General features: G+C 40.9%; 12 protein-coding genes across 31 annotated transcripts in view; 4 read left to right on the forward strand and 8 right to left on the reverse strand.

Annotated features, from left to right (window-relative positions):
* Positions 1-887: 887 nt before the first annotated feature.
* On the forward strand, positions 888-4112 carry LOC137108867 (high choriolytic enzyme 2-like). Its single transcript, XM_067493956.1, has 5 exons — positions 888-912; positions 1134-1251; positions 1613-1791; positions 1918-1999; positions 2207-4112. The coding sequence occupies exons 1-5, from the start codon at positions 888-890 to the stop codon at positions 2337-2339; spliced, it is 537 nt and encodes a 178-aa protein (XP_067350057.1). The 3' UTR covers positions 2340-4112.
* Positions 4113-5240: 1128 nt separating this feature from the next.
* On the reverse strand, positions 5241-6730 carry LOC137108813 (uncharacterized). Its single transcript, XM_067493875.1, has 4 exons — positions 6451-6730; positions 6115-6355; positions 5778-5915; positions 5241-5650 (listed from the first exon to the last, which is right to left on the reverse strand). Exons 1-4 carry the CDS (start codon positions 6630-6632, stop codon positions 5381-5383), a joined length of 831 nt encoding a protein of 276 aa, XP_067349976.1. The 5' UTR covers positions 6633-6730; the 3' UTR covers positions 5241-5380.
* A 6445-nt stretch (positions 6731-13175) lies between these two features.
* On the reverse strand, positions 13176-20184 carry LOC137108438 (troponin I, fast skeletal muscle-like). The gene is made up of 7 exons (XM_067492998.1): positions 20042-20184; positions 16725-16759; positions 16548-16584; positions 16331-16459; positions 16076-16165; positions 14404-14580; positions 13176-13731 (listed from the first exon to the last, which is right to left on the reverse strand). Exons 2-7 carry the CDS (start codon positions 16733-16735, stop codon positions 13651-13653), a joined length of 525 nt encoding a protein of 174 aa, XP_067349099.1. The 5' UTR covers positions 16736-16759; positions 20042-20184; the 3' UTR covers positions 13176-13650.
* A 1456-nt stretch (positions 20185-21640) lies between these two features.
* Positions 21641-30502, reverse strand: LOC137108437 (troponin I, fast skeletal muscle-like). Of its 4 annotated transcripts, none has more exons than XM_067492997.1 (8): positions 30365-30502; positions 26921-27007; positions 24884-24907; positions 24523-24559; positions 24057-24185; positions 23856-23945; positions 23225-23401; positions 21641-22282 (listed from the first exon to the last, which is right to left on the reverse strand). In XM_067492997.1, the coding sequence occupies exons 3-8, from the start codon at positions 24889-24891 to the stop codon at positions 22187-22189; spliced, it is 537 nt and encodes a 178-aa protein (XP_067349098.1). In that variant the 5' UTR covers positions 24892-24907; positions 26921-27007; positions 30365-30502; the 3' UTR covers positions 21641-22186. The 4 variants fall into 4 exon arrangements, with proteins under 4 accessions (XP_067349098.1, XP_067349097.1, XP_067349096.1 ...); XM_067492996.1 differs by having other exon boundaries at positions 24884-24947; XM_067492995.1 differs by lacking the exons at positions 26921-27007; positions 30365-30502 and adding an exon at positions 26705-26724.
* On the reverse strand, positions 28568-35022 carry LOC137108435 (uncharacterized). Of its 3 annotated transcripts, XR_010912197.1 has the most exons (5): positions 34889-35021; positions 34729-34809; positions 34156-34340; positions 29956-33742; positions 28568-29673 (listed from the first exon to the last, which is right to left on the reverse strand). XR_010912197.1 is itself a non-coding variant. In XM_067492984.1 (4 exons), exons 1-4 carry the CDS (start codon positions 34974-34976, stop codon positions 32861-32863), a joined length of 1236 nt encoding a protein of 411 aa, XP_067349085.1. In that variant the 5' UTR covers positions 34977-35021; the 3' UTR covers positions 28568-32860. The 3 variants fall into 3 exon arrangements, 2 of the variants coding, with proteins under 2 accessions (XP_067349085.1, XP_067349086.1); XM_067492984.1 differs by having other exon boundaries at positions 28568-33742; XM_067492985.1 differs by lacking the exon at positions 34729-34809 and having other exon boundaries at positions 28568-33742; positions 34889-35022.
* Positions 35023-35473: 451 nt separating this feature from the next.
* LOC137108436 (endonuclease domain-containing 1 protein-like) lies at positions 35474-52075 on the forward strand. 10 transcript variants are annotated; one of them, XM_067492986.1, is made up of 10 exons: positions 35477-35605; positions 37067-37315; positions 38257-38352; positions 38486-38567; positions 43662-43751; positions 49431-49539; positions 49618-49706; positions 50304-50415; positions 50621-50801; positions 51112-51704. In XM_067492986.1, the coding sequence occupies exons 6-10, from the start codon at positions 49462-49464 to the stop codon at positions 51537-51539; spliced, it is 888 nt and encodes a 295-aa protein (XP_067349087.1). In that variant the 5' UTR covers positions 35477-35605; positions 37067-37315; positions 38257-38352; positions 38486-38567; positions 43662-43751; positions 49431-49461; the 3' UTR covers positions 51540-51704. The 10 variants fall into 10 exon arrangements, 8 of the variants coding, with proteins under 8 accessions (XP_067349089.1, XP_067349087.1, XP_067349088.1 ...); XM_067492987.1 differs by having other exon boundaries at positions 37067-37212; XM_067492988.1 differs by lacking the exon at positions 37067-37315 and having other exon boundaries at positions 35474-35605.
* Positions 52076-54657: 2582 nt separating this feature from the next.
* Positions 54658-57632, forward strand: LOC137108439 (endonuclease domain-containing 1 protein-like). Of its 2 annotated transcripts, none has more exons than XM_067492999.1 (6): positions 54658-54717; positions 55047-55155; positions 55234-55322; positions 55920-56031; positions 56237-56417; positions 56728-57632. In XM_067492999.1, the coding sequence occupies exons 2-6, from the start codon at positions 55078-55080 to the stop codon at positions 57153-57155; spliced, it is 888 nt and encodes a 295-aa protein (XP_067349100.1). In that variant the 5' UTR covers positions 54658-54717; positions 55047-55077; the 3' UTR covers positions 57156-57632. The 2 variants fall into 2 exon arrangements, with proteins under 2 accessions (XP_067349100.1, XP_067349101.1); XM_067493000.1 differs by lacking the exon at positions 54658-54717 and adding an exon at positions 54736-54949.
* A 1886-nt stretch (positions 57633-59518) lies between these two features.
* syt8 (synaptotagmin VIII) lies at positions 59519-68508 on the reverse strand. 3 transcript variants are annotated; one of them, XM_067493093.1, is made up of 9 exons: positions 67247-67467; positions 65669-65874; positions 64747-64919; positions 64321-64416; positions 63377-63544; positions 62710-62877; positions 62165-62282; positions 61306-61439; positions 59519-61006 (listed from the first exon to the last, which is right to left on the reverse strand). In XM_067493093.1, exons 2-9 carry the CDS (start codon positions 65847-65849, stop codon positions 60770-60772), a joined length of 1275 nt encoding a protein of 424 aa, XP_067349194.1. In that variant the 5' UTR covers positions 65850-65874; positions 67247-67467; the 3' UTR covers positions 59519-60769. The 3 variants fall into 3 exon arrangements, with proteins under 3 accessions (XP_067349194.1, XP_067349192.1, XP_067349191.1); XM_067493091.1 differs by having other exon boundaries at positions 67251-67466; XM_067493090.1 differs by lacking the exon at positions 67247-67467 and adding an exon at positions 68350-68508 and having other exon boundaries at positions 59521-61006.
* A 1139-nt stretch (positions 68509-69647) lies between these two features.
* dldh (dihydrolipoamide dehydrogenase) lies at positions 69648-77461 on the reverse strand. Its single transcript, XM_067493089.1, has 14 exons — positions 77320-77461; positions 75371-75446; positions 74790-74869; positions 74257-74325; positions 73952-74021; positions 73510-73610; positions 73281-73424; positions 73071-73172; positions 72670-72860; positions 72279-72449; positions 71866-72055; positions 71527-71664; positions 71160-71249; positions 69648-70969 (listed from the first exon to the last, which is right to left on the reverse strand). The coding sequence occupies exons 1-14, from the start codon at positions 77356-77358 to the stop codon at positions 70904-70906; spliced, it is 1527 nt and encodes a 508-aa protein (XP_067349190.1). The 5' UTR covers positions 77359-77461; the 3' UTR covers positions 69648-70903.
* Positions 74790-80743, reverse strand: LOC137108469 (E3 ubiquitin-protein ligase TRIM17-like). The gene is made up of 4 exons (XM_067493088.1): positions 80574-80743; positions 77320-80120; positions 75371-75446; positions 74790-75287 (listed from the first exon to the last, which is right to left on the reverse strand). The coding sequence occupies exon 2, from the start codon at positions 80109-80111 to the stop codon at positions 78540-78542; it is 1572 nt and encodes a 523-aa protein (XP_067349189.1). The 5' UTR covers positions 80112-80120; positions 80574-80743; the 3' UTR covers positions 74790-75287; positions 75371-75446; positions 77320-78539.
* Positions 80744-82100: 1357 nt separating this feature from the next.
* Positions 82101-87538, reverse strand: LOC137108472 (nuclear factor 7, ovary-like). Its single transcript, XM_067493094.1, has 2 exons — positions 87399-87538; positions 82101-83696 (listed from the first exon to the last, which is right to left on the reverse strand). Exon 2 carries the CDS (start codon positions 83685-83687, stop codon positions 82407-82409), a length of 1281 nt encoding a protein of 426 aa, XP_067349195.1. The 5' UTR covers positions 83688-83696; positions 87399-87538; the 3' UTR covers positions 82101-82406.
* Positions 87539-104638: 17100 nt separating this feature from the next.
* Positions 104639-140127, forward strand: part of LOC137108352 (receptor-type tyrosine-protein phosphatase zeta-like) — a 73717-nt gene continuing 38228 nt past the window's right edge. For 2 of the 3 annotated variants that reach the window (XM_067492779.1, XM_067492780.1), the window contains exons 1-3: positions 104639-104995; positions 135429-135491; positions 137922-138101. In XM_067492779.1, coding sequence (XP_067348880.1) covers positions 104935-104995; positions 135429-135491; positions 137922-138101 — 304 coding nt within the window. In that variant the 5' untranslated portion in view covers positions 104639-104934. The remainder of the gene's footprint in view (positions 104996-135428; positions 135492-137921; positions 138102-140127) is intronic. The other variant, XM_067492781.1, reaches the window with a different exon arrangement.

Here is a 140127-nt window from a genome sequence, read left to right on the forward strand (position 1 = left end):
AACATATCTTCCTCATGACATGGATTTTACCAAAGTCATTTCAGAGTCATTCACATGCACTTAAACGTTTAAAGCATTGACTACTGCTTTTTGACATTTTCAGTATCTGCCTTATAAAACGTCTCCATCAGCTTAACGAGACATTTTCTCCTCCCTGGTTGTTGGACACCAACAGAAACTCTGTCACTTGTCTGTGTGCAGGTTGTGAAGAGACAAAGCGGAGACAATGCTGAAGAAGATGAGCCCGTGCTGAGCGTCTCAGAGCAGCTGGAGAGAGCCAACAGAAATCTGAGTGAGGAACATTCATGCATCACAGTGATTCCGATTTAAAAAGAAGTCAGAATTGTCTTCATAGATTCTGTGTATTCATACAGGCTGAAGGTTAAACATTACTCTTACGACAAAAAGATGATGATTTGACAGCAGTTGCTGGAAACCATTTAGTTGCTGTGAGCTTCACTGATAATTTGCATCCAGGACCAGTGTTTCTGTCCCGATTGACTTGGTTTCCTCTGCTGTTTCCACATTGTCTCTGCAGACCCTATGGAAGAGGGCGTCCAGTTAAAAGGGGACATCGCTCTGTCCAACCACAGGAACGCCGACCCCTGTGTCCAGAATGGATGCAAGTGGCCTAAATCCTCTGATGGCAACGTTTACATCCCCTATGTCATTGCTAACAGCTACTGTAAGAACCTCCATCCATTCCCCTGTGGACTGTGTCTGATACTGTTTACAGTGTGTCTGTCTTTACAGCCAACTGTGCTCTGGAAAATGTCTGAGACACAAACATGCTTCATTTTGTCCATTTCTTTACAATATTGTTTCAAACAAACCTCAGACTAATGAGCCACTGACACCATAAAAACAGTCTGAAAATAGTCCAAGAAATGAAGCCTCCTATTAAAACACACTGTACACTGCCCAGATAGTAGTAATAGGAACATGAAACTATCTATTAGTGCTGTTTTAGAAGATTGAGATCTTCAGTGGGACCTCATGGTGGAGCTTTAGATGGAGTGACACAGTGAGGAGTTCATAACACTTTATTTTAGTATCATCATATGGATTTAAGAAGAAAATGTAGAAAAATGTTCCTCTCAGTGTTTTTTACCTTTGTGTGTTTCCATCTTCAGCCTCTCAGCAGCTCGGCATCATCACAAGTGCCATCAAGTCCTTCTCCACCTCCACCTGCATTCGCTTCATCCCCCGCACCACTGAGACAGCCTACGTCGACATACAGTCATACAATGGGTGTGTATCAGTGACGGCATATTATAGAGGTCATTCTACGGCTTTTCCAATGCAGGACGACTCGTAACTCAAGCGTCCTCCTTGGTTCTGCTTTTGTTTCCACTGTTGTCTCCTGTGACTGATATTTGTCTCGAGCATTAGAAGAAAAAACACACACACACACACACACACACACACACACCTGAGATAAAACCTCAGTGTAAAATCAAGCAGCTTTGCTGTGTGAGTTCAGGTTGTAGGAAGCTTCAAGTTAAGTGTCAGGTTGTGCAGTCGCAGAGAGCAGCTTCTGTTGCGTCTTCCTGAAAGATGAACCATTCTCAGTCTGATGAGGAACTTCCTGTGTTCTCCAACATGTCTGCAGCTGCTACTCCTACGTGGGTCGCCAGGGCAACGCTCAGACCGTGTCTCTGAACAGTAACGGCTGCATTTACTTTGGATCAGTCCAACACGAGTTGATCCACGTCCTGGGCTTCGACCACGAGCAGTGCCGCTCCGACAGGGACCAGCACATCCAGGTCCTGCTGCAGAACGTCATCTCTGGTAGGCTGCTGAGATCTGGGCACAGACACTCTTCATGTTTGAAACCACTGAGAACTGGGAGGAAATGTGGACGTTCAGTTTGAGGAGCAGTTTCTTTAGCTTTGTCGTATCAATGTCCACAAACAGGTATGGAATACAACTTTAACAAGATCAACACCCTGAACCAGGGAACTCCTTATGACTACAGCTCTGTCATGCACTACGGCAGGTCAGTACCACTCTGAAGTCCAGCAACGTGTTAAATCTTCCATCTTATCTGCTTATTGTCTGTGTGATCTTCAGGCTCTGTCAGAGATTATTTTGTTTGCATTAGACATTAGAACAGAGCTGGTGATTTTCTTCATGTTTTTCTTGGTTGGAGGAGGAAACTATAGTAAAGTTCAGAATAAGCACTGACTCTGTCTCCTCCCTGCAGACTGGCGTTCTCCAAGGACAACGTCAGCCCCACCATGGTGGCTGTTCCCAACCCCAAAGCTGTTTTTGGCACAGCCCAGCAGATGAGCCAGAACGACATCAACCGCATCAACCTGCTGTACTGCTCAAAATAACGACGCTGAAGAATCTTCTGTTAAGGGCTTTCAATGCATTAAGATGAATTTATTTATTCTGTTAAGTAAATGCAAAAATCTTTAATTGAATTCCAGTTTAATTTGATCAATACATATTTATCTATAGACGTCGTTTTGTTGTGTAAAACAATGATTTATTGCTTATGTTTTAAATACTATAATTAAAATGCTCCTTTCATTCTATATACACAATTCTTTCAATTGATTCCAATCGGATTGATTACAGAGGCCATACTGGATGATTTCAGCTTTATATTTTAATTCTGGGACTCAATTTAATGTAGCCTGACAAAATCTTTAAGTGCAGGACACAGGTCTTTTATCTTTAGAATATTAGAATATTCTTTGTTCTGAAAAAATAAAATTGATAATAATTTAAAAGTAAAGTAAGTTAAAATGAATTAATTAAACTGTTCCCAAACAAAAACAACCCACATTCAGTATTTAAACAAATCTGCAAGCCACAAAGACGGACGTTTTCTGGAAATAGCATTCGAGTTGAATTATGAACGTTTGTCAGAAGAGGAAGAAGAGAAGGAAAGAATTCAGGAAACATCAGCCGACCTCGACAAATTGGGGGAAGAGGTTAGGTTTCTTAGCAACAGTCAAGTCAGGAACAGTTTCAGGTCTAATTGTCTGAGCTGCATCAGATTAATCATCATCTGCTGTCGTTCATTACTGTCAACTAATGAATGGCGTTTGTAGAGCTGTTGTCTAGAAGCAATTCACTACAACAGCACTTCCTCTTGTGGGAAATTGCAAACGAAGAACTCATAACAAGCTTCCCATGTTTTAGGCAGAGAAAGTTAGTATCCTTTCTCTTAATTCAATGTTTGAGTGTGTGTGTGCTTGAAAACATAAAAATCATCTGATCGTAGAAGGTCTTAGTATCAGGTACGTACAACCTCAGAGGAACAACAACCTGTACAGTTTATTCACTGTGCCATTATTTAACATTTACAGTAAGTTTGAAACTTTTCTTCAGTTCAATAACCTGCACAGGTGAAAACCAATTTTATGATATTTGGAGCTTAAATACACCACAGCTCAATTACTTTTTCAAGAAAAGTAACTAGAACATTTAAGACAGGGATAAAACTAATGACTCTCGGTTGTTTACTTTGATCATTAGCTTTAATTTTATTCACCTAGAGCAAAAGTACACCAATTCTCAAAGTATGTGCAGGTACCTATAAAAGTAATCCAGTACTAAAAGTACCACAATTTTTACTCAAATGTTAGTAGCACATACTACATACTCTCGCATATCTCTGTACTTGAGGTTAATACGATTACAAAGGGTAACTTGGTACCTCTTGTCTTGTTTCTTTTATTTAGGGGGTAGAATAAATCCCCCTGCCATACAGCTTACACTGACCTGGCTGTTAAATAGAAATATTCAGTAAATGAGAATTGATATTATTTATAGAATATTATCTTTAGCTTTTAAATATCACAAGAGTCAAGTTATTCTAATCACACAATCAAATAACACGTTTGTTGTACTATAGTCTACTAATCACATCATCGTTTTCTGGCTTCCAACATTATTATCACGTCTGTAAAAATGGTTTCGGTTTAAAAAACATTTTAGAAGTAAAACTAACATGACTTTAGTTTCTTTAAGGCTTTTAGCAGCACAGCTGACCTTCCGTTCACTGTAGATGATGATGATTCTTGATACTCGGGAACTGAGGAGGTATATGAGCAGACTAGTGAGAGCAGGTGAAACTGATCACCGGTGATTAGTGAAGCGAAGCGAAGGCGAAGGGACCAGGAACAGGAAGTGATTGCAAAATAAAAGCCTGAAGGAGGAAGTGAAGTTGTCTCCTGGCAGTTTTTGTGTATTTGCATTGTATTCTGCTTTGAGCTCTCGGGGCCGATGCTGACAAAGGAATGTTTCCTTTTTTGATGAAGATGAATCAGCCTGAAAATGAAAATAAATGGATTTTGTAATGCTGCTAACAGTGGACTTAAAGTCAGGGCCTTTCTAGGAAACCATTTTACTTTCACCCATTAAGATGATGCAAGCTACATAGACACACTAAAGTGAAAGTCTATGGGGGAATTACTTCATTTTAGTGGTCAGATCAGTGTCAAAATATGATGAAATTATTAAAATAACAAAAGGCTACAACTGCAACTATTTCAAATGTGACTGTAAATTATTTTGCAGCTTAGTTTTTCTAAAAGATTGGAATAAAGAAAACTACATGAAACTACGTGGTTACAGAATGTAAACACTTTTTGTTTGTATTGGAGAGACACTGGGGGAGTGGTGATGGGGGGGGGGGGGGGGTGTCAGGGTGTTACACTGTAACACTTTAAAGTGTGAGAATGGAAACTGCAAAATGAGAAAATGTGGATGTTTGACAGTTTACTAGAGGTCAAGTTAAGGTCAATGTTGGCAAGAACTATTGCATGTGAGAGAAGCTGTCGTAAACATGAGTGAGTGAGAAATGTCCTCGACTTGTGTCCCTTCACTCAAAACTCTACAAACATAAAAATGAAAATGAGAATCTGTGATGTGGAGGTAGAAAGAAGTTCTCATCTGTAGACGGGTCATTGTTTCTCCTCCAAGCTTTTCATAGCACAACACACACAAATCTCAGACTGAACTGTCCACGGATGAGTTGCATTAAGTTTTGACGGCGAACGTGTGGAACGACAAAGACATGATGTCTCCCTCTGGTTCATTTTATTGTGATACTGTGTTAAACTGTCCATCATCAGTGTTAAAGGAGCAAAATCTGTGAAGTTGTTTTATGTCGTGTTTCTTTCAAATGTCCGATGAGAAATGCAAACAGGAATAATGTCTGAACTGAACTGTTGTTTGCAGTGTAGTCAAAGTGCAGGAAACTCACAAAAACAGAGGCAAAGTTGTTTTAGTTTATTTATTGAATCATATAATAATATTCATTTCTTTTATCAGACAGCATGTAAAACACATTTCACAGCAGTGGGGATTTTTTGCATTTCTTTAACTAAAGACTAGTAGCTTTTCTTGTCAATCTTCTGTCTTAGACCTCTTTCAGCAGAAGGCCGTATGGACGGATGGACCTTTCCACCATCAGCTGCTCTTCTGAAGCAGACGTTCCCGATGGGACGGGAATCAGCCAGTACCTGTCGCTTAAGTATTTCTCTCTGTACTGAGGGTTGATACGATTCTGCAGAATCACTTTGTACGTCTTGCCCGTCGTGTTGGAGGTAAAGGATTTGGCATATTGGTTAGCATCAGCCATGAATGGGGTAGAGTAAATCCCCCTGCCATAGGCCTGACCAGAGCCCGGCTGTCAAACACAAATATATAAGAATGAACATTTTAAGTCTTTAAGGTTTGTAGATATGTTGTAGTTCTAATAGTTTAATGACTTAATGATGTTTTCCTACTGTACTACAATGGAAATTTGATCAAACCTTGTAGTGTCCTCCAATGATGCCTTCAGCTCCTAGTTTTGAAGTCCCGTGGTAGGAGACCGGCCACTCTCCTGGCACCGACTGGGTGCTGCGGTACGTGGTTCCCAACCAGGTGTTTCCATCGTATTTATCCAGCACCTGTGACCAAATATTTCGATCTTGTAACAGCTGACATTTGCATTATTGTCATTTCAAACATGAAGCACTGACACGATGCAGTAATGCGACTATTCTATTTTTAGTTACTTTGACATTTGGGTACTGATTTGCTCCCTGACACACTTGGAGTTTGATTGATTTTTGGTCTCTCAACTACAAAAGCAGGGAAATCGTTCACCTTGAGGCCAAAGCGGAACCACCCACATGGGCGCTCGTACACCTCTCCACCTCTCCTGTACGTCTCAATGTCTTTCAGCGTGGTGAAATCATAGTCGTACTGGGGGGCGAAGAACTCGTTCTCATCGATGATGAAAGTCTTCCCTGTTGGAGTGTCTTGAACTGCTGTGGGGAAGCCTGCTGCCTGCGGGCCACCTCGCAGGATACTTTGGATGTGCAAGAAGCAGGAATTTGACACCTGGCTGAAATGTAAAGGGGAGGAGATGCATCACCTTGATGTGGACTATTTAAAACTACAGGGTAACTAAAACTTCAAGCCGACACCTCCAATATTTACCTGGTTTCTTCTGCATCCAAAACTGTCGGTATGAACTGCTTGATCGACAGATGCCCGTGTGATGCTGCTGCAGAAAAGACGCCTTCTGAACGCTGAACATGTGAGCTTTGTTTCTGAACAGATGTCACATTGGAATTGAGAAGTGCGCCCAAAGCTTCGAGTGCGACGTCCCTGTGCATCATCCTGATGCCCTGTTAACTCTGTCGTCTCTGAAAGAAAAGTCTGAGGTTTCTCAGCTCCTGTCGCCTGCTGCTCAGAGTGATGCAAAATGAATGAGGCACAAGACCAATTTATAAGCACACACTTCCTGATATGAAGTTCAGTGTTAGTGGGTGTGGTGCTGAATCAACATTACGTATCACATGTTTATCTGCCCATTTATCCATGAGCAGCTACTTTCCTTTCAGATAAAACTGACAAAGAAGGAATTAAAATATTTGTTTATCATATTATACTAAATCGCTTCCGCTTCAATCTCAATGCAGAATTTGACACAGTCGGTCACTGTAGACAAGTGAGGTCAAGGAGAAGACATGTCAATCAAAATGTGGGAACATTATTGAAAAGGAAGTTGTGTAAGAGTTGCGTCTTCAACTGTTTCACCAGATGAGGTTACTGTACAGTAACACTTTCAAAATCACACAGTTCTTGAGAATCTTCTTTTTCTTAACAGCATGTTACAACATCAGCATTTCTTTCTTTTAGCTGCCTTTTACTTTCACGCCTGCTACAAGCTGCTTTGCAGCTGTAAAATTCTTCAAATTGTGCAAAATTCTGCAGCTCGCATTTCAAGTAAAGCTAGAAAATTTGACCAAATTCCTCCTTCACTGGCTCCAGATCCCGGTCAGGTCAGACTTTAACGTGCTCCTTCATACGTGTCTGACCTCTTTAAACCTCCTTATACTCCATCCCAGAATCCAAGGTTCATACAGACTTTAAAAGAAGTTATTCAGTGGCTGCACGACCTTTTTGTAGTATTCACATTTTATCTGGAAAGTCTGACACCAGTCAAACTAAAAAATCATCATTGATTACTGGCTTTGATTTGAGTTTAATCTAATCTAGTAAACCTTGTAAGCTGTTAATGAATACTCAAACAAAACAAACTCTGCATTGTTGCTTCTTGCCTTTGACACAACTGCAGCTGTAATTCAGAGGAACTATACTTTTTTTATTACTTTTTTATTTCAGGAACAGAATACGCCTTGTTCCTATCAACTTCTTGTTTTTCCTTCTTCTTTCCTTCTTCTTCTTGTTATCTGCATTAGGGGCATTTAACAATTGCAGCAATAAAAGGAACAACGGTGTCTTTAAGTGTCTCTGTGTATGTCTCTGTGTTGGCCATGAGATAGACTGGAGACCTGTCCAGGGTGGACCCCGACTGTCGCCCACTGACAGCTGGGATAGACGACCCGGCCGCCCTGAACAGGTTGAGTGGTTACAGATAATAGACCCTTAGAGGTGGGAAATCTGAGAATGATGGTCCCTGTTGTTTAATAGACCAGAGTAATAAACTTCCATCAGACCACTTTATGTTTTGACTCTGGCCAGAAATGAAATGAAAAACTCTGTAGTTATACACATGTGAGTTTTTCAGCAGTGTATTGACATTTACCAACGTGGGCTTTTAACTTTGATCCAATTCAACAATAAAACCAATTGAACTTAAACACGGCTAATGTGAAATTCAGATGTGTGATGCCACAGGGCGAATATCAGCCGATACCAATAAATTGATACATCCCTACCTACATGTTCCCATCATCCCACAGTCCTGTGCAGAGCTTCTGAGCATGTGTGCAGTCTGTCCAATACAATCACACTGAAAAGCTTTTCACTAATTTACTAAGTCAAGTCAAACAGCCTTTGTGGAATTTACACATCCTCTGCTCGAGTTAATTAGGTTATTTATTTTGTTCTGCTTAACTTACTGCAGCTGTCTGCACAGCTATATTCATGTTTTATAACTTTGCTATTCATGTAGATCCGGCCTCAGTGTTTCTCAGCAGGAAGGCAGAGCTTAGGAGACCACACACATGAAATTCCTGACCACAATATTTGTCAATGTATTGCAGAAGTGTCAACACAACAGGTTGTGAAAGGGCTACAAACCGCTATTAACAGAAGTTACATACAATTAACTGAACTGTTAATGGCTGAGTTGCATTTTGGGTAAGTTTTAACAAAAAGGAAGAATGTGCAGAAAAAGATAATCAGTCTACATGAATTTGAAACTTCATAAAATGTTCATTATGAGTCCAAAGGTGAGAAGAGAAATGAGAATTGTAATATCATGTTTGTACATTTTTATCCACAGTGTTCTCTTCAGAGGACTCACAGACATATTAAAATGAGTTCTTGTGAAAAAGTAAGTGAAAAAGTAAAAGTAGTCCACTAGGAAAACAATGTATTTTAAAGGCTTAAAAATGGCAAAACCTGTACAGAAATGAATTAAAACTAAAGGTGAAAGGTCACAGTTGGTGAAGGTGGAGCTGATTTTAACCACTTTATGTGCTGACAGATGGTTAACCCATAATGATACATCAGCATTGATTAGTTCTTAATGTTTTTTATTAAAAAAAACATATCGTATTTTTTATATTAAAATTATTATTAATGTTGTGGCTGATTGTTGTACCGTACAGCTTCTTGAACAATGGAAAAAGTAGCAGAAGAACCAAAGGAAAAGACCCTCTGAAACATTTTAGTTTTTATTCTCTAAGAGATTCTCACTCCTATATTTATATGGAGCCAAATGGGGCCATGTGTTTCATTAACTCAAAAGCCAAAATTCTATATTGAAAGCTGAAATACTGATGTTGAAACCTGATGTACAGTTGATAATACGTCATCAGACCTTGTAGTATCCTTGAATGATGGCGACCCTTCATGGACGCCGCTCGGCAGGACACACGCCATTCTCCTGCCACTGACTTGCTGTGGTGAAATATGGATCCATCTCATTCAAATAATTTATGGGAGAAATTAGGGGAAATAAACTGTTCAATACAAAGTTACAAGAACTTACACAGATTTATTTTTAATGTGAAAACAACTACAAAAAGCTCCTAAATATGAGTCTTTATGAAGTGTTAATGCACGATTAACTTTTATTTCAATTTCAGTATTAGTAGGTTGTGAAAACAAAACTTCTCTATTTGTTAAAGCATTTGCGTAACTTGTCAGGCCTAAAGTTTGACATATGACCTGTCATTGTGGTGCATTTTCCGTTTGGGCATCAATAAACTCTGTTTACAAATTACAGCACAGTTGTGAAATTAGTTCATAATAAATATGTTCATGAGTTTCATGAGCATGTAGTGCCCAACATTTGGCTTTCAAATCTTAGTCCCTAATAAAGCGACCTGTCGCACTGATGACTTGTGGCTGCCAGTTGTCGCTGTAGGATGTGGCCGAGTGAAATCAGAGCGTCAAAGAGGTACATAATTGTATTTTCCTAAGCTGTGCATTGCTTTATGTGGACTAAGTGATTACATAGGGCCCCCAAGCCCCCAAGGGGCCACAGAGCGACATGTCCAGCCTCATCTGAGGAGAATTAAAATGACCTGTCTTTATCTGCAGCTCTCTCGTGTGTTTACAACAAGTCATCTCAGGGCACTTTACAGAATAAAGTCAAGACTATAAAGATGTATAGAGAGAACCCAACAATTCCCCCTGGAGTAACAGTGGAGAGGAAAAACTCCCTTTAATGGAAGAAACCTCCAGCAGAACCAGGCTCAGGGTGGACGACCATCTGCCTCGAACGGTTGGGGTCAAAGTGAAGAGAGAAAAGAACAGAGCAACAAAAAGCAAGAACAAAACATCAGGGAAGGTTGGTAGGACCAGGAGCTGCACACTGAAAGACACACAGCTTCAAAGCCGGAGACACCTGCAGAAAGGGTAAGAGAGAGGGGGACAGAGAAGGACAAAGACAACTACGGGAGAAAACACACAGAGTTAATGTCATACAGTGGTGACAATTGTGGGGTGAGAGGAGAGGAGAGATGGTCAAGAGGAGGAAAGGAGCTCGGTGCATCGGGGGGTGGGTCCCCCAGCAGTCTAAGCCTATGGCAGCATAACTATAACTAACTATAAGTTTTATTAAAGAGGAAGGTTTTTGAAGTTAGCTCAGAGAGATCTATGGGTAAAAAGCAGTCTAACAGGGATTGGGGCCTAATCGATGACTCTAGCACTGTTGTACGTGAAGATCTATCTGTAATATTTGGTGGGGGGATCTGGTGAATTCTTTCTCTAATAGCTACAATTGTATTCATAAAGAAAGTCATGAAGTCATTGCTGCTCAGAGTTAAGGGAAAACTAGAACAGAACTATGGCTCTTAGTCAGCCTGGCTACAGTGCTGAACAGGAACCGGGGGTTGATCTTGTTTTCTTCTATTAATGATGAATAATATGCTGTTGTTTTTTTGTACATTTTTAAACTATTTTTCCAGGCTAAATGAGATTCTGCTAAATTTCTGGAACAACACTTCCTTTCCAACTTCCGTGTTTCCTGTTTTAAGTTGCGTGTTTGTGAACTATACCATGGAGATCACCTCTTCTGGTTTACTGCCTTCTTTTTCAGAGGGGCAACACTATCGAGTATTGTACGTAGTGAGGCTGCAGAATTATCAACAAGATAATCTACTTGTGCAGGAGTAACATTAAGGAGACTACTTTCCATTGTATTAACATATGGTGAAGCAAATGATGAAAGAATCATTTCTTTAAATTTGTTTACAGTTTTTTCACTTAGTGGATTTTTTTGGTGTTTCAGGTGTTAGCTGGCTGCTCATGAACCCAGCTTCAGTGTTTGCTTCATGACATTAGGCTAAAATAAAACAGTGCTGTCCTGCCAGGGGACGGACTGACTGAAGTGAGTGACACCCCACCTGTTTTGTCAGATTACAGCAGGCAGGACGGGTGTGTTGTTGTGCAGATGTCTGCTACGTGTGTGTGTGTGTGTGTGTGTGTGTGTGCCATGTGCTTAGGCCTCAGTTAGGCCGAGCACGAGTTTCTTTTCCTACTTGTTTGTTTTTGTCAAGTTTGTCAAGTTTCATCCAGTTTGTTTACAGTGTTTCCCATGAATGTACTGTAAAAACTGGATCCTAGACTGAAAAAATTTTACTCATATTAATTGTTCAAGTAATTTCAAATATAATTTGATATGACTTTGCTTTTGTTGTTGCATAGTTCTGTTTACAGGCACCACGCAATTAGGTGCTGTTCAGCTGCTCCTCGATGCAAAAGTCTAATCAGCCAATCACAGGCCAAAAAATGTGTCCCACAGTGGGGACATGTCCATGTTACAGCAGCAGCAAAACTGCAAATATTCAGCAAGAATTTCTTTACAGAATGGAAAAACAAAAATTCAATATGTAGTGGCCTGCAGATCTTTGCATCTCCAAGCACCTGGAGACACCACTGGGAGAAGGTGGAAACTCATAAGTCAAAAGATCAACGTCTTTCTGCTTGTCCTTTCAGGTGTCGCCGCAGCAGAACATGTGTTTTTTACGCCGGGTGGCCTCCCTGCCGCATCCCTCGTATGTTATCCGGGCTCGGGATCGGCACCAAGGTGGTCCTTGGTGGATGGGCGGGGCCACACCTGGTTGGGTGGGATTTGAGCCTGCGGCCTTCTGCATCCAAAACCATCCAAAACTCCACTGTACCACTGTAAAATGCTTTCTGACTTTTTGCTGATATACTTGAATTTGTGTCTGGTCCTTTACGTCCTGTTGTCTCACATGTGTTCAAAAAACAAACACACTGTACATCAATAAAATCTCTAACTATATATTTGCACCAAAGATATTTCTGTTCAGTATAGATGCTGTAAAAACTCTGAAAGTTCAATCATGTCTTAATCAGCCAATAAAATTACCGGAACACAATGGTGAACTGAGGATTTACAGATCTCGAGACCCATTAGAACTGTGTTTGATACCATCAGTAAAAACTGTAGGAGGTAGAGAAGGAAAACTTACAAAGCTGACAGATATTTGCTTGCTGTATTTGCCTTGACTTGATAATTGACGGTGACACAAATGTGAAGTTGGTGTCACGCAGTGTGGACTGTTAGGGGACGTGGGCACCATTGGGTCATTTGCTCGGCCTTTCTGTTGGTGACTTTGAGTAAGAATAAGTGTCTTAAAATGGGCACAGATATTCCAATTTAAATTCAAGATTCATTCATTGGTCCAAATGTGAGCAGTTTACAAATTCAAAAAGGCTCTGAACAAAATTAACATGACGCTTTTGTATTTAATGTGACACTAACAAGACAAACGTACATCACATTTGTGGTTGACCACTTGAAAGAGGACACGATGTTTTTAGGACATACTGTAGACTGAAGAACGTTCACACAACAGAAACCACAACCACTAGCCGAAGCAGTTTTTCACTGGCCTTGTGCTGTCATTTACTGACTCCTGGAGTGTTTCTCTCTGGCACCACAGGACAAGCACTGACATGGACAACACAGCGAGAAATTAAAATCTTAAACCGAATTCCACCCAAACGTAATATTTCATGCAACAAAACAGTGGCCATGAACTAATGTCGGAGCTGAATTTGCTGACGTGTTTCAGCTACACTGCTGCTGCATCTGTCGCTATAGGAAGTAGATTTTCAATTTCCAGTCAAATGTACGTCTGATTTTATACAGAATTACTTAAAAACTATCAAAAGGAAGCCATAGTGATATGTATTTCCATCTGTAACTGGTGTGTGTTTTCATTCAAAAATCAGAATAAATAAAATGAAAATGCATAACAGAAACACGCTTGCCTAAGGTACATTTTAACTACAGAAACATTTTTTTTTTTAAGTATAAATCAGCCTTTACAAAACAAAAGCAGATTCACCCATCATGTGCCAGTTAACATCAGTACATGAGGTACAAATACATCACAGTACAGGCAAAAGCAGAAGGCAGCTTAGATTGAACTGAGGAGTTTTGTTCCAAATGTGATCTACCTGAAAACTCCACAACTCCACCAAATCACAAACTTTCAATGTCTCTCTAGGAGCCAGGAACCTCCACAGCAGTCCTGTCTCATCCTTTCAGTAAAAGAGGTCAGATAAACGGTTAACAGCAGATACGGAGCATTTTGGAATAAAACTCTTCAGCTACAAAGACATTAGACTTGATTTCTGTCCTGAAAATCATTCACAGGATCAACAACTGATGACAGATCACACTTAACTATCAAACATCTTCTTCCTATCAGACTTGTCTTCAATGTTCTTGCGCCAGTCTCCCACATCGCGCAGCTGCTTGTCCTGTGGACACAGATAATATTTGTTTTGGTTAATAATTGCAACTTTTAGTTTCTAGTAGTTAAGAACAGGCCCACTTATATCACACGTGTTAAAGGATTGGATCTGGCAACGTTGCAACTTTGCTCAAAAAAATCAAGAAATGCTCAGAAAGGTCGGAGACAAATCAACAGCCTGATGATCCAACACACTGTTCAAGCAGGAACATAACATGTGTTCGTTTTTTCTCAAAGATAAATTTGACTAAATTATCTTAAGTTTGATGTACTTAAGTCTGGGCTTCAGGAATTTTTGGTACCAATCAAAGAATCAAATACTGTAGAGCCAAGTACAAAAAAAGTTTACTGTCAGATCAACTCATTTCTGCTATTAAATCATACTTTTAGAAAAATGTGTTTAGATTTTCTTTTATAAAGATCTGTGTGTGGGCAAGATTTAACATTTAACAATGAAGACATACAAAACAACTATTGGCACTGACATAACGTGAATGACAAGTCTTTTCTGCTAACAGGATGGAAATTCACTTATTACATTAAAAGCTAAAGTAAAAAGTAGAAAAAAGAAGAAGAAGAAGAAGAAGATTGTTCTAACGCAGATGGAAAGAAACCACAAAGCAAAAGTTGATTAGTTTGTATCATCATGTTTGACTGGATGAAGCAGGTAGCAGCTCACCTCTTCTTTCACCTCCTTCTTGACCTGCTTCAGGTTGGCTCTCAGATCCATGTTGACTGTATGTTTGGAGCCCAGCAGAGCCTTGAGCATGGCGTCGGCAGACATGCGAACCTTCTTCAGACGGGGTCTTTTGAACTTTCCCCTCAGATCCACAATCTTAATGTTGAGATCTCTGACCTTTAGAGGGATACAGGAAAAATAAAACAATGATTCACTAATATTGTAGTTTACATTCTTCTTTCTTCTTTTCCTTTCATCTGTTCCCTTTCAGGTGTCTCCACAGCGAATCATGTGCCTCCATCTAACCCTGTCCTCTGCATCCTCCTCCCTTACGCCAATTAACTTCCTGTCCTCTCTCACTACATCCATAAATCTCCTCTTTGGTCTTCCTCTAGACCTCCTGCCTGGCAGCTCCAACCTCAGCATCCTTCTACAGATATATTCACAATTTCTCCTCTGAACATGTCCAAACCACCTCAATCTGTCCTCTCTGACTTTATCTCCAAAACATCTAACATGAGCTGTCCCTCTGATGTCCTCATTCCTGATCCTGTCTGTTGCTCTGAACCGTTGACCCTAAGTACTTAAAGTCCTGCACCTTCTTCACCTCTGCTCCCTGTAACCTCACTGTTCCACCTGGGTCCCTCTCATTGACACATGTATTCTGTCTTCATTCCTCTGTTTTCCAGAGCAGACCTCCACCTCTCTAGATTTTCCTCCACCTGCTCTCTGCTCTCACTACAAATCACAATGTCATCTGCAAACATCATAGTCCATGGAGATTCCTATCTAACCTCATCTGTCAGCCTGTCCATCACCAGAGCAAAACAAGAAGGGGTCAGAGTTGATCCTTGATGCAGACCCACCTCCACCTTGAACTCCTCTGTCACACCTACAGCACCTCACCACGGTCTTACAGCTCTCATACATGTCCTGCACCTCTCCAGACGTCCTCATACAACACCACAGCTCCTCTCTCTGCACCCTGTCATACACTTTCTCTAAATCTACGAAGACACAATGCAACTCCCTCTGACCTTCTCTGTACTTCTCCATCATCATCCTCAAAGCAAATACTGCATCTGTTGTTCACTTTCTAGGCATGATTTTACAGGTTAGATTTTGAGTCATAATGCAGTGAGATTTTTATTCAAACATTTTTTTTTTCATCAGCTAAATTTAATTTGCCTCATTCTTTCAAGAAACAATTTTTTTTTCTAAATGACAATAATCGGTACAAACATCTTTTGTAAAAACATGTCTTTTTCATAAAATAAATGATAGAGTAATAGGTGCTGATGTTTCATTATGTGTCAGCACACTAAAGGAGGCCTTCACTGATTTCACTTGCTTCTTGTTGGTTCAAAATGTAGCATATTTTAGTTATTGTGGGTATTTGTGCAAAGTTTTATTATTCCATCACAGAAGTACTGTTAAGCTGCAACCAGTAATTGGCTTCATTATCAACATATCTTCCAAGTATTTCCTTCAATGATTGATCATCTGCAATGAACAAAACAAACATTCTTTATTTTAAAAGGCACCATACTAGATTCGATAAAGGAAAAACACTAATGTAAAGACAACAAGGATAATTTCTTCTCTTCAGTTCAGAAATCTGCCGTTTACTGACCTCACGGAAAAAGTAAAGTTCTTTTTAATACAGTCTCACCTCATTCAGAACCATGTTCAATTTGAACTCTATGGAGTATCTCTCCTCCTCACTGATGTCAATCTCCTTATGAAGCTTGTTGCAAAGTTCCTGAACAGAAAACAGTATTTTAGATCCTTGTCTGTGGATTTGTGTGGTCTTGGCTAACATAGCTTCATCCAGACTTAAATCTGTGAAATAGACCAAGAGTGTGTTTTCTAAGCTACAGAATATTTTAACTGCTCTTGCTCTTGTTCATCGGGATCCTAGCCTCACCACAAGCTCGTCCCTGGAGTACGGCAGCTCCAGAGGAGGACATTTGTCTGCCAGAAACTTCTCCCTCTCCTCGGCTTTCTTTTCCGATTCAGCCTCCAGCAACGTAGTGGCCACTCCCAGCATACAGCTCTGCACATTACAAAATGGCACAACTTTAAATATTTTCATCAGCAATTTAAAAGTCAGGGGGAGAAAAAGCAATTTAAGCGTTTCTTACCTTCAGTGTATGCTTACGCCTGGCAGAGAGTCTTTTCCTGTGGACAGAAACACAAGTTTGCCCTTTTGTTTTACTGCATGCAGCCACAAAAAGCAAAAGCTGAAAAGACCAGTTATCAAAAACACATGATCCACTGATCAAGGCCAATGAATTTACAGTAAGTCCCTGTTTACTCACTCAGTGGCCATGTTAGCTGTAGGATCCGATGTTACCTGGAGAAAAACAAGAGCATTGAAATGAGGTTTTTACCACGTCCACCATACCACACGTCCGATCTACGTCCATGTCACCAACTCCAAGTGACACACAAAAACAGGGACTGTTTGTTACTTTGTAACAAGCTAATATTACAAATGATATTATCAGTGAAGTATTGGTGGCTGAGAAAAAAACTGCTAATTATGTTAATAACCTGAATCACTTTGTTGAGAAGATAAATGACGACAAATGTGGCCGACTGCATATGACCTGACCGGGACCAGGACTTAGCCGTAGCCATACAAGCAGTGAACGTGAGGGGAATAACACAGTTCAGTTTCTCGCTAACAAACCGCTAACTTTTAGCGTTCACATCTTTCTAGTCCTGCCCTGCTGCACAAACTAATTTCTCACTTTGGATGTTTGATTCATGTTAATTCTGTATCGACGCATCGCGGTAATTCCAGGAAATGTCAAGAATCTGAGCTTTGTAACTCTGGACATTTAGAACCATGACACTTTTTTTTTTTTGAGACAAACTAGCAATGTGGCTAACGACGTATGCGCCAACACCATGATCTGTACTGAAATGTTTCAGCGATTACCATGATTTGGTTCAGACTTTTAAAGTCCTAACGTAATGACTCCTTACAACTTTGGTCTTTCAACACCACCAAGAGCTCAGAATTTGGCTACAAGTTTCACTTTGGTTCAGCTAGGCAACACGTTAGCTTATGACATCGTTATACTAACCTGTGTTCAGTAATTATGTGTGTAATCTGACCAGTTGTTGATGCTAAAAAAAAGTATGGTAACACGCTAACATGCCAAATGTCATTTTAAACAGAAACCATTTAGCATGTTGTCATAATTTTAGCCGGTCCACAAACTAAATTCATAACAGAGTACTGTACTTCAAGACCTTAATCAACTGCACCTGTGTCTCCTGCTAAGGTAACTAAGGTGCTAATATGCTAAATGTATTGCTAGCATGCTATGCTACAATTTTGCATGTAACATACTACTAATACTGTTAAATAACGATTTTTCACAAATCTACATGTGTATCATAGCCTATCTAGGAGTTTTGCATGCTAACAGTGTGCTACATTATGCTAACGTTACCTACAGCGTCACATTGTTTTTGATTCTTTTATTAGTAACTACCCATATTTGCCGTTGGCTGCATGTTGTCAATAACAATCTCTATTATCAATTAAGTAACCTTTTATTGTTTTCCTGGCCTATACTCCTGAGGACTATCTACTGACGCAGCCGCAGCTGTAGCTCAGTTGGATAGTCGTCCACGGACCACGGGGTCAGTGGTTTAATCCCCGGTCCTGGCTATATGTCGAAGTGTCTCTGGGCAACACGCTGAACCCCCTAACAGCCCATTCCCCCTCCCCAGCTGTGCAGTGCCGGTCCAAGCCCGAGAAATTGGGGAAATACCATATGATGGACTATAAGTCCATCAATGTCTGTCTGTCCTCTGCAGTCTACTAATTATCTGTTGAAAGCTTTAATTCGGAATTAAAGCTTTAAACAGTGCAATGGGGTTTTGTACAGGACGGATGGAATGAACTTGGTGGTTCGGGCATGAATTTTAATACCTTTGGTGATTCATTAATTTATTCTGCGCCACCGTCAGATTAACATTCAACACTTTGGTTTTGGTCATAAACCCTTTGGCTCATAGCTGTAAAACTTCTTATACTCAGTTCAGCTTCAGGTGTTCTTTAGTGTAAAATCACTAAAAATCTCACACATCTAATCCGATAGATCTAAAAACAAACCACGTAATCTAAAACCAAAACAAGCTGCATGGACGGACACACTACACTGTGCGTCACCTTTGAAGCCATTTCCAGAGGAACTCGGAGGCCAGATTGTCATCGCCTGAACTGCCTGCACTGTTCAGGGGCTGTGACGGACTAGTGGATTTAGGCTCTATTCCTGGAGCCACAGCTGTTCCTAACATCTTTATCACGGAGGAAAAAAATGACAGCAGGCCCATCTTAAAAGAAAAGATGTCTGACAACCATCTTAAAACATGTGGTCACCAACTGTAAGGGGGTATCTCCGGGGCTCACAATGTATTTTAGGACATAACATGCTGCTGTTATTATGGGATGGAATATCTGGAGGGTTAATTTTGGCCCCTGATTTTTGTCTTAAGTGTGTGGGTGTTAAGGTTAGGGTGGTCTCTGGAGGCAGGGCACTGGCACAGTAATGCAGTAACCCAACACCACAGAACATCCCTCGGACGGCCAAGATGTCAGAGCATATCGTAAAAATAACTTGCCGCTAACGCTGACCTCAGACGCACATACATGCACGGAGAGAAAAATAGGCCGGAGGCTACAATACCGTTTGGATTCAAAGCAAACAGCATATCTGAAAAACCAAAAAGATATCTGAAGGAAAATTGGTGGTGTGTGAAAATAAACTTATGGACACGAAAAAGCCTAAAAGTTCGTTGGAGGAAGCCATGTTTGTCAAAAACAGGTCAGAATTGTTCATTTGGGATTAAACACAAATGTAAAGGAGAATCTTGTTGCCTAAACATCTAAACAAGAAAAGGTGTTAAATTTGCCGAGTGGGAACTGGGATTTTGGCAGCCACAGCGGATTAGACCAAGTTTCCTTCTGAACCCCCCTTGGTGCTGACAGGAGGGTAAACACTGACGGATCATTTTTCAGGTTTATGCCTTGTAGTGGTGTGGTCTTTCAGGATGCCACATCACCAGATCATGCATCACCGGTTTGCCACTGCAGCGGACGGAGCACATGCTGGAGAATTTCTAAAGTGAGATGAAAAACTACTCCTTTAACCTTTGAAATCCAGGAAAAAACACTCAGGGGGCAACAGTTTTACCCAACAGTATTTTTCAAAAGTGATTTAATGCCACTAAAATTAATCAGCGTGTGGAAATGTTTTAAATTCTGTATTGTAAACACTTAGTTACTACTAAATCATCCTTTTATCGAGGCTACGAACCGATCAAACTGCTTTACACATTTTGGAAACACTTGGTTCAATGCCAACACGAGCCACTTACAGTCTGTTTAGTCTCATGACCGTGTGACGAAACATCAAATATTCTGCAAAAGCTCCAAGACAAGATTTCAACATAGACACTGTTGTTTTCAACAACGGCCCACTGTCAAACTTTATTCTAAGAAATTCCTAATGACTTCGCAGAAGAAAACATGCTCAGAATGGCGAACAATATGTGACATTAACACTTCATCCTCTAAACACACAAAAGGTGGCAGAAAAAAAGACCTGATACTTACAGAGCTTGTAGGAGTCACAGAGACACAGACCGAGTCCCAGGCAGATGAAGTGTTAAGAAGGTATATATTGCAATCACTGATAGCCCTGTAAATCCTCCACTTTCTCTTTATGGAAGTGGATTACTGGTCAAACCAATGAGCTGGCAAGGTCATGAAATACAGTACAGTGTCATCTGGCCCTTCCTTGGCCCGCTCCAATATAAATAACCCGCCCTTTAAATTCGTGATCTCTATTATCTTGTGCCATTGAGCTTCCCACAAACAGAAAACAGGAAGCATTTTGTAATTAACAGTTGAGAAAAATAATTTAGAGATCTGACGTTGTGCAGACACGCTGACTGTGTTGTTTGTCTTCCAAAAGCCTCTTTTACACACTATTCTGCATTTTTAACATTGGATTAATTATATTCTGAAAACCGCCAATATATTTATACAAATTGGAAATCAAAGAAATGTTTTTAACTAATCTGAATCCAATTCCATGCTTCCCATGCCTGGCACGGAAATTTTGGTTGTTCATATTTTCAGGAATTTGACACTGTAAATATTTAGCAGCTTTTCTGGGAGGTGTGTGCAGCTTGGCATAGAATGGAAATCACATTCACCGGAAACGTATATTTTGTAACCCATTCCTGAAGAGTTCGATGCAAACACGACAAATTATACAAATAGAAATAACTAAACATTTTACATTCTTGATTATTTAATTACTGACAAAACGTGACCAGTATATAAAAAACATAACTTTGATTTTTGCAGTCACCTTTAAAGAACAGATTGACGGAAGGCTTCTGTTGTAGCCCGGTGGCCTGGATCAAAGATGGCTAGTTACCTGAAATGTAAAAAGGAAACTGTAAGACCAACCTGATGGCTCCACTTCATTGCTTTAACTCCATTATAAAACACATTTTAAGAGGACTGACCTCACACCTGTTGAAATTATTCTCACCAAGTAAAACGTATTTAAAGTGAATGTTTGATACTAAATTTCTTTTCCTTCAACAGGAAAGTAGAGGGGTAACAACTTACAACAACTGATACTCGACCAGAAAAATCACACGTCCCACAAGGGTGTGTTAAAGATCTGTGCACCTTTCTCAGAGGTTTAGGTTTCAGCCAGACATCATCCGTGTATTTGCACATCATAAAATGACAACATCCAAAAACCACACTCACTCTTTAGATCTGTTTTCTAAAGCTCTGAGAGAAGATGCATCCATTAACCTCCATCCCCCTGCTGTACCTGTGCTCACGTTCCGCACAGCCTACCTGGGTCAAACATTGTGTTTGATATGACCTTTAATATAAGGTCAAAGAGCTCAGCTAATGAGCACGAAGTTACAACAAAGAGACGTAGAGAAAGAAGCAAAGCAACCACAAATAGACAAAACTATGACAAAATGAGGCAAAACAACCAGAGGAACTAAACAAGTACAAAGTGATACAACACAACCACAGTCACACAGAATTTAAAAAAAACAGAAGTACAAAGCAACACAAAACAACTATAAATAGATCAATATGAAGAACATCGAAATAGAGAAACAAAACCAGAAGCACGAAACCAAATAACAACCACAGAGACACAAAACAGTAAAGTAGTTTGCAGTAGACCTTTATTTGCCATTAATTTATTTCTCTTCCTCCAAAATAGCTCTTGTTGCAGTACAGTATCCATCTTTAGCGACTAGAGCATTATTAAACAATGTAATATGTTAATGTTATCCACTTGGTTAAGTTTAGAGAGAAGATGGTGGCAACGTTTAAAACAGGAAAAGAACACAAACAGTGACATCAGGCAAAATAGATTTAACATTTAAACAAAATCAGCACCTCTCTAATTTTATCCCAAGTGTTTTTGTTGCCTAAACCATAGATGGGACTGTAGATGCAAACCTGTCACCCACTCAAACATTCATCCATTCATTCATGAACTTTCACGTATATAATGTAGCCAGCTGTGGTTTTATGTGTAGCTTCATTCAGTCACTCTTCAGCGAGTGGCACTTTGGTAAATATGCATCTTACAACTTGGTAAAGATCCAAATATCTGTGGGCAGACTACACCAGTACAGAGCAAACAATGAAAACAGAGACTTGAAATACTGCAGGTATGTTAAGAGCAAATGCAGGTTCGAAGCAGATTTAAACCTCTCCCTCAAACATCTTCTTCCTTCCGTCCATGCCAGATTTGTCTTCAATATTTTTACGCCAGTCACCAACGTCACGCAGTTCTTTATCCTGAAACAGCAAATCAAACAATCAGAGCAGGGTAAGACGGCTTTCTGAAACTTTCATGTCATTAATTTAAGCTAAAGATGTGACGTATATTAAAGCCGACCTTAACCGGTCAGATAATACTTAGAGGTTTTATACACTGTTGCCCATAAAGTTGGAGCCTCTTCTCATGAAATATATTGTGACAATGTGATTTATTCTTGATAGATGAAAGTGTATGTCTTCTCAAAACTTTATTGATCAATATCCTCCAAAAATATCTCAGTGAAAAATTGAAGCACGATTAACCCTTTGCAAAAAAGACGAACCAAAATCTGAAAACAAAATTGTTCCAACTTTATGGGCAACAGTGTTTTTACTAACAGTTAGCTGTAAGTTAAGATTGGTAGCATCCAGAAGAGGCACAAGAATTAGTTGGTGCAACAAAGACGATGCATTTACTATCCAGTGTATCCATGTTGTTTGTTGTTAAATACTAAAGCCATCTACTGAAAAATTCATGAATTTAATTACACACGAAAACATGTTTCAACCATGTCTACTGCTCTATGTGGAGATTAAAGGTTTCTTAAATACAATATCACTGGATAATCTTAAACACCGTTTAGGGTCCCAGAGGGGGCTGGAGTCTATCCCAGCTGTCACAGGGTAGGAGGTGGCGTCCACCCTGGACAGGTCACCAGTCTATCTCAGGGCCAACAGAGAGACACACACTCACATTCACACCTACAGCCAATTATCATCTGCAGCCACCGAGGTGCAGAGTTTGTGTCGAAAAACATCCATTTTCAGTTCTTTCTGGCCACATGTCAAAGTGTCCCCAGGCAAGACACTGAAGACACTGCTGCTGGTGTGTGTGTGTGTGTTCCTTACTTGGCACTTTCACTTTAGATGAAAGTGCCAAATGACCAGTTCTGTTTCTTTGTAAGTCAGTCAGATCCTCACCTCTTCTTTCACCTCCTTCTTGACCTGCTTCAGGTTGGCCCTCAGGTCCAGGTTGACTGTATGTTTGGAGCCCAGCAGAGCTTTGAGCATGGCGTCGGCAGACATGCGAACTTTCCTCAGTACTGGCTTCTTGAATTTACCCATCAGGTCCTGAACTTTGATCTTCAGATCGTCAATCTGGACCACGAAGGAAGAACAGGATCAAAGTTAAGTCTAAGCGAAAAGTTTCAGCATTAAATACTAAATACTGCCGAGTTTCACAAAGGCTGTTGGAGCATTGATCTGACAAGTTTTAATATTAATTTAAGCAACTTTCAAACATAGCTGATGAGTATTTTTCGTTCATAAAGGGAGTGACTGCAAAATACAAAAAAAGCTGGACAAAATGGAAACCATCAATTTCTCCTAAACTCTCCCAGAACTTTTAAAAATTAGTTGCTGGAGTTGAAACTGAGTTTTGTTTTAAGAGTTAGACAGTTGACAAACTCTCCCTCTGTAGGAAGCAAGATTGTCCCTCTATCTTTGAAAAGGTAAAAAAAAAAACTTAACCTCTTGTGGGTTGAAACTATGTTTGAGGACTCAGTGTGATTTTATGATGACTTAAGGTTCTGCTTTATTTGATCACATCTACCTCTTTGTTGGCTTTGTTCACTTTCAACTCCAGGTCATATCGCTCCTCATCAATCACGTCGATCTTGTGGTGGATCTCCCTGCACAGCTCCTGAACACAAACGTCAGCACTATGTTATGACACTGCACCAAAACCTGGCACTGTGCAGTTAACATACAGTACATAAATTGGCAAAGGGGGGGCTCTTGGTTTCTGATGTACCTGAAGCTCTTGCATTGTCCTGGGCATGGACAGAGTGGGACAGTTCTCCGCCATGTATCTGCTCCTCTCTCGCTCTCGTTCCATCTCCTCTTCTTCCAACAAACCTTTTGCAATGGACAGCATCAAACTCTGTCACAAGACAGCAACATAACACGAAATATTAACGTACATCAAACGAGAACTCATTTAATTCATTTCCGTTGTCAGTGTTCACTAATACACTGTTGCCCATAAAGTTGGAATAAAATATTCTTCTCCTTCTCATGAAATTATTGTGACAGTGTGATTCATTCTTGATAGGTAAAGTGTATATGTTCTCAAAACTTTATGGATCAATCTCTTACAAACATCACGTGGTGAAAATAAAAACACAATTAACCTTTGCAAAAAAGAGGAATGTATCTGAAAACAAAAATATTCCAACAGTGTTTTAGCAACCTTTGTAAAACCAAGTTGGCTCTTTTACCTTCAGATGATGCCTGCGGCTGGAAGACATCTTTTTCCTGAGGGGAAACAATCAATCAAATCAATTTTTATCGATTTACTGTACATACATTACTTGGTTTCCATCCAATTTGGAGAGATTCCAACAAGACCAGAACACATTTATATCAGTTACTTTTCATAGAAAGGATAAAGAGACACTGCATTAGAACTTAGTAATGAGATCTACTCTCACTAGGATGAAATTTTAGCAGGGCAAAACATTTCACCCAAGTATAGACATAATACTTTTATTTTAAAATGTTTGACATGACTTTCATATTTGAAGGTCCAAAATCGAACAAACTTAGATGATTATACGAGTGAGATGCAGAATTACTCACTCCGACATCTTGGTGGTTGTTTGGCTTCAAACCCCGCAGGAAAAAAAAAAAAAAAAAGATTTTTCTATTTCAAAATAACAAACAGAATAGACAGATGAGATGATTATTAGGAAAAGTCATTAAGTGTGTGGAGTTCAGTCAACTTAAACAGAGGGAAAGAGAAAAAGATGGTGAGGATGTGGGGTCAGAGTGAGAAGGAAAAACTGGAATGCTTCTGTCTGGTCTTTCTGAAATAATAACTCTACTTATAAGAAACACGATACCGACTCGAGCATTAGAGGCACGTCTCAATGAAAAACCTCGTCTAAATTAGGACAGGGAATCTGGGGTCCAGTTGTCCCCTTGTGGGTATCCTTGTCATCAAAGATCTGTCTCTCGGGCAGATTATCAGGAAACATTTGATACCTCCTCTGTTGGTGCAAATATCTCGGACATGGCCGAGACATTAGCCGCCTTCTCTGGAAATAGAGACTGTGCAGAACAATCCACATCCACAAACAGAAAACAGACAAGTAAATGCTTCCCTGTGTTTAGCAAATGGGTAAAAGACAGCAATGATAGGAGAGACTCCACAGTTGTCAAACTGTTTTTTTGTGCTTCAGATCAGAGCCAGTTCCAAAGGTCTTTTAGAACATTGTCTAGTTCTACATGTATGACAAAATAAACAATAAAGACAATGAAACAGGCTTTAAATAATCCACATCCATCCATCAATTACAGCATTGGGACCAATCCCAAGCCAACATTTACGTAGCCAAACCTTTACCATAGTATTGTTACATCATAAAAGAGTTTTGCTTTGTTTTTTTTTTTAGCTGATATGAGTTTATTCAAATGCCAATGTTGAGTCTGGTCCAGTATTTCTCTTACTATCTGTGCACATCTCTATTCTCAAGACTTAATATCAGACATGATGCAGCCAAAATATTACAGAATCCGCACTGATCATGATTCTAGAGACGAACCCGGGACAATATCCCCAATATAATCCACTGACTTTTCACTAAAAAACAAACACATAATTACATCATTGTAAAATAATCTTTACATTTTACTATAGTATACAACTTCACCTCTAACGGAGGTTTTGAAACTCATCAGGTTTACAGTGGTTCTGTTAAATTGTTATTAGTATAAAGAAAAGCGAAAGCAAATATTTGGCACGTCTTGAAATGGTACAACTCACTTCAGTTAAGTGTAAAGTAGCGAAAATCCACGGCAAATCTGACCTGCTAAGGCTCCTTCTTCCCTCAGTGCATCCTGGTGCCATCTCTTCCTCTGGTAAGCGACACACGAATATCCGACATTGTATCGGTCCGTGTGTCCGTTCTGATGCTCACTTGGCAATTGTAGGCACTTTTGACATTGGAAATGGGTCAGCATGGGAACCCTGACCAGCATTAGTTTTTTCAGCAATTTGAGATACAGTAGCTCATCTACTGGACCAGAGTACGCAGGGCAGCCTTAAACTCCCCTTGGCCACCAGTTCACTAGTGTTCCTCCCTTGGACCCTGATAGATCCTGACCACTACAGACTGAGAACCTAAAAGCTGAAGTCGCTCTGATCCAGCCATCACTATTAAGTAAACAGTGAAAGGCGTATACGATGAGACACAAACTTAGCACAAAATATCAGCATTTTTGCAAAAGGTTTTCTCCATATAAACAGACATGCAGTTTATAGTGAGCATCACTGGATCACACATGAAACCAGAGTTAATTCTACTGACCCTGACTCTGTCTACTCAAATGTGGTGACACAGCAACAAACACTGGGACTTCACCACTTTTCAACATTAGAGTCCATTTACACCGACACACCTCATCACACTGAGCTTCACACCCGCACCACCGAACGCTTCAGCCCCAAAATGAAGGTCAAACCTGTCGGTAATACTACAATACAATAATAAACAGTGTGGTTGTTGTTTTCCGTTAGAAAATGTGGAACAACAAGGCAAAAAAACAACTTGTGTATTAATTAGATTTGTGCCAAGAAACAAACTAGCAGGGGAAGAAAAAAAAAAGGTTACTCACCTTTTGGCCGAATACGAAACAAAATGGAGCTACAGATTTGGGTAGTGCCTCAGTTTGGGCTTCATCAGTCGATATATACTGCATTCCCTGAAGGCAAAGGAAACCCCACATTTCTCTTTATGGAAGTTGGTTTTCTCACACACCAATAGGGATCATCAGCACCTGAAATGTTATATCTGACCCCCCCCCCTCCTCCAGCCTGGAGTCTCCTCCCTATCAGACCATTATAAATAACTGGCTTCCAGATTGTCTCAGTGGTTGCAACATTCTGCCATAATCACAAACAAAGAGACCTCGAAGTAAAAAGGAACAAAAGTAAAGTGAATAAAGAAAAATCAAAATCAGAAAACCAGACATATAACTACACAAACCTATAACAATCACATATGAACAGTGCTGGACTCCCTGTGTATAACAGAAAGCTGGGTAGTAAAGGAGCCCAGGGACCAACAGTGATGAAAGTTGGAGGAACAGCAGGTGGAGAGTGGACAGGGCAAACGGGGATTATTTAGAAGCTGTTAACAGGAACTGGCCAGTACGAGCCTGGGGGGGGGGGGGGAGTGAAACAGCACACAAAGAGATTTACAAAGGTTTTTCAGCAAGAAGAAAAACAAAGGGAGAAAATATTTAATTAACTAAATTATGACAGCGATGTAATAATAATAATAAATGGCTGAAGCTAAACATCCATTCCAAATGTAATTAACAGGCTGTTTAGAAAATGATTTAGTTTGCACTGATCTGAGAGCTGCATTTACTGGCTAAAACGACAGGCTACTATCCGGTAACCACTAGATTAATACATCTTAATAAATGTAGAAATCAGTTTAATCTCTGTGAGATAATGTTGGGTATTTTTCACACAGCACACATAACACATACAGTACACACTGTATCATACTAAGACAAGTAGTAGTAAGGTTTTCGTGAGCGAGTTCACCTGAGAGCATGTGTGATAAAACTGCTGCTTCTCTAAAGCAGCACTGTGAGCACTATGACGACAGAGTCGGTGACTTCATCTGCCAGGATCATCAAGAACTTTGAATGTATGTGATCTCCAATGTCAACATCTATACAGACATTCACTAAATGTTGATGTGATGCTTATGGTGAACCTTCATGTATCAAGTATTGCCAGTATGTGCAGTATACTTTTACTTCACTCTTCATTTTACTCCACTACATTGATTCAACAGTTGAATCAAGGTACTTTGTACAAATGGCCGTTTTTTACTATAAAAAGTTACAGAAAGAAGAGTTGGCAGTGCACATTTAGTTACTTGACACCGTCATTAATCAGATATGAACTTTGCAGATTTCACTGATTTTACTATAAGGGAGCTCACACCACATATGGACTATGAAGCTGCATCCGCAGCTTGGTCATGTGCCATGACGTCCCTACTCTGAGGCTTTTGGAACCACTGTGGAAAAGGTTCAAATCGGTGTGTGATCACTGGTTTTAGTTGTGTCAGACTGAAACATTTGTGTTACTCCCCCCTGACTATTTCAGACACCTTGTAACTACAGTAGGTTAGTTAATAACTTGACAAATATGTGCTACTACTATTATATCATTCTCCTATGTCCTATGATGTTTTATCACCTATTGGGTTCTGCACACTTTGTGGCTACGCCATATTTTACTTCAGCTTTGTACTTACACACCTGTATCATTCATTTCTCAACAGCAACACAACTCTTAAGTACATGTTTTTCTTTAATATTCCAACGGTACAAATTATATCTGACTTTAACAAGACATGAGATTCACTGCTTCACATTTTTGAACATATTCATTGAGAACATTCTTAACCACTGAGAATTCACCTGAGAGAACGAGTTAAAAAAAAAAACTTTTTTTTAGTTTGATATGATAATTTTGAACCTTTACAACATGGCATAAGATAAAAGAGATGGACACTTGTCTGCTTTAGTGCCTTGGAGAAACATTAAAATCATCTATCCTTTAGTAAAACACCAGTACTGTACACTAATGACTAAAGCAGATATATTACAGCAAGGATCAATTTACACAACTGTCACCATTTATGTCTAAAATAAAACATCCAAAATATTCAACATTTTACAACATTCAAGTGATGCCGAGTGTGCAAATGTCACCGTACGGTCACGAGACGACGCCAAATGAAGGCACCATACTTTTAGCCTCCACTTCAACCACACCGCTCACATTCTGACTTAACTGTGCTGTGAAGGGTTGTGTTACACTCGTTATTAGAGCTGTCTGACACTACTGATTGTCACTTAGCCCTTTTCCACCAAGGGAGTTTTGGTGGTTTGGAAACAAGAACCACATATATCTGGGCCTGGATTATCAACAATACCAACATATAACCAATGACCATGTGGCTCTAATGTGGCTCTGTAGACCGTGGAACCCCCCAAACAGTTCTTAGGAGTCCTGCAAATTCAACCAACTCTAAATTTGCACCGGTACCGGCCTTCAACTGTTAGTTTGTGTTGATGGAAAAGGGCTAAATGGCGCCGTTATATCAAACTCTATCAATGGGGGCCTGGGGGCTTAGTGGTAGAGCATTGGGTTGGGATGCAGAAGCCCGTGGATTCGAATACCACTCCACCATGCGTGGCCCTGCCCAGCGGGGGGTAAAAACTCATGCCAAATTAACGCATGGAAGGGACAAGTCAAAAGCCATTGATCAAATAATAATGGCTTTTTGAAATTCTAGAACTACAGTGGTTCAAGTAAAAAAAAATACTACAGTGAGGTACTCTGTCTGCTGCGTGAGTTTTTTTTTTTTTTTTTTTACCCGAATTGAACAGGAAGCTACAACCCAACAAGGCTAGTTAAACGGTTACTTAACCAGAGTCACGCTACTAGCTAACATATTCAGAACATATTCACAACACATAACATATTCAGACCAAGTGTCTCTAACAAACTAACTTTTGATAATTAGCAGAAGTTATTTTTCCCGTAACTGAAATTTACTAGCTAATGTACTTGGACTAAACGTGTTTCTACCGGACAAATACGGTTCAAGAGGAAAAACCAAATGCCATCTGCCTGGTTCATGCTCTGTGCTAGAAGTATTTTACCTATTAGTTTTAATGACGCAGCTTCAGTGTTAATGTATGAAGTTAATTGTTAGGTGACTCATTTTAATAAAATGAATTAACCAAAACATTACATATCCAGAACCAAACCTTTTACTAACCAAACCTGTACCTGCTATACACTGCAGTTCAAGAACTGGTAAATGACTAACCTGAACTATTTACCATTAGAGCTGCTCTGTGGGGGAAGCTGTGTTAAAACTTTCTTTTAAACTTTTACTTTCATTGCTATCTGCAGTTGCACCTTCAGAAGAAAACCGAACACTGAACGAAAGGATGGCAAAAAGTTGGATGTTTTTGTGATTAAATCCAACATCAGGTAGGACAGAGCTGGTGAAAACATACCTTTTTGAACCTGCATCATCAGCCCTGCCTGTTCACTCACTTCCACACAAGCAGCATCATTCCTACCTCGCTACCTGGACAAACAAACAAAGCAGATGTAAAGGACACTGTTTTCTAAAAGATCATGCTGGGTTAAATAAATCAGGTAGAGTTCAGGAGTCACGTCGAGCCTGGATTTTTGCCTTTAGACAAGGCTTCATTGAGGAAAAAAAATGGCACGTTGGCCCATTTGTCTAAGCAATAAGCTATTAATGAAAAGAATAAGCAAGTATAATTGGAAAAACTAGACTCAATTTATAGTTTTTTGGGAATGATGATGAGTTCTGTTTACTTTCAAGGGTCTTACTGATGCAGGGGTCTTTTAAAAATCCACTTGACACTAACAAAGTTCTGTTTCTTTTTTTGCTACCATAATCCACAGTTCATTATCAAAAAAATATATAAAATCCTAGAACTAACGTAAAGGGAGGTTACCAGGGAAATCATGCACGGTTATCTATGTAAACACTATATAAAACTACGTTTGACGTTATTTGTAGGCCAACCCAAAAGTAAGCATCCTCCGGGTAAGTCAATAGGATTTCTTATATTTACATTGGAATTATTCTCTATAATAAACAGAATTGTATGCTATATGTTTTGTTCAGCAGGAAAATCTTCACAGATGAACCTCACTTTTTGGATTTTTAAAAGCCTAAATAAAGTTATTGTTAGAGTATAAACAAATGACATCACGGTCACATGGACTTGGCAATTTGATTCAGACCAATTATCTCTCATCTGATGACACTATCACAAAAGATGGCAAGTTAGAAACTCAACAAGGCTATAAAACAATTTAGTGAGAGACAAGTCTCCCTTTGGTTTACCCGACAACTTCTGCAGACTTATGGATTTTTAAAAAATATTTAAAAAAATAAAAAAATAAACTCAGACTTCGGGACGAGGAAACTGGAAGTGCAAAAATGTTAACAGCCTTATGGGTTTTGGGGACTTACTCAAATGGGACTCTGAGCATTTAAATGTGTCAATTTCACAACTGGAAGGTAGAAACAGCATCAACAAATCTTAAAGAGAAAAACAATCATTGAAATAATATCAAAATTAAATGCTAAACTTTGTATATTGGACAACCCTGTACAGTAGTGCATAAACACCTCCTGGCGTGAAAACCCTGAATCACACATCAGTGGCAGAGATAAACTCATACTAATAATCCACAGAGATGCACATCAGCTTCCCAACTTCCCTGCATTCACTGAAGTTCAAATTTATAAGGGCACAGTCTGAGCACCATCAGAGAGATTTAACCGAACAAACTGTGGCTGAAAAAGGGGGCTACAGTCTTCCTCACGGAGGAGAGATTGGGCTGTTTTGCTTCCATCAAGTACGAAAAGAACAAGATTTAATTTGTGAGTCCATGTGCAAAGTTCCCTCTTGCGATAGAAGCAGATTAGTCAGCAATGTAATCCAGTCAGTGGTGATAGATCCAGTGGTGCCACTTCATTTGCACAGTCCATCCTGCAGCAGCAGAGATGCAGCTTTAACAGGGTTAAACCCCACATCTCTTTTTCACAGACTCCCTAATGGCAAAATAGAGCAACAGAACACAAACCTCCGGCTAATCCGTGGCCAGTTACTTCATCGTCAAATCTGTATGTGTGTGTGTGTGTGTGTGTGTGTGTGTGTGTATATATATATATATATATATATATATATATATATATATAACACTCTGCAGTTCAACCCTGGCGTCTTAAATATGTTTGAAATGGGCCTTGAGTGATGTGTATATTAATTTCATTTTTGTGTTAAAACGTTTTATCTGAAGGGAGAAAGAGCAACAAGCCCCGAAAGGAAGGTTAGGCTGTCTAATAACTCGCTTAAGGTATAGACTTAAAGGTCCTCTGAAGTGTTTGACCATCATGTGGTGCTGTGGAGTCACTTATTGATGAATTCTGTAAGCTCCTGTTCCGTCCACACGTGGTATCACACTTTTCTAAACTAACCGTGACCCTGGAACCATCTTTGATATCTATACACAACTCACTGAAATGCATCTCAGTGCCAGGTGCGAACTACACGGCAGACTAATTTCCCATGCTGTACTGGAATGACATCAATAATCTCCTGAGATCTCTCAATAAGAATTTCCCCTGATATAGAACACCACGACAGCATGGCAAAGGACTGAAGCAGTACTATATAAACCACACAGCCAACACTATTATAATCATCTATTTTCCACAGGAAGTCTACTGCATGTCCTGTTGTGTGGTGCGGGAGGGGGCATCACAGCCAGGTCACAATTACAGGTTTGAAGAGGAAATACATCAAATTCAAAACTTTTACAACCACTGAACTCAAGTAGGGACAATAATAATAACCAGTCAACCAGTCTGCAGCTGCCCTTGGTCGTCTCGAGGAGAATATCTAATACAATGGGGGAGTGAAGAAATAAATAGCCTTGAGCAGCAGCCTAGTGTGTTGGAAGATTCAGGTCCACGCCACTTTGCGTGAGATGGCCTGTTTGAAGCACTCTGGGTCGACGTTGCCGTTGGGACGCAGCGCCCTCTCTAGGCTCACCAGCACGTTTTGATGGCACTCCCTGATGTTGACCGGGTACTTGGCCCTCAGCAACTCGTAGGCTGCGATCAGCCTCATGTTCTGCTTCACCATCAGGTACTGGATGATGCACGTCGGTGCTAGAGAGAAACCGTCCCGACAGTGGACCAGAACACGCTTCCTCTTCTCAGTAGAGGCGTTGATGCACTCATTGATGTCCTCGAAGCAGCGCTGCTTTAGGGCCAGTCCGTCGACCAGAGCATTCGGCACGTCTCCAATGTCCACCTTAAGCCGGGACCAGCTGTGGCGGGTGCCACGGGAGCAGGTGCAGGGTATGAGGTTGAGACTGGGGCCCAGTTCTCCCGGCACACTGCTCATGTCGATGATGCTGTCGATGTTATTGCGACACAGGGTGCGTCCGCTGTATGCCGCGTTCAGGTTGCCGACGTAGATGTAGTCTGTCACCTTAGAAATGACAGGTTCAGAGTACTGGAAGTGTTCTGGTGCGGTGGATTTGGGCTCAGGCATATCGGGGCCCCGGGCCCCCGCCGGCCCTGTGGCGGCTCTCCTGCTGTAGTTGCGCAACTTCTTAGATCCTGAGCGAGACGGAGGGTTGGAGTCAGACTCAGAGCTGCTGTTCCAGGGTGGAGAGAAGAGAGAGAAGCGGCTGGAGGATTTGCTCTTGTTGAGGATCTCCAGCGGGCTGGACAGACCGGAGCTGGACGCTGTGGTGGAAGCTGAGGCACAGAACAAAGATGCTCGCTCCAGAGAACCTGTACTGCTGGCAGCTCCTGCACTGTGAGCCTGCTCCATCTGCAAGACACACACTCAAGTTTTACTCAGTTTCTCTGCCTTTTCCTACACATAACCCAGTCCTGGCATTTCTACGACAGACATTTGAGACTTTAACTTGTTGTGTGAAAAGGAGAACTGTAAATTTTTGTGTTCTACTTTACATTCATGAAGTGAGCATTAAAATAATTATGGGCATGTGCTTCAAAAAGATTTAGCACCCCACCTGTGACAGTTAAATTTGCCCATTTGAACTGGGTTCTAATCTTATTTTTAAAAAATAGGCCTCCTATGACCGTAGTTGTGTGATTCTGCCCCACCTTCATAAGTCCTGGAAAAGTCAATACGTTCTTGTGAGAGATAAGCTTGGATCATAACCCTCTCAGAAACTTTTATTCATGCCACTTCCTGGCAGAGTCACAGGTAGTGTATACCTGAGCTTTGAGGTTGTTCTTCCACTCCTGTGTCTCCAGAGCTTTGAAGCGTCCGCTGCTGTCAGAGGACACCGACACGCAGAGGGGCCGGTGAGCTCTCGGGGGGAGCTGGGGGGTGAGGGCCACGGGGACGGGCCTCGCATCTGCATGCTCACTCCTATTCATCATCAGATTGGGGCAGGAGCCTGGGACACAGGAAAAGATGCCTAAGCCACATATCTGGGCACCACCACCACATCAGTTTTTATCATGTACATTCAGTATCTGACTCTCGTTCGTTGGAACAAAACGTTTGAAAAAGAGGCACAAATTGCTGATGAAGTTGAATATTTTGTGGTAAACGAAAGCTGATTTTGTGGCATTGTAACAGCACTTAACAGTAATGACACTGACGGGAGCTGTGTTTTTACACTCAGAACATTTCAGGAACTTAGGTTACAGTGTGGGAATTACACTTGGCACTTTATTCCCCAATCAAGCAAGACTGAGCAGTAACGCCGGATAATGTTTCACAACTGATTTAATACAATGAACAATTAGATGAAGCCTTTTTGCATGAGATGTTTCACCAACCTGTGCATTCTGAGCGGGTGATGGACTGAATTTGCAGGGTTTTCTGGGTTTTTAACAGGCTGTGAAGGGTTCTCACAATACCTGCAGATGAGAGGCCGCTTTGCTGTGAACTTATCAAACAATGTTTAATCACTGATCGTTTAAGGAGCACAGATCTTACCGTTCCTGCCATTCCGCTGGCAGAGCACCTTTTTATCCAGCAGTTTCTGTGAACTCAGGTCTTTGTTCCGCTCCTCTTCGGGTTCCATGTTCCGCCACCTGCTGACAGAGGCACAAAAACCCGGATCAGGCGGCCCGTCATCTTTTCCAAACCGAGCAACACTTCAGCTCCATGGGAGAGACATGACTTCAGCTGCTCCGGGCGTGGATTGACACTGGCATCACTAGCTAAGTTAGCCGCTAACAGCAGCCGGCTAGCTCACTGTGTGTGAGTCATGTCGGTGAGCTGGGGCAGGGTCCAACCGTCGGTTATTTCTGGCCTTATGGGGGAACTAAGTCCGTGACAAGCTAAGGTGAAGAGAACGAAGGACGGGGCTAACATGACGGCTACAGCGGTTAGTGCTGTCGGCTAATACGCAGAGCGTTATTAGCGAGCTAACCGCCGCTAACGTTAGTTAGCATAACTACCTGTCGGTTACAGCTAGTAATATGAGCACTGCAGTTCATTACACATACACAGAAACTACAGCCGCATCTTGTGTTTGCCAGCGGCTACACTTCATGGGCTAATGTCAGTGACTAACGCTGTAAATGCGATCATTTTCCCGAAGCTCCGATGACTTGATGGCTTCCTCCCAAACACCTCAGCCAGGATGCACCAACAGCAGCGTTGCGGTTAGAGCGTGGGGACGTTCTCACCCTGAACTCAGCCTTCCAGGTGGGTTAAACTCTCACGACAGTCTCCACTAATCAAACTTCTCAGATTATAAATTGTTAAATCTAGATATCGTTGCGCGCTAGTGTTTGTGGATGAGGGCTCAGAAAAAAAAACTGAATGTGTGGTCACCAGTAAAGGAAAACTACCTGGACGGATAAACTCGGCGACACAATTACCTACCGTGAAGTGTTGTTCGATTAACGCATTAGCGTCTCCCAGATGGGCGGATTGGTGACGTTCACAGTGAAGTCTGTGTCATTATGTAACGGTTGGTGCACAACAGCTAAACTAAGGCTTCTCAATATAACGTTGGATAGATTGATTGGTAGATACTAATGTTTTCATGTGCTGATTATAAAAATATTTACAATGCCTATTACTCTTAAAATACGCCTTTACTAATATTGAACTTGCTTCTTTTGGATCTAGTTTAGGTGGAACACGTGTGAATGCCATTAAATGTCCCTCTAAATTGCCATTATTAAAATATATATATATGCCTCCAGATGACATCAATTGGAGGAACATTCAGTTCAGATGTCATCTCATATGTCATCTCGTTGCTCATACTACAGAGGTTGTAATCAACCTGATTTTCTAGAGCTCCTCCAAATGACATTATCTGAACTAATGATGAAAACTTCCTCCAGATGATGTCATCTGAAAGACTTTATCAGCTAGAAGCTGAGAAATATTTTAATATAAGGGAAGTCACAGGGAAGTTTAAAAGCATTAATGGATATATAAAGTAAACTAAAGCCCCTAAAAGCAAGTTGAAAATTGGTGAAGTTGTCATTTAAAATCGCTATACTAATATAAACATAAGCCACCAGATTTCACCACTTGTTAATAAAAAAGAAAATCATCCCTAATAATACATGTTGCCATGTTTTTCTAATTGTCTCTAAACATACAGTACTTCTTTATCATAATGTAGAAAAAATTATATCATAAGTGAAAATCCTGTATTGGAAAATATATAAAACTACTCATTATGCAGAGTGGTCAGTGTCAGAAGGATGTAGACCTTTTACTATAATTATTGATGCTTTACTGTGTAAACATAACTACTGTTGCATGTGGAAAAGATCATTTTTAACGACGATTGTACTATGTACTGCCAGTTGAATAAAAGTAATAATATTAGTAATCCATAATAAGAAGACAAGAGGTATAATAATAATCACATGTGCATGTTAACACTTCATTAAGGACTAAATTAATTTGTACAGAAACAAATTCTAGCTCTGTTTGGATTTAATGACCATCAACTCCAGCTGTTATTACAGTTAATCATCCAAACATGTGCACCTTTACAGATGAAATATGTAATTACATCGCTGGCCTTTTTAAATAAAGCCAAAATAATCCTTTAAACCTAAGGTGTAAGTTTGACATTATGACAGCACCACTTTCATCAATGGACTCACCGCGTTGGTCCGTCTGTCTGTGTGTCAGCAGACTGACTGAAGAAGCTGCAGCTCTGTCTGGAGACAATTACTTCTGAGCTGATCTGGAGCCTGTGTTTTAATTGGGTGGCCGAGCCCCTCTCCAGGTATCCTGGTAACCCACAGACCTGCTGATGTCACTGCTCTCCATAATGAAGTGTGAGTGTATCCAGCCGCCTCTGTCAATAAGCAGGCAGGGACGTTCACAGGAGATAAGAGCCGCATCACAGTGAAGGCCACGTCTGCCACAATGTGATTTGAGGTGATGAGGAGACACTCATTTATCACATGTTATTACCTCCAGTTTCATCACTTAACCCTTTTTCTAATTGTCTTTACTTTAAGTCTAATTAATGATCTTTTTCCATAAGACCGCCATAAGACAGCAGCACTAAACAAAATGCTGTTGTCTTTCTGCAGGGTTTATAACCATTCAAATATGACCTAATTATTTATTTTTAATTATTTGTCATAATTCTAGTATTTTCACATTGTCATCCTTCCTATCAAGCAACCACAGGCTCACATTCTCTCGGACTGAATTCCGTCTACAATTCATTAAATCAATACATTGAGAATTATATATTATTGCATGAGATATTTTGAAGCATATGTACTTGCTACTTTAATGGATTTTAATTTTAAGGCTTGTTTGTTATGTTCTTCTGGGTTATTAAAGTTCAAAATAAACATTAAAATGCAAAATGCACGATAATTTGCACTAAAAAAGACAAATAATTCTGGTCCACATTCAGGAATTAATCGTACATTTGAAGTTAATTATTGGTATTAATAGATAAATTAACAATAAGTTTTAGCACTAAGGGCCTTATTAGCAGTTTAAAGTCTTTAAAAAAATACTCAATTGTTCATTTAAGGTCACAATTATGGAATGTCTGTCATTTATTTGGTAAATTTGGTGATATCTTTTCCCTAAGTATTACTTTAATGCACTAAAATCCCCTAAAGTGTTAAAGTCCAGTATTTATTTACAAAATAATTCCAAATGCACCTTGGGGGAAAATTATGATTATTTTATATCTTAAATTTTAAGAAGCAACTAAAGAAGTAAGTAAATAAATGTAATGCATTTTATTTTCATTTATATTGCCTCAAATCAAAACAGGCATCTCAAGGCACTTTACAATGTAAAGCCAAGACCTAATAGAGAAACTCAACAAATCCCTCTTTGTGCACCACTAGGTGACAGTGGGGAGGGAAGACCCCCTGTGTAATGGAAGAAACCTCCAACGGAACCAGGCTCAGTGAGGAAGCATCAACCTGCATCACCCACTTGGGGTCAGTAGAGAGTGGATTTGTACAGCTTAGAAGCCCAGTTATCCACACAGTAAACCCACTAGCAATCAAATAATTTGTAGTTAACCCCCATAACCATATACCATAAATTAATCAAACATTTTGCTTGTCCCAGGTGCAAAGGAGGAAGAAATGCTGTGATGATCCATCATGTACACCTGGAAGGGAGAGCAGCATTATTCTTGTCAAGATCCAAGGTCAGAGAAAGTGGAAAGATGGTCTTGTGTGTTGTAAAGTGTGGGTGTGGAGCTGCCTGGGTGAGTGGGACATTTGCATCTCAAACAGCCTCCTGCAGCTCCTCAGTTCATCAGTGCCTGATCTGTGGAACCTTCGCTGACCTGTCAGATGTAACAACAACTGTGTTGCCTACTGAGATACATACAAGTAGTGTATCTTGACAAAGATTCATTTGACGTCACTTCCGTAGTTTCGAAATGGCGGTCTGTTCAAACTGTGTACACGTTTTCACGCAGTTGCAAGAAACAATCGAACTTTTGGAAAACGAACTAAGAAAAAAAAAAAAGAACTTATCTTGGGGTTTTCCAATGTTGCCACCACACAAGCGAAGCACCTCGCAGTTCTTAATACCTCGAGCTACATGGAACAAACAGTTTCTATCCACCCAGCTGTTTGCTCAGTGACCCAGGACACCGATGACACGCTGCCGTGGTCTGGCCCTGTTGCTTCCGCTGGAAACGTGATGCCAACCCGCGGCCTTCTGGCCCTGTCGGACGACCAACGGCCTGTCCCGACACGGGCCTGCTCCTCGCCGCTGACACAGGAGGCCTGGATCCCGGCTAAAAGGAGACATCGGACTACACCTGCTGCAGCTAATCTTGTCAACCAGTCCATTGGACCACCTTCCCCGGTCCAGATGGAGAACCGTTTCACTGTTCTTGAAGAGCTGGAAAGTCCGACTTCCCCGGCGGCGGTTCCCTGTGACTCCCTGTCCCGTGAGATACCACACGGCTCCACCTCCCGCGGGCAGCGTGGTCGGGGCCTGCTGCCGGGGCCTCGCCAGACCAGACGTGCCACCGCCACCAACACCATGCCTCCAGAGAGGAATCCACATGCTCCTCCTCGGCGCACCTCTCCACCGCACCGTCCTCCCGGTCCGACCATGCTAATTATTGGCGACTCCATCGTTAGAGAAGTCCGCTTAAAATCAGCTAAAACGTTTTGCTTTCCTGGAGCCACAGTCACTGACATAGCGGAGAAAATTCCAAACCTGATTGAAAGACATCCTACAGCAACAAAAGTAGTGATACACGTTGGCACAAATGACACCAAACGCCAACAGTCTGAGTTGCTGAAACGTGACTTCGTGTCATTTTTCAACTCACTGGAGAGTTTCCACGACAGACGGTTCTTCATTTCCGGCCCAATTCCCACGCTGGGTCGCGGTGTTGGCTGGTTCTCCAGACTCCTCAGCCTGCACACATGGCTTCAACCACAAGTCTCCGCACACGGACTCTTCTACGTAGACAATTTCAATCTTTTCTGGGATAGTCCTCAGTACTTCAAGCAAGATGGACTGCACCCGGACTTTCTGGGATCACGGATGTTGACTGAGAACATTGTCCACAGCATCTCAGTCTCCGGAGACTGACTGACCATTGAAAACACCTGTGGCTCTGATGTGCTCACCTCTCCTGCATCCTCCGCTCCAACACCCGACAACATCCACAGGTATAAACAGTCCGAGATATTTATAGAATCTGACGTTACCAGCAGACAAAATGCAGCTGTTATGGATTCTAATTTTTCGCACAGGAAATATTATTATTTTGCTGAATGTTATGATCTTAACCACACTGCTATTTGCCCCATAGAGACTATGTCTGCTCCACGACCACCTAAACTTTTTAAACCAAAAATGAACACAAGGGGAGTTAATCATAAAAATCTAATACAAGTTAAGACTAATGCTCATACTGAACCAAAACCCAAAACTATTAAATGTGGATTATTAAATATTAGATCTCTCTCTTCTAAATCTCTGTTAGTAAATGACTTAATAAATGATCATCAAATTGATTTACTTTGTCTCACTGAAACCTGGTTGCAGCAGGAAGAATATGTCAGTTTAAATGAGTCAACCCCCCCAAGTCATATTAATTATCATGTTCCTAGAAGCACAGGCCGAGGTGGAGGAGTAGCAGCAATATTTCACTCTAGCTTATCAATAATTCCTAGACCTAAACATAGTTATAACTCATTTGAGAGCCTTACTCTTAGCCTTTCACACCCAAACTGGAAAACTCAAAAACCACTATTATTTGTTATCATGTACCGTCCTCCAGTCCCTTACTCAGAGTTTTTGATAGAATTTTCTGATTTTTCTATCTGATTTAGTGCTTAGTACAGATAAAGTCATTATAGTGGGTGACTTTAACATCCATGTAGATGCTGACAGTAACTGCCTGAGCATTGCGTTTAATTCATTACTAGATTCAATTGGTTTTTCCCAAAATGTAAATAAACCCACTCACTGTTTTAGTTTCACATTGGACCTTGTACTTACATATGGCATTGAAACTGATAATTTAATAGTATTTCCTCATAATTCTCTCTTGTCTGACCATTTTCTAATAACATTTGAATTTACAATAACGGACTATACAGCAGTTAGGAAAAAATTCCACTACAGCAGATGTTTATCTGAAAATGCTGTGAATACATTTAAAGAAATTATTTCTTCATCTTTTTCACCACCATGTGTCAATACTATGGTGAGTAGCCATCTTACTCCTGTACAAATTGATTACTTAGTTGACGATTCTGCAGCCTCACTGCGTATGATACTAGATACAGTTGCCCCTCTGAAAAAAAAGGCAGTGAATCAGAGGAGGCGACCTCCATGGTACAATTCACAAATGCACAGCTTAAAGCAGGCGTCACGAAAATTAGAGAGGAAGTGGCGTTCCACTAATTTAGAAGAATCCCGGTTAGCCTGGAAAAACAGTTTAAAATGTACAAAAAAGCTCTGTGATGCCAGAACAGCATATTATTCATCATTAATAGAAGAAAACAAGAACAACCCCCGGTTTCTGTTCAGCACTGTAGCCAGGCTGACTAAGAGCCATAGTTCTGTTGAGCCTAGTTTTCCCTTAACTCTGAGCAGCAATGACTTCATGACTTTCTTTACTGATAAAATTGCAGCCATTAGGGAAAAGATTCACCAGATCCTCCCTACAAATATTACAGATAGATCTTCATGTACAACAGCTCTAGAATCCTCAATAAGGCCCCAATCCATCTTAGACTGTTTTTCACCCATAGATCTCACTGAGCTAAGTTCAACTATCGCCTCCTCAAAACTAACAACATGTCTTTTAGACCCTGTTCCAACCAAATTGCTTAAAGATGTTCTACCTTTAATAGACACATTCATATTAGATTTGATTAACCTATCTTTAGAAACTGGCTATGTACCAAAGGCCTATAAAGTTGCTGTAATCAAACCATTACTTAAAAAACCCTGTCTTGATCCAGGTGATTTAGCCAACTATAGACCAATATCAAATCTCCCGTTTATTTCTAAAATCCTGGAAAAAGTAGTTGCAAAACAATTATGTGATCACCTTTACAGGAATAATTTGTATGAAGACTTTCAGTCAGCATTCAGAGCTCGTCACAGCACTGGTAAAAGTCTCCAATGATCTTCTCCTCGCTTCTGATAATGGACTTGTGAAACAAAAAACATGACAAAAAAAAACATGAGAAATATGCTGTCTAACAATATAGTTACTTTAGATGACATAACTTTGGCCTCCAGTACTGCGGTGAGGAACCTTGGAGTTTTTTTTGACCAGGATTTGGCATTTACGTCACATATAAGACAAATCTCTAGAACAGCCTTCTTCCACCTACGGAACATTGCTAAAATTAGAAGCATCCTGTCTCAAAGTGATGCCGAAAAACTGGTCCATGCATTTGTTACTTCTAGGTTGGACTACTGTAATTCCCTACTTCTGGGGTGTCCTAATAACTCCCTAAAAAGCCTTCAATTAATCCAAAATGCTGCAGCAAGAGTGCTGACTGGATTAGGAAAGAGAGATCATATTTCACCTTCACTAGCTTCTCTTCATTGGCTTCCCATAAAATCTAGAATAGAGTTCAAAACCCTCCTCCTTACATACAAAGCTCTTAATGGTCAAGCTCCATCATATTTAAAAGATCTCGTAGTTCTGTATCGCCCGATTAGACCACTTCGATCCCAAAATACAGGCCTACTTGTGGTTCCCAGAGTTTGCAAAAGTAGAATTAGAGGCAGAGCCTTTAGCTATCAAGCTCCTCTCCTGTGGAACCAGCTTCCAATCCAAATTCGGGGAGCAGACACCCTCTCTACTTTTAAGACTAGGCTTAAAACCTTCCTTTTTGATAAAGCTTATAGTTAAACTGCTCACTCAACCTGAACTAGCTTTTCTCTATACATTTACTTGTCACCACTGTATACCATTAATTCTATATCCTACAACCTGTACGATGCTTTGTTGTTGCTTTTTTGTTGTTTTGTTGTTGCTTTTTTGTTGTTTTGTTGTTGCTTTTCTTGTTGTTTTGTTGTTGCTTTTTGTTGTTGCTTTTCGTTGCTCTTTTCTTTTCTTTCTCCACTTTCCACTCACCCCAAGGTCAAGGCATATGGCCGCCCACCCTGAGCCTGGTTCTGCTGGAGGTTTCTCCCATTAAAGGGAGTTTTTCCTCTCCACTGTTGCCTAGGGCTTGCTCAAGCGGGATTTGTTGGGTTGCTTCTACATACTTGTGTAGTCTGGACTTTATTCTGTAAAGTGCCTTGAGATGACTTTGTTGTAAATTGGCGCTATATAAATAAAGTTGAATTGAATTGAATTGAAGTGCTGTAAAATAGAAGTCTGTTAGTTTACAGCAACACAACTCATCAGTATCAAAAATCAACAACTGTTTCAACAAAAACTTAATACTCTAACCTTCATGAAGTGAGAATCGTTTAGACTGACTCAGTTTTAGCTATTTGTTCCTAAGAAACTGCTAATTGTTTTTAGGGTCAAAGTATAGCCAAAACTCAAACACCTACACCCTTTAAAAATAATCTGCCATCCACAATAAAAGAGGAAGCTCCTGGGTGATGAGACTGAGTATAAATGTTAATTTCCTGACTGTGTACAGTCAGTGCGGTGCTTTTGCCTGTACATGTACGGATTACTTGTAAGTAAAACTTTCTTAAGAAGACTTCAGTGTCATTTTTGTTAAAGACATTCTCGTAACAATTTGGTCCTTCGAGCCAAATCCCAACATCTTTTTCCTCCTCTTAGGCTTTGAGCTGAATTGCTGTCCCTTGCTAAGGAGAGAAGAAGTGACGGGATCCTAGAGAGAGAAAACAGGAGCAGACTCTGAATTTTGGGGTAAGAACCACCTAAAATAGAATCGTGTGAGTGGATAGAGTGAATGTGCAGTGAGACTTTGTCCTGTGTTTATGGGACTAGATAGACTAGATAATAAATAGCCCCGTGCTAAAATAGGTGAGCTTTTGACAATAGCACATTAAAAGTAACAAGGGCTGACAACGTCTCAAGTGAATGAGTGAGTGAATGTGACATTTTAAAGGGTGGTAGATATTCAGCAGTGTCCTGGCAAGAAAACAGATAGTGGGAACCTAACGGTGTCAACCTACAGCATCCTGCCAGAAGGATCAGTTGCTCGGGTGAATTCCATACAAACTGACTGGCTGCTGAACGGGGAGGCAATTAAAAATGGATAATGTCTGTTGTAAGAAGGAAAGCGAAGAGTTAAGTGGAGATGGGAAATACATGTTGCAAAAAGGAGAAAGAAATGTAAAATACTTTTAAAAAAGTGGGACAACAAATATGGGTTTACTGGGAAATTAAGAGTGTCAGTAAACACTAAACACTAAATTAGTGCAAGAAATCGAGAAGCAATGCAGTAAAGATGAAAAGAAACGTAAGCAAAATGGAAACACTGTAGCAAGACTGTGCTTTACAGAAGCACACAAAAGAAAAAGAAGGAAGAAACAGACAATAAAAAATAAAAAAGAAATATATATATATATATATATATATATATACACACACACAAACACACACACACACACACACACACACACACACACACACACACACACAACTTGGTGAAGCAGAAACATACCCTATGATAGCCGTCCCCAATCCTAGAGAAGGAGAGGGACAGAATCCCGTTATGTATGAGTATTGCCCATGGACAAATGTTGATGTAAAAAAGGTCACTGAGAGCATAAAACATCCAAAGGTCAAAGTAAGACAGTGGGAAGAGGCAAAGTTATCGCTTAAATGGGGTTGAGCTGGGGAGAGCAACAAGACAAATAATGGGACCAGACTGGTGTGTTATTAGTGGGAACTGGATTCCACGAGATGGGGATGGCCAAGCACTATTGTACGACTCACCAGCCTTAAACCAAGCATTTGAAGGTTTAATAACTACGGCAAGGGGAAGATATCAGGCTGGGGCACAAATAAACCACTGTGTGCAAGAAGAAGAGGAGGTTATAGAGGAGGTCATAGGGGAGTCAAGGACAGAGAAGAGACGAAGGTTGCTAGGTATGTGGAAAGAAAGGACATTGGGGACAGAACTGCAGGGACAGGAAGAACTTCATTGACACTGAATATGCACGACTAGACCAGGCTCGAAGACCCACACAAATACGAAAACAAGAACTAACACCTCCGACCACAGACAAGACTGAGACAAATGAGGACAATGAAACAGAGGAGGTAATGTCTTTTGACTATATTAAATTAATGCTGCAGCAAGAAAGAAAACCAGAAATAACCATGTCAGGTAGAAGAGTTCCATTCTTATGTGACACTGGAGGATCTAGAACAGTGATACATCCAGATGAGGCCCCTCAACTACCCACATCAGAGCAGAACATTTATGTTAAAACAGCAAATGGAAAAATGGATTGCAAAAAACTATCCATACCAGAAACGGTGACAGATGAGGAAACAACAAAACAACACAAATGCCAAATAGTGTTATCAAGTGTGTGTCCTTGAAAACCTGTTAGGGAGAGATCTCTTACATGCCTTAAACATAGCCGTTGCATCACATGGAGCTGTAGCAAGAGCATTACCTCCCTATGTTCAAGCTGCCGTAGCTGCATCTATGGTGGTACAAACCTTTGCCTCAATTGTATTGTTCCATCCCCTAATCTCGAAAGTCACTCATGCAGTTGCAGTCATCATATTGCAAAATAAGATCTGATATCTTTAGCCATCCAGACATCTCTACTGCGTGACCATGCTGTTATCACAACCACACATCAAGAGAGATGCACTACCTTAAATCCCTCGACACCGCTACCACTGGAAACTGATGGTAACACCACATGACTGTCTCACAGACATAACTGAAAATGTTTTACCACGACCTAATTTGACTGACACTCCCTACGAGAGACGGCTCAAGTTGAAAAAACCCGGAGGGTACAAATGCTACAGGCTATGCGGTAGTAACACTAGACGCATTCCTGATTGCCAAACCATTACCAAAACATTACTCTGCACAAACAGCTGAGTTGGTTGCGTTGACTGAGGCGTGCAAATTGGCTAAAGGACAACCAGTCAACATATATACTGATAGCCAGTATGCATTGTCCACCGTTCATGTTTTTGGACACCAATGGAAAAATAGGGGAATGGTAACTTCAACAGGTGAACCCAAAAATCATAAAAACCTTATTTTAGACCTGTTAGATGCCATTCAATTTCCAAACAGGTGGCAATCTGCAAATGTGCAGCACACACGCGAGGCACAGACCCTGTCTCCATTGGAAATCACAAAGCTGACATTTAAGCTAAAAAGGCCACTAAATCCACAATTGACATGTTAATCGCTGACTCTCAAGATACATTTATTGACCAACAAGTTCTAAAAGACATGCAAGCAACGGCATCTGCAACAGAAAAAAGAAAATGGGAAAACAAAGGGGCTAAACAAAACACACAAACAGGTCTATAAACATGACCAGAGGGAAAACCAATTTTACCAAACAGTTTATTTACAGGAGGGATGGTAGCAATAATAAATAAAATATTCACAGCGTATGGCTTCTCAAACTATTCTAAAAATGTTTGTTTAACATGTCTTATATGTGCAAAACATAACCCCCAAGGTAATATCAGACCCAAAGGAGGCCAAGAAATATGGTTATGGCCTGGTTATAATAGATATGTTTACCAAATGGGTAGAAGTCTTCCCATGCTCACACCCTGATGCTATAACTGTTGCCAAAGCAATAGTAGGGGACACAATTCCAGGACACGGCATACAAGAGAAAATATATAGTGATAATGGGACACGTCATAACACTCATGGCACGAACACTTAAGATTAACCTAAAAAATCATTGTGCATATTATCTGCAGTCAGCTGGGTTGGTAGAAAGACATAACGATATTATAAAATTCAAATTGAAGAAAACCATGAAATTGGGTATAATTGGGTATATTGTCTTGAACTTGTAGTGTTAAATATGCATGAAACACCAAACTCAGCAGCACTGACTCCCTTTGAAATGATGTATGGTAGATCTTACCAAATACCGCAGTTGCAAATACAGACCCAAGCGATTAGGGCAACAACTCTGCACCTGTTAGTTCACCTAATTTAAAAAGCAGATTAACCATAATCAAGACCTCAACACAAAGTCAGTGTGAAAAAAAAACAGTGCAACCCTATTGTTATAACTGTACAGGACCCATAAGAAGGGGAATTCTGGAAGTTACACTCTAGGGGTATATGCCACTGGATCAGATCCCCTTGGTAACCAGATTAATGTGACTAAACCAGCACCAGCACAAGTTACTTCCAATGCAAACATCATCAAATCACACCATGAAAGATTCTCGAGTAAAATATCTCACAAATCTAACTATGGATGAGAACTTGCAGAACTTAGAAACAGGATATGCAGATAAAAACTATTGGCTGGACTGACTGATGTTCACTGCACAACAAACAGGTAAAAGTAATTGTATATTTTGTTCAACTGCAAGACCCCAATTAGACACTGCCCCCCTCAGAATAAATTGCACCTCTGGCCTCCAATGTGTTCTCAGGCCATTCAACAAAACCACGCAACCTAAAACAGGACTATGTAGATCCTTGTTTCTACCAGTAAAGGATGCCCTCCCCCCCAAAAAATAGCCTTAGCTGCAAACTACACCTGTTTCTCACGCTCTGGGTGGGGGAAAAAATGTCGCAATGTTGAATTGGTGTGCTGACACTATCGACATTATCAAAGATGACGAGAACTACTCAGCTGCGTGGTTTTTAAAATAAACCTCTAGTCATGCTGATGTGTGGTGGCTTTGTGGTGACCTAAAGCTGAGATCTAAGTTACCTCCAGCCTGGCAGGGGAGCTGTGCTATGGTACAGCTACTCATGCTGTTCCAACTGTTTTTAGTGGGTGATTTTAAGGATCTTTCAGCTAAACTTAATGGTCAACAGTCACGGGAGAGTCGTTGCTGCCGAGCCCCATCCGGTGGCATCCCTTGAGGGGTACCTGATGAGTTCAAAGCCAGAAACCAGATTGGTGCAGGCTTCGAGTCATTCCTGTTCTGGTGGGCAACAATAAATAAAAACGTAGATTGGATAAATTACCTGTACCAGTAGATACAAACCAGTAGATACAAACTGATGATTATGATGAGGCAGAAAGTCCCATGTGAAACAAAGGCACCTTCTGACAATCTCTGAAGTGTAACTAACTAATGAAATGTAGAAGAACACAGTGACAGTGAAAATGTTTATTATTCTCATTACCTCTATTATTCTTATTTTACATTTGCTGTATGATGGATAAAAAGTGACATTGTTGCTTAACAATAAGTATTTCATCTTCTAGACGTGATGTGTGATGATTGTGTGTTCAATGGTTCTGAAAAGTTTAAACAGGAGGGAAATGATAGAAGAATGTTGTTGTTAAACTGGTCATTAGGTTGTTTCCGTTCTTAAACTGTTGTAAGTTAAGTTCATTACTGCACCAGCCAAAACTCCACCACCTACGCCCTTTAAATATAATCTCCAAACCACAATAAAAGAGGAAGCGGCTGGGTGAGGATACTGGGCGAAGTTTCTGACGGTGTCCAGTCAGTGCTGTGCTTTTGCTTCTACATGTACAGGCAAAAGGTAGATGTGGTACATGTGCCTGATTAGTTGCATGTAAAACTTTCTTAAGAAGACTTCAGTGACTCTGCCATTTTTGTTAAAGAAATTCTTGTAACAGCGTCTAGTAAAGGACTAAATGTACATGGAGACATGTACACAAAATTTAGCAGTGTCACGTGAAGGTGTAAACTGACATATGTGATGGACTAGATGACTTGTACAGCATCAAAAGACTATGTATCTTGCCTGGATATGAAATTATTTGTATAATCACCAATTCCATTTCTTCATGCCAGTTAATTCTATAATCAAATGAATATGTTATTTATGTTTCCAGTATGTTAGGTTCGCTCAAAGTCTGTCGTTTGTTTACTGCAAAGGGTCACATTTAAATTCTTATCAGCTTGTACCTAATTAACCTGTGTCCAACATTAACTGCCACACTGATAGTGTACTAAAATTCAAATGTTCAAACTGCCACATTATCCAGAGTGCAGGTGAATGACAGGATGATCAACAAAGAGATGTTTAGCATAAAAGCAGCAGAGGCTGTTCAGAACATTGTGGAGCACAGGATTATAACTGTAGGTGAGTCGAAACTTTCAAGCAGGTCTGTGAAGGTTCTCAGTGATCCAGGTTTGGTTATGTGGAGGTTGATTTACACACCATCTCGCGAGGGTCTCATTCAGAACTTTGCAGTCTCACATATACCCCTCCAGACAAAGTCAGGAGACTTTCAGGATTCCAGTGCATATGGGAAAGAGTCACCTTCCAGATAAGAACAAGTGGATGACTGAGAACCTTCACCTACATGTCTAGGGTCAGTTGAGTTGAAGCAGACAAAGCTCATCTTTATTTTCAGCTGAAGAATTACAACAAACCTTTGTGTATTTTGACCAAAATCTTTTTCTTTTCAGACAATATTTGACACCAGAGGTTTTGTCCAGGATGCAGAGCTTGGTCACCATTTGTGGTCTTCTTTTCGTCATCATTCCTGCCCATGCACACGTTTCAGAAGACTTTAAGGTTTGTGTTAAGCTTCATGCATCCAGAAAAATCTGTGAATGGTAACTATATCTGTGTTTGTGTTTCTTTGTTATGCAGGAATGCAGACAATTCTTTTTCGGAAATATGTGGCCAGAGTGGCCACCTTCTAGATATCATCAAGAAATCTGCCAGACCTATGAAAACAAGTAATGTACAATCCTTCTTAAAGGACGACTTCACTGATTTGGAAATTGCTTTTTTTGCTTCTAGTTTGGGTAGTAGATGAACATAAGTGCCACTAAACTTCCCTTTGACTTCACTATATTAAAATATTTTTCTACTTCTAGCTGAAAAATGCCTCCAGATGACATCACTTGGAGGAACCTTCAGTTCAGATTATGTCATCTTTTGCTCATACTATGAAGTTTGTAATCATGGTTGACCTACTTTTCCAGAGCTCCTCCAGATGACATCATCTAAACTAATGATGAAAAACTCTTCCAGGCGATGTCTTCTGGAGGGATTTTTTTTAGCTGGAAGCAGAGGAATATTTTAATATGGGGAAGTTTAAAAGCATCAATGTACATTTACATCCTAAACGAAAGTCATTGAAAGCATGTTGAAAATTGGTGAAGTTGTTTTTTTCAAACCAACTAAAGTAGTAGTGTCCTTCACTGGACATTACTTTTACACTGACAAAACTACTGACTGATGAATGATAATTGATTTATTACAATAATTGCCTGATAACTTTAATTACATTTTCTAAATGAACGAATAACTGTTACTTTTTGCACCACCAGTTACTACTTCGCCACCCTTTATGACATCAAACGTCGTATTCCTGTCTACTCTGCCTATATATTCGAGCAGGGTAATGATCACCCAACAATTCCCTGGTGTATAGAGCCTCAGGTATATTACAGACTTTTATATGTGCATGTGCAAACACAAATACCTTTTTTTTTTATCATTATATATACAGAGAGCACTTTCATCGTGCTAAATTAACCAATCTTTCATTTTATTTAAAAAAAAAAGAAAATCAGAAAAACACTTATTGCATTTGGCTCAGTGTCAACAAGTGACATTCTCCTGATGTGATTCTTCTGTGATACAGCTGGTAAACTTGAACTTGAATAAGAACATGATGCGTTCAGATGACCTGGTGAAGAAATCTCAGAATCCTAAAGTCAAGTTATCCGACATAGAGGAAGTCCAGGCAGTATATGACGACTACCAGGTCCCTCAGTATGATGATTACAACCGTGGCCACCTTAACCCGAAAGGACACCATAAAGGTAACGAGGTTTTATGATAAGGCTTTTAGAATACACACCTTTAATGTTGTCTCTTTGTCATGTACATTATTCTGTAACTTACTGTGGATAATTCATCTTGTTATAAAAAAAATTCAGTTATATAAATTAAAATTTATTTGATCTTTTAAAAAAAACTACATTTTACATTTCAAATCAGTCAAGACAAAAAATCCACAAAATCAAATAACTATTGCCTTTAGCATTTGGAAGCTTCCTTCTTGAATTGTGGATTCATAGAATATTTGCCACAAACTGTAAACTGAATTAGCTCTTCATCACTCTTTTACAGGCTCGAGCAGCGAAGCCACTTATACCCTGACCAATGTGGTACCTCAGAACAAAATGCTGAATGCCGGTGCCTGGGGAGGCTATGAGGAAAGTCTCAAAAAGATTTTGAAAAATTGCCATAAAGCTTATGTTGTGGTTGGTGCAATTGCCTCTACAAATCCTGAAATTTGGATCAAGAGAAATAATAAAAGGCGTGTCAACATCCCTGATTACCTGTGGCAGGCTTACTGCTGCACAGACAAACAAGGTTCACCCACTGAGAGTGGAGCTGCTACTGCCAAGAACACAGAGAACAGGGTGGAGCTGTGTTCCTTGGAAAGCCTGAAAGAGTTCTTTGTAAAGCTCAATAAAAAAGTTGAGCTGTTCAAGAACTGTAATGCACCAGCCAGGAAAGAATTTACAGGAGATTGTTCAAGTGTTATTGAGTAGTTATACTGTAGTCTATCGGTAACCTCCATGTATGGATTATCTTTATAGTTAAAGTAGCATGAAGTACATTTTTCAACGTTGTTGCGTGTTATACCTATTCTGAACAAGCAAAAAAAAAAAAAAAAAAAGAAATAAAGAAGAAGCAAACTTGTGAATTGGTGTCTTTTTACTCGTGTCCGGTGGTCGTTCTATGATAAAACACTGAACATTTGTTGAATTCCACGTTCCACAATTGAGCTGATAATCTAATTACCACAGAACATGCACCTCATGTTTTTAATTGCTTTGTGTTTATCATCATGGAGCCTTAGAGCAAACAGATCCTCCCAGGAAATATTAGTGTGTCTGCATTAGAGCCACTATGGTAAATTGAGTTGTTAATACACACACATACTTGTACCTTTGTCAAAACCCGTATTGAAATAATGGTAATAAGGATGAGAGAGGTGTGATACAGGGAAGGATTGTCATCACCTGTGAATAATATAAATGCTTTATTATACATTGTACAAATATTATCTAACGTGAGAGTCGAGCAAATTATCTTAATGTCATTCAGCTTTAAACAACTAAACTGCTAATTGTGATGCAGCTTTAAACAACTGTACTGGTCTGAATGTTGAAGGAAACTGGACTAAAATCTACTTGGGGTCATAAATTAATACAATAATACAAATAATAATAATACAATAACAATAAACATTTATTTCAAACCGTCTCTTGCTGAGACATCTGCTGCTTATAACAGAAATGAATGTTTAACACAGAGTCAAAGTCTCCTGTGTCAATTATCAGATAATGTTAGAGTAATACAGATATGTGAAAAATAAGATGTTCACATCTTTAGTGTTGGTGAAAACAGCACAAGACTTAACAAGGACTAATGTTCATGTAAGAACATTAACACTGAGACAGATGATGGGAATGAAGCCGTATAAGAGGTTAAAATATTGCAGAATGACACAGTTATGATAAAGCAACTATTCTAAAAGATTAGTTGCATGAAAGGCATCAGTAGTTTTTTTTCACCTAACACATCAATATGTCCATCTGCTTCATTCCCTGGTATATTTTAAGGACAAATCAAGCTATTCACACACATAAATTCACCTGTGCAACTATATCAGCAGAACATTAACAGCAAGATGCCATTTTAGTCATTTGGTGGAGGCTTTTATTCAAAGCAACTTACAGGAGGACACACAGGAGGCTCCTGTGCTGCTCAGCTCACGTCTTTGGCCACACATTGATCCTTTCTTTGTACCCGTAGAGCCAACTTCCTGTATGGCCCCTTTCAGTATTCTTACTGCCAGCTGATGTTCCACACAAGAATATACAGGAGAAATGTTTCTTCACCTCTAAAGACTTGTTCTGCTTTATTTCTAAACTGTGGAAATAAACTTTATCTCCATGCTCACAGGTGCTTATGTGCTGAAAAGGGAAAAGGTTTCCATAAAAGGAGAAAAGGGCTGAGGACAGTGTCCTGAGGGTGGAGAATGTTCTGCCCAGCAACAGAAAGTTATAAAACTAATGTGTGAATGTATGAAGTTTAGAACTGCATAGGATGGAGGCTTGACACTCTGTCGATGTTCTGCAAGATAATAAAACCCCCAAAGACGTCCTGGGTGTTAAAGCTTCTGTACTAATTACACTTGAGGTGTCTAAGACCAGATATGGTCATTTTTGCCATGACAATGTTCTACAGTGACACGTCAACTTGATTTCCACACAACGCTGCACGGATGTCCTTGATTTGTAAACAGGAAACTCATGTATTATTTAAAAGCTGTGAGAAGTCAGGGGGTCCCTGAGCCAGAGCGTCTGTGTGAAGTGATTAATACCTTGTTTGAATGTCACAGAGCTCAGCTAAAAGACACACTGATATAAACTACACCCAGTGAGACAAGAGACATGTGAGGTGCACAAAGTTAGGAAAATGCTTAAAATGAACAAAAAGAGAGACTATAACGGCAAACGATGTGACTGTTTAATCCATTGTGTCTCTTCCAGTAATGAGCTTTTTGTCTGTCCCACATATTAACAATAAAGGAGACAGAACACATGGCACTTGGTGGGTAAGGACAATCCCAAAAAATTATCAAACATTCTGCTTGTCCCAGGTGCAAAGGAGGAAGAAATGCTGTGATGATCCATCATGTACACCTGGCAGGGAGAGCAGCATTATTCTGGTCAAGATCCAAGGTCAGAGAAAGTGCAAAGATGGTCTTGTGTGTTGTAAAGTGTGGGTGTGGAGCTGCCTGGGTGAGTCGGACATTTGCATCTCAAACAGCCTCCTGCAGCTCCTCAGTTCATCACTGCCTGATCTGTGGAACCTTCACTGACCTGTCAGTGAGCTGCTGTGTTGAATTGTACTAAATTCCACAGGTGTACCTAATAAAGTGACCATAGTGTGTATTTTTCCTGTCTTGTACCTCAATTGAAAGTCACCTTGGATAACAGCGTCTAATAAAAGGACTTAAAGTACACAGGCTAATGTACACAGAGTTCAGCAGTGTCACATGAAAGTGTAAACTTACATATGTGATGTGACATTTACTAAGTGACTTGTACAGCATGAATAGACTCTATGTATCTTGCTTGGTTATTTTGTCATTTGTATAATCACCAATTCCATTTCTCCATGACAGTTAATTCTATAATCAAATGAATATGTTGTTTATGTTGTGTCGGCAAATTGTACAGTTTGTGAATCATGAGGAAAATGAGGCTATGAAAAAGCTTTTTAAGTAGGAACAAGTACAACTGTTTATAATCCGAGCTGCAAAATAAGTACAACTTGCACTAAGCACACAAGTTACATATCTGTCAGTATTTAGTCTCTAAAGTATGAATTAAAGGTGAGTAACTCATACATCCAGACTGAGACAACTGCTCAACTGTAGCTTTCCAGTATGTGCGGTTCGCTCAAAGTCTGTCGTTTCTGCTCTGTATGCTCAATTTACTGCGAAGGGTCACATTTAAATTCTTATCAGCTTGTACCTAATTAACCTGTGTCCAACATTAACTGCCACACTGATAGTGTACTAAAATTCAAATGTTCAAACTGCCACATTATCCAGAGTGCAGGTGAATGATAGGATGATCAACAAAGAGATGTTTAGCATAAAAGCAGCAGAGGCTGTTCAGAACATTGTGGAGCACAGGAGTATAACTGTAGGTGAGTCGAAACTTTCAAGCAGGTCTGTGAAGGTTCTCAGTGATCCAGGTTTGGTTATGTGGAGGTTGATTTACACACCATCTCGCGAGGGTCTCATTCAGAACTTTGCAGTCTCACATATACCCCTCCAGACAAAGTCAGGAGACTTTCAGGATTCCAGTGCATATGGGAAAGAGTCACCTTCCAGATAAGAACAAGTGGATGACTGAGAACCTTCACCTACATGTCTAGGGTCAGTTGAGTTGAAGCAGACAAAGCTCATCTTTATTTTCAGCTGAAGAATTACAACAAACCTTTGTGTATTTTGACCAAAATCTTTTTCTTTTCAGACAATATTTGACACCAGAGGTTTTGTCCAGGATGCAGAGCTTGGTCACCATTTGTGGTCTTCTTTTCGTCATCATTCCTGCCCATGCACACGTTTCAGAAGACTTTAAGGTTTGTGTTAAGCTTCATGCATCCAGAAAAATCTGTGAATGGTAACTATATCTGTGTTTGTGTTTCTTTGTTATGCAGGAATGCAGACAATTCTTTTTCGGAAATATGTGGCCAGAGTGGCCACCTTCTAGATATCATCAAGAAATCTGCCAGACCTATGAAAACAAGTAATGTACAATCCTTCTTAAAGGACGACTTCACTGATTTGGAAATTGCTTTTTTTGCTTCTAGTTTGGGTAGTAGATGAACATAAGTGCCACTAAACTTCCCTTTGACTTCACTATATTAAAATATTTTTCTACTTCTAGCTGAAAAATGCCTCCAGATGACATCACTTGGAGGAACCTTCAGTTCAGATTATGTCATCTTTTGCTCATACTATGAAGTTTGTAATCATGGTTGACCTACTTTTCCAGAGCTCCTCCAGATGACATCATCTAAACTAATGATGAAAAACTCTTCCAGGCGATGTCTTCTGGAGGGATTTTTTTTAGCTGGAAGCAGAGGAATATTTTAATATGGGGAAGTTTAAAAGCATCAATGTACATTTACATCCTAAACGAAAGTCATTGAAAGCATGTTGAAAATTGGTGAAGTTGTTTTTTTCAAACCAACTAAAGTAGTAGTGTCCTTCACTGGACATTACTTTTACACTGACAAAACTACTGACTGATGAATGATAATTGATTTATTACAATAATTGCCTGATAACTTTAATTACATTTTCTAAATGAACGAATAACTGTTACTTTTTGCACCACCAGTTACTACTTCGCCACCCTTTATGACATCAAACGTCGTATTCCTGTCTACTCTGCCTATATATTCGAGCAGGGTAATGATCACCCAACAATTCCCTGGTGTATAGAGCCTCAGGTATATTACAGACTTTTATATGTGCATGTGCAAACACAAATACCTTTTTTTTTTATCATTATATATACAGAGAGCACTTTCATCGTGCTAAATTAACCAATCTTTCATTTTATTTAAAAAAAAAAGAAAATCAGAAAAACACTTATTGCATTTGGCTCAGTGTCAACAAGTGACATTCTCCTGATGTGATTCTTCTGTGATACAGCTGGTAAACTTGAACTTGAATAAGAACATGATGCGTTCAGATGACCTGGTGAAGAAATCTCAGAATCCTAAAGTCAAGTTATCCGACATAGAGGAAGTCCAGGCAGTATATGACGACTACCAGGTCCCTCAGTATGATGATTACAACCGTGGCCACCTTAACCCGAAAGGACACCATAAAGGTAACGAGGTTTTATGATAAGGCTTTTAGAATACACACCTTTAATGTTGTCTCTTTGTCATGTACATTATTCTGTAACTTACTGTGGATAATTCATCTTGTTATAAAAAAAATTCAGTTATATAAATTAAAATTTATTTGATCTTTTAAAAAAAACTACATTTTACATTTCAAATCAGTCAAGACAAAAAATCCACAAAATCAAATAACTATTGCCTTTAGCATTTGGAAGCTTCCTTCTTGAATTGTGGATTCATAGAATATTTGCCACAAACTGTAAACTGAATTAGCTCTTCATCACTCTTTTACAGGCTCGAGCAGCAAAGCCACTTATACCCTGACCAATGTGGTACCTCAAAACCGAGATCTGAATAACGGTGCCTGGGCAGGCTATGAGCAAAAACTCATAAGTATTTTCACAAATTGCCATAAAGCTTATGTTGTGGTTGGTGCAATTGCCTCTACAAATCCTGAAAGTTGGATCAAGAGAAATAATAAAAAGCGTGTCAACATCCCTGATTACCTGTGGCAGGCTTACTGCTGCACAGACAAACAAGGTTCACCCACTGAGAGTGGAGCTGCTACTGCCAAGAACACAGAGAACAGGGTGGAGCTGTGTTCCTTGAAAAGCCTGAAAGAGTTTTTTGGAAAGCTCGGTAAAACAGCTGAGCCGTTTCAGAACTGCAATGCACCAGCCAGGAAAGACTTTGCAGGAGATTGTTCAAGTGTTATTGAGTAGTTATACTGTAGTCTATCGGTAACCTACATGTATGGATTATCTTTATAGTTAAAGTAGCATGAAGTACATTTTTCAACGTTGTTCCGTGTTATACCTATTCTGAACAAGCAAAAAAAAAAAAAAAAAAAGAAATAAAGAAGAAGCAAACTTGTGAATTGGTGTCTTTTTACTCGTGTCCGGTGGTCGTTCTATGATAAAACACTGAACATTTGTTGAATTCCACGTTCCACAATTGAGCTGATAATCTAATTACCACAGAACATGCACCTCATGTTTTTAATTGCTTTGTGTTTATCATCATGGAGCCTTAGAGCAAACAGATCCTCCCAGGAAATATTAGTGTGTCTGCATTAGAGCCACTATGGTAAATTGAGTTGTTAATACACACACATACTTGTACCTTTGTCAAAACCCGTATTGAAATAATGGTAATAAGGATGAGAGAGGTGTGATACAGGGAAGGATTGTCATCACCTGTGAATAATATAAATGCTTTATTATACATTGTACAAATATTATCTAACGTGAGAGTCGAGCAAATTATCTTAATGTCATTCAGCTTTAAACAACTAAACTGCTAATTGTGATGCAGCTTTAAACAACTGTACTGGTCTGAAGGTTGAAGGAAACTGGACTAAAATCTTAAAATAATCAAAACATTTATTTTAAACCGTCTCGTGCCAAAATGACTGTTTAACACAGAGTCAAAGTCTCCTGTGCCGATTATCAGATAATGTCAGAGTAATACAGATATGTGAAAAATATGATGTTCACATCTTTAGTGTTGGTGAAAACTAAGACTTAACAAAGACTAATGTTGGAATAAATGAATATAAAGTTATCTCATTTTCTGTATTCTCTTTAGTAGTCGACTTAAGTTTTATATATTCTTTGTTTAAGAAATAGTATGTGTGTGGCTAACACACTGCTTTGTGAGAAAACACAGGAAGCACATCTCGGTGACCTTTCTGAGAAGAGTTGCTAAACCAAAAAACCACATCCCCCTGCAGACACGGCATTGAACTCTCTTTCAACTTCAAAGTGTTATCTTGGTGCAATGCTCTGCAACTTCCCTTCCTTTAGCAGAAATGTAACAGGAAACCTCCCTAAACTGAATAAAAGAGAGGCAGCAACATCGATGCATTTCAGAGCGAGTAGGAGATGTTACTGTCTTGCATCTATGCTTGCTCTCCTCATGAGTAAAATTGAATAACGCCTTTGTCTTTCTTTCCTTGCATATTATTTTAAATTGTTCTAGGTGTTTAGACCTGACAACTAATGTTCATGTAAGAACATTAACACTGAGACAGATGATGGGAATGAAGCCGTATAAGAGGTTAAAATATTGCAGAATGACACAGTTATGATAAAGCAACTATTCTAAAAGATTAGTTGCATGAAAGGCATCAGTAGTTTTTTTTCACCTAACACATCAATATGTCCATCTGCTTCATTCCCTGGTATATTTTAAGGACAAATCAAGCTATTCACACACATAAATTCACCTGTGCAACTATATCAGCAGAACATTAACAGCAAGATGCCATTTTAGTCATTTGGTGGAGGCTTTTATTCAAAGCAACTTACAGGAGGACACACAGGAGGCTCCTGTGCTGCTCAGCTCACGTCTTTGGCCACACATTGATCCTTTCTTTGTACCCGTAGAGCCAACTTCCTGTATGGCCCCTTTCAGTATTCTTACTGCCAGCTGATGTTCCACACAAGAATATACAGGATAAATGTTTCTTCACCTCTAAAGACTTGTTCTGCTTTATTTCTAAACTGTGGAAATAAACTTTATCTCCATGCTCACAGGTGCTTATGTGCTGAAAAGGGAAAAGGTTTCCATAAAAGGAGAAAAGGGCTGAGGACAGTGTCCTGAGGGTGGAGAATGTTCTGCCCAGCAACAGAAAGTTATAAAACTAATGTGTGAATGTATGAAGTTTAGAACTGCATAGGATGGAGGCTTGACACTCTGTCGATGTTCTGCAAGATAATAAAACCCCAAAAGACGTCCTGGGTGTTAAAGCTTCTGTACTAATTACACTTGAGGTGTCTAAGACCAGATATGGTCATTTTTGCCATGACAATGTTCTACAGTGACACGTCAACTTGATTTCCACACAACGCTGCACGGATGTGCTCGATTTGTAAGCAGGAAACTCATGCATTATTTAAAAGCTGTGAGAAGTCAGGGGGTCCCTGAGGTCTGTGTGAAGTGATTAATACCTTGTTTGAATGTCACAGAGCTCAGCTAAAAGACACACTGATATAAACTACACCCAGTAAGACAAGAGACATGTGAGGTGCACAAAGTTAAGAAAATGCTTAAAATGAACAAAAAGAGAGACTATAACGGCAAACGATGTGACTGTTTAATCCATTGTGTCTCTTCCAGTAATGAGCTTTTTGTCTGTCCCACATATTAACAATAAAGGAGACAGAACACATGGCACTTGGTGGGTAAGGCCACGACACGCTACACAGCCAACTTATGCACCACAGACAACATCTTCATCCATTACGCCACCGTGTGGTAAACCTGCTGCACTGCAGGAGACCAGAAAGACTTGTGTTAAAGCTGAGCTGCTGTTTCTTCGACAAAGTGTCTCATCATAGATACAGGTGTGTCGAGTTCTTTCACAGCAAACAGGAAAAAACATTTCTGTATGGAGCTGGTTTTGGACACAAAACAAAGATGCTACACTGGAACAAAGACAGCGATTCTAATAGAAAAACAAAAGTACACATATATACTGCACGTGTGAAAATACTGGGTGTACTTCCGTGTGTTTAAAGCCTATAATCTTCTGCCTCCAGGTAAACTGAGATCAAACCCACCCAGTCCTGATACCACAATTCCCAGGCTGCTTGGTGAAGATAGTCAGTGGAGAACTGAGGGATCAGGAACAGACACCTGCTGAATTCAGCCTGATTGATCTCTGCTGAGCAAACTCGCTGATTTTCTTGCTTTCCGTGCTCTTAATTTGGGAAGTGCGTGTATTGTTGCAGGTTTAGTCCACCGATGAAATCCCCAGCTGCAGAACCGCTCCTGACTATGTTGTCTGGAAGATTTCTTTCAGTACCCAAAGTAGAACCGTAGAAAGCAAGTCACCCTTTAACAAGCTCGAGGAATCAGGGCAGAGAACAGTGACAAGCTCATCATCTTATCTGCAACTCACGGACAGGTTAATATTGACCAAAGTGTTTTTGGTCACTTTGTGTTTGCTTTTACTCGTTTTTTTTTTTTAAGAATATTTTAGCTACATTTGTTATTTCTGGGCTGAAAACCTTCACTACAGAAATAATTATTTCCAGGACAGGGATTTATTTGACTCTCTCATTACTCAGTCACTGCTCCTCAGACAGTTGGACACATACACTCGATGTGATCACATGAGGTAACATGGTATTTTAATACATACTGTGTTAGAACAAACTGGTCTAAGTTTGAGGAATTAAATGTGTTTGATACAGTTCATACAGGAGGAAAAAGGTGCTTAGATTAGTATCATTTGATGATTTGAGCAGAATATGTGTTAAAGTTTGACGTATAATCAGTCAGATAAATGATCTTTAAACTATATTTAAATGTCTTTATACAGTTTTTGCCTCTAGAAGGGCAGTTTGCCGGGGAGGGGGATCTTCTTCTTCAGGGCCAGGGTGGAGTTGACCTGCTCGGCCGACAGCAGGTTGTGCCACTGTGCGACCGGCCGCCGCGGGTTGGACAACATGTCAGCCCAGTGCCTCAGCTGGTTCCCTGCAGCGTCGCAGCCCAGGTAGATCTTCCCGATGGCGTCGTTTCGGCTCACGGTGTCGTGGTCCCACACGGAGATCACCAGGTTCACCCTCTGAGGATGACAGGACCAGAACCTTTAGTCAACCACATGACATTCACTACAAATTATCATCATTATATTTCTTGCTTGTAGGCAGCCATTGTTATCCATTCACTTCACCCAAGGGAATGATGCATTTTAATGGGTTACGAGATTTTCATGGTAGCAAACTGCATTTATGGCTTATTTTCCAATAGACTAAACAATTAATATTGTCCAGAATTGGTTCTTTATCCCAAATGACAACAGCTAACATTGAAATGTTCAGATTAGTCCACCCTCTAAACCAGTGTGGATCTGCTCACACTAACCTGGATTTGTTCAAATGACACGTCAAAGGTGAAGGACTCGTTGTAATAAGGGTTCAGCGTCTTCTTCTTAACGGACGTCTTCCTTTTCTTCCACTTCCTCTTGTCCAGAGCCAACTGCACCTTCACGTAAGGATCTGCAAACATAATATAATATACAATAATATCATTGTGTGAGCTCCCATTGGCTTTGTCTGGATCAGACATCAGACAGACGATGTGCGTTGCGTGAGATGAAGAGAAAGAGGAAGATCTACACAAAGAGGCCGATTCAACACGTACAATCGGCCAGAAAGCTGCACGCTGCTGCAGACGCTCAGTAACAGCTGGTCAACAGCTGGTCAACAGCTGACAGTCGGTTGGTTTGGCCCTGAGCTGTTCACATAAATCATCATCTCATGAATTCATTCAAAATGTCTATTTAAGTGGTGGGTTAGTACGCGGAGACCCTGACGCTTCAATGTCTAATGCCTGAAGCAGCAAAGTTAAGGGGGAAGAGTCTCACAGGGAGGTGGACGGTACAACAAGACAAGACTTTTCCACAGGAGACCAGGGTTCAAACAGGCGCATTATTGATGATGGTGACACGACGTGGCACGTGAGATTACTTTAATAATGAAAGCACGTGTGCTGCTGTCACTGTTGGTAGCATTTTGTTTTTGTGTAATTTATCTTGTAACGTAACTTTTATTTGTGCCAAACTCTAACGTAGGTTTTGTCTGTATAAACAAAGAATTCCTGTGACGTCATAAGACGATGCTCCTGGAGCTTCAGTGTGAAGTCTGATGCTTCTTATACTTCTTAAATGTACTTATACTCTAGCAAAAAACGCAAAAGCTCTGAATGGGCTCTTTATTGTGACCTGAGGCTCCTCCGACGTCCATGCTCTTCAGGTTTTTGGCCTCCAGGATCACCACGGTCAGTTTTCCGGCGGTGGGGACGTAGCGCAGCGAGAAGCAGATGTCCCCCAGGTTTTCTTCCTGCAACACGAACATGTAACACAAGACAAAGAACTGCAGATCAGCTTCTTTTCGACATGGCGGTGACATTTTGAAGAACATAATTTGCATATTCAAAGCCTCAATAACTGATTCTTTGGCCACTTGTGGGCAACAGTGACAGTATCATTATCCACTTCAGTATTTGGCAGCTGAGCATTTTTTTGTGTGCATGTTTTGGGCTTTTGTGCTGTTATTGGACAGTGGACAGTATAGAGAGACCTACAATAAAGGTCCATCGCTGGGATCCAAACCGAAGACGTTGTGATTACAGGTTACACATCTTCAAGTCGCACTGTAGCTCCACCATGAGCTTGTCATCATTTTTTTATTTAAATTTAAATTCCATACAAGTGCAGTACCAGCAATACCGACTCATCTGGGTTCAACACACTGTTTTGGACAGTACCTCGAACTTTGCGGGCTCGCCGAGGTCCTGCCACTCCTCGATCACGTGGTTCCAGTCGACGTTGCCGAGCTGCACCCTGAGCTCGCCGATGATTCTGTGCTTGGTGAATCTGTTGAAGTCAAACACCTGCATCACCGCGGTGGATTGGAGCAGCGAAGCCTTCGGTATCTGGGAAAACAAGCAGCATTTTGCAGTTTGGGGATTCAGAGCGTTAGATTCAGCAGAGGTCTTCACAGCGGCAACAACTTTAGAGGGAGAAAAGTATGAATCCCGAAGAAATGCATCAGTCATCTTAAACATTATGGTTCCGTAGTTTTAATTTTCGACATGTTTTTTTTTTCCATTCTTGTTTAAAAAAAACCCATCAAACCTGGAAGCTCATGGGGAGACGAGCACACAATGTTTTCTGTGCTTTAAACTGCACAAATTGTAAAAGGTAATGTGAATGGAAATGATTTAATATCCACATACTGATCAATCTTTTGATTTATTGTGAAAACTAAACAAAAGGGAATTTACAACTGTATAAAACTATTGCACCCAGGAAATAAGGTTACTTCCTTATGACTTCAAGTTAAATGTCTCAATAAGACAGTAACGGTAATGAATTTCTGTGTATACAACATGCACTGTAATTAGCCAGTATGCCTTTGCAAAAGCATCAAACCTGGAAGGTGAACTGTTCGTTGAAGACGGGGTTGAGAGTTTGCTTAAACACTTTGGTCTCACAGGTTTTGACTTTGTCAGGGACAATGTAGACTTTGGCATATGGGTCTGAACTTTTTCCCAGGTCCATGGCCTTCAGGCTGTCAGCTTGTTTGATGCCGATGGTGAGCTGTGGAAAGGGACAGGAACCAGACAGTGCAGCGTCCTTTAGTGAGACTGACGGTTAAAGGACGGCGCTGCACAGATTTTAATCATGAAAGTGTGTTTCCAAGTGTCCTGACACTAGTGACACGTAGAGCCTTTAGTGTGTCCACTATGATTACAAAAGAAGTTTAATGCAGAAACTGAACAGTAGATCTGAGTGTAGAGTACAGTTGCCCAGAGAGCTCAACACACTGCAAAGAAAGACTTTATACAAAACGTAAGATGTTTCCAGATTAAGGTGGTTTGGACATGTTCAGAGGAGAAACTGTGAATATATCGGTAGAAGGATGCTGAGGTTGGAGCTGCCAGGCAGGAGGTCTAGAGGAAGAGCAAAGAGGAGATTTATGGATGTAGTGAGAGAGGACATGAAGTTAGTTGGTGTGAGAGAAGAGGATGCAGAGGACAGAGTTAGATGGAGACACATGATTCGCTGTGGAGACACCTGAAAGGGAACAGCAGCAACAAAAATCAAGCAGCAAAAAAAAAAACCCACAGCCAGACAGAGAAATGCAAAAAGTACAGATAACAACAGAAATGTTTCCAGGGGGCAATAAACAGAGACGGACGAGGCCAAAGTGTTTCTGTATGTGGTTGTGTTGTTTGCAGCATTGCTCGCGTGTTGTGACATTGGTCGTGTTTTTTAAGTTTGGTTGTTTAGTTGCAGTGTGTTGACCTCTCTACCGCCGTGGAGAAGTGCTTAAACCGGCTACTCTGTCAACAACTGGTTAGAGGTTTGATCACCTCGGACGAGGCCGCGTTGTATTCCAGAGAGTAGAGCAGCTTCCCTCTCGGCTTTTTGGCGGAGCCGTAGTCCACGTCGTTAACGTCAGGCTGAACCTGTCAGAGCAGGGAAAACACATGAAGGGACGTCGGTCAGAGCTGACACAGCAACTTCTTCCACATCTACAACTTTTCAACACTTAGTCTGAAACAATACTTTGCTGCACTCTTTTAACAAGTACAAGCAGTTTGGGTTACTGCAATCACTTTTCGAGCTTTTCCGGTCCCAGTGACATTTAGTCAACAACTCCAAAAGTAAAGACACTTCAGGGTAAAGCTGGTGAATTTTAAAACATTTCTACTTCACTGTGGCTTCTTTCGCTTATGAACCAGAGTTGTATTAAGTCAGATCGAAAAATCAGGCTGCGGAAAACAGCTGCCACTCACCAGAGCCGTGGTTGTTTTCCCGTTCACACCCTTCATGCCGATCTTCTGGCTTTTCTTCTGCTGCCGCTTCTTCTTGTTCCCTCTGCAGCAGCATTTGATGCAGATGCACAGACAGCACAGCAGAATGAGCAGAACGCCGGCCACAAAGATGGTGTAGATGGCCCATCGAGGCACTGCACCAGAAAACACAGGCACACAGCTCAGAAGCAGAAAGGATCACAGGTTAGCTTGACTTAGTGACTTCGTCCACACGCATGGGTGGATTTATGTTGCAGCAAGAGGACAAACAGAACATAAGAGAAATCATCAATGACTGGGCTGTGGCTGGTCTCATTACCAGGAAGCAGACCAACAGCAGCAGCATCATCTGCATATTTAATAACTGTTCTGTTGTCATATTATGGGCTTTCATGGTACGTGAGATAACATCCACATAAATGTTTTTGAACACGAGGCTTCAACACTCTGAGTCAGGTTTTTCCCAAAGTCTTTTAGCACCAAACTCCCTCTGTGTTACTATCTGTAAGGGCTGACATGAAAGTCAACTATTTGATGAATCGTATGATAGAATAATGAGCAATCTGAAAACTAATTAATCGTTTCAGTCATTTGTCACGTTAACGCTAAGAAAAATGTGACATGCTTCAGTTAAATGCTTCCTTTCTTTGGCTAATTACACTTATCTTCAAACAAAACAAGGTATTTGTTGGTGACTCCCTGCACCCAGTGATGTTTTCTATTATTCATTTTACTTTCAGAAGTGAAGAAATTGATTGAAAAATTGAAAAATGAAAAACATTTACTCCAGGCCTGAGCCTACTTACATGGTTGACATAGTTGTACTTGACCTAAGTGAACTAAGTTTCCAAAATGTATACAAATATGTATCCAGGTACTGTGGAGTATTTCTTTGGTGACTTACAGGGGATCTGATCGAGTAGGTTGTTGATGAAGTCAACAATGGTGGAAGCTACCGGGTTAAGGGTGGTGTTGGTGGAGGCATAGGTGGTGGAGATGATGGTGACAGGGCGACTGGTAGCAGCCTTTAAAGATGATTCTTTGGGTTTTGGATAAGATGACTGTGATGGTTTGACGGTAGGCATGATGTCGAGGATGGAGTCCAAACCTCTGGAAGCAAAAGAAGAAAAAAAAGTTCAGTTTTCTTGTTGCTGTGGGAGGTTTTAGCAAAATCCCATTAAAGCTCTGTTTCCGTGTATGAACTGAATTTTAGTGTCTCAGTTTTCGAGCACGATGTTCAACCTGAATTTTCTAGGTGGATAAGTGTTCAAAAGTCAGACTGTGTGAATTTACACGGGTCATATTCTCTTTAATGGATTCACTATTCTCCAAGTGATATTCTGTGACGTAGAAATGTTGTCTCCATCCCCTGAATTCTACTTTTCAATAAATCATAGTCGACTGGAGTTTTCTTATGTCTTCATGGTGCAGGCTTTGTCCAGGATGCTGATTCAGCAGTAACTTACCAGACAATATTTGAAACACATTCACTGTATTCAGATGAACTTCATTTAAATAATTGTGTGACTTTGCAAAAGCCATTTTCTGTACCATGATGATTCTGGTGAATTGTGAAACCTCCAAGGGGGGTGAAACCACATTTAAGCAGAATATCAGAAAGCAGCTTGTTTCACAGCATTTTGTGACCAAAATGTGCAGCACAGTCATTTGACTAATGCCAAGTGGGCTGCATCCATTTTGTAATGTTAAACTCCCATAACTGAACATTATGCTCCAACACGGCAAAAAAAAACTTACTGGCAATGTGAAAGTTACTGGGCTTGTATGTTTTGGAAGCTGGTTGAAGGTTTGAAGACTTCACACCAATTGTTCATACAGTATGCTAATGTTTTATATTAGTATATGAGCTCATGCGGATTCATATGTGAACTCCACAGTTTATGTCACGAGATACGTAAAATAAGTAAATAAAGACAGAGAACAGCCCAATGAACAAACATGTTTCCGTTTTTGCCTTTTACAGCAGGAAACAGGTTTCACAGTATTTATAGTGAAAGCAAAGCTCACATGTTGCAAAAATGTTGACTTAATGTTACTGACAGTCACAAAGGAAAACAACAGCAGCTTTCGGGTCGCTGCACATCCTGCCTTCAGAAGAACAAAGCCAAGCAACCGGGATGAAAAAGCTTGTTAAATCTATAAAAACCATTTCTAATCACGCTTCTTTTGTCCAGTAAAAAGTCCACCAAGTGGAGTTTGGAGGTTTCCTAACAACAGTGACGTCCGAAATCAAACAAACAGTGGCGCTGACATGACTGAGTGGAGTTTCAACTACAGGCCTCCACCATGAGCAAACAGCAGCGGCACATTAAGTCGGATCCACACTCTGATAACAACACTTCAGCACCCACCCGAGGAATTTATCGGGTCAGAGTAAAAAGGCCTCAGAGCCTCGACCATCTCTGACAAATGCCCTCAGTTTAAAACCATCCAGAGGTTTTTACTAAAGTAATTTACTCACTGACATGTTTCACACAATTCTCCACATCCCTGCTAGTTCCAAACCCATTGGCCAAGACCGCTTCTGATCTCTGCGGTCCATAAGGGGGTCCTGTTGGATAGTGATTGAGGGGGAAGGAAGTGACGTCTAGGAGAAAGACCGGACTTTTCCTAGAAACGAGCCTCAGTCTGATTAAAGAGAGGAAACGTGTCCTCGCTCCGTCTACATCCAGTCAGTTTCTGCACTAATGAGCAGGGAAACACATCACGCAACATGTGGAGCAGGTTTCTGGAGTCGGGCTTCTTCCAAACATCCATTTGTCTGTTTAAACAGTGAGAGGAGTCTGCGACTGGAACGAGTCCACATCCTGTCCTGCTCCAAATGTAAACTTTTCCTTTCTAAAACACTTTGGTCAGAACTGTTACTGCCTTGGATACCTTCTCTCAGAGATTAAACAACATTTTTAAAACGAGTACAAAGCAAAAAAATAAAGAAAGAAATGATGGGTGATGTCATGATATGAACTTTTTTTTTCTCCGAGACAAATCGTCAATAAGAACATGACAAACATAAGGTCAATGTGACTTTTTTGTATAAAAACTGTACTTCATTCTCAAAGGTGCCATGTTGGTGACTGACATCCAGAATACTTCATGTTAGGCTGTCGGGTAGAAGAACAACAGCAACAACGAGAACTGAGGAAGAAAGACACGAGAAGGAAGAGCCGAAAGAATCAAAGGTTTAGAAAGAGAAAGGAACGATGATGACAAAGACAAAAAAAGAAGTGGTTCTAATAGAAAGGACAAAAGATGTAAGAGTGAAAAAATGATGAATGATGGCAGAGAGAAAACCCATAGTGGAAGAAAGAACAGAAGAAATGAGGAAAGAAAGAGGAGCAGAGGAAGGAAATGAATAAAAACTAAATAAACCGAAAGTGAATCAGTGGATTTGGGACAAAACAAACAAGAGTTCAACCAACCAGACTGTTACAGTGAAATCAGAGACAGAAAACGTCAAAGTGTGGAATTATGTGTGTTTTGCTGTGGTTTTAATTTTACATCATTAGCATTGAAAAAAAAAAATCCTGACAGATGAAGAGAAATAAAGTGACACAGTGACTGTACCTGAGCACGACGACGACTTTGTTTTCTCCTATTTGAACCTCATTTCTCGTGCGTTTGTTCAGTCGGCTGCTGACCTGTGGCTTCTGCTGAACTTCAGTCCACCATCCTCAAGACTGTCGACCCGGGGCCACACCTGCTGAACACACACACACTCTGACACACACACACATTGTTCAAACAGAGGTGGAGTCTTCGCTGCTAAAATTCCACTTATTCAAACACACAATGTTCAACAGCAACAAGATGGTGACACAATAATTAGGTCTGATGCTTTTAGAGGACAAGTTCACAGTTTGTCCCAGTCTGCTCTTATGTTCAGGTCCTACTTTTGGGAAAAGAGGGACAGAGGGTCAGTGTCCTTTTGTTTTTTTGTAAAGTTTACCTGAAAACCACAAAGGGCTTCAGCATTTGGTTCTTCCAAAGTCGCATCATATGTAGAAGAAATTTCTCTTTTTGTTACAGACTTTTATCCATTTAATACCTGTTGTTTTCAGCCCATCTGGAAATATCAGCTTTCACCAGGGGGCGAAAGTACAGAGAATCAAAACTCACATAAAAGTGCAAGTACATGTCTAAAGTGGTCCTAAACAAGCAGAAGTAATATTTTACGAGTGACACTGTATTAAAATAAAATGTTATTTTGTTATATATTATTATGCTAATTGTTAATTTAACAGATTTTGGATGGTCCCTTCCCGCGTCACCACAGTGGAACACGTGATTTTGGCAGTTTTTTTTAACGCTGGATGTTCTTTCTTCTGCAGCTCTAACCGTTGAGCCACCAGGCAGAGCCTCTGCATTGTACTGCTTAGCATATATACAACCACATACCCTAATATGTACGCACGCGCTTGTCATTACAGCAAAATCTAAGCCCCGCAGAAACTGGGGAGGGTTGTGTCAGGAAGGGCATCCGGCGTAGAAAGCCGAAAGGACAAAAAATTAAAAATGATTTTTTTTTAAAAAAAGCTGCTAATACTTAGGGTGTAACTACACATAAGAGTGTAAGAGGCTCCACTTTAAAGGTCAAAAACTAAATAAAAGAAAAATAAATCCACTAGATTTCTTGGCACAATGCATACAGCTATTTAAAAGGTTGTGTCCACAGCATTGACTACTTAAATTCCAACCTTGCTTTTTAAAATGCTAAAAGTTAGTCATTGATCATTCAGTGTGTTTCTCAGAGAAGACATTATACATAAGGCCTGAGGACACATTTAGTTCATCTCAAGCTTCAACAGAAAGTGAATATAACATCTTTGCAGATGTAAGTAAACATAGAGCTACACGTTAAAGTCTCAATTTAACTGTATTTATTGTTTAAATGATGAACAAGGACAGAGCACAGCCAATCACAGCAGAGGAATCAGGGCAGGAGACTCCCAGCAGGTTCTCTCCCAAACTGATTTTATGTTGTTCTACACACAGAACCACTCTGCACTCACAACTCCAACCAAACAGTGATGTCACAGGTGGTGTTCTTCAGAAAATGCACTAGTTCTAGTTTGAACAGTGGTTGTGGGTTTTGTAACTAGTAAGACCTCAAAAACTTGTTGGTTTGAATTGGTTTGTCCTCAATGTTTTGTGCTGCTGTCCTGTCTGCGTCCTCCTTATAAGAGGTTACTGACTTTACGGCTACTTATCTGGAAGGTGAGTCATGTCAATTGAAAACATCTCGCTGCACATCCAAGTGGTTTCTTCACTCTGAGAAAACCTGCCTAGGGCAGTGCTTCTCAACCCTGGTCCTCTAGGACCCCTGCTTTGCTTGTTCTCCCGCTAACCCTGTAATACCAACAGCAGATTACTTGGATCAGGCGTGTTCGGTCAATCAGGAGCTGGAAGATACCATCTTAGGTGAGTGTGCAATGAGGGGAGACAGAGTGAATTGTTATTTCCCAGCTTCTGGCTGACTGAACACACCTGATGTAGGTAATCAGCAGTGGGTAGGGCAGTTGGGTTCTTTGTCTGTCACCTGAATTGGCTCATTATATGGAAATGAGAGGGTGAGAACATGCAGGGACTGTTGGCTGGGCCTCGTCATATCAGGAGAGGACAAAGGACTCCCCTGGTGGTGGCCACTTGTTTGAGGCTAAGACGAAACCGTAACGTCCAACCTACATGACTCAACTTCCAGACAGCGTCACCCGGATGACTGAGTACTTCCACTAGGTTAGTGGCACATGCCAGGTTAAAACACAGAAAAACGTTCAAAATAAAATAAAATTTCTTCCTTGATTTTCTCTTAAAATACAACCTGAACCCACCCCACCAAAACAAAATAAAATTCTCTATGTGCTGTAAATAAGTGCTTTAGATGCTCATCTGGGCTATTTTTCAACTACGTTGAAAACAAAAAGACTGATATGCAGTCGGTGTTGATTTACCACCCAAACCCCCTTTATTGTTTTCTTGGGAACATTTAAATAACATCAGTACTAAACATGGTACAGTTGTACACTGAAGATTCCAGTGGGCTTGGATGAAGGTTTGGACACAGACAGTTTTCCGTTTCTTCTCGGTTATGTACACTGAAGGTGCGACAGCGGCTGGCAGATCAGAAATTAATGGCTTTGCCGAAGGAGGCGGCCAGGTTTGCTTCTCTGAAGGCCTCTGACAACGTCTGCGGGAGGAGGAGAGGAAGGAGAAGTAGTCAGTGCCACAGCATGAACGCCACTGGTTGGTGGTAAAAAAGCAAGTGATGCACAGTATTTTCTTATCCTACTCCTGCCCCGTCCACAACAACACTAAATCCTCCAGGTGGTATAAATGCTGTGGCTGATTTTGTGTGTGTGTGTTGACGCAGTACATACTGGATGGGCGTGGCAGACTCGAGCGACATCTTCACACGATGCACCGTACTCCATGGCCAGAGCAGCTTCATTGATCATCTCTCCTGCTCCCTGCAGGAAACGCACAACAAACCAGTATTTAGTGCCGAGTTTCTATCTGCTTTTCTTTTTGAGAGTTCTCACATTTAAAGGAAACAACTCATCCACCATGTTATTCATTAGTGGGCTAACTCAGCAATCATGCTTCCTGTACATGTTCCAACCTCGTAAATGTTAGCATGTTGCTGGAAAAAGGCTTTTTACAGTTAACACTGCGACATCATGCGAGGGGATCACAGCTTCACTTCTGTTACTCAGTGTGGGGTCTGAGGTTTGAGGAAGCTCTTACCGATCCAAGGAGGTGTGCTCCCAGCATCCTGTCCGTCTCCTTGTGGCTGAGGATCTTCACCATACCGTCTGTGTCAGCGTTGGTTTTAGCTCGGCTGTTGGCAGCAAAGGGGAATTTGCCGATTTTGTACGGGACATTCTGAGGAGGAGGAAACGATCAGACGGTCAAACACTGAAAACACAGAGACTAAGTATCATATAGAAAATCTGTTGCCCTAACAGAGTGAATCCCCTTCAAATGTGTTCGATAAAGCTTTGATAAACTGTGCAGGCACTGTGCACCTGCTTTCAGCTTCAACATGCCATCACTGCTTCAATGAGTTGACCCCCTTCGTCTCACCTCCTCTTTGAGCTGCTCCTCTGTCTTGCCCACCCAGGCCACCTCAGGGTGTGTGTAGATGACGGAGGGAACACAGTTGTAGTCGATGTGCACAGCACCACCTGCCATGCCCTCCACGCAGATGATGCCCTCGTCCTCAGCCTTGTGTGCCAACATCGGCCCAGCGATCACGTCACCAATTGCATAAATACTGAAATCGGAGAGGGAGAGATGTGTATGTTAAAAAACAAAAAGTCCAAAAATCTCTAATTTGCGCATTTATTGAATCAAAATATTCTTAAGTGGACTCAAACATGATGATCATTTCAGAGAATCTTAGATAATAAGCCGTAAAAGGGGTTTGAAGTGCTGTTTAAGGAGATGCAAACCGGCCACGCTGCCTCACACTTTCTTCAGCATAAGCTCAATGGTACCTGGGCACTTTGGTCTGGAAGCGGTTGTTGACAGGGATGCGTCCCCTGTTGTCCAGCTCAATTCCTAAAGAATCCAGACCCAGCTTCTCTGTGTAAGGTCGTCTGCCGACACAGACGAGCAGGACGTCACATGTCAGAGTCTCATTTTTCCCTCCAGCTGCTGCCTCCACTCTGAAAAACCAAGCACACCAACACAGACTGTTAAAACCTGATGTCTGTATCATGGAGGAAGTTCAGCTGGGCCTGGCTGGTTGTCCTGGATAATCTCGTCTCTGCTAACTCTGGTTCACCTATTCAGCTGTGAGTGTGTTCGTGTTAACCAGAACCAAAATATATTCAAGTACAGGTTGACATTTAAATTAGTGACTATAGATATTTTCGTTTTACTTACGCCACATCAATCTTCCCATCAGGCCTCTTAATGGCTCCCAGGACTTTGGTGCTGAGCTTAAACTTCAGGCCCTGCTTCTGCAGGATGCGCTGGAAGTTCTTGGAGATCTCCATGTCAATGCCCATGCCACCAACATGGCCCAAGAACTCCACGGCTGTAACCTTGGAGCCTAGACGTTGCCACACTGACCCCTGCAGGTCAGGAGGACAAACAGAGGGATTAGAGGAATAATTGCTCCAAAACAAAAGGGAAAATGTAGAACTTTGAAATGGTCTGGAAATGTTCTGAGGATCAACTGAGCCACTTCTTTGACATTCTTAATCAAAGAATTGAGTGGAATTCAGTGAATATCAAAACACATCAATGTGTTTGTTGGTGAATCCATCTGATTTGATGCTGACCAGCTCTACTCCAATGACTCCAGCTCCAATCACAATTAGCTCCTCTGGCACTTTCTGCAGGGACAGAGCTCCTGTCGATGACACGATGGTCTCCTCGTCAATCTAAAAAAAGAAAAACATTAAAAGTTTTACAAATACAACTGAAGACTGTACCGAAATTCCATCATGGCCCATAGTGGAAAAGATCTGTAAGAATGAACACTGCTGTACCTGGATCCCGGGGAAGGGTGTGACCTCGGAACCGGTAGCGATAAGTATGTTCTTAGTGTTGATGACCTGCTCGCTGCCGTCTGCTGCTGTGGCCGTCACCTGGTTCTTTCCCGTCACCCTCCCAAAACCACTGACGTGCGTCACCTGAGGAGAGCGATGCCACACTGTGATTCTAACAGTGATTCTCAGTAAGGTGTGAGTGAGCAACAGAGAGAGAGTAAAGCCTGACTTTGTTCTGTTTGAAAAGATGTGCGATTCCTCCAGTCAGCGCTTTGACTGCCCCGCTCTTCTGTGCCATCATCTTCTCCAGGTTCAACGAAATGCCTGAAACTGAGGGGAAGACAAACCTGATTATACAGTAGCTATGAAAACAGAAAATAATTCGCTATTTTAATAATCTACTAGTCATTTTATTAAAAATGGTATATGCTGTCTGCAGCCTCTCAAAGAGAAATATTTCCCAGTTTTCTCAGTTTTCTATTATAATAGACTCAACATCTCTGCTGTTTGGACTGTTTGTTGGACAAATCAAGCCATCTGAAGACATCACCTGAGAAACTGAAATGGAATGTTTTTCGGTGACATTTTATAGAGACACTGGACAAAGCTACAGAGATCTATCTTATCTGAAAACCACAAAATATTTCCTACAAGTTCAAGAAGACTCTTACTTTCGATTCCTCTGCTTTCAAAGTCTTTGCTGTGAGCCATGTGGTAGAAGTAGGAGTTGTTTAGCAAAGCCTGCAGACACAAAAGATCAAGTAAAGTATTAACTCAGTCAGACGACACATATACTTTACAAAAACATTCTCATAAAGTCATTTTCTAAATCACTGGTTTATCTAAAGACAGCAGAGCTTCACTATTTTACACTATGTTAAATTGTATCAACAGGTTGATTATAGATGCCACATTACTTTTGTCTTCATCATGTCTCATCACAGAACAGAAATACCTGATTAGCAGGCATCATTACCTTTGAGGGGATGCAGCCGACATTAAGACAGGTTCCACCGAGTGTGGGATTTTTTTCAACACACACAGTCTGTCAAAAGAAAATCATCTGCATAAACATGTTTTCTCCAGCAGAAAAACAAAAAACAAAGCTGAATTAGTCACTGTGAAGTCTTCTCCCATAAACTCTGACCTCTTTGTGGGGACATTGACAAATATTTTTCACACAAGCCAACATACAGTACACCAAAAATGTACTGATATTTATACTAGACATTTATGTAACAAATTGCAAGCTTATTATATCATCAGTTATTCACCATAATTAAAAAGATGCAGATTTACAAAAACTAATATAAAATATGTTTAGCAGAGATATTGGCTAATGTTGTGCAATTATTCATATCTAATAAAGCAACTAGAAAGTCCTTCTCTTGGTGAGGTTGCATAAAACATACTTTAATTGATTAAAATATTAAATACCATCAGTAAAAACATGCAAAAGAACAATGGCACCGCCTGTTTTACTCTATCTGCATTTCTCCCGGAGCTTACCTTGAAGCCGAGCTGTGCGGCTTTGATCGCAGCGACGTAGCCGCCTGGACCAGAGCCCACCACTGTGACGTCTGCATCGACTACGGAGAGACAAAGTTTATGATGAGTTTATAACAGCGGCTCAAAACTATCAGAGGAGTAAAACAGGAATGAGATAAAGGACATGATATAAAATACACAATCCAGCCAGTTTTTGAAAATCCATAACGAAGCAGGAGAGATGTCTCCTGGTGAGACCACCCATGTGAAAAATCTCTATTTCCCAGCAGTATATAAGTATTTTTTCATTGTATAATTTATTAAATTAACACGGCACAGCAGAAACAGCAGAAATGTAAAATGACAATTTGTTTAAGTTTAACACGGTGTCAAAACTATATCAACTCACAAATGTATACTATTACCACCTATGATTATAATAAAGACGTGCTACAGACAGATACCCGGGTACATGCTGCTGAGGAACAAATCTCTTCAAATGAGTGGGTCCAGTGTCAGCTAAAAGGGAAACAACTATCAAAAATATGGTTTAAGTTTCCGCCATTAATGAGGACATGTAGTAACATTTACGGTGATCTTACTTGCTGTTTTGTCAGAGTAGGTTCGGACAGACAGAGCTGCAGCTCCATGCAGTTTGCAGGGGAGGTGGTGGCTCCGCTGTGACGAAAACCAAACACAGAAAGGAAAAACCCTCAAATGGACAATAAAACACAATGGAAAACTAGACATTCTACAAGTCACTGTTGGGCCTGCATCCTTTAATAAATACTTTGCCTTTTATACTAGTTTATTATTAGTACTCACCGATAGATATGTGTTCATTATCTAATATTCTAAAGTTCACATGTATCAGCTTACAGTATTCTCCAGGTCAACTCTGAGGATTGATGTCTGCCTGCTTTGTTAGTTGTTTTGTGCATTTGGATTTTAGCGAGATTCAACGTTTGCAACACTGTCACAATCACAGTTATAAATAAGTTATAACTTTAAGAAACATTTTATGGGAAATGCAATTAGTATATCTATGTTGCTTTCTTCAGAATACTTTTCCTTATATACTATGTATGTCACAGTGTATTCCACTACTTTGTGGTTTAGTGTCATAATTAACAGCACTTTGCGGTAATATTGGTCTGCAGAAATTCCAACTGGTTTATGCTTCCCTGGATAAATCGTGCCAGTACAGTAAATCAGTACCTTCAGATTAATTGTGGGCTAAAAAGCCTGATCTCATAAATGCCTTTCAGTCATAGGTTACAATGTTGTCTTTTCTTTTATATGAAGATTTGAATTGCAGGGTTGTGCAGAAATTCCTGGGGGAATGGTTAAACTAATTGTTGTGATCGCAACATCCTGAATTCACTGCAGGCCACAGCCTGACGTCTATGCCACAATGACAGTTATTTTTATTTGTTTCAGTTCATGCAATAAAACGGGACAGTGCTTTAAGATTTGAAGTGGTGCAGAACCTGTTGATTATCTGTTAAGCTGCGGATTAATGTTCCTGGACGGTCAGTTCATTTTTAAAATAGGACATCACAAAAGCCAAAAACAAAGATGTCCACTAACAGATTCTGAACACAGATGCAGATTATTTTGCTGTCAATCAACTAATGGCTTAATTGACTATTATTATTATTACTATTCACTAATCATTTCTTTTTTATGGTGCTGTAGGAATTGTTTTGATCCTCATTGCATGAAATTAAGCAACAAAACTGTGGGGCTGGCTAGTTGGCACAAAATATATTATACCACGATAGTCACTCACTGGCTACTTACAGGGTTAGAATTTTCTCAGTTTTAAGTTATCAAAAATGTGACAATTCTCCTATGACTATTATTAGATTATATATGTGCACATAAAGAAATGGACAATTAATTTAGATGCAGTAATGTTTTCAGCGAAAGGGGAACAATTAGAAACTGGGTAATATTCACCGTGCAAAGATGTTAAAGTTTGCTGAACTACATTACTGCACTACGTGTTAACTGTGAGGTAACGAATGCTAACTAGCTTAGCGTGCTAACATGGTTGCTACGAAAGTCAATTAAATATGTATGTTACATTTAGTTGGTAGAAAGTTATAAACATAAAGCCATAACATATTTCAATTCAGATGTTCTTTTTTTTTTTGGCACTACGAGCTGGCAAACATTACCTTTCGATAACAGGCACTTTTCAGAAATAACGTTGTAACCCGTATGTGTCTTATCCTTTTTTTATACCATTAACTTATGCCGAAATAACGACATGAACTTATAAAATTGGAAAAACATATTTAACACATTTTAAGGAACATATTTTTAAAAACAATATTCACAGCGACTCTCAAACTCTTAAGTTTTTCAGTGGGGTCTGGCGTTGCATACGCTTTCATCGTACTAGAGCTGTTAGCTAACCCGCTAGCCAGGCCCGGGCTAAGAAACTAACAATACCAGTATCCACAGGACCAACAGCTGGTGAGACTAGTCTGTAAGCGATCCGGACAACACGCGGTGGTTAGTGGGTTACTAAACCCACCCTTACCGTGGCCAGGGAGCGGTATAACTGAGTCCAGCTCTGCATTTCGTCTGTGTCCCCTCACAGGTTCAGTCACCTACAGCAGGCCGACTAGCCAAGGACTCCTGACAGTGCGCAAGCGCAGTACCAGTCCAGGAACACGCCTGTGCGTCGCCTCTAAATGACGTCAGTGATCGTGTAAACTGAAAATAATCAAACATCCCTGGTAAAATTAAAAAGCGAATGGATTAGCAGAGTACTCATAATGCTATTTCACAGTTTCGTTGCCTATACTATATTATAATAAGTGTTTAAGTGAAACTGTTTATTCCTGGGACAAACGCCAGGTCATCTTGACCCATTCTGTCTTTACTGACACACACCTCCACACCATCCACCTCATTAATATGATCTAATATTATATTATACTGGAATAACACTAGAATGTATGTAATCTATTACTAACCACTACAGTATATTTTTGTCATTTGGGAGATGCTTTGTACAAATAGGCAAACAATTTTTTCCATTACAAATCTGTTTCTAAAAATGGACCATTAACACATGTGGTAGAGCAAAAACCGTGAAATATTGTCTCTAAAATGTAGTGAAATTGGAGCAAGAAACTTCACAAAGAAAGTGATCTCTATGGGCACCAATCTGAGAGAGTTACTGAATATTTTAAACGCTATTAAATGTGACGCTGTTTTTTAATGTAAATGTACAATCTAATGGAATTTCCAACTGAATGTCAACACGTGTCCCTTCACGTGTTCACAAATTATCACAAAATGAGGACAAATATAAATAAGAAAAATGTATTGGATTCACTAAAGTTTTTTTTAGCCAAATCCAACACTATACTGTACATACAACAAACATCTAAAGTTGCCACATATGGCACAATGTAATATAAAGAAAATACTCAGATTTGGGAAATAAAGCATTTATGTATGTAGGAAATGTGTGGATTCTTATTTACTGTGTAAATATGCAGAGGGACACACCCTCACATGGGTGACAGATGTTGATGCAGTTTGTCAAACTTTTCAATTACTCTAAAGCTGAATAAGTGCCAAGAAACACAGCAGGGGCCCAGTGCCACAAAATACAGAACAGAAAGAACTTGGTGCAAAACACGAATATACAGGACACATAATTTTGAATTAATTGAAAAAATATTTTGCGATGAACCAAAAACATTCAAAACAATTCATGAACACACAATGTGTCCTGATGAATCAGTCTCACTGTAAACATAACTTGTGTTCTCTTAGAAAGAAATCCCACCAGGACCCACTAACACCGTCATTACAACAGGGGCTGAAGAACGGGTAGAGTTCCCCAGTGAAGCAGCAGTCAGTAAAGGAGTAGATAAGAGCTGCAGTACCAGCATCATAAAAGGAGACCAGACCCTGCTCATAATCCACAAACACCCCCACCTTCTGAGGAAGGGACTTCACAGAGAGACGGACTGATGGATTAGCAGCTGCAGAATAACCGCCTTGCCGATTAGCGCAAATTGTCCAGTAACCATTTCTGGGGCTCAGCAAGACTTCTCTGGTAAGATTGGGTTTTCTGGTCACTCCTAAAGTCCACATAAACCAAGCTCCAACCTGAACCTCAAAGTAGAATTTTCCTGAGGAGAAGCCCTTCATGGATAAGGCACACCTGCAGCCACTAGACTGAGTGAATAGATGTTTCATTATTATGACTGGATTAAGATACACATATTCTCTATACTGCTGGACCCGCTCCAGCTCAGCTTCAGTTACCCTCTCCACCTGTTTGCTGAGTGTCTTCTCTAGCTGAGCCACAGCTCTCACCACAGTCGCCTCATATGGAGGCTGACGGATGTTGACCTGTGTCCAGTCCTTGGTGGTTGGAGCAGGATTCAGGGATGAGAGGTTCTGGAGGAGGTAGAGGTGGTCTCCAGAGCATGAGAGCTTCTTCAGCTTATTTCTTCTCTTCTTCAGATCAGATATTTCCTGTTCCAGCTCTTTGATGAAGTGTTTGGCCTGTTTCTCTGTTGTTCTCTGATTCTCTTTGATGGTTACGATGAATTCAGCCTGTCCTCTCTCAGTAGACTCCTTCAGAGCAGCGAAGACCTGAACACCTTCTGTTATCGCTCTGTCTGCATTTGTCTTATTCAGCTTCACCGACTGTTTCATCTCCTCCATCTTCAGTTTTCTCTCCTGGATTAACTGCTGAATTGCAGCATCTGTCTTCACCAGCTTTGCCCTCTTTATTTCATATTCTTCTTTCAGAGGGACAAGCTTGTGTCTCTTATGGTCTGAATAGGGGCAGATCACACAGACACATGTCTGGTCAGTCTTACAGAACAGCTCCAGCAGTTTATGGTGCTCCTTACACATCCTTTCTTCCAGGTCCTCCACAGGGTCAATCAGCTGATGTTTCTTCAGACCCGACTTTGTCAGATGAGGCTCCAAGTGAGTCTCACAGAAGGAGGTCAGACACACCAGACAGGACTTCAGGGCCTTCAGTTTGGTTCCAGAGCAGATGTCACAGGGAACTTCTCCTGGTTTGACAACTTCGCTGCTGCTGCTTTTCTGTTGAGCTTCAAGTCTGAACTGGGCAGACATCTCAGAGATGAAGGTGTTAATATGCAGCTCAGGTCTAGTAGGGAAACTCTTGCTACAGATGGGACACCGACAATGGACATTAGTGTTCCAGTGCTGACTGATGCAGTTTTTACAGAAGTTGTGTCCACATGGTATGGAGGCTGGATCAGTGAACACATCCAGACAGATGGAGCACATAAACTGATCTTCAGTCAGCACACAGCTGGCAGCAGCCATGTCTACACACTGAGAAGAAAACATACAAAAATACAATTGTTTGTAAAGTAAATGTGTTGGGTTTTTTTTTTGTCTAATACAAAATCTAACTATGGCTAATGGATCAAGTTACTTTAGTTAGAAGCAAGTACATTTTTAAACAAAATTATTGACATTACAATTATTAGTCCAAATCTGATTATCATCAGATTAACCAGAAGGATGATTCAAGACATAGACCATAAAGAAACAGAAGACACCACAACCCCAGAGAGAATCACAGAGCAGAAACTACCATGTTGAGGTGGATGTTTCTACTGAGGTAAATGCAGCCAAACACAACGATTGTGCAGCTTATTAAAAGTCGCGATTTAAGATTCCAATGTTGGTTTACAGCACAGTTTTCTTTTTAATACTTGTTTTATTTCACTGTATATTTAACCGGTGTTTCTGAATTGGGAATTTGAGCAGTTTTGTACTCACCAGTGTTTGACAGAGTCTCTGCTGTGTTGTTGAGAGAAAAAAAAAAACGATCGCGTCTCGACTGCAGCTGTGCTGTCACTCAGACAAACTCTCGCTTAAGGAAATGTGACGCTGAATCTCCCCTCACATGACGGTGTTGCTCCACCTGTCAGTGTAGCTCTGTTTGCCGAACATACTGGAAACGCCTTGACATGGATTGTTTACACAGGAGTGTGAACTTTTTTCAACAGCGGATCATCAGAAAGTGTGCAGTTACAAAAAGAGGACAATACAAAGCAGGTCAGGGCAAGATGGTGAGGAACATCCTTTGTTGTTAGATAAATGTGTTTAGATTGTGTTATTCATCTATGCAATCACAGAGTGAAATGCTTTTAAATACACTGATCAGGCAAAACATTATGACCACCTGTGCAATCTAATGCAAACCAAATACAATGGCTCTGCCATTAATTCTACTCTGTGTTTATTATTGATGTCAAAGTGGGAAGTGGAGTCACATTGCAGTGTGTTATAAGAAGATGTCATGGCCCCAGCATTCATTTTAAATAGGGTGGCCAAAACATTAGAACCACCTCTTCTTGTAAAGCCTTCCAGTGTGAAAACAAATGATATTGTAGAGATAAACCCAGTAACCCCGGCCCGCTAATAAAAACAGAACAATACATGATAAACTGTATTTTTAAACAAATCTTAGAAAAGAGAGGAGGCAGAAGACCCTGTTCCCCTCAAAGAGCCCCTGTAGTAGATTCTGTGGAAATGTAGTCTGCTTCTCCATCATGTCCCCTTACTTTACTCTATTACCAGTTGTATTCTTTTAATACTTAATCTGACCCACCAATAAATAAAGAACCCTAAGTAGGTACCTTTCCACACATGAGTCTTGGAATCTAAAATCTAGCCTCATGTTTTTATATATATATATATATATATATATATATATATATATATATATATATATATATATATATATATATATATATATATATATATATATATATATATATATATATATATATATATATATATATATATATATATATAGATATAGAGAGAGAGAGAGAGAGAGAGAGAGAGAGAGAGAGAGAGAGATTTACCATGTCATGTCATGGAATTTACCCACAATGCAATGCAAATTACCATAGTAAACTTCAAATACACTTTAAAGTATATTACTGGTTATTTTGACATATTTACCTATTGAAATGACAGCGTTGGCTAACTGTGTGTGTGTACTGGCATCTTTAGTTTTAGTTGTACCAACAGTGTAAACAGCTGTACTCACTAGTGTTTGAAAGTGGTTTGCTATGTTGAGAAAAACTGTTGAAGTCCAATTGTTTCCACAGCAACTCTGCTTTCTCTATAACAAACTTTCATTTTAACTTTGATAAAATGTGAATTTCTATGTATTTTACAACCCTCATAAAAGCTCTACTAGTGAGGTTTTCTTGCTACCTTGTAAAATACATTGACATATATTGGTTTATTCTTATTTTATGACTAACAGAACAGTTGCTCTGAAACACACACTGACTACTTTATTCTTCTGCTGTACCACATTTTTATTAATGTCACCAGTAATTTGTTCCAAAATGGTACATACAGCATAGAAATGTATCACATAGACATGTCATTATTTAGAAAGCTTTTTTTTTTTTTTTTAAAGTGTACTGTCGATCAGGAGGTAAAGCAGTGGTCCAATATCATACTACATCAATTATTGCATATTATTTGCAACAGTAAAAAGCAATAGGACATATTCCAGGATAATATACTGTATGTTAAACTAGAGAATTCCTCCGGGTTGGAAAAGACTAACACGCTGAACATCTGTAATCATTGTAACACACAACCTTCATCTGTGGTGTGGATCTTGACACCATCATTATTGCAAGGGCTGAAGAACGGGTAGACTTTCTCAGTGAAGCAGCAGGCAGTGAAGGAGAAGATAAGATCTGCAGTATCAGCATCATAAAAGGAGACCAGACCCTCCTCATAATTCACAAACACCCCCACCTTTTCTGGCTTAGACTTTAGAGCGAGACAGACTGATGGGTCAGCCGCTGCGAAGCACTTGCGCTTCCAACACACAGTCCAATAGCCATTTCTGGGGCTCAGTGTGAGTTGACTGTTGAGGTTGGTCCCATTCCTGGCCACTCCTAAAGTCCACGTAGACCACCGGTTAACCTTAACCTGAAAGTAAAATCTTCCTGAAGACAAACCCTGCTTTGATAGGACACACTTACACTTATCATTTACCCGTTGTCTATTATTAGATGGAATTGATTTGGGATGTAGAACATCAGGATCAAGTATCACATTCACTGCATAGTTCTGGACTCTCCTTAGCTCGGCCTCAAACAGCCTCTTCATTTCTGCACTGAGTGTACTCTCCAGCTGCTTCACAGTTCTCACCAAAGTCCCCTGATATGATGATGGATGGACACTGACTTTTGTCCAGTTTTTTGCAAGTGACGAGATATTCGCAGAAAAGTTCTGGAGGCAGTGGAGGTGGTCTTTAGAGTGTGGGAGTTTCTCCACTTCAGAGCTTGTTTTCTTCAGATCGGAGATTTCCTGTTCCAGTTTTTCAATAAAGTCTTCAGCCTGTGTCTCTGTTGATTTCTGTTTCTTTTCGATCGTCTTGATGAATTCAGCCTGGCCTCTCTCAACAGACTCCTTCAGCGCAGTGAAGACCTGAACACCACAAGCTATCTCTCTGTGTGCATTGTTCTTACTTAGCTCCACTGACTGTTTGATCTCCTCCATTTTCTGTTCTCTCTCCTGGATCATCTGCTGAATTTTAGTCTCCGTCTTCTCCGAATCTTGCTTTAAGCTGCACCTGCTGCTGGTTACCTGTTGAGTTATCGAGTGACTGACAGATTGTCTGAACTGAGCAGCCATTTCAGAGATAAAAATATTGACCTGCACCTCGGGTCTTGGCTTGAGAACCTTTTTACAGATGGGACACTGACAAATAACATCAATATTCCAGTGTTGAGTGATGCAGTTTTTACAGAAGTTGTGTCCACATGGTATGGTGACTGGATCAGTGAATATTTCCAGACAGATGGAGCAAAGAAACTGATCTTCAGTCAGCAGACAGCTGGCAGCAGCCATGTCTACACACTGAGGAGAAAAGAAAAACTGTCATAATATGGATGGATGGATGGATAGATGGATAGATGGATAGATAGATAGAGAAAAGTCTACATGTAATAATAACATCAACTCCCCAAGAGTTTGGGGGCTAATTGGACAAATTAACAACAATAAATATAGACCAATATGACTTGTCAGCCTAAGACTGGATTACTGTCCCCGATGCACTAACTTCACTCACATGCCCAGTCACATATCTTATTTTTAGGCAAAATATGTACACGAAAGTGTATGTGTGAAATATGTATGTTTGAACGTTTTAAATCCCTTGAACAGTTGTGCAGTGGCTGGGTGCAAGATCTCCAAGTACCCAAGATGGCAAACTGAGAGCGGAGTCATCTTCGAAAAAGTAAGCTGCCACTCCTCTTTTCTCCCGAAACCATGTTTTCCCAGACTGAGTACAATTACAAGTCCTTGCATCTGAATATTCGCAGATACCAAGTACCTTTACAAGTGCAAACCTGTTTTGCTTTTAGTATGAGTTGCTGCACAGTAAAATCCCCATCAATCCAGTGTTAAGTAAACGGAGCGACTTTCACAGGCGAACAAAGCACAGATTTAGGATGAGATTGTAGATGGAGAAGCGTCGACAACATGAACATAGGCCATATAGGGTGCCACCCCCTTAAATTACACAAATAAATAATAGTAATAAATTGCAATTGAAAATAAAAAATAAACAAGAACACCCCCTTCTCCTGCTGTTTGTCATTATTTGATCGACGGGGATGAGATGAGTTATCGGTGTGCGTCTCAGTTAGTGGTTCCTATTGACAGACGCCAACAACAAGTCATATTGCTGCGACAGGACGAGACTGAACAAGCCGGCAGCGTTATTGCAGTTCTTTAATTGCCACCACTGAAAGACTGTACAACTCAACAGTTCAGCTGAATATTTCTGTTCATGCTTGATTACTGTAAATTCTCTTGGCTGTGTGTTTGTTCATAAATGCTTCTGTGTTGTATATTCCACTTCTCAATTTTTGTAAATACTTTAAAAATGTTTTCTTGCATTTTATACTGTTCCTGTGAGCTGCTTAATGAGTGAATTTCCCCACTGTGGGATCAATAAAGTTTGATCTTATCTTATAATTCATCATAATTAATAATTAATCAGATTGACATTGTCGTCAGGAAAGCTCTGTCAAAGCCTTCAGATGCAGCTTTCGTAAGGTTTCTCGGCAGATATCATTTGATGATACCATAGATGCCTTTGCTGCAAGAAAGTGCAGATGTGTACAATTATAAATAAAAGCTATCAGAGACTTTGGATGGGGGCCTGGTGGCTCAGTGGTCGAGCACTGGAGCAGGAAGGTTATCGTAAAAACTCAACGTGCCAAATCAACGTGGGGCTGGCTCTGGTACTTTTCTAAAACAAAGTGAACACTCAAGTCACACTCAATATAGGGTGGCGGATTCAGAAAATGATTTCAATTAAATTAACGATTGAAACTGTATATTTATATTAATTTGTTCATAAAGCCATTCGTCAGTCTAAGAAATGCCAAATATGATACAATCCACCTCTTTGCACCGTCTACTTAAATGTACATAATTATACTTCTTTAAAATGTATTTTTAGTTATTTATTTTAGCTTCACAGTGGTCAGAGCTCAGTTCTACAGCAGCTGCCCACTACCTTCTCAGTCTGGCAGGTTCAGTCCCCCTCTGGCTTTAACTGTGTGTGAGAAATTGCTTTGGACAACAAGGAAAAAGCAGTAATGTTAGAATTTGGTAAAAGTGTCCAGTTTAGAGAATTTATCACAGGAATGTTACATTAAGATGGCAAATGTTAGACATGCATATGTATATGAGGAAAGAAATTTTAGAGATGTGCCTTATAATGATATATTTGGAAGGGCTCGGAATAAAAGTAGAACGACTGCTCCTGGCTAAGAATATGAATGCTATGTAATTTCATCTAATTGTACTACTTCTACATTGACAAAGCTTTTGCAGCCTAATAATATGAACTGGGAGGAAGAGAAGTTGCCGCTGGTGTAGAAAGAGGCATTTTTTGTTCCAATTTAAAAACTCTGGAGAGAAGTTAACAGTCCAATTATAGGCCTATAGCTCCGAGATTGTATACATGCCAGACAATGAAAAGAACGGTTATTATAATATACTATATATATTTTAATTTACAGTGTACTCACACTATTAAATGTCAGTGACTCAGCAGTCGGTCAAGTCCGACATGTCGGTGCTTCTAGGAAGATCCAAATGGGGACGTGCACAATTCACTTTCCAAGTAGCGCCGGGCGGAAACGAAACGAGCAAGGTGATTCTTTCACGAAGCAGAAGCAGCAACTGGTGCTGAGTCAGGTGACATTTCCATGACATGAATATTTAAACTGCATCAGGTGGATCCACAATCAGGGATAATGGTTGTGGTCTCACTCACTGACTGATAAAAACGAATCAAAATGCCCAGATTTTGTGGGTTTGTGTGAAGGAAATATAAACAGAGAGAATATTAGTGAGATTCAGTGTAGTGAAATGCATCATTTGGGATCTTTACAATCTTGCTAAGAAATATCTCATCTTTTCCCTGTGAGAGAATATTCTCCAACGCTGGAGAGGTTTTAAGCAAAAGAAGAAACCGATCCAATCCCAAAAAATTAAAACACATAGATATTCTTAATAAAACCCCTGAGAACAACATTTTCAATGATTCAAATTGGTGATTCCAATGTTTCAAAACACTGAACCATTTTCTGAATCAATTGCTTCAACTGGTTCAAAACTTCAGAAAGCCCCGATTCTCCCATCCCATCATGACGACTCCGAGTTCGTTTGACCCCGTGCGACACGCGGACTTAACCACGGTAAAAAAAAAAAAAAAAAAAAAAAACTTCAGCTATAATAGAAATACATTTCCTGGATACAGGATTCACAGGGCGCGGGGGAAATCTAGGTATTGTTATTGGCTAATTGCAAGTCATGTGTGTCACTAACGTGAGTGATGACGTAATTCACCGTCTATATCGGTCGCTACAGATACAGAAGCAAGTGAAAGATTTAGTCATTTACTCTAAACCTGTAATTATCGGACCGTATTGTAACCGCAACTGGGTTAGTTTTGGGGCTGGCACAGTGAGCCCCGGGGAATTATGGGTAAAAGCCATGTGAATAGCTCTCTGTGTTTAAAGCGTTTAATATGATCTGTGTTGGGATTAGTGTGATTAGGTGTGTTAAGACGTGTTGGCCGGCACCGTGAGGGAAAGTGCTGCGTATAGGAGCAGCGATCACGGTGACCGGTCACTGTTGTGTGTCTTAAAGACAAAGGTAAGAGCTGTTTGTTCATTGGTTCCTGATCGACAGTACGAGGCGCTTTGCATCGGGTGGTGAATGGGACACAAGTGTTCCCTCTTCCGCCTGCCATTTTGCACGGTTCACTTCAGTAATGGCCCGCTAGCACTCGAGCTAGGCGATTAGCTTCGTCAGCTAAAAGGTTTGGTTAGTGCAATCTTGCAGGGAATCTGCACACAAAGATGGAAGATACACACCCAGCACACAGTCACTAAAATGATGTGCAGGCTCGTGTTTCTGCTTGATAAATGCACAGCATGTGCACCTCAAAATCTAAATTCATCTGATTTGATAAATGTGGAAAACGAACTTATTGTTTGCTGTTAAACCACAGTGAATATAATCGTCTGTACTCACCAGTGTTTGTAAGAGATTCTGCTGTGTTGCTAAGAAGAACCTGCTGGATTTACTTTAGAGACAAGCAGTGACTCTGGTCTCCAAAAACTCTCAGTTTCACTTCAGTAAAACCGGACACTGTTGCTCCACCTCTCACTGTAGCTCAGCTGGGGAAGTTTTATGGCCACTTTGGAAACACGTTTACATCACTTTGGTAAGAGATGAGTTTCAACTTAGTTCAACCAAGTTCTCATAATTAAATCAATTCCTATTTGTTTGTCCTGTGGAAAAGGACACAGCTTAACTTCATAATCATCTATCATTTCTCTTTCTGGTACCAGGTCCCCAGCGACTCATTCCAAGCTTAATTTTGTCAACCAGTCCATCTGCCGTCACCTCAACCCACCCCGAGCCTGGATCTGACTCTTTGGTTAAAGTTTTTCCTCTCAATTGTCGCCTTAGTGCTTTCTCATGGGGCTGAACCAAAGCTGAAACCAAAGCTGAACCAAATTACGAGCACAGGTTTAAGTTGAATTAAATGCTTGATCGTAGAATAAATCGTCAAGTTAATTAATACCTCTTCTCTGAGGTCTCAATTTTTAAAAAGCTACTTTGTACATGTACAAGACATTAAGCAAATAAATTTCATCAGAGCTCAGACCTGTTATCATGCACATTTGAAAATCTTACAAGACTATTCCAATATATTATCAGTATCAGCTGGCGACACGGTTCCAAATGAAGATCATGTTCTTGTTGGTCTCCAGCTGCAATTTGTCATAATCTCCACTAGAGGACATCCTCAGCTCGCACTTATTCTCTACAGACGACAGTTTCATCTTCACATCACATGCTGAAACATGACTAAACAAACCAAAAATTGTTTATTGGAGTGATTGATTTCACATCATACAATTGGACTTAAGGCACAGATCATGTGGCTACAGCAGAACTGTTGCATTGTAGTATATTTTTAGTACAAGTTACATGTCCTGAGTAATATAGTTCCAAAAGTAAAGCCTGCACAGTTACTGATGCAATGTTGAAAAATTAAATGTATAAATTTAAATATCAAAACACGATGATCACAAAGTTGCTATGTAGCATGAGACTAGTCAGGTAACAAATTTATACATGAACCTTGTGACACAGATGAGTGTGTGGTGGTTATAATCACATGAATTTGATTTTTGAATTATTAGAAAAAACCTCAGCTGTAACAGAGGGTGGAGTGAGAAGTTTACACATGCACGAAATAAACTACAACATTCTGCTGGATTTGTGAAATAATTTAGCCAGAATCCAACAATTATTAAATACAAAAATAAGGCTTTACAATTTTTTTTCTTTTTATCATCCAGGCACACGACTTGCAAAAGCTTCTACATTTTAGCACATTTCTGTAACGTCTTTACAGATTTTAAGTCAGTGATTATACATAGGATAGAGACTATAATCAATAACTGCAGATTATTTCCAACAAACAGTGGGACATATCACAGCAAAGAATGTAAAATTGCCTGTAGGTGTGAATGTGAGTGGGAATGATTGTTGGTCTGTCTATGTCTCTCTGTGGTCCTGAGGTAGACTGGCCACCTGTACAGGGTGGACCCCGCGTCTCGCCCAATGACAGCTGGGATAGGCTCCAGCCCCCCGGCGACCCAAATAGAATAAGTGGTGACAGATAATGGATGGATGGATATTACAGGATAATATAAAGGAAAACCTTCAGACTTGGAAAAGAGTAGATTTTGCAAATTCCATAAAAATCAAATTTCACTGTGTAACACACACAGTATCACTGGGGCTTTTATAGGTTCCTCTGTAGTTTTTGACCCGCAGTAACAATATAGATCCGTTTTTATTTGTCAGTTTCTGTTTATGTGTCTCATCAACGTGCACACGGATGCACACGCATGGGTGATAAGATACACATTACTGCCAGTGGTGTGACATCATTTCATTTTAATTGGGTGGCAATGTACCAGCAAACACAGCAGTGGCTCAACAAAGGAAGAAGAAGTTGTTGCTATTAGAATTTAAAAGAATTATCATAAGTCGGCTTTTAAAAATCAAACAGCTTTGTAAATGCTTCAAAAAAAAGCAAATACCTATAATATATTTTTTTAAGAGATCAAGGCTGCACAGAAAGATTTTACTGAGTAAAACTACTGTCTACTAAACTATAGCAGCGAGAAACCAACTCTTCCTTCAACCACAGCTCCGCTTTCATTACAGGGAACGTGACGTGGAAACACGTGTTTCATTGCACCACCTCTCAGTGTAGCTCTGATAGTCAGGATTCATTGTCTCATTTCAGATATATTTTCACCACAACAACATTTGGGGTATTTTCATAAGAAACTTTTGAGAAAAAGAAGTAAAATACTGGTTTTAGTGTCATTTTAATCTTTTAGAAAAATTCACTCTTCTTTCTACTTTCCACTTCGCTCCTCTCGTGTTCTTCCCAGAGGAGAATGTGATTTCTTACTAACACTTACTGTTGTTGTGCAGCATCAGCCTGCAGTATATCGGCAACTCCATAGGAGGGCGACTAGCTCTCACTTAGTCTTTACTGAAACTGGGAAAAAGACATTAACAGATGCACTATCTGTCATTTGACCTTAGACAAGACTCTTGGTCAGTGTTATACTCAGATGGATTATGGAAAAGCGTTTAGCAGCTGCTGCAGCTTTTGGTCTTGTTCAGTGACCCTGTTATGTTGTTGTGTATACGTTCTAAATGTCTGCTTTTTTGTGTATTACTTTTTGAAATATCAGGTAGATTTCTTTCCCCACATTTCCTCTAAAATGAGCACACTTAACTTGACGCAAAACATTTAAGTGGAAGGCCATAAAAACCGAAACAATGAGCTGAAAGATGCTAAAAGAGCTTTTCTGCAGAGACAGAGGGGTTGTGAGGAGTCAGGTAATTATTTGGGGGTTTGTCTTTTTATAAACCAGTATTTGAATCATTGTTTTAGTTTTGCCACGTTGTGGATTTGAGGCCACCATCAATAATTTCTTTTTTGACTAATGGTTTAACTGTTAACATCATTTTACAATTATGTATTTAAGAAACTCTTTGAGAGTCTTGTGCTCTTATTGGAAAGCTGACCGTGAAGAAATGAAAGGAAACGGGGCGGATGAGAATAAGAAGACAATGGCACGTGACACGGTCAGTGGTGATGACTGACCAAGACCGATGAGATTGCAGTTCACGAGGACCCACCACATTTTTTAAAAATTATTTAAAATCCTGAAATATTTCAAGAACAATACAACCTTATTTTTAACAATATACATTTTTTATAATAATATTTTTTAAATTCTAAGTTCTATTTTCACTAAAATTCTCAAAAATGACCTTATTCTTAAAATATCGAGTTATTTTTTTGTCCATAAAGACAGTGGGGGGAAGCTGTAGCTCAGATGGTAGAGCAGTCATCCTACCTACCACAGGATCATTGGTTCAACACCCAGTCCTCCTGGACCTAGTTGTCCCTAGTGTCTGCTACTAACTTTGGATCAAAGGTAAATGAGTAATTGTAATTGTAAACTTGAATTCTTCAGAAAATTGTGATTATTTTTTTATCATTTTTTTAAATAATATTTTATTATTCATTTTCTCCTGGTTTCGGCCTTTTCATAGAAAGAACCTAATAACATTGCCAGCATTTTCTTTAAAGTACATTTATGTGGAGTGCAGCAGTGTGTAGAAGCCATTTGACCTTTTTTTCATGTCCCTGGTTTATTTCATTTGATCCCAGGGAAGCGTTTCCATAATACGTTTATCTTGTGAACACAACTTGTTTGGACCCTTTGAGACCTGCTGACAGTCAAATTCAATTAAAACATGAAGCCAACATCCTGGCAAACACTCCCTACTACTCTCAGAGAAACGTCGCCTTTCAAAGTCAATTGTGTCCAATGTGAAGAGCTGGCCTTCGTGTCCCCGTCTGGAGCCTTTTCACGTGCTAAAATAAGAGTTTCCCTCTCATTCCCAAAGTCGACATGAGCAAAGTGAGAGTAGTGAAAGGCCCAGAGAGAGCTTCCGTTTGACGACTGGCAACCTCAGGTCTTGTGTCTGTGTGACACTATGGGGCATTACAAAAGCCTGTCCTTTCTGCTGCTGCAGAATAACACCGAGAAAAGAAAAGGGGTGGCGCACGGTGGGGAGGAGGGAGGACTTTGGTGGGGGGGAAAAGGGGGTCTGGCTTTTGAAACAGGCCCAGCATAGATGTACAGGACAGGAGGATTAGGGTGCGGGTGTTGGTGACGTTCACCCAGCTCGAATCTGCCTCTGCTGAGGTCCTTTGTGGCTCCAGCAGCCCCGGGGTGGTGAGCTTTTGGCTGGTGTGCCAACGAGGCCCGGTGTCCACCCCAACAGTGATGGAGCAATTCCCAAACTCCACCAACCTCCAACCATTGTTTCTTTCTGCAGACAGAGGGAACCCAGAAAACGGGGGCTCCTTTTCCTGTCTCCAGGGTTTCATGAAATAAGGTTCCTGTGCTAAAAAACTGCAAAAGTGACTATGTTTGTGGGAATGTAATGTACTGGATGGATCGTGTTGAAATGCAACATGTCTTCTGACCGAAAGAAAATATTACATTTACGGACCGAAATCATTTTGCACAGAGGGCAAATAAAGCACAGGACCAGGATCCCAGTTCCAGCCACAGTAAAGGTTAAAATCCCACTTCAAGCAACTGTACACAACGTATTTCTAATGCTTCATACGGGAAATATGTCCGACAACTATCTGGATGTGGATAACTGGTTGTTGAACAAGAACACAAGGCTCACAGAGCAGCTGTGGCACCAGTGCAGAGATTTTCCTACTGACCAATCCAATGAGGATTTCTAAGTCTTTCTATTAGTAAGAGTTACACCCTGGCCCAGGGAAAACCAGGACACAACACAAATGGGGACTTACCTCTTTCCAGCACTCAGAAAGCACCAGCAAGAACAGATTTCAGCCCTAAAGGTTTAATGCTCTCATGTCTTTGAATCGGGAAGAAAAAGGACTTCAGGTCTAACAAAACTAAACAAATACATCATAATTACAACTAACTTAATATAATTAATTAACTTACTTAATAGTAAGATTTGCAGCTGCTTCTTTGTCGTAAGTTGAAGGGCTGTGCAGGTTTAATTTACGCAGGTATTATCAGTGGTGAAAAGTAATTAAGTACATTTTCTGTCACTGTATTTCCAATTTTTACTTTGATTATTTCTACTTTTTGCTACTTCAAATGTTGACAAAATTATTTTAGATTCAGAACATATGATGAAAACAGTGCATACGATTATTTTAAAATCAGCTCCATCATCACCAGGTTCGACAATGATGAACAATCGATCTATCTGCAGCCATGACATCATCAGATCCTCTTGTCCGCACTCTCAGACTTGGGCATCTCTGGATCATCTCTAGCCTGGCTTTGGTCTTTCTTATTGGGACAAACCTTAAAGGTGTCCTGCCAGGACCATGTTTCTCACTCTCATAGCATCTCCACTTGTGTTCCACACGGCTCAACTCTTGGTCCTCTTCATTTTTTCATCTATGCATCTATACCTGAGCTCACATGTACTTTCCTATGCTATGCTGACGACACACAGTTCTTCCTGACCTTTCCACCGGATGACTCCACTGTCTCATCACCCGTTTCTGCCAGTCTTTCTGCCATATCTGCCTGGATGAGAGAGAAATATCTTCAGCTCAACCTCTCCAAGACTGAAGTTCCTGTCTTCCCAGCCAGACCTTTGACACAACACAACATCTGCATCAACACTGGATCTACAGTGATTGTCCCCACAAAGTCGACCAGAAATCTGGGGGTCATCACTGACGCCGAACTACATTGGCTTCCTGTAGCTGCCTGGATCAGGTTCAAAGCTCTGACTCTTGCTTACACAGTGGTCAACTCAACAGCTCCTGCTTACCTCAACTCCCTCATTCAGGATTACAGTCCCCCTGTTAAGTACTTTTTTTTAGCTTTTACTTTTGTACTTAATGTACTTTTGGAATCCAGGACTTAAAAAAAGTAGAACTACTTCTATTTATATAATATAATGCGGCAAAACATCTTAACTATTTAGTACAGACTTAGTTAGTTCACTGTGTTTCTGTCTGACTGTCTTGCTCCTTTTGTTTTTATGGAAAATGTCTCAAATGACTGAACAGCTTGGACATTTTTTATTATTGAGCACCATCATCATTTCAACTTCACTCTCGTTCAGTCTCACAGAGCTGTTTCGATAAAAGGTCTTATTTGTCACTTTTTTAAAAAGTTTATCTCATTTTGACGCAGAAATATTTCACTTCCCGATCCCCACACATCATCCTCATATATCACCCAGTACTGAAGAGGAGCGAGAGAGAGAGAGAGAGGGAGAAGCACATATTCTCAGCGTGCATTGTGGAGAGGAATGCTATTGAATTTGGGTGTTTTTTCATGCGCCAGCCTCTTTTGTGTGCAGGCTAAGGAAGTCCATTGTGTGTGCAGACACCCTGAGAAAGAGCCGAGCTTGGAGCCGTTGTCTGCTGGTGCTTCTGCAGCGCTCGGGCCCTATAAAGACCTGAATGAGGCTCTGCCATCGGAAGCAGCCGGCCCGAACTGGGAGACAATGCCACTGGGCAACTTTGAAGACCAGCAACAATTAAAAATGCAGCTTCACTATATTAATTATGCATTCATGCTTTTGTCTTGGTTTTTTTTTTTTTTGTGGGAGGGGAGAATGAGGGAGCTGTGAGGTTTAAGATTCAATAAGTCTGAGGCACAGAGAGAGATTACAGTGAAAAAAAAACAACACATGCAAATGCTGCTGTTGGAAACTCACCGAGGGGGAATTGTGTGCGTGGTTGGTTGCAAAGTGCAGGGGATTACGGACACTAACGGGAATTATTTGTGCAAGAAAAGGACGGTGGTATTCATCTAATAAAACCCAAAACTGTGCTGAATGAAGAGAGTTCAGCGAAACTCTCGGCCTCATCTTGCAGAGCATGTTGCTAGGAAACTCTGAGTTAGCGCTCGGAGTTGCACTTTACAGACTCTTTTTCTTTAAGGCCTTTCTCCTCCTCTCCGCCCTCACTTGCAGGCAGGACACACATAAAGCAGCTCTCTGAAGGCATTGAGGTGAATTTCTGCTGGCTGCCTGCTCTGTCAGGTGGCTCTGTTGTGCTCCAAGTCGCCAGCGAAGGGCTCCTGTTCCACCAGTGGGAAAGATTTATTTTTTTTTTTTTACGTTAAAGCCAACACTGCTTTGAATAATCGATCTGTTTGGAGGAAGAATTCATTCCGTGCTTACAACCAAAACTGTCACACCTAGGAAAGAGGGACATGGAATCACAGCCCCCCCCCTGCAGGACAGGATGCAAACTGCATATCTAAGATCAAATACTTGGAAAATTATGGGCACATATTCAGTAAAGTCCCTACAAATGGATTTGTTTTAAGAATAAAACTCTTTATAACTAAATTAAGAGCTTTAGTTTACCCAAAACCGTTTGAAGTGGAAGAGGAGGGTTACATCTGTTTTAACGATGATGCTACTTGGGGGGTTTGTGTTTTTCATTTTTAATTTCTCCCAAATGCACTTTTAGCAATGACGCTGTGAAACTAATGCTGTTATGGCCAGAAACTGAGTCGCAAAACCCTCTAAATCTGAGGCCCATTTAAACCTTTCATTTCTGATTCTGATCAACTTTATTGACCCCTATGAATTAGCGTCTGGTCCGAGGACACTGAAGAACTTCACAGTGTTAAAGACATTGAAATAAAAGTCACAAAAACCTCCAATTTATAAATCAAGCCACTGGTTTAGCTTTATGGCACATGTGCACAGTCGGTGCACTGCAGACAAATGATTTGGGTGCATATGGATTTCAGAGTCCGTCCTGAACCTCACAGACTTTGTTAATGATGACATTTACATTAATGTTGTAGTGTTTACACTAATGTCCACCAGCTGCTGTAATAAAACTCTGGCCTCTTTTCTCTTTTCCAATAATTAGTTCTATTAGTAATTCTTTTAACAAGGATACTAACGATAATCCACCAGTGTCACTTAGAAGTCTCAGTCCATCACAGTCAGCTGTGTTATTATTAACTGATCCTGAGAGGTCAGAGGTCAAGTTTTACACTGCACCTGAGGGACATTATACCACTGTCACAGTCATCTAAACAACAGAACAGGAAGCAGACGGTGGAGAAAAACAGGTTTCTGTGTTTCACGCACAAAACCACCAGAGATCAATTGTAATTAGATGTAGGAGGTTTGTAGATCCAGTAAACAAGTTTCTGACAAACACAAGTGGAGCAGATGGGGGTTGTTTATCAGACAAATAAGAACTTGGTGCACCACTTTCACTTGTTACTTTTTAGGCTTTTCTCTTGTTAAAATAAGTCGGTGAGCGGAGTGGACGAATGTTTTCAATGACGGATCTTTGATTAAACACGAGCAAACATCCCGACATAAATAAAGCACAACACCAAACTTCTGCACCATGAAAAGTTTGTCTATGATCTTTACAGATGCTACGCACAGTTTATGAATTCACTGCAAAATTACAAATTTGTTGGTGAGGACACTGTGAGATGACGAGGTTGATTAAAGAACTATAATTCTGTTTGTATCAATTCATACAATTCTCTATTTTAGCCCACTATTTGCAACATTTTGAGTTTTGTTTTGTTTGGGTTTTTTTTTTTTTTTATTTAAACACATGAATCTGAATCAACACCATCAATTGTAAATTTCAGACTGACTGAGCGTTAGGTTGGTTTACCAGACTGTAGTTTAATTTAGGAAGAAATTTGCTATTTAGCAAACAGTGCAGTAAAATGTAGAAGGACTTAGGAGCCAAAGTTCCTGATTTGACCCTCATCGTTAAATTCTATGTTTTTTTTTATTTTTCCTGCAGCCGTCTTCGCTTCCTGCGCCACGACACTGAAAGTGAATTCAAGCTGCTGCCCTTTCTGCTCCTGCAGCACGTTTGTGACAGTGTGTGGTGGAGTGCTGCCAGGGTCAGAGGTCAGCGGGCATCTCAGCGTATGTTTCAAATAAGAGCAGCCCTGCGTGAATGAACGGCCGAACGCAAAGCTCATTAGTGCTACAGTCAGAGATCGCACAGGAGCCTCAACACATTCCTGCCTCTTTATTAAGGTGATCTGTGACCCCGTCTGTCCCGAAATAGAACGTTTTCCATTGGGAGCTTGTGTGTGTGTGTGTGTGTGTGTGTGATGGTCGAGGCTAGTACAGTGCATATCGGACCTCTTGTCCCCTAAAAAGGACCTTGTTGTCAGTTGAGAGACCACTTAGTGCTCTCATACTCTCGTCAGTGTGCAGATAAAACCTGCTGTTTTCTGAAGCCCCCTTCACTGGAGAGGCTGGAGAGGAGGGTCTTTTTGTTACTCCGCTGGTATGCAGAGAGCAGCCAGTTGCACAAAGACGCCGGTAATAACAGTTAATCTTTGCAAAGGTTCATTGGCTGCACAACCAACCAGCGATTCAGAGCCGTCCCCAACAATGCCGACGAAACTTCAAAGTCAGAGGCAGAGCAGAGAGGCCGCTTCCCATCACCTAAATCAACAGAACACAATGTAAACATGCGGAGGTTCTACAGATGTTACAGACATTTCAACCCTCATTACACATCCAGTTAATGAGTGAGCTTCTCAGAGACATTCACCTGAAAACGATGTTTCTGCTCAGTATTCAGTCGGTGTGCTGCAGGGTTTTGTGTGGTTGTTGTGTCTTCCAACATTGGTCTCAGTAACACACAGTGGTTAAATTAAAGGAGATTTAAAGAACCATGTGAACACCGGTGCGGCTGTTCATCAGTGGAAAGATCTCTGAGGGCTGAAAGCCACGAAGACAGATGTGGAGCCAGGACTGGATGCAAACACCAGCTGGAGGATCGGGCTCTGTTTCTAGCTTGTAAAGGTTTGCTGTAAGTTGCAGCTGGAGACTGAGTATAGTGACAAGTTCCTGTTGGTTCTGTAGTTTGCTGAGTCTGAGACATCTCAGTTTTTATGCTCACTTATTTCCTCTGCTTTGGTTCAGTGTGTTTTTTTTTTTAATGTTATAACAAAAACGGCAGAATTTCACCAGAAGAGGTCAGAGGTGCTTTTGCAATTGGGTTTTTCTTGGGTCTCTGTCCAAATACTTATGGACATGAGTGTATGTTTATTTGTGAGGTCATAGTTAAAGGTGGTGTTCTGTACTGTACCTGTATTTGTCCTTCCCAGGGGTTCAGAATATTAGGAACACCAACATCATGTTTTTGCTGGGGATGGGAATGGGCAGTTGGGGGTCCAGTGTCTTGCCCAGACACACTTTGACTTATAGCCAGGACCGGGGATCAAACCACTGACCCTGTGGTCTTTACCAACTGAGCTACACCAATAAGAACGTATATTTCAGTCGTGAAGTAAACTGTTAAAATACTGTCAATATACTTTTATAATACTGTTAGTATAATGTTAACATATTGTTATTATACCGTTAATTTACTGCTACATACTGTAAATATACTGTCAACATACTGGTAAAATACTGTTAACACAAATTCTGTTAACATACTGTCGGCGCTGACCTCTCTACTGGACACATGTAGTGGTTGACTGAACATTCGCCTTCACAGTGGGTGAAGCTCTGTGTCTTCGGAGCTGAGCTGATGTGTTGGGGGAAATTTCTGTGTTTGTTGTGAACGTGACCCAATCGATGAATCGAGTCGAAACCTTGTAACGTGCCAGAAACACTGTGTGGGTTCGATGAGGATCCCCAGAGGCCATGAACCTGCCTCCTGACTGTTACCAGCTCCAGATCCTGATCTTTGACCTGAGGGGGGTTGTTACGTAGAGAGTGTGGTGTGGTAACGGGGGGGGGGGGGGGGGGGGGGGGGGGTTTAATGACTCCCAGTCTGTGTGAGGTGACCTCATTACCTCAATCCATGCATTGGTAGAGGGGGAGATTATCTCCAGTCTGACAACATATTCAGCTCCACTGCTGCTGTTATAGGGTCAGTCCACACAAATGTAGTTTGGGTTTTTGGTTTAAATTTTTTATTGTAGAAACAAAGTATAAAGCATTTGACAGTGATAAACAAACACAAAGTTCTTTCATTATTTGAACAAATAAAACTTCTCCATTTAAAGTGTGGGAAATGCATAAAGCATTTTTGTAATCTGTATGAAGCAGCAGCCCTTTAAGGGTGTTTGAATTATTTTTCATTTTCTAGTTATTATTGTCTGTTTCATGCTCCTCTTCTTTCTTTATTGAATTAAATTCTTTTATGTGTTCATTTATGTTTTCTCGTTTTTATGTTGTTATGTTCTTTTGTGAACACACACTTTATGCTGTCTAATATTTAAACCAATCAAATCAAGGTATAACATGTAGAAATACTTTGCTAAATATTAAACGCAATATATAAAATACAAATATACAGTTACATGATGAAGGACAGAAATAGTTATACTAACAATAAAAACACTGAGAGGAGTAACATGACATGAGGATAAATAACGTCCAACTCTTTACTTTAGGACCCGACTCTCGGTTTTAACCTCGTTTCAGAGTGTTGGCCTGCATTATCAGAAGAAAGGTGGAGTTGAAGACCAGCACAAAGTCTTTGAGTAAAAATACAGGTTAAAGATACAATAAGTCAACAATAAAAACTGCATGTACTTATCTGATGTCCTGGAAAAAGCCCTGGGAACCTTCCCTCAGGGGGCTTTGTTGTTGTCGGTTCTTTTCAATGGCCGATGCTTTTTCCCACGTAACATCATCCAAGGGTGGAACCATCTGTGGATCTGAAAAGGAAGTCGGCAGCAGCTCTTTCTCCGATTATGAAAGGAAACTGATGATCACCTTACCACGTTTTTTTTTTTTACTTTAGTGCTAAAGATGGACAAATTTGACAGCTTTGATCAATCAGTAAAAGCAAATCGTTTTTTGTTTGTAGGTTTGTCCAATTATTTATGAACCTTCTATACAGCTTCAACTCAGGGATGTTGGTTGGCTCCCTGCATGAGCTGCCTGCTTCAGGTTCTCCTCTGAGTGATGTCACCTGGAGGAAACAAAAGCCATAGAAAGCAAGTTGAAAATTGGTGATGTTGCCCTTTAATGTTATGACCTTGACTCAGCTGTTCCACAACTTTACATTCCTTGTGCTCTGACTCTTCTTTGGTAGAAGAACTGGTGTGTTTAGGCCGATTGTTTGGCTGCACATGAGGTCCACAGTGGGCGACGGTGGCGCAGGAAGGTAGAGCGGTTGTCCACCAATCTCCCAGTGGTTGGTTTAATCCCCGGCTCCTCCAGTCAGATGTTGAAGTGTCCTTGAGCAAAACACTGAACCCCAACATACTTGTGTGTGTGAATGTGTGAATAAGAAGCAGTGTAAAGTGCTTTGATTGTCAATAAGTAGAAAAGCGCATTTAAGCACATTTACCATGATCCACTTGATGTTGAGCTTCAGTACACAGATGATACTTAAAGTTTAGATTCTGCCACCACCTTGTTCTATAGATGGTTTAGGTTGTTATGCTGGTCATCATTATATATAAGGCTTCTAGTTTAAACCTAAAAAGTTATTTTGGTCTCATCTGTCCACAGAACATTTTTTGACCAGTCTAGTGAAGTCCAAACTCTTTAGAACGTCTTTTATAAGCCTTTTTAACCTAGTGAGCAATAACTTCAGTCACGATACATGATACAGGTTCACAGACTTTTGCTACACACAAATATGTAAGATTGGATCATTTTCGTTTAATCAAAGTGTCTTTTTTTGACTCTTTTGTTTAAATTTGGTCCTGTTATCTAGTTTTAGAACGTGTAAAAATCTGACCATGTCCAAATTCTAAAGCCCTCACAAAAGTACTAGGACCAGCACAAAGTGGTTTAGTTTCTTAAGACAAAGCTCAAACTAAGTGCTCCTGAAAATGTGTATTTGTTCCTCATAGCACATAGTACAATTACAGTCTAACTGTAATAGATGGATGTTGATTAGAGAATTTGCAAAAAAACAAAACAAATAAAACCTATGAACATAATGTCTAAGAGAAAGTTGTCTGTTCCCATCATTTGGACAAAGAGGGCAAAGAAAACTTTTGTGTTTTCTGCACTGAGTTCTACTGTCTTTATATATTGTTGCCTTGTTTTACTTCTGTGTGTGTGTGTGTGTGTGTGTGAGTGTGTGTTTGATGTTGGATTTAATCCTGCATCTTGGACAGGTCTCCCGTTTAAATCAAGGACTTACTTGGTCAAACAAAGGTTTACATAAATAACTGATACATGCCCTTTGGGTACACTTTCATTTTTAGACAAACACTCTTTTCCTTTGTCGTCTTGCATGTGAACAGGATCTTCTGACTTGTATAAACCAGGTGATAGAAATGGTGCATAACACCATCATCGGTCACACCTCTGAAGGTTTTTCATGAGCTCCTGACTGCAGAAGTTAGGTTTCGCTCTCCTGTTAAAAGGCAAAGATTCACCTCTGGCTGAATTCAAACTGCCTTCAAAATACGGGCGTCTGAAGTTACACTTCATATTTCATGTACAACAGACTCAATTCAAAGACTTCAAATGACCACAAAGACACACACAACAGATGATGTTAACGATGAGCATTGAGCTGACACGAGATCAAAATAAGGAGACACAATGTCCAAACATTCACATGTACAGGTTCAAATTTTCCAAAATCTTTAATGATTTTATGTCCAAAAATAAAGATCAAATGATTAAAAACAGAATCAAAATGACCAGAAACAGACACAGAAGAGCTAAAAACTATTAGAAAAAGACCAAAAACAGACAAGATGACCAAATGCAGATATATGTCAATTAACAGATGCTTTTATCCCCAGGTGAGCAACAACGCAGCACAAAACTAATAAGTCAGGGAGAAAATATTGAAGCAAAGTGCTATGAAAGTGCTTAGAAAGTTAGAAATAAAAGCACAAACCAACCAAAATGACCACTACATGGTCTGCTGGCCGCTTGCTCTGCAGTCGATCTGTTCAAACATGTGAATCCCAGTTTTCTGCAGCAGCTCCTTGTTTGATCCTGTGGGTTGGGCACCGTGAGAAAAGGCCCTATAGGGTGAGTCACGCAGTAAACAGGTGAAAACACGAAGAAATCAGTTAGTTTTTGTCCAGGGATCATTTTAGGTCACGGGTTTGTGTTGGAGGTAAAAAAAAAAAAAAAAAATCACTGTTAGTTTGTAGGAAAGTCATGGAAAAGTGTGAAAGCTCCAAAAAAAAAACAAATCCCTGAATGAGAGGTCTGTGGGAGTACAACTAATTTCATTAGCCCCCTTGGAAACATTCAAGCTAACAAGTGGAAAGCACTTTCTGCATAAATTAAAGATAATCCAGAGTAAATTATGCAAATATATACGCTGAGATAAAGAAGGGGGCGGATGATCGTTTATTGTCAGGTTCAAAAAATCTGGTGGAAGCTGAACGGAGGGAAACTTCATTTAAAAGTCGGAGATGTTGCATCATCACAAAGAGGACAAATGAAGCTCCGACGACTCAAAGTGAAAAGTCTGAAACAACAGATGAAGTTTCCCGAAGTTATCGGCACAGAAAATGTCCGTTCCTGTCCTGTGTACAACATTTCGTCGGCTGAAGTTGGTGAAGACCATCCTCATCATGCCTCTACTGTTCAGCTCCTCACTGTTCTGTTGTCTTCATCAGACCCTGACCTTCAGCACCCAAAGTGAAGGAGTTTAAGTATCTTGGGGTTTTGCTCCCAAGCGACAGGTGGATTGGTGCACAATCAGCAGTGATATGGACTCTGTAAGGCAATGAACTCAATTGAGAGAACTGAGAGGAACCAGTCAAGGTGGTTCAGGCATCTTATAAGAATGCATCCTTGGCACCTCCCATTGCTGGTCCTCCAGGCACACCCAGCTGGTAGGAGACCCCATGGTGGACCCAGAACATGTTGTAGAGATTATACAACTCATCTGGAGCCCAGCACAAAGCTGGAAATTGCAGCTGGGGAGAAGAATCACTGCCACGATGACCCGGATGGATAATAATGCTTTGCTGTGTGGCCGAATCTGAATCCTTTACCTATATAAAGGTACAAATACCACAACAAATACTCCATTACAGATCAAAAGATATGGCGGCAAAACGTACATCAACTGTCAAAAGTAAAAGTACTTATTCTACAGGAACTCTTTTGCACCTTCGTGGCTTGGGACCCCTTTACAAAAAGAGTTCTGCTTGGGATCACGAGAGCAGTCAGCAGTTCCATAAAGGAAACTGTGTTGAATTTCTCACGCAAACTTACAAATTTACACACTGGTTGGTCAAATTTAAACACAGTGAACTGCAGCGTTGTTGAAGGTTGAAGAATAATGTCTGAGGCTATTTTGTACATAAGTAGTACTTTTACATAAAGGTACGCTCTCTAACTTCTTTTCAAATATTCAAAACTGTGGAGCTGTGTGTGAGGCGTTCATGGCCAGTACAAAGTGTAGGCCACCTGTGTTTTGGAAGCGCTCAGAACCCAACACGCAGTTTCTGGGCTGTTTCAGGTTGTGTATTCGCACATAATCAGCAGCCAGACGGGATTTTGTGACACACTGATCTGAAAAAAACAATTTCGCCGTGATGCTGCCTGTTTGTCCTGTCCTCTGAGATGGGACAAAACGAGACATCACAAGGATTTTTCTGTCTCTACTCGTTCTCAACAGGCCTCGCGCCAAAGTTTTGAAATGTACCACAACTGTGCACAGTGTTGCAGCCTGTGATCACAAGCAGCAGAAATGAAATGAATTGAAATGAAAATGTGTCCAATAACACACACACACACACACAGACGCACACACACACTCTTGGTCCCATTCCCAGAGTGAATTGTGATTTCTGGGTCACTGCTGATGTTTAGGTCTCAGTTTCAGTGCGAGGTGGCAGCGTCTCTCCAGGGTCAGGAGGTCGGCACCTCAGTGAACTCCACCACACACACTTAAAAACAAAACAAAACAAAACAAAAAAAAAGAGACTCGTCTCCATCAGTTTACTCGCGGTCTGCAGGCTGAGAGTGAACGACTGCTACTCAGCACCTCATCCAGTCTGAGGAGAAATTCCAGCTGCAGGATAAAGACCAAACAAGTGGTCCAGATCCAGATGTGATTTATTAACGATGGCTTTCCATTCACTGGTTTGGTGAGACAGCAGCTGTTTGTGTCGTCACGTAATTTTACTCACTGCTCCATGTTTGCAACAACAATGGACTTGAACAAAACATGACAGAAAGTGACATTTATCTCTGAGTATGAACACGAGTTTTACTTTTGCTGTTCAGGATACATAGTTTTCTTTATGGAGTACTTGTACCATTTGTGTACTTTAAGTGGATTTTAGAGCTTTTACTTAGTGTGAAGTCAGGCTGGAGAATTATTTTACTAAAAGAACAACCTCTGGCACAACCCAGCCTGCTGTCAAGGTGCATTTATGTGGGGATCAAACCACGAGTACTTGCACGTTAACTTGAGTATTGTTTGTGTACTACTTGGTATTGGATGAAGTATAAAAAATGTGCAAAACAAAGCTTCGAGGAGCAGTTGTCTCTCAGATTCATGATCAGCATCTCGGATGTCAGAAGAAACGAGAACCCTGCTGATGAACATAAGACTTTCTTCTCTCTTTCCAGGGGCAGTACCATGAGGGACAGGGTCTCAGTTGTACTGGCGTCTCTCAGACTCGGACCACAAACTATCTGCTCCCTGCCACTGTTTGATGGAAATCATCTGGAGACTCCTGGTTTTAAATCGTGAGGACTTTGATGCCTTTAATCTTACGGTTTAGATTCTTAAGCAGATGTGCATTCCATCAGAAGTGAGTGAGGCACGTGATCTGCATCAGCAAATTACAATTAAAAGTTAAAAAAAAACGTTGGTAACTGATCCAGAATCAGTTCGGTGGGTGGGGGTCTGCAGAGGTTCTGTTTATTTCCCTTTTACACCTTTTGGTTTACTCCTCATTACCTCATACTCACTTCCCTCCTAAATGTTCTTTTTTTTTAATTCATTCTCTGACTTTTTTTTCTTTTTATGCTTAAATTTTCACTTATTCTTACCTCACTACCACCATTTTCCCTTAAATTCCTTTCCGCCTTAACTTTTCTTAATTTTCACATTAAAAACGACACATTTCTATATTTCTAGTTCATTCTGCATCAATTATCACTGATAATCACGAGTGTCGTATTCACACTCAGTACTATCACCTGCGGTTGTGTGGAGGAAGTGAGGCCGGTGTGGCGGCGGCTGTGGGCGGCGCACAGCTTCGCTCCGGCGGCTCCTCTTCAGTCAGTCGGTCGGCGGCTGTGGAGGAGAGCGGACGGAGCGGAGCGTGGCACCGTGAGTCCGGATCTTTACACACACAGAGCAGCACCGAGAGACCGGCAGGAAGGCGGGCAGGGGCCGAGCGGAGCGGCATGGAGCTGTGAGGGCTGCGGGCCGACGGGGACCTGCTCTACGATCTGTTTGATTTGTTCATTCGCCCAAATCTGCGACGTTTTCGGCGACATGGAGACTACGGGCGGCTGGCTGCTACTAGCTGCGCACTTCATCCTCATCTGCCGACCAGGTAAGGGGTGCTGCCATTCGGCTTTTGTCCTGATACGAGCCGTTTATGTTGCCTAATGGTCATTTCCCAAAGAGCGTGTGGTTTTTCCACTTGCTGCGCCAACTTTTACGGTGATTGCGCCGCGGCTGCAGGTGAGCTGGAGAGCCGCGCTGCCCGAAACAAACCCGAGAAAACTTCATGGAGGATGTGTAACTGCGTTTGTTAACGTGAGGAACGCACTCCGTTCGATCCCCAGCTTGAACCTGAACGGCGTAACGCGCTGTGCGTCTTTGGGAACATTCAAACGAGCGAATTCACATCTTTGAATTGAACTGATTTTTCTCGTGTGGCTGATGCGTCTCTGGGGTTTTGTGTTGATGGGCTCAGGGTTAGCACGTCCCTGTCTGGTTTTTAAACGACTGTGAGGCCAAGAGCGTCACACATCGCCTCCAAACCGGAGCTGTCAAGCATGAAAAGAGAAGTTTGGATACGGTTTTGCCGACTGAATTATTAGAGTGTCAGAGGCGCCATATCTGGCATCAGCAAGAGCAGAAATCCTCTAATGCTCTTCAGAAACACAAAGCATCACTGCAGAAACTGTAAACCAGCAGACATCTGTGGCACAGGAGGAGCAGTTCATATGTTGGAGGCTCTGATCCCTCCCAGTGCGTCTGGGGAGGTCTGTCTGCTGTCAGGTGGACTGGAGCTAAACAGCCTGTTGGTCTGCAAAGATGAAATGGCTTTGTAGCCAAGATTCTTCAGGTCATCTACTAATGACCAACTTTCCATTTGGGCCAATCAGGAGCAAGTAAACCTTGTGTTTATGGTGCACAGATACACTTTTTCCTGTGGGAATGATGGCGTCCGTTGAAATAAATCTATTGGTTGATTATTTTCAGAGGTCTTCATGATTTGATTTGTGTAAATTAGGACAAAAAAAAAATTGCACCTAAGGCACCAGCCCAACTATTGACCGGTATAATAAACGGGCAATTTAATTAATTATATGAGAGTTTAACCCAACTTTGAAATGTACTGAGTCTCATGAAGATGTGGGGATGTTGTACGTTGCAGTTTACACAGTTAAAATACGTGAGACATTTGCAGCTTATGCCTTTGTGTGATGTTCTAATGAACTTTTGTCAGTCTTGATACTTTCCAACATTTAGTTAAATGAAGTGAGTCGATTTAACAACAAATTAGGAGCAGACGTGTCACCGCTTCTTTACAAGAACTTGGTGCTTTTTGCAGATTCTTGCTGGCGACTGAACGAGTTAGTGAAAAAAGTCTCATCACATGGTGACTGTGTCTAAATCAGAAAAAAGTGTGTTCTCCTCACTGGGATGCAATATTAGCGAGGTCCTGATGCTGATACAAATATCTGGCGTCTGGCTCGATGCGGCCTTTGTCTACTTTTACTCAAGGAACTTATCTGATACTGTGCTCGATACCACGGAGGATTTGCTTAATTGCAATGTCAAGCAACTCACACAAGAGGCCAAAATGTTGAGTCATTGTATCGGTACTTGGTATCTTGGAGAGTACTGAAATGTAAGTACTTGAGGAGAAAGTGGTATCGGCCCCCTGTGCAGTATTAACCTCCGAAACTCCAGGGTGCACTGTAGCAAACGGCACCACCTTCGCTCTCGTGTTATGGTAGTTTGATGTCGAGCATTTGTGCCTTTTTTATAAGATAAACAATTGACAGAAACCATTATGGAATATGGTTATAATTTTTGGAGGTTTTGTTTTGATGTCCACATCTGAAAACAGTCCAGTTCATTAAAAAAAATCAGTTTTTCAGGTGTGACATTGGAAAAATGTCACAAAAAAACAAAGATGGCAACAGGAAATAACGCTGTTTTTTTTTTTTTTTTTTTTTTTTTTTATGCAGCCAGTACCGTTATCGCGTGTATTTCTAATAATTTGATTCTGGAGAACAAAGAGAGTCTAAGATGATTCAGGACATACCTTCAGAATCTGGGCAGGTCTTAGCATGTGACTTAGCATTTTGGAACTAACCTCAGGAAAATCTCTGAGCAGTTTGCAGACGTCCTGTGCACATTAGCATGTTAAAGGTCGAAGTTCAGGGCTCATTCTTTAGGTTGCAAACAGTAGCTTGGATGACTTGATTTGTCAGCTCAGTTGGTTTTAATCGCTACTTCCCCTTGTTTTTCCTGTAAAGTCGAACATTTGGTTGTGGGACAGGTGTGTTGTGATCAGCTCGTGGAAGTGGAAAATTTGCTTCTCACAGCGAAGAAAGAAATATTGTAATGTTTTGTGGATATTGTTCCAACACATTTCTCCACATGCAGCTGAACATCTGTGACGCATTTCAGTGGGAATTGGGAGTTTTGGCTCACACAACAAGCTTGTGTGGTCTCAACCCCTCTTACCTGCAGGGTTGACGAGCTTTAGCAAGTAAGTGGAGATAAATGGGGGTTTGTCACTATGAGCCCGAAGACTGGACGAGGTTTCCAGCTCTTATCCTCCGCTTTGCCCTCCCAGCCCCACGGTGCAGTCACATCGTGCCAGAGGGGACACTGATCTGCTTGGTCGAGTCTTTTTTGGGGGGGGGGGGGGGCGAGACGTGAAACAAAAATAAGTGTGAGAAGCTGGCCGGAGCCGGTTTTAGCCGAAGCGATGTGAAACCTTTTGTGGCCGGGCCAGCCTGGGTCTGTGCTGGATGGTTCGGTACCTGCTGAAATCCCCCGGGCTTCCCCCCCCCCCCCCCACTCCCGTTTCATTTGGCCTTTTTCTATTTATTTTAAATGAAGCTTTGATGAGATGTCGCACAATGAGGTGCCAGCTTGCTGAGGAGGCAGCTCAGCAATGGCTGACGGTGGAAGAAAAGACACGGGAGGAGAAACCTCGGCACCATCTGTCCTCCCAAAAGATTTTTGTGAATGGGCAGTGCCAGTCATGCCCTGCGCTCCGTCTGGACTCACGTAGTCTCGGGGCCCCTTGTTGTCTAACAGGGAGTGTGCAGACAGATGGCCGTCACAGTCGGGCAGCCTGTCAGTCAAACGCATGCAGGGGGCTGCAGTGGATGTGATGCCGAGGTCGCCTCAGTCTGGAAAAGCTGAACATGACTCGTAGTATTTATTTTCCAGCCTTTGTAAAGAAAAACCAACGCGCCGGTTGGTACATTAAACGAGTTGTTGTTGCTCTGATTGTTCCTCCTGTCGTGGCAGGGGATTAAAACCACAGTGCTGCTGTAAAGAATTACACATGGCATCAAACCACATTTGATATGAGGCTCCAACAGCTGCAGAATCTGCTCTTCAGTGAGCAGCAGCTACATCCAAGTGCTTTTTCTCCATTGAGCCAGTTAATAAATATTAACAAAAGTATTATTGTCTGATCAGCTACTGTTGAGTCCACTTAATGGTGGAGTTTTGAGCTTTTGGTTCTAGTTAGTCCAGGTTAATCCAGAATATTTAGAACTCGTGTTTCCAACAGCAGCAGCACCATAGACTGGCAGAATGTTAAGTGACTTGGTCTGTGGATGTATCAGAATATCACCTTTCACTCTGTTTGCAGGGATCGTTAACGTCTCCCTCTGTAAAAACTGACACAAAGCCTGGACTTTGTCATCAGTCGACCCCAAGCTTTAAGACAAACCGTTACGCTCGGCGTTAGGTTTTTTTTAATACCTGAAAACAGCGAGGAGCTTGACCCATTAACGACTCTCAGCATAAAAGTTTGTGAACCTTCAGAAAGGGCTTTCCCCTGTTGAGGGAGCCTTTCTGGGACTAACACTTTCCCCATTACAATAAGAAGCTAGAAAAGGGGAAAAGGCACCATCCATCTACAATCTTGTAGAACTTTCTCCCTTCACAAAGTTTTTTTTTATGGTCAGTTTTTGTTGAAACTGACTCCTAAAACAGTTCAAGCTCAAATTATGCAACATCTACAAAACATTACATCTTATTCTTTGGCATTTTGAGTAACTTCAATAACTGTGTCTGTATGTGTTGTGTTGATTTTGTTTGTAGTATAATGTTGCGAAGACCAGTGGAAACTGTCCTTATTCTCATAGTTTGGTGTGATTTGCGGCAACTTCACCTCCCAGGTTTTAATTTGGATTCTTTTATGGGAGCGTAAAAGGAGATTTTCTAGGACTTGCCATATGTGGCCTAATGTGGACTGACGAGTGTCTCTCAGCAACACGTTTGCTGCGAATGGTGCTTCACAGCTGTGTTGCCCTTTTTGAGCTTGGTAGAATTTTCTTCTTCCAGAAATTGACAAAGATGTCAGCAAGTGAAGGCATCACTGGAGAAGAGTGCTGACGTTAAGTTAAAGCTCTTCGTAATATGACTTTTTTTTTTTTTTTTTTTTTTTACTACAGGACAAATCCATGTGTAACCACAGCAAGTTTAGTTTGCAAATACAGCAGGTTTTCATAAATTCCAATTCTGCTTGATTCCCTGTTACCATAAATAATTGGTTTTAAAAAAAAATCTGCATCAAAATGAGGCTATGACAACGCTGCGTTCGAACACTTAGACTCAGCTGTTTATCCTGTTCGGGATCACGGGGGTGAGAATTTTGTACAGTAGTGTTTTTAAACCCTGACGTCCATTTTACTTTAAAAGTCGGGACTTGGGGGTTAGTTTTGCCAAAGTGCGTTTGGTTTGTTTGCCCCCACCTCATGAAATTGAAGATCTGAGCCGTTAACTGATGGTTTCTGTCTGATGGATCTGGAAATGTCTCCTGTGCAGTGACGAGACGTCCTGAATGGCGCAAAGAGACGCCATGTCTCGTCATTTACTGCAGTCAGTATTGGACGTTGTACCATTAGCCGTCCGTGCTAACTTGTAATGAACATGCTGTTGAGGTGATGGTCTTCCTGTAGGGAGACAGATCCGTACGTCCTTGGAGACATGTAGCCTTTGCATGAAACCAATGAGCAGAACCGAAGTTCCGTTTTCTAAAGGGTCCAATTTTAAAGGTTTTGTGGAATAGAGTTGCAAATTCCAACCACAAAATTCTTTATTGTGAGTAATCTATTAAGACACAAAAAAAGCCTCTGGTTGCCTCAGATGACCCCTTTTTTCTTTAGTCCTTCCTCTCATTTATACTCATGTCTTTATTTGCTCCGGTTCCCCCACATTCCTCTTCCTGTCTTTGTCTTTTCATTTCTTCATGTTAACCTTCCATCTCCGTCCAAATCAGCTTTGGCTGGGCAGACGTCCCCTCGCTGCCCCGCTGGTAGCGGTACAAAAAGCAGGTTTCCAGTGGATGCAGTGGGGGTATTTGGAGGACAGATTAGTGGGTATTAGGCTCAGCGGCATTCACTCAGGCCTGCATAGAGGCCATCGGTTTGAATCCTCCTGAGATGCCCCTCTTTTTCTTTCTGATGGCCCGCAACTGAATGGAGGCCCTGATTACGTGGGGGGGGAAACAAGCAGCCAGGTCATCGGGGGAGGTCGCCTGCAGAAGCCCGTCAGTCCTGCGCCGCCTCCTCGGGCCGGACCCCGTAAATTATGCTGTCAGAGGGGAGATTTGTTTTGTAACAGTAAGAGAGGGGGCAACTACAGAAAGAGGGGTGGTGCAAGCGGGTAGAATGAGGAGAGGGTTGGGGTGGGGTGTGGAGCTGCAGAAAAAAGAAGGGGGTGAGGGGTGGATTCAGAGGGAGGGAGGGAGGACATTTAAGCGTGACGCACGATGGCACTGTGATTTGTCCCAGTGGCAACTGCGATGAGGAGGAGAAGACGCTGTCACACTGTGAAGCTGGAGCAGAAGTGTGGGAGCGCAGTGTGTTAGGTGGAGGCGCACACACACACACACACACACACACACACACACACACACACACACACACACACACACACACACACACACACACACACACACACACACACACACACTCTTCCTCCAGTACCTCGAGGTTGGAGGCCTCACAGAGCGATGAAGCGCAGGTTAAGCAGCACTCCTGCCTTCATTAGTCTTCGTTAACACCCCACCCACCCACCCAACCTCACCCCAGCTCCCCCCAGCTCCCCCATCCCTGTGGGTCTCCCAGCTCTGTTCCCAGCTCCTATTCATGCCCCATTCGCACTGTAAAAAAAAGTTTGTTCCAGAGCAGGTGGATCATTGAAAGTGGAAAGTTGTTCACGGGCTGTGCACGTCGTTCTTTTACTCACCTGAAGGAAAACGAAACATCTGTGCTGAAGCTAAAGCAGCTGTGTCTCGTGTACGGATTTCACATGTGATTGGTGGACAAATCATATTTGCGCTTTTTGAAAATGTTTCACTGAAGTCCAACACGGGTACAGACATGCAAAAACAAAATAAGAACAGATGTATAAAAATTACTTTGTAGGCCGAACAAGATGTTTCCTCTTCTGATATGTGCCACAGTGTTATGCACATGACTGTGAATAAAGTTGTGTTTGAACAAAAGCCGTTAGCTAGCAGCCACCTGCTCGCACCGTCTTTACCGGCTGACTAATTTCCAGTAAATGAACGCGGTACGTTGCCAATCAGAGCAGGTGTTGATGCACATTGATTCAGAAACCGATGCTATTAGTAAAGTTGGATTTACAGAGCTTTGGGCTTTCTGAATAAAATACTAATAAATTCCAATAACATGTTTCCAAAAAGTTGTGGAAAGAATCTAGGACAAAAATATGGACCAAAATGTCTCTTTGGGAACAATTTCAACCATTTGTGCTTGATTAGTAAGTTTTTCAGATGCCTATTCACTGTGAATGCAGATGCAGGCTTCCTGAAGCAGAGGCAGGTCTGGTCTGCAGTTCGTGCTTTAGCTTTGGTTGCAAGTCGTTGTTTTAACTTATTGAAATTTAATGAAAGCTCTCATGTGGATTCTTTGAGACATTTTCCCTTAACGTTCAATATAACGATTAAGCTTGGTGAGTCGTTTGCTTGAAAGTAAAAATTTTAGACTTTTTAATTTTAAATTAGTTTTTTTTTTTTGCAGTGCACTTTCTCAGGCCCAGATCTTTTTTTTTTTTTGTTTGTTTTTTCCTCTTCGGTCTTTTTGTCCTCCATCTTTCCTCAGCTCTTAATCTCTCATTTCTCTCCCCCTTTGACAACTGCTGCTGCACATCTTCCGTCACCCTGTTGTCCCACTTTTCCCCCCTCTTTTTTGAGCTTCATGCTTTCATCCTTCTACTGTCTGCCCCCCTCTCATTCCCACCCCTTAAAGTTCTTAAATCCTCCTCCACCTCATTTGCCTCCCCTCTTGTTTCTGCATGAGTGGTGGGGTTTTTTTTTTTTTTTTTTGGTTGTTTTGGTGAGCCAACCATCTTGTCTCTGCTGGTGTCTGCCTGCTGCCACCACCATCACCCACCTCCCCTCCTCATCTTTCTCCATCTCCTCCTCAGTGCCCACTGAACACCATAATGGATGACAGGGCAGATCCGGGTGACCCACAGTGGCTCTGAAAGGGGGGGCCACTCACACTGGGGCCCATTGCAGCGTTGAACAAGTGGAGCCCCCATAGAGTAGCTGGTGGAGAGCCATTGGATTTGCCCTCCGCTTTTCTCCCCTGTTTTCTCCGCTCTTCAGCCGCCTGCAAGTGTGTGGTCTCTGTTCGATCCTGAATGTTTGATGGCCCTCGTCTCTCAGAACCTCTGAATGCGAAATCTTAAAAGTGATGCACAAAAAGGCCAGCGATTTATTTAAATTCTTTTTTAAAGGCCTGCGTGGAGGACGCGGGTGGGTAAAAATCCTCTTCAGCAAAAGGGTCGATTCGCTCCTTTTCTTCCCTGTTCGCCGGCTGGTGGAGGGAATCTATGCAGATGAATGTGGAGATGCTTTAGGCAGATGTTGGCTTGAACAAAAGGATTCGACAGGCCTCAACAAGGCTTTTCATGTATTTATACAACATTTACATTTACATTTCAGGCATTAGTCTGATCCTCTTATCCAGACCGGCCTCCATTGAGTGCAGCAGGAGAACAAGCTTAAATTCCTCAACTGCTGACATTACAAGGTAGCAGCAGCAGCAGGGGGTCAAGCTGTGCAGCATCATGTCACGACTAGAGGAAAACGGAGCTGAGAATAGAAGCAGATGTGTTGTGTTTTCTACGGTTGAACCAACAGGTAGAAAGTTGGCATCCATCCATTTTTCTTCTCTCTCTTCTTCTTCTTTCTTCTCTCTTCTTCTTCTTTCTCACACGTTCAGCAGACACAGCAACATAATCAAGTTTAGATCCTTTAGTTATTCTCTTTTAGCTCCATTTTGGTCTCCACCTTCGCCTGACAGAAATATCTGCCATCAACTATATTCATCTGTCGATCTCCTAACTGCTGTGCAGGTTGTGTCTGCTTCCGGCTGCTGTTAGATCATTGTTAAAACCAAACTAGGAGCTCAAACAGGCTTAAAAAGTGGCGTAGAACTTTAAATATGTCACCGTCACGCCTGGACACAAGATGTCACCTCATTATAAGGCCCGGTAGAAGGTCATCTACTGAGCACACAATGACTTCACAGGATAGAAGTTAAGAAAAGCTGTTGCATTTACAATTGCAGAATTCAACTAGCTGCAATACTTAAGTGCGTTTAGTGCTAAGTTACTTCATACGGTGACATTATCCTTCGGCTCCCGTGTGGCCCTTTTTATCATGCACGTCATCATCAGGACAAGAATTTGTACTTTCCTATTTTAGCAGTAATATCAAAACCCCATTAACAACCAAAAATTCCAAATAACAAGAGACTCTCAAATGTACTGCGATGCAGAGTTAATCATTTGTAGTATAAAGGCACACAGAAAATAATACCGCCACAATCCAGTTATCAGTAAATTTTGTTGTTTAGGTTTGTGGCAGGGGTCCTACGTCCAAGGTTGATTGACTGCCTAGGTTCAAATTAAATTTGGTGGGTATCTTAATAAGGGTAATTTCTCTTTAACACAGCAGTTAAACTCTCAATTTTAATATATTTGTACACCGATCAGGCATAACATGAAGTACCTATCTGAAAAGGGAATAATTCTATTCTGTTTAATGTTGAGGGTAGTGGGTAGGTGGTTCTAATGTCTTGACCAGCTCATTCATTTTAAATAGTAGAATTATCACCTTTCTGACAGTTTCAACCTATAAACTGAGAAATTATAACATGGTAAAAGTAGAATTAATGGCAGAGCCACAGAATTGGGTTGGATTAAATTGCACAAGTTTTCATAATGTTGCAGCTGATTGATGTTTATTTCTTGTGTGTTAAAAGGTTCCTGACCCCCCCTGTAGCAGAATGCACATTGATGACAGAGTGAGCTTTTATAAACCTTTTTAACAAAAATAAAAGTTTATTTAATTTGTAATCTCAGTAAAATGTAAAACAGTATAAACTTTGACATTGTTGCCGTTGTTGTTGTAAATATTTGGGAAATAGCCAAATAAAATTTGCCATGATGCAATGATGAAAACATCCCAACTGGGCAAATGCTGTTGAGTTCAGATAAGATGAGATAAACCTTTTATTCTTTTCACAGTGTGGAAATTTACACGTTACAGCAGCTACGAAATGTGCAAAAAAACAATTTTGCGAGATGAAAACAAAAAGGTTTATATAATAATAGCAACATAAATAAAAAGAAAATAAACAATACGAAATGAGTACAATTGCATAATGGTACAAGTACACATAAGTACACAATCTGGTCCTAATGGAGCCCAACTGATGGCCAGAGAGGATTTTATGTTACATGATGTGACTAATTGTTGAACTGTATATAAAGAAATTCGGTACAAATATTTGGTGGTTAATGCATCAAACGGACAATATTCAGAAGCAGTTTCTGAGAGTTTCATTTAGACCCTATTCATTAAGTTTCAGGTGTTTCAGGCCTGAAGTTAAATACCTGCAGACTGTTTGCACATGTCAGCCATCAGCTTGACCTGCATATACAGACTGAGACGTTCACCCCGGAGGCGCTTGCTGCCTCTCAGGTCTGGGGAGAATCTGTCCTGCTCGTGGTCAGACTGGTTCTGTGCTGCTCAGAGCGAGGCCTCAGGTTGTGTTGACTCACCTGAGCTGATTACAAGGGTCGGACTTAAAACTACAGCAGCTGCAGCGAGAGATGTGTGAAAGCCGTGAAAGGTTGATCCCGTTCGTCTGTGAAGTACCAGGCAATTGAAGCAAGAGCATGTCAGTGGAAGCAGGGATGAGGTTTTTTCCCATGAACAGTGTAAACGCCTGAAACTGGTTTGGTTTGGTGAAACTAGAAATGATAGCTGCCAGATGTGCAGTGAGACCTCCAGATGTTTTCCTATCGTGTGCAGTCGTAATGGTGCCATTAGTGGAAAAAAAAAATCCAGTCTAAAGCCGTTATTGTATATTGCACGTAAATGACACTGCTGCTGTTTCGTCTTGGGGGCTATGGAAAAGTCAAAGGGTCTGTTAAGATACAAAATGTTTGTCCTCTGAGGAGCAATTGTGAGATCTGGGAATCAATTAACACACCCGATGCTCAATGCACCATTTGCACTTTTTTTAGCCTATATTTTCGAACCAATTAGAATAGTGTCCATTACTTTACATACTGCTCAATAGTTTGGGAATTTGATACAGAGTCTGATGAAGATACTGTATTTTGTTTAATTAATCTGACTAAAGTAATAGTAAATATAGTTTATAAGTAAATGTAAATGAAGTAACATGTAGGATATTCGCCTCTGAAATGTAGTGAAGCCAAAGTAGGAAGTAAATGGAAATAATACCTCACCACTTATTCTTAACTATAGTACTGAAGTAAAAGTACTTTGTCAGTGTGTCTGGTTGTTGCGATCAGCAGACGGCGTAAATAACGAGCTCAACACAAGACGCTCCAAGAACTACACATTCACCCGAGGCCAGATACTGCCAACGTCTTTGCTTCTGTTTGTGTGATTAGTCGGTTTAGCTGAAGTGTTCATTTTACCAAATTAGAAACCAAATCATTAGATTTGCAGCTCGTGTAATTTCCTCTGTAGACACATCGGACACAGTTTCCTCTCCTCTCTGTGTTGGTGGCTGGTTGACTGGTACAGTAGCCCAGAGTGCATTACTGGGAGTGTTGGAGACGGGAGGCAGCTGGTGGGTGGTGGTGGTGGTGATGAACAGCAGGAGGTCGGCATCAAACCACTGCATCCGGAACGCCGGGAGCTGATGTGGTGCAGATATTTTTAGGGATACAGTTGCATTTTTTGATGAACGGTGTTTAGTGTCTTCAAATGAATATAATTTATAAATACATGTAACTTCACCGTTTTTAGAATTTGTGTCGTTGTTATTGTGTTTATCGTTTACTGGATTTCGTTTACACTGACAATTCTGTTGTCAACTACGAATTATTAAAAATAACCCAATTTAACTAATTAAATTTAATATTGTGTATATATAACGTTGAATAAAACATAAAAATAATGAGAATAAATAAATAAAAGAACCTATAAAGTAAATAAATAGCACCCACATTTTCAATGAAAGCCAGGATAAAAAGGTGGGTTTCAAGTCTCAGTTTTGTTTTTTTGTCTCATGATGATGTCTTGAAATGTCTGCTATCATTAATTTCTGTTATTAGCAGAGAAAATGCAGTAAAAGCGTGTCAAGGTTAAAGGAGGACAATGTGGAAAATCCATAATTTCCTCTGTGTCCCACCCCCTGCTGCTAACTTCAATTAGGTCATCCCTCAAAATAGTCATGCGTCCCCAAGGCACCGTCACAAAGTGTCTGCGTGTTAATGATCCGCTGATTGCGCTGATGATGTTCGCCCGGTTTCACCGAAGCAGGGCTGTGGATTCATGCAGGTGGAAAAGCAATTAGCGTTTGGCCACCGACCTGCGGCGTCCCGCTGCGAGATGGAGGTCTGCGACGGAGGCGCGACGTCCCGCCGAGAGACAGCGAGGACAGGTGATCGGAGGGCTCACTCTGTGCTCTTTAGGAGACACTTGAACCAGATGGTGCTTTGAGCCTGTTCGCAGTAAACACTTTGTACTATAAATCATTAGGTTTTGATGCTTTTCTCCCAGATACGTAGCTTAAAATCCATCATCAGTAAAATACACTGTACAAACAAACTGTATTATTCACAATCACCATAGAGACACTAGAACCAACATTGAATCTTTACATAAAAAGGTGAAACATATACGGCAACCGCTTTTTAATAAATGGAGAAACTTCCAGTATCAATCAAGTATCAAATATCAAATCAGCTGATGATGATGATGATGATGATGTCATTCAACATCCAAAATGTCCAAACAAAAAAGGACTCAAACAAACTTAAATTTGGCCTGTTAACAAGCTTCTCCTGGGATAAATGTGGCAACAAACGATCTGAATTATCATCACCAGATTTTTTGTCTGTAACCAGTGACGTCTCCCTCTCAGCATCAGCTAAATCACATGATCTGCCTGAAAGTTTTAGGCTTCATCTGAAAAAACCATTTCAGAAAGTGTTGACTTTGAGTGGAACCTTCCTGCACTACTGCTGAGCCGTGAAACTCTACAAGCTGACAGTGAAGGCAACACGCAGAGTGCAAAGCCTGCTGGGAAGGAAAGAGTGGTGAGGCTGACCGCGACCTGCTGTACCGTGGAGAGGCCATGCTCAGACTGAAGAACCAGAGACGGTGAATGTGCCGATTGTTGTCATTCTTACAGGGATTTACAGCATGGGGACGTCTGTCTGCAGTGAGGACGATCATGTGGCTCAGACACAATGAGAGGAGCTTGGACATGGTGCGGGCAAAGAGATGTTTCATGTCTTTAGACTTGAACTCACAACATGGTCAAACTGGTGTTTGGACGCCTTCATGTAGAGTTTGTACAGGCATGAGCACGTTCAAAGAGGCAACATTGTGCATAATTTCAGATTCAGATTTTTATTCTGGGGTTCTACTAAAATAGTTTAAATTAGATTATGTTCCTTTATGCAGTGCTGCTTCGGCTCTGTGTGCAGCGCTTGAGTTTAGCTCCTGTCTCTCTTCTAATTGGTCGGCTTGCAGTAGCCTCAGCGGTGGGCCGGGCAGGGTGGGTAGCTATCGCCTCAATATTCTTTGGGAACTTCTGGAAAACCTTTGTGAACAGCTTGTGACAGAGTTGACAGAACAGAGACGTTAGACTTTATTTTTGTGTTATTTCTGCTAAATATTTTCAGCTCAAATTTTAGAATTTTCCTGTTGCTTCATATGGACACACTCATCATCAGTGTTGATGTACAAAAAATGCAAAAAGATCCCTTTAAATTTTTTCAGAAGACCGTTCTCTGTTTGGAGGGTTTGAGATTGTAACTGAAATGAATCCTCTCAAACATTGTTGTGCCAGTTTTATACGCCCGTTTCCAATTTGTGCATCATTTTTTTTTGGGGGGGGGGGATAAAAAACCAGGACTGTCGACAATGTGACCACAGTGAAAAGTCACGGGTAACAGATGTTCAGCGCACTAAATGTTGATTTAGTTTCTGAGTAGTTGGCCAAAAAAAAGAATTTGTTTAAGATAGTGATAGTGAGTAAAGTACATATACAATTCCTTTTTTTTTTTTTAAGACAGTCGATTTGCAGACTTTTTTTAAAGTAAAATTAACTAATCAGAATTTGCAGTGAACCAGAATTGAATTATTGTTATTGTTTAGGTTTTTTTTTTGCTGGCTCCAGCTTCTGAAAGTGATAGTTTGGTGCCTTTCTTTGGAAATACCTGATTTATATACGGATTCTTTTTTGCATTTTTAACCTTCTGGCAACAGAATACAAAACAGGAAATTTGAATGTGTCATGTTCGACAGAATTCTACTGGGCACATATTCACTAGTTTTTCACATTTTTATTGACCAACTGATTAATCAATCAATTGAGAAATAGTTGAGGTGAACAGGTAATGAAAATAGATAATGATCGGTCTTCATCATTTCTCATGCGTGGACTGTTTCTGCCTTCACTTCATGTTAGTGACTAGATCTTTCTATTGGTTTTCCTGTTTTTCATTTATGGTTCCATTGTCCTAAATGTATAGTAAGTTTTTGCTTAACTTTAAGTAGCCTCAAGCATAAAGTTAGAAAATAAATTCAGGCTAAAAGGAACCTGCATCACTTGTGTTCATTCATTTTTTTTGATGTATGTAGAATAGTTACTAAACATCTTTTTCTCCGATTTAGATTTTAATATATGAAACTGTATCATCCAAGAAGACTTTCCTTTAAGAGTAAAAATAGGCCCAGCTTTAACTTCCTTGCTTCCTTGGCCTGCCAGTATCTGTGGATTAGTTTAGTGTTTACTGCCTAATTTCCCCAGTTGGCAGCTTGATAAAACTACATGACTTGAATGCAGCTCTATAATCCTGACATTCATTCAGTAAATAATGTGTTACAGAGGCCACATGTTCTTCCAGACATCAGTAAGAAAACCAATCGCATCTTAAACCTGAGCTGAAGAGTAAACGCAAGTGTTAAAAAAAAAAAGAAGTTTATAATAAAAGTAAGGAGGCCTTACACACACACACTTCCTCTCTCATTGTCTTTCCTGTGGGATACAGCGTTGGCAACCCCCCCACCTCCCTACCACCCTTCATCCATTCAGCTCCGGTGTTTAATTAAGTCGTTTTTTGGTTAGGGAAGCTTTTCTCTGGGCCTCTGACAAACGGTTTCGTCACCGTGTGTACGATTAGATTAGAAACACGTCTGCTGGAACCACAGCAACTCTGCTTGGAACAGACGCTTTGTGCCATGAGGAAATCTGGGCGAGGAAAAAAAAAACTCGCTGCTCCTTCACTGGTGGGCAGGTCTCCCCTTTAGTAACCTGTGGAAAAAGGCTCAGCTCGTTTAAAAACACCAAAAATCTTCATCCTAAATTCAGGTGACCTGCAGTGGCTGTAGAAATTAACAGGACGCTGGACTTCAACACAGGACAGTGCTGTGCATCTTCTGTCTTGAAATAGTTGTTGAGATGTGGAAAAAAGTGAACGCGATTAGTGCAAGTCCACAGAATAATCCCGCGACATTGGGCAATTCTTGCGTGTTCTCGTGCCAAAACAAATATGGCAGCGACCGGGACCTTTGACTTTGAATACTTGGTGTGTTGGTGTGTAGTGTCTACGTGTGTGTGTGTGTGTGTGTGTGTGTGTGTGTGTGTGTGTGTGTAAAAGAAGTAGCAAAATCATGGATGTAAAGAGGAGGACAACAAGGACTATAGAGCCAAAGTTATTTTAGATAAAACTGTTGTTACTGTAGCTCTGCCTCAGTTTAAATATTGCCACATATTAAACATGTTTAAATAAATCTTAAACATTCATAATCGGCAGTACAGTCGTTAAGTCTTGAGCGCTCCCAAAACACAATTGACCTATGATCTGTGCAGCCCCTAAATGCCTCGCACCCATTGACTAAACAATGGCCTGTTGAACTTTAGCTTTAGAGACATGCTGGCATGAACAGTTATGATTTTTTTTTTTTACATAACTTAGAAAATGTCAGGGAATCACCAAGGCTGCTTTACACCGTTAATCTTGTGTTGTCCACACATGACAATCTGCTTTCAGTCATAACACTTTGCTTTTAAAAGAGGATTGTTGCCTGATGCAACGCTGCTGGTTTCCACCTTCAGAATGGACACAGTGACTCCTGACATACAGGCAAATGGCATTAGTTGGAGAGAGATCATGGTCCACACTCTGCTCTTGTCCAGAGAGTCTGAAGTAACGTGTCCACAACCGCATTGATTGCCTAACTGTGTCCTCTAACAAGAAGACGACGATACTTTGACAGTATAGATTCAGATTTCTCTTCTTTGCCTCAGTTCAAATATTGCCAAATATTAAACATGTTTAAATAAATCAAACATTCATGATTTATTTATTGAGTGACATGGCCTTTAGTGGATCCAGTTTCCACTGATCATTCTGGAGATGTTTCTACAACTTGATTGGGTTGATTGGACATGATTTGGAAAAGCATGCACCTGTCTGTATAAGGTCCCACAGTTAACCACGCATGTCCGAGCACAAACCAAGACATGAAGTCCAAGGGATTGTCTGCAGACCTCCAAGACAGGATTGTATCAAGACACAGATCTGGGAAAGGGAACAGAAATTTTTCTACAGAGACATCTTTGATGAAAACCTGTTCCAGACTGGCTACAGGACAACTCTGTGAATGTCCTTGAGTGACCCGGCCAGAACCAAGACTTGAACCTGATTGAACATCTCTTGAGAGATCTGAAAATGGCTGTGCACCGACACTTCCCATCCAACCTGATGGAGCTTGAGAGGTGCTGCAAAGAAGAAATGGAGAAACTGCCCAAAAATAGGTGACAAGCTTGTAACATCATACTCAAAAAGACTTGAGGCTGGAATTGGGGCTAAAGTTGTTTCAACAAAGTATTGAGCAAAGGCTGTGAATACTTATGTACATGTGATTTGTTTTTTTATTAATATTTGACACGATTTTAAAAAAAAAAACACTTCTTTGACGTTGTCATTATGGGACATTGTTTCTAGAACTTTGAGGAAAATAATGGTTTTAATCCATATGAAATAAGGCTCCTGTAAAATACCAAAGCGTTGAGAATACTTCCTGGACGCCCTGCAGTTATAACTTTAACTGTGTGGAGCAGGGGTGGTTCAGCAGCTTGGACAGCTGGACCTTGACAGATGTTAAATTCACAAAAAGAACTAAAGTTTGGGTGATGTGATTGAATCTGTGTGCTGACATCTGGGTCAGATTGGCTTCTGTAGAAATGCACCTAGTCAGTTTGATGGGTGATAAGGTTTTTGCTGCTTTGTCTTCTGATTGATTAGCCACATGCTGAATATGTTCAGTCCCTTTTCTTCAATTTGCTGCTGTGCTGAGACATAATAAACCACTTTTCATGTTCTTCTCTGCAGTAATTCGAAGCTGCCACAGCGAACATGAGTTTGACATAAACAGAACGTCGCAGACAGTTTCTCAGTTGGCCCTTAAATCTTCCTCTTCCTGTAAACAAGTCTCTGTGAGCAGAAACTCTTTGTTTAAATGTCCCCGCTGCTCTCTGAGTGTTTGGAGCTGCTGGCTGTGGAGGTGATGGCTGGGCACGCGAACAGAGAGCAGGGGACATTGAGAATAATGCAGGGTAGGTGGACTGCATGTTGTTGGGGACAAGGCTGCATCAGCTCTGAGAACCTGTGAAAACTGAGACATCTGCAGATGTTCAGGGAGGTTTTTTGGGAACCATTCTATTGAGCAGTAGTTTGCTGCCTCCACAGTGATCCCGTTTCACAGGTGTGTTTCCAGAGGTTGTATCCTGCTCCATGTCTCTGGGAAACACTCTACTCTCTCTCTCTCGAGATATTTTCCTGTCTCACCAGTGCAGGCAACTCATCTTTCACATTATGTGTAAAAAAATATTCAATTCAGTTCAACTTTATGTACATAGCGCCAATTCACAACAAAGTAATATCAAGTCAATACTATACAAGTATGTAGAGACAAGCCAACAATTCCCCCTTGAACAAGCCCAAGGCAACAGTGGAGAGGAAAAACTCCCTTTCACGGAGGAAACCTCCAGCAGGACCAGGCTCAGGGTGGGCGGCCATCTGCCTTGACCGGATGGGGTGAGTGGAAAGTGAAGACAGAAAAGGAAAAAGAGCAACAACAAAAACATCGGGCAGGTTGGTAGGAGCAGTTGCTGAACACTGGAAAACATACAGCTCCAAAGCCGGGGACACCTGCAGAAAGGGACAGAGAGAGAGAGAGACAGAGGGGAGAAGCACAACTACCGGAGAGAGAAGACGCAAAATTAATAGCATGTAGGGGGTGACAAATAAATATATAGAGAGAGGAGCTAATTGCACTTGTGGGAGTCCCCCAACACTCTAAACCTATAGCATCTTAAGTAGGAGCTAGTTCAGGTTGACTGAGCAGTTTTAACTATAAACGTTATCAAAGAGGAAGGCTAGGCCTAGACTTAAAAGTAGAGAGGGTGTCTGCTTCCTGAATCTGAACTGGGAGCTGGTTCCACAGGAGAGGAGCTTGATAGCTAAAGGCTCTACCTCCCATTCTACCTTTTGAATTTCCGGGAACCACAAGTAGGCCAGCATTCTGACATCAAAGTGGTCTACTAGGATGATGTGGTGCTATGAGATCTTCTATATATGATGGAGCCTGAACATTCAGAGCTTTATATGTAAGAAGCAGGGTTTGAAATTTTATTCTAGATTTAAGTGGAAGCCAATGCAGAGAAGCTAGTGAAAGTGAAATGTGATCTCTCTTGCTAGTTCCAGTCAGCACTCTGGCTGCAGCATTTTGGATTAATTGAAGGTTTTTTTAGAGAGTTATTAGGACACCCCAAAAGTCGGGAATTACAGTAGAAGTAACAAATTCATGGACTAGTTTTTCTGCATCACTTTGAGACAGGATGCTCCTAATTTTAGCAATGTTCCCTAGTTGGAAGAAGGCTGTTCTAGAAGGCTGTAAAGATACTGACTTGGTTTATCTAAGTGGGACAGACAGAGTCTCAGGTGGACTTCGTAATGCAGATTTGCACCGAACGGGGGCTTAACAACTCATTTCTAACAGTGTGGATGTTTTTCCAAGTGGAAACATTCGTAGACACTTTGACACTGGCTGAGATTGTTCCTGCCTTTCAAACACTGGATGTACCTCGGGTTTGCATTTTTCCTTAAAGTGCTACTGATTTATGTCTCCGCCCTGTTGCACAAAGGAAATCTATTACTGTGATGATGTGTTCAGGACCACAGGTCTTTGTGTTTTTTTTTTTTTTTTTTCAGACACCGCTCACCTTTTCCACCCACGCAGCTTGATATCAGCACACTCCCATGGGCGGATGTAGAAATTTTTTTTAGTTGGAGCAGCCCGAGTGGGCCACACACTCTAATCAGATTTGGAGACTGAGGTGCCCCCCCACCCCCCCACCCCCGGCCAGCGCTCTGGCTCCGCCCCTGCACACTCCTACCACCATTTTTCATGGTCGGCACTGTGCAGTCACTGCTGGCCACAGTCCACTTTAAATATGCTGGACCTGCTGTGAACTCAGTTACCTTTAGTTTCTCTGACAAATATGGTTCTTTTTTTGCAGCTTTGTGACATTTTGTGAGTAGTAGTTTTCTTCTTTGACAATCTCATAGACGACAGCGACTGGTCCTTCAGTTATTGCTGGTATGTCTCTGTTTTATGTATTAGTTTATGTTCACCACTGCTGCAACTGTGCAACTGCTAATAATACTCTTGACCCTCTCCCATCTTTTTTCTCAGACCTTGTTCTGTTTCTTACCACACAGTCTTGTCGCATCAAAGAAAATCCAGTTTCTTTAAAGACGCTGCTGGAAGTCACAGGTGCAATCAGTTGTGTTGCACTGCTCCCGGGTGCAGTGACTTTGCAGAGCGGGGCCCATGTTTCCAAATAGTTAATTTTCGGTGGCCGAGGCAGAAAACGCATTTGTTCCTAAGGAACAAATTTGTCACTAAGGAACATTGTAGAGGCACAGATTGTTCATCAAGACAACAAGACTAAAGCCGACCAGGCTGTAAACGAATGTAGCGTCTCACTGAGCGTTTGGCTGCAGCCCAGAGAGACTGGCGATGGCTTCAGATCCGTTATTCATCAGCGCCCCACTGGAGCGCATCATTTGTCTGTGACTGCACAGGTCACACATGAGTGCGTTAACACACACACACACACACACACAGAGCACAGTGTGTGGTGGCCAACATCCTGCAGGTGAACATGGAAACTGAGAGCAGGTTTTTTTTAGGGCTTGTTTTGTGAATTAAGAACCTCTGAAATGCTCATTTGTCTCATTTCTGATTCTCCCGAGTCTGCTTTGCCTTCATTCCTGCCGTCCACATTTCGTGTGAAATCCTCCTCTCGGCAGCTCTGCTTCTTTTATGTTTCAGCCTCCTTTTAGGGCTGATGGACTCGGCCTGCAGATAATTCAGCGCTTTTGTTCTTTGCCATTTATAGTTAAAAGGGAAAGATGAGAGCGGCTGATCGATGAGGACAGCGTCGACCCCGAGGCCTCTGTTCAGCTGATGAGTTTAGTTTGCTACCGCCAGCCCTCCCCTGTGTTAATGCTCCCAGCAGCAGTTTGGAAGGATTTTAAGGTGGAATGGACTTTTTGTTTGTGTAATGCCTGCGGCTCTGCAATGAGACGCTTTGATTTTCTGTTGGTGGTCTTATGCTGGATTTGGGAGCTTCTTTATGGAGGATGTGCAGTGTCTAAATCTAGCAGAAGCTCTTTGTGAGGCTCAGACTGATTCATCAAAGCTCAAACCCAGCTCAGTTGTTGTAGCTCTCTGCCTCTCTGGGATTCAGATAGTTCTTTACCTGCCAAAAAATACTTCATTTCTTCTCAGATAAGAGTTTAAAGAAACATTTGGGCTGTAATGTTCCACACATTCTGCACAGAAACTACCATAAGGGTTTGGTTAAGGTTGGGGAAAGGCTGTGGACTGAAGGAAAGCAGCAGTTTGTGGTGTCAAAGACTGTATCCAGACTTCACTGCACTTGCGAACCTACCATGTGCAACGGAACTAAATACAAGTTACCAAGAAAACGTACCAACGTTTTTTTTTTTTTTCAATCATTAGATTCATATTGTGATAAATAATTTGAATTTGTTCTAATCGGCCAAACACTGTGCACATCGTCAGCTCAAGGTTAAACGTTGATTCATAAGCGTAGTTTAAGTTTTGATAACTTCTGAAGTAGGAATTGTAAAACTCGAAGGAGCAGATCTGCTTTGGTAGTGAACATGATGTTCCACTGCAATATATTCTGTGAATGACACAACTGTACTTTTATTGAGGAAGAATTGAGATGCAAGGTGATGGTTGGAGATGGTGACAGCTGTAGAAAGCACTGGACTCTCAAGAACAAAACTCAGGTCTTTGAGTCCTGTGTCCATTTAGGTTCAGGCAAGTAAACCACTGATGTTAGGGTTAGAGAAAGATTATGGAAATGTTCAGAAGTGATAAAATGTGTTTTGTGTAAAATGACTTTAGTTTTCCTGCTTTAACAGCCCTGTAGTCACAAAAACTGGACATGGAACTGCAACATTGCATATTACTGCAGAGAGCGAAACTGGTTTTGCTGCAGGATCAGATATTTTGGTCAAAAACATGTTGCCTAATTTTTTTTTGCTTAGCCGAAGCAACAGCAGCGCTGAACAGCTTTGGGTAATTTGCTGGATTCACACTTTTCAAGTTAATAATTTTTTTTATTTATTTTTTTAAAGGTGCATATTCATACTTTGTTTTTACATGTCTGTGTGGAGTTATATGCACATATTTGCTGGTGATGACAATGCACAGTCAGAAATATCTTTAAATATATGTTGATTCTTGTTTTTAACTGATCTAACAGCCAAAGCAGCAAATTAACTTTGCTATAAGCCCTATACACACATCGTTTGCACAGTTTAGTTGTAATGTCCGTGTAAACATTTTTTAGCTAATTAAATGAATAAATAAAAATAATGTTCCTTGACAGCATATTTAAAGGGAACATCTTGGTAGTACATCTGCTGAATTTTACCTGGAAGCCGTGCTAACCAGAGCAGCTCCAACTTAACCTACATCTTTAATCATATTCGTGATTTAATATTTAGTCAACTTTTACACTTACAGCTTTAGACCTTGCTGTTACAGTAGTCGACGATCCACTCGCCCTCCTGAGCCACAGTCCACCTGCTGCTAACAACAATGTGAAGCCCTGCTCCACGATCAGATTCTTCACTTTTGGGTTTTGCTCTGCAGGGATTTAAACTTCACCAACTTAAAGGCCCAGACGTGGGTAGTAAGACAGGGGGGACAGAAAGCAGCTCAACAGGACTTGGACAGAAGCTTCAGTGATCGTGTTATGACAGTAGAGCCGGCCTTCACTCAGACCTGCAAAGTGTAAAACACTCCAGCTGTTCAGACTCACTGTCCCAGTCACAGGGTTAATGAGCCGCCTCTGTGTTTTTCTGCCCCGAGTTCAACCTCCCAGGCACAGCTTGTTCCCTCACTGGATACAAATCCACCTTTCTGCACCACGACTTGCAGACGTCAACTCCAACACTCTTCGTACAAACTCTGCTTTCTTGGAATGTTGCTAATGGATGACCAGGGATTGAAAGTGCTCCCTGTAAGGTTCAGTTCAGGGAAAATCGCAGCAGAGTAAAGAAGTAGGGTCAAGGTTTGGATGAAGACAAACCTTTTTCTTGTGGCATGTGTTTGTCTGTGTAACTGTTTGCTGTAGTAATGAGTAAAAAGATCAGGTGATTTTTATGCATCGTTCACATTTGATGAGAATGAATCCTAGTGACCTTGGTTGTAGTAAAATGTTAAAATTGATGGATTGGCCTAAATATGGCACCAAACATGGTCAGAATCACACCTGCTAACACCTGCAGCATGTTTGCCTTTAGCTCAGAGAATTTTCTTCCTTCTTTATCAAAATATGGTTAAAGACCCAAAAGATTCAAAACCACGATTAGTTCTTTAAAGAAGTGGAAGCACAGACTGTCCCCAGATTAAGCTGCTATGCCCTTCCAGTCTTGGTGCTTCCTCTAACTACCCCCTCCTGGTGTTGGGAGCAGAGGGGCAAGAGATTTTTCCGGATTTTAGGATGACGGGGGTGTCGCCGCGCATTCTGGCGTGGGCACCGTTGCTCACCCCCACAGTCTGTGGACGTCCCGCTCTCCCAGTGCTCGGCTAATCCTCTTATTCAGCGTCCGGCTGGAGGCAGCGGGGCTCCCACAGACCGGAGCGCAGAGCCGGCCACTGTCCGCTGAATAAACACACTGACACAGTTGTGAGCAAGAGTTCCCTGCAGAATCTATTCTACTCATTCGCTCTTTTCCATTAGAATATAAGCATCACCCCCCCCATTTATGTCCTCAAGATTTGAATTGCTCTGCCCCCCTTCTCCTCCTCAATCACTCACGCATCTTCATTTCCTTCTCTCCGTTTATCTAAAACAGCTTTACTCATCGTGTTGCTGCTTCAGGAGAAGTTTTCCTCCTCATTGAAGAGGATGGTTACAAATCTTTACACAGAAAATTTCCTCTGAAGGGCAACAGACACCTGCCATGATGGCATCAAGGTTCCAGTTTTTACCCAGAGGGAAAAAAAAAAAAAAGAATATGATTTGCAGTCGTTTACAGATTCAATAATAAAGTAAAAGTGCATATAACTACCCTTAAAGTTCATCTCTACAAGTAAAAGTACCACTTCGACTTGTTTACTAAAATTAAAGTGTTGCATAAAGGCTCTAAACTATATTGGACTAAAAGTGATTTCTCTGAGCATCAATCTAGTCTAGCATAGAGTCCACGATTAAAAAAAAAACCCCAAAGTGTTTAAACATTATAGAACTTGATTCTGTTGATAACATGAATGTAAAAGTTCCACATGTTCTTCATGAATAAGGTTTCTGCAGAAAGGTTTAATTCGTGTACTGATTGAAAAAGAAACCTGATTTCTGACTATTTACTGTGGAAAAATTAACATCTGTTTCTGCCTGAAAAACAGGTGCTTGCTGTAAACTGCAAAATATTGCAAAGAAAATCTGCAAAGAAAAAAATTGGAGTTAAGTAAAAAATGCCGTGTTGAGTTAACACTGCGGGGATTTGATCATAAACCAAAGTCTTGGATCAGTGAATATTTTGACCTGATTAGGATGGTGGTGATGCCACAGTGTCACAAAAGGAGGCTGTGAATCCTGTGAATTGAGTCAGAATTGGATCCATTTGTCATTTGTAAAGTCTGTAGGATTATTTTAATGAACCAAGAGAGCAGTGAGAGCATGTTCAATGAGCCAAAATTACTGGCAGTGGGAAAACCGAGAAGCAGCTAAATCCTAATTACATTGTTTGGTCCAGTAGTTTCACATCATGGCTGTAATTTTTTATTTTTTTTTTATTTTTTATTTTTTGGTCCCGTTTTAATCGTTTCCTGTCAACCTGCACCTTGCGACTGACTGAGCAGGTGCTTTCTTTGTAGTCGCTGTCACAAACTGTTTCCAGCCCAACTCGGATGTCAGGTGTTGGTGTGTAACTGAAACCTGCAGTGTTTGATGTGTGCTCGCGGTGGGAGGATCAGACCCGCACACACGGCAGATGCTCCGTGTGTCATTTGCTGTTGTCTCTAAAGCCTTTTGTTAATGCATATACAGCATGAACCGTGTGGACAGCAGGGGGCTACATTTAATCCAAAATGTCACAAAGGTCCTATGTTACTGGTCCATATAGTTATGGGTTTTTACATTTCTCCAGCAGTGTGTTGACACTTTTCTATATATACACCGTGTGCACAATTATTAGCCAAGTTGTATTTTTGAGGATTAATTTTGTTATTGTACAACCTACAGTCAATCCACAATGTTAACAAACCTGAACATTTAAGTAGTAAAAGTGAAGTTTTGTCGTATCTACATGTACACATTTATTAGGCAGCTATTAGTGTGCTGAATTATTATCTTCTCCTCAGGAAAAAAGAGATTTAACTGACTCTGAAAAGTCCAAAATTGGAAAAAGTCTTTCACAGGGATACAGCACTCTTGAAATATCTAAGATATTTGCGGCGTGATCACAGAACCATCAAACGTTTTGTAGCAAATAGTCAACAGGGTCGCAAGAAACGTGTCGAGAAGGAAAGACGCTAATTAACCGCCAAAGATTTGAGAAGAATCCAACATGAAAGCTACCAGGAACCCATTACCCTCCAGTGCTGCCATATTCCACAACTGCAACCTACCTGGAGTGTCAGGAAGTACGAGGTGTTCAGTTCTCAGAGACCTGGTCAAGGTAAGAAAGGCTGAGACCCGACCACCTCTGAACAACACACATAAGTTGAAACGTCAAGAATGGGCCAAGAAATAAATGAGTTTTCAAAGGTTTTGTGGACTGATGAGAAGAGAGTGACTCTTGACGGACCAGATTTATGGACCCGTGGTTGGATCAGCATTGGACATGGAGCTCCACTTCGACTGAGACGCCAGCAAGGTGGAGGTGGGGTACTGGCATGAGCAGGTATTAGTAAAGATGAGCTACTTGGACCTTTTCGGGTTGAAAATTGACTCAAAATAAACTCTCAGACCTACTGGCAATTTGTAAAAGACACTTTCTTCAAGCAATGGTACAGGAAAAGTCTGCATCTTTCAAGAAGACTTTGATTTTTATGCAAGACAATGCTCCATCACATGCATCAAAGTGTGGCTGCCAGTAAAATGACATGACAAACTAATGACGTGGCCCCTTTTTTCACCTGACTTACACCCTATTGAGAACTTTTGGGCCCTTCTTAAGCAGGAAATTTAACTGTACACCTCTCTGAACAGTGTCTGGGAGGCTGTGGTTGCGGCTGCACAAAACGTTGCTTCTGACCAGATCAAGAAATTGACTCACTCCGTAAATGGAAGGCTTGTGACTGTTACTGAAAAGAAGGGTGATGGGTCACTGAGGATTTCTTTTTGAAATTTCAGAAATTTTGAGTTGGTTTATTATTTTCACTTTAACGGGTGAAAATGAACAAGTGAGATGGGAAAATCTTTGTTTTTCATTTAGTTGCCTAATAATGGTAATAATTGTGCACACGGTTTATTTCTTTTGTAAATATTGTGCAAGGTTCAAAAAGTCTTAAAAGAAAGAAATGTGAAATTAACGAGTCTGTTGTCTTATAAATGACTATTTTAAGTAAAAGGACACTAACGTCCACATTACTCCACTTATTCTACATGTTTAACGTTTAAAGTTAAGATGTGGGCTCAGACGTCATCACAGCTTTTATTTTGGAGCTGTCACTTTTCCTCTATTTGTAAGACTCTCTCCGTGTTGAAGCCTTAGCTCTTTTCAGGTGTGGACCACTGTTGGCTTCATGTATCTGTTAAAGATGTCCCACACTAAGCCACAGTCCTTTTTAGTGTTGACTTAAATATCTTTTAGTGGCATTTTCCAGGTGCAATGAGGCTCAATCCAACGGACGTCTTTTAAAGTTTCATCATTTTTTGTACACAGTTCCCTGTGTTTTGTTACCTTCCTTTCCTTGCATTGCTCTTAACACTAAAGGGATTTGATTTGATGAACTTGTTGGCTTCAGATACACATTCGAATATATTTTTCCACAAATAAAAGGATTGTCGGTCCAGTCAGTTCGTGATCTGCAAGTCACAGCAACTCTTCTCCCGTTTGACACAACGTGTCTCACTGACATTCTGAGATTAGCTTCCTGCTACTGGATTTAGAGCTGTGGTCAGTTCGGTGTGTAGTAGCTCTGCACCCTGTTGGGATTTCTGTCGATCTCCTTATTGTGTTTTTTTTGGGTCTTTTTATGGTCATTTGTGCATCTGTGTTTTTGCAGCTGTGCGTGGTTTCTTCATCTCTAGCATCTCTGTGATTTCGTTGCTTCTCTTTGTGCTCGTGTGGTGTCTCCTTATTTTCAGCAGCTCCACTCAAACTGGACCACCCCCAGCACGCCAAGGACAAAGACAGGCTTGGACAATAATCCTGTGCTAAACACTGACGGAGTAAGAGCGAACAAGCGAGATGATCACAGTGCAGGACGCACAACATGATAGAAAACTTAGACAGTGGGAAACGGTTTTGTTTACAGCACATTTAAAAAAAAAAAAACCTCAAATATATCACTCAACTGTAACTCTGGATAACGTCGGGAACATCTCATTTCTCTTCACATATACTGCTCCTGCGGACAAAGTTTAGGAGAATTTCCATTCTGAGTCGACACAGAAACCTCTTCACTTCAGTGCTGAGGAAATAAAAGCTGGTGCTTCTTACTTTTCGCCTCTGATCTTTAAAACTAGAGCTGACGACCCTGCTGCGTTCTGAGTGTTGCAGGCTGAGTGAAAGCAGCAGCCTCCAGTTCAAGGCCACTGCAGAGACCCATCAAGAAAAGAAAAGTGTCAGTTTGTCCTTCCAGCCTGAGGAAACGAGCTGCTGCTGCATGTGAGGGATCACATTCATTCTGCAGCTCTGGATTGTGATTCTGTTTCTACATTTGGGCCTTAGTTAGATTTCTTTATTTATGGTTATTCTGAGGAAACAATCTGCAGAATGTGGTTCCTGAACATGAAAGCTCCTTCACCAATTAGAAGCTGCAAGTTAAAGAAGGTTAAAGAAGAACTTGCACCTCAATGACTCACTTCTGATTGCATCAGACTAAATTGATGGAGCCAATGCTCATTCGGTGCTAATACACATGTAAATAGGTTTATTAAGGTTTTTTTTTTTCCCACATGTGGGCCGTTCTGTCTTACATTTATAGTTTGATAAATAAATAAAGCTGCTGTCTCTGCAGCCCTGAAGGTTCTTTTTATTATTCTTCCCCACAGAGAGTTGTAAGGTCTAATCAGGTGGAGGTAGCAGATCTTAAGATGTTGAGGTTCTGTTTGGGAGGGACGAGGATGGACAGGATCAGGAATGAGGACATCAGAGGGACAGCTCATGTTAGATGTTTGGAGATAAAGTCAGAGAGGCCAGATTGAGGTGGTTTGGACATGTTCAGAGGAGAAACTGTGAATATATCGGTAGAAGGATGCTGAGGTTGGAGCTGCCAGGCAGGAGGTCTAGAGGAAGAGCGAAGAGGAGATTTATGGATGTAGTGAGAGAGGACATGAAGTTAGTTGGTGTGAGAGAAGAGGATGCAGAGGACAGAGTTAGATGGAGGAACATGATTTGCTGTGGCGACACCTGAAAGGGAACAGGTGAAAGGAAAAGAAGGAGCCGCATAACTAATAATAAAAAGTTGTAATCACGACAGCAACCGCACTTGAGTGATAAAAATCTTATCAACGTGAACAGTCGCTCGCTTTCTAATCCTCCTGACGAATTGGGACAGAAGGACATAGTCCGGAAAATGTCGCTTTTCACTCGGACATTTGCATTCATTCATACATTTTCATGTATATGTCTGAAAAGGGCTTTAGAGGCACAAAATCTGATGCAGCTTCATTGCTCCTAAAGGAGTCAGATTACTGGAAAACTCGTGCTCTACATGTGAACTTATATCAGCTGTATCAGCGCCTCCACGCTGAGGATGTGAGCTGAAGTTGCTGTTCTGCAGGCCGACATCTTCCCTATGCAGACAGTCAAACATGTAATCCTGGATTAGGCCGCTATCATCCAGATAAACCCTGCACAGCAGGACGCTCCATCTCCTAATTTACTGAACAGGCCACAACCAGGTCGGCCATGGAGGCTTCAAACACTCTCGACAGTGAGCTTTTCTCGGTGGGAAGTTTTTATCACTGACTGAATGGTTGGTTCATGATTGATATGTCACGAACAGGATTCAGAATCGTCATTACAGGTCAGGGTTTACCAATTTAGTGAGGTCAGGGTCGCAGCCAGTGATCTAGTTCTTATTAAAGTTCCACTGTTCAACATTTCTTTGTTGTATGATACATTTAACCATCCATCTCTGATGATATATAAAAACAAAATTCTCTTAAAAATATATTATATTAATATTTCTTCTTCTACCTCTATTTCTACTTCTTCTACTTCTACTCCTTTTTTTTCAAAGGTATTATTGTTTTTGCTTCTCTTCTTCTTTGGCCGTTTTTCAATACAGGGTACGCGAAGTCTGGACTTCTGAACCTGAGAACTTGGACTTGGCAAGTTTAAACTTAGAGTCCAGACTCTAGGCTGTATGTAGGCCTGTATATTAAAAACAATGCAATTTACTGTACAGTAAATTTGAGTTTTCATTTATATTACCTTTTTTCTGCATCTATTTCTGTAATGATTTGTGTGAATCAAAGATTGAGGAATAAAACCATGGAAAACCGTTAACAAGGATTATTGAGGTTGTTGGAATTATTGATAATCATTTTTAAAAAATTTATCTGATTTGTAAATTAATATTTTGAAATAGACAAGTTTAAACTAAAAAGGTGACGATGCAAAACACTTTATTGTGATTTGAATAAACTAAAAGCCTGAAGACATTAAATTTGATCATCTAACTTGTTATTATTGCTTTGAGATGGTGAATTTCCTAAACTTTTTCTTTCGCTGTACAGAATTGCGATCACCATCCTTCCAAACGACTGCTGTTACAGATGTTATTCAAAGCACTTTTATACTTGTTATTGTTCTTGAAGGGAACCTAAACCGGTTTGACCTGCAGTGTGATTGGCTGATCACTCACCCTGTACCGGAGAAATCAATCCCTTCTCAGCTTTGAAGTGTGTTCGAATGCCTAAAGAAAACTTGAGCCATTTGTTGAAGGACTGAACCTGAAGCTTTTCAAGACCAAACCTCTGGCTGTTTCTTCTGCAGTAAAATATAAATGCAGGTTTATCCGATTCCATCAGTATTGCTTATACATGAACACACACCTCATCAGTTCGTTCCTGTTCATGTCATGTGTCTTTTTGTGCCCTCTGGAGCTATGTTATGTTAATGAGGTGTTGTTCTCTAATGACTCCACTTCATTAATATGACAGATGCCCAGACAGCTCGTTTGGGTTGATGATGTCACCTCCTGACAGGATCTCATTATGCACATGAGTGAGAACTAGAGTGGATTGGAGGAAAGTAGTGAGCCAGTACAATGTGTATAAGGCAGGAAGGTGATTATTGTAGGTGTGTTTGGGCTAATTAATCGAGTGGTGTTGAACCAAGAGGCTAAAAATGTTCAAAGTACATGTACAAGTTGATTTTGTGGTTTTCCTCAGGTCACCAAACACGGTCTCCTCAGAATGTCTTCATATCCTGTTAAACTAAACTACAAACAGCTGAATGCTGCAAATGCATCAATTAATCACAGTGTTTACGTGCAGGCACACAAGCCTTACAGTGTTCTCAGTCCAGAGTGCGGATTTCTTAAGTGTCCGGCAACTAAGAAAGCTGGTAATCAGGTACATTTCTCCTCGGGAACACAGATTTCTTTATAGTGAATATTCAGGTTTACAAGAGCACATGTGTAGCATGCAGATCATTCCTTTCATTCAGGAGACAGGAGAGGGCTCCAATACCTGGAAGCTATCCACATTTTTGGGGTATTAATATGCAGGAGACTCCTGAGAAGTGCTGGCTGAAAGTGTGTCCAATGAGGCCAAATGATAACCGACACGTTTAGTAGCTGTAGGTGACTCACTGATGCTCTGCAGCTCTGTGGTGGTGTTTCTGTGGCAGCGCTCCACTGTGTTTGGGTGTGTTCGGCAGCTGTTCAGTGTGATGTGAGCGGTGACTTTGTCCAACAAAACCCAACCAGTTATAAACAGTCAAACCAAAAAAAAAAAAAAAAACCTTAATGTTAAAACCACAAATCAATCTGTCAGCTCAGGAGTTTAAAAGGCCATTTGTCTCACTGCAGTGAGTCTATAAAGGTTCTCGCAACCTTACAGAACCAAAAACTGGGGCATTTTGTGGAGCCATAAATGGCTAAACTTGATTTTTAAATGGGAAGAATGACTGGGAATAGAGGAAACCTTTTGAATGTGGAGATTTCCGAAATTAAACAGAATATACTGTGTTTAAATGACCGGCTTCCTTTGTGTCTCCCACAGCTGACAGCTATGCATACAGGAATCAGCGCAAGTTCTCAGAAGACATCGACTGGTCGTATGCAGGTGAGTGATTTCCAACCATCCATCTGCAGGTTTGGAGGTTTTGTGTTGTGTTGACTGACATCATTAAATGTCCAGTGGCTCAAGGTTGTGTTTGCTTTATTCGGCTCAGTAAATAGGTCAGTGATTGAATTGACTTCCACATAATAATGCAGGTGGTTTTTGGGGGAATCTTTTAAAATTACTCCTGCTGTTAACAGATTAAAAAGAATGTTGTGGTCTACAGTAAAGGTCGGCCGCTGCAACTGCAGTACACTGAGCTTCTCCTGATGTGAACCGTTGAAAGCACACATTCCAGCAGATTGTTGCGTTGCACATATTTGGCCATGTCCATCATGTTCTGGTGCTAAACAAGACGCTACTAGAAATAATAATAAAAAAAAAAAAAAGCTTATGTTGGCTAATGTTGGCAAACCAGACGACCCCTGAGTCACTAAGGGCTGCACAGTGTTTCGGGAAAATACAATAATAATGATTTTTGATGAACATTTATCTTATTTAAAGAATGTAACCATGATGATGAAATGTTGTTGAGTCAGACTGTACTGTGTCGCTTCTGCAGTGTTAAATGTGAAAATGGAATGGAGGAAAATGATGCTGTTGCTCTCTACAGAATCACATAGATGCAATTATACCCACTTTTGTCTCATTAAAGAATTGGAATGTGCACATAAACACACACACACACTCATACACAGTTAATTTCACCACCTTTTTTCTAATCGGTCTCCATGTGGCTCCTTGGGACATAATTCGGTCCAGAAACACTGACATTCCTTCTCTTCAAAATAACAATTCATGTTCAAGGTGTATGAGTTGTTTCTCTGAGCATCACTTTGCAAGAGATTTAGTTCCAAAAATATTTAAATAAATGTGTTAACACTGACTTTTTTTGATGTGAACTTTGTACATTTAAGCTTCTTTTATCTGTGTTTATCACATTGAAACATTGCAAACATTGCACTCACTTTTAATCCAACAGTAGATGTTCTAGCACGAAATTATCTGACTGTATTTAATCTTATTTACACTTTAGTCAGTGTTAAACCTCATAAACTGTAGTTTCATGGAGGTGATACAGAATATTGTATAGCGTATTATGTCATGTTGCCATAATGTGGAAACTTTATAGCTACTCAAGGGGAAAGCGTGAGGATAAATATTTAAGATTCAAGAGGTGAATTCACATTTATGAAGGTCTTTAAAAGCCAACTAAAGAGCATTAGACTGAACATTAAATTAAATGGACAAATCTCATAAAACTCACTTTTATTGCCTTTTAAATTTTACTTAAAGCATTGTTGCTTTCATTTATAGTATTTCAGAAATGGCATCGGCCAACATTTACCAGATGTGAAACGTCAGTGGTGTCTAAGCACTTTTTGAAGTGTCCATCCATTTCATGGATTCCACCTTTTCCCACAGACCCTGTTGGCTTGATGCTACGATGGTTATAAGTCTGACTAATGCATTTAGTACCAGAAAACATAGATTCCAGTGGAAAAGTCCTTGTTGTTCACTTTTTGGAAATGGCAAATGATGAAATTCGATTGAAATGTTTCAGCTGTCTGCTAATGCCGGGTGTCTAAGGAAGGTTTAGTTTCATTTAAAAACTAGCCTAATCATTTTGTAGTGGACAGAATTTTTCTCTCTTATTTACCTTTTTACTAATTTTCACATGCAGCTGCTGTTCGCCAGTGACCTTTACAGGGAGGAAACTGTGAGCAGCCTACAGTCATTGCAGCAGCACATATGAGCAGATCACTGTGGTTTTTTTTTTTTTACTGCACATCACATGCTGTTCAGATTAGTTGTCCAATAAAAGCAAAATTAAAACCTGAGGCTGTAGATCAGCTTGACATGAATATGAGCTGCTGCGTTAAATCTGTGTGGTTCATTTTAAGGTGCAGCTGATACACATGAATGAACAAATTCCTCCATAAAGGATAATTTGTATTTCTGCCCGTGACACTTATCATGTTGCATTCAGGTCATCTGTCATATCAGGCAGGTCTTTGTGTTGGAGAGCAAATAGGAAACCTGATGCTGAACCTTTCAGGAGGCTGCAGTCTTTGCTTAAGTGAACCTCGGCTATAAACACTGAAAAGTCTTGAACTTTAACCTCAGGAGAGCTGTCAGAAAGAAAAACGAGAGCTGATATTAGTGTTAAAGCCAGAGTGCAGCACAACAGCTGGAGGTTATTACTGTAGCTCATTATTAAGTGAGTTAACACACCTGAGAGTGTTCATTGTACAACTGGGGTCAGAAGGCCACATTGCATCACTTTGTCCAATTAATGAAGGTCCAGCCTCTGTGAAATACTCATTACACCGGTTTAATACACACTCAGTGGCCACTTTTTATTAGTCAGGCCTTCACAGTCTGTTGTCAGACATCGTCTCATTGCTTCCTTTTCCTCCTCCTGCCTTCCAGGAACTCTAAACCAAAACAACTGGGTCAAGAAGTTTCCATCCTGCAGCAATGCCAAGCAGTCTCCCATCAATATCGAAGAGAACCTGGCCCAGGTGAAGCTGGAGTACCAGAAACTGAGGTTTGACGGCTGGGAGAGTCTGACGACGGACAGGACGACCATCAAGAACGACGGCAAGACTGGTGAGAAAAGTCAAGACCTAAACAGGTTTTACGTTCAAGCCAAGAGGTGCAACTTCTGAGACTGTACTTTTCCCAGCGGTCTCCCCATTACTTTGTCACCCTCTGCCTGTCCCCTCACTTTCTTAGCCAATGTCCAGGTCCAGATTAACGAAAAGAGAACTTCTGGCACATCCTCACCTGTTTTCGAGGTGCATGGACGTGTAGAAGCAAACTGAAAAGATCAGCTGCAACTTGCTCTTAATAACGATAAAGTTGTCGACCATCTGCGAGTGTCGCTGGCAGTTTGATCTTCTCAGGTCCAGATTCGCCAGGTTTCATCAGCTTTAGCAATTTGGTGCAATGAAAGTGCAATTCCTTGGGATTTCTTCATTTTAACGTTGTGGCTGGTCTGAATGTCTCCAGTGTTTAGTCCTTTTTGTCCCACTGTCAGTACAGACAGTCCGAACACACAGTGGACTCAACCACGGACTGGCCCCAGACTTTAGGGCTCGACAGAAGAGGCCAGTCCATGGTTGAGTCGACTGCGTGTTCAGACTGTCCTTTTTTTAAAGGCTGTGACAAATGTAGTTATATTAACACTAGTGATGGGCGAATGAAGCCTTGAGGTTTTCTTTCTTTTTGTAGCAAAAATAATTCGAAGCTTCGGGGCTTCACTGTGAGGAGAAACGGTGACATCTGGTGGAAAACTGTTTGAAGCACTCTTTTCGTATAGCAGATCAAAGATCAACGGCTCGTCCCTTCAGGGGTCACCACAGCAGAACGTGTTCCGCACGTTGATTTGGCATTTTTTATGAGTTTTTATGCCGGATGCCCTTCCTGCCGCAACCCGCCCATTTTTATGCTTGGGACCGGCACCAAGGTGGCCCTGGTGGCTTGGCGACAAAAATATAAAGTCATGTGTTCATCGCTGGATTTGATCCTTGACTTAACAAGTGAGAGAGAGAAACCATAATTCCTGAATGCAACCTGCAGAGCTATACTAGTACGACCTACTGTCAGATTTTGTATGAATGTGGTTTTCAGGCTGCGTTTCATTAATGCATATTACACCAATTCAAAAAAAAAAAAAAAAGGTGGGACGATGTGTAAAGGTGAATGAAAACAGAATGCAATGATCTGCAAATCTCATCAACAATCAGGGGAGTGGAGAAGCTTTAATGCTTTTTCTGATGACTGGCTGTGGAGTTGATGGACAGGTCATCAGCGAAGTACACTCCACCGTACTGTGAATAAAATATGGGCTGATGACATTTGCAAATCATTGCATTCCGTTTTTTTTTTTTTTTTTACATTTTTCACATCGTACCAACTGTTTTGGAATTGGCGTTGTACGTACATACATATCAATTATGTTTTTTTATGATCTGATAGAAACTCACTGAGGCACCATGTAGCATAGTAGCTGTAAACCAATGAAACGCTCCGAAGCTTTGGACGTCATCAGTCACAGTTGTCACTTGACACAAGCTTCAGAGCTCCGGTATTGTTCGCCCATCTCAACTTAACACACAATATGAGTCAAAGGACATATTACTGTAGAGGGCTGGAGTTTTTTTTGTCAGATCTGAATGGGATTTCCGATGAGGTTTTTCTAACCTGCTGGAATGCAGTAAGAAGCCAAGTTCTGGATTTACTTTCACTATATACCAGCACCTGCAGCAGCTTTTAGAAGCCTGACCAATCAGTGCATTGCTGATTGTTGCCGATCTGTAGTGAGTTTCAGCTCAGCGCCTCAAGGCCTCAGACCACCCACTGCGTTCTACCAGTTCGGCGGCAAACAGCGTGAGGTGGGTGCGACCAAAAAAGCGAGCTATAGAGGAACTATTAGACATGAACCTAGAGGCTGAACTCAGCAGCTTTTTCTGCTTCTCGAAAAAGGTGCAACAAATAAGGAAAAGAGTGCGAATTTAAGGATAAAATGAAGCAAGAAATGTTTCTTTGACATTTTTGAGCAGCAGCAGCATCTTTTCAACAGTGTTGTAAAATTTCTTCAATGCCAGTCAAAACATAGCCATCTGTTGTCATC

This window comes from Channa argus, chromosome 23 (assembly GCF_033026475.1).
Source record: "Channa argus isolate prfri chromosome 23, Channa argus male v1.0, whole genome shotgun sequence".
Taxonomy (NCBI): domain Eukaryota; kingdom Metazoa; phylum Chordata; class Actinopteri; order Anabantiformes; family Channidae; genus Channa; species Channa argus.

What these genes read in the sequence shown, in the direction of transcription:
- LOC137108867 (XM_067493956.1), top strand. Translation starts at nt 888, where the DNA reads ATGAAGCCTCCTATTAAAACACACT. An exon ending in GACATACAGTCATACAATGG is followed by an intron (nt 1,252 to 1,612) that starts GTGTGTATCAGT and finishes ACATGTCTGCAG; the next exon opens with CTGCTACTCCTACGTGGGTC. An exon ending in TCTGTCATGCACTACGGCAG is followed by an intron (nt 2,000 to 2,206) that starts GTCAGTACCACT and finishes TCCTCCCTGCAG; the next exon opens with ACTGGCGTTCTCCAAGGACA.
- LOC137108813 (XM_067493875.1), bottom strand. Translation starts at nt 6,632, where the DNA reads ATGATGCACAGGGACGTCGCACTCGAAGCTTTGGGCGCACTTCTCAAT. An exon ending in GGTTCCGCTTTGGCCTCAAG is followed by an intron (nt 5,916 to 6,114) that starts GTGAACGATTTC and finishes ATTTGGTCACAG; the next exon opens with GTGCTGGATAAATACGATGG. An exon ending in TCATTGGAGGACACTACAAG is followed by an intron (nt 5,651 to 5,777) that starts GTTTGATCAAAT and finishes TGTGTTTGACAG; the next exon opens with CCGGGCTCTGGTCAGGCCTA.
- LOC137108438 (XM_067492998.1), bottom strand. An exon ending in ACTCCAGGGACGAGCTTGTG is followed by an intron (nt 16,166 to 16,330) that starts GTGAGGCTAGGA and finishes TTTTCTGTTCAG; the next exon opens with GAACTTTGCAACAAGCTTCA. An exon ending in TGAACATGGTTCTGAATGAG is followed by an intron (nt 14,581 to 16,075) that starts GTGAGACTGTAT and finishes ATCCCTCTAAAG; the next exon opens with GTCAGAGATCTCAACATTAA.
- LOC137108437 (XM_067492994.1), bottom strand. Translation starts at nt 26,153, where the DNA reads ATGGCACCAGGATGCACTGAGGGAAGAAGGAGCCTTAGCAG. An exon ending in GCCGCAGGCATCATCTGAAG is followed by an intron (nt 24,186 to 24,522) that starts GTAAAAGAGCCA and finishes GTCTTGTGACAG; the next exon opens with AGTTTGATGCTGTCCATTGC. An exon ending in TGAACAAAGCCAACAAAGAG is followed by an intron (nt 23,402 to 23,855) that starts GTAGATGTGATC and finishes TTCGTGGTCCAG; the next exon opens with ATTGACGATCTGAAGATCAA.
- LOC137108435 (XM_067492984.1), bottom strand. Translation starts at nt 34,976, where the DNA reads ATGGAACCCGAAGAGGAGCGGAACAAAGACCTGAGTTCACAGAAACTG. An exon ending in CCAGCGGAATGGCAGGAACG is followed by an intron (nt 34,810 to 34,888) that starts GTAAGATCTGTG and finishes TCTCATCTGCAG; the next exon opens with GTATTGTGAGAACCCTTCAC. An exon ending in CACCCGCTCAGAATGCACAG is followed by an intron (nt 34,341 to 34,728) that starts GTTGGTGAAACA and finishes CCTGTGTCCCAG; the next exon opens with GCTCCTGCCCCAATCTGATG.
- LOC137108436 (XM_067492988.1), top strand. Translation starts at nt 49,462, where the DNA reads ATGCAGAGCTTGGTCACCATTTGTGGTCTTCTTTTCGTCATCATTCCT. An exon ending in ACGTTTCAGAAGACTTTAAG is followed by an intron (nt 49,540 to 49,617) that starts GTTTGTGTTAAG and finishes TTTGTTATGCAG; the next exon opens with GAATGCAGACAATTCTTTTT. An exon ending in CCCGAAAGGACACCATAAAG is followed by an intron (nt 50,802 to 51,111) that starts GTAACGAGGTTT and finishes ACTCTTTTACAG; the next exon opens with GCTCGAGCAGCGAAGCCACT.
- LOC137108439 (XM_067492999.1), top strand. Translation starts at nt 55,078, where the DNA reads ATGCAGAGCTTGGTCACCATTTGTGGTCTTCTTTTCGTCATCATTCCT. An exon ending in TGCCAGACCTATGAAAACAA is followed by an intron (nt 55,323 to 55,919) that starts GTAATGTACAAT and finishes TTGCACCACCAG; the next exon opens with TTACTACTTCGCCACCCTTT. An exon ending in CCCGAAAGGACACCATAAAG is followed by an intron (nt 56,418 to 56,727) that starts GTAACGAGGTTT and finishes ACTCTTTTACAG; the next exon opens with GCTCGAGCAGCAAAGCCACT.
- syt8 (XM_067493093.1), bottom strand. Translation starts at nt 65,849, where the DNA reads ATGCCTACCGTCAAACCATCACAGTCATCTTATCCAAAACCCAAAGAA. An exon ending in GGAAAACAACCACGGCTCTG is followed by an intron (nt 64,417 to 64,746) that starts GTGAGTGGCAGC and finishes CTGCTCTGACAG; the next exon opens with GTTCAGCCTGACGTTAACGA. An exon ending in TGTCATTTGAACAAATCCAG is followed by an intron (nt 61,007 to 61,305) that starts GTTAGTGTGAGC and finishes TGTCATCCTCAG; the next exon opens with AGGGTGAACCTGGTGATCTC.
- dldh (XM_067493089.1), bottom strand. Translation starts at nt 77,358, where the DNA reads ATGCAGAGCTGGACTCAGTTATACCGCTCCCTGGCCACG. An exon ending in TATACCGCTCCCTGGCCACG is followed by an intron (nt 75,447 to 77,319) that starts GTAAGGGTGGGT and finishes TTTTCGTCACAG; the next exon opens with CGGAGCCACCACCTCCCCTG. An exon ending in GATGGGAAGATTGATGTGGC is followed by an intron (nt 72,450 to 72,669) that starts GTAAGTAAAACG and finishes TTGGTTTTTCAG; the next exon opens with AGTGGAGGCAGCAGCTGGAG.
- LOC137108469 (XM_067493088.1), bottom strand. Translation starts at nt 80,111, where the DNA reads ATGGCTGCTGCCAGCTGTGTGCTGACTGAAGATCAGTTTATGTGCTCC.
- LOC137108472 (XM_067493094.1), bottom strand. Translation starts at nt 83,687, where the DNA reads ATGGCTGCTGCCAGCTGTCTGCTGACTGAAGATCAGTTTCTTTGCTCC.